The sequence below is a fragment of the Amblyomma mixtum genome, chromosome 2 (assembly GCF_055824585.1).
Source record: "Amblyomma mixtum isolate Tamu chromosome 2, ASM5582458v1, whole genome shotgun sequence".
NCBI lineage: Eukaryota > Metazoa > Arthropoda > Arachnida > Ixodida > Ixodidae > Amblyomma > Amblyomma mixtum.
The window spans coordinates 189,278,454-189,404,307 of record NC_143013.1 but is presented as its reverse complement, the minus strand read 5'-3'; the positions used below and the strand labels follow the sequence as shown (position 1 = coordinate 189,404,307).

Genomic DNA, 125,854 nt, shown 5'->3' with positions numbered 1-125,854 from the left:
TTTTTGGACAAAAATTTTGATATTGGAAAATTATAAGGTACCGTTGCAGAAATATTGAATATGATATTCCATTCTCCCGATGTGTAGCAAACTCTGTCTTCTAAAATTTTTCCATCGCTCACAACAAGCAGTTAAGACCGCCATAGCAAACCAATGGGGACACTTTTGACGACAGCAAAAACTTAACAGCAAAGAAATGAAAGTCTGCCTACTGGAGATCCCCGTATATATAGATCATTAAGAGAACTTCTTGCTGGGTTAGTTGGTAATTCATTGTAAAAGTAAAGGCGCCAAAAACCCACACACACACAAGACAAAAGAACGGGACAGAGCGCCCACACACATAAAAGGGCCCACTGTACTAGAAATGTAGCTTAAGAGAACTTCTTGCTGGGCTAGTTGGTAATTCATTGTAAAAGTAAAGGAGCCAAAAAACCACACACACACACAAGACAAGAGAACGGGGCAGAGCGCCCGGGACAGAGCGCTCTGTCCCGTTCTCTTGTCCTGTGTGTGTGTGTGGTTTTTTGGCGCCTTTAGTTTATAAATATAGGTTATTATAGTGAAACCTTACAATATTTGAAAAATTATTCTGTGCGGAATTGTTGGGTATGGCCAGTCTTCCTGTCTGCAAGAGGTGCAGTTTGGGTCCCCAGTGCTGTCTAGTACCTAGTGGTTTTCGAGTGGGCATTACCTAGGTTTGCCTTCTCCCGGTGTTCAGTTCCTCTGGAGCGAAATGCTGGCGAAAAGCCACAAGCAGCGCCGACCAAAAAAGTTAGCCATGACGCTCTGCGGCGTAGCTGCTCTTTCCCCATTAACGCTTCCCTTTCTATTAAGGTGTAAGCACTACTTCCCCATTAAGCGAAAATCCGTTTTTGTGTGTGTGTGTGTGTGTGTGTGTGTGTGTGTGTGTGTGTGTGTGTGTGTGTGTGTGTGTGTGTGTGTGTGTGTGTGTGTGTGTGTGTGTGTGTGTGTGTGTGTGTGTGTGCGTGCGTGCGTGCGTGCGTGCGTGTGCGTGCGTGCGTGCGTGCGTGCGTGTCTGGCGAAACGATGGTACCCATAAAGTATGGCTTCCACATGCAACCTGCCTGGCACGTGGTGGTTAAATTATTGATTGGTCGTGCGTGGTTGTTGGGGAAGAGCAACATAAATTGCACAAATTCCAGCACCTGCCACCCCAGGGCAGTGGCTCACCGCTTAGAGCGGGCTCCTTGTGCGCGTAAAAGAGCGACGTGATGATGTGGCGAGGCGACGTTCGCTTTGTCGCTTAGTGAGCAACCTCCAAGCAAGTGAGGGCGGCAGGGGACGTGCACCAGCGGAGTGCACAGCGGCCTCCGTGCCTGCACACTCGAGCTTAGTAAACATGCCTGTAACCTTTTCTTACTCTTAAAAGTTTGTGGGTTGTGGTGGCGGTGGTGGTGAAAAAGTCTATTTCATGAAATAGAGTTTGGGAGCCACAGAGTGGCCCCGCTACATGGTCGGCGTCCCTAGTCCGGCACACCGCATGACGAGGCCCCGTCTCTCGCCCCTTTCACCAGAGCCCTTTGGGACTCAAGCGAGGAGCAGTTGAGGAGGGCAGTCTCCCATGTCTCTCTGGAAGGGGTAGGGGAAGTGGGGAGGTGGGGATTTTGAGTACATGCCCACACCATGTGGAAGATATCACAGGTCTCCCCACAGTGCGGGCATCGCCCATCCGTGTTGGGATCGTAATGCTTTAAGATTTCAGGACAGAGTAGAGTGCCTGTCTGCACGCGCCTTGAAGTTCGCTCCTCCGTCTTACTCAGCCCCTTTTCAGGGGCCGGGAAAAGGCGGTGGTTGTCGCTATAATGCGTAATTATTTCCCTGAATCGCAGCAGCGGCTGGTTAGTCTCCGAGCCAGAAGAGCTGGGATGAGGAGCCCGGTGAGTAAGCGCTCGGGCAGCCGTGTCAGCGGCCTCATTACCTCGTAAGCCCTGGTGGCCAGGAGCCCAAATGAGTGTGGCTCGTAGCCAGGGCAAAAGAAACATTTTCGCTACGGCGGCGGTGTAGCGGCAGCGGCGATGGCCAAGCCGGCGAGCTTTCGGAGACGAAGTCACATCACGGAGTGCATGCGCACTCCAGCTTAGTAAAAACACTCCCGTGAGTAGTTCCCGCCGTCTGCTTGTAAGTGAGCCAGCGATAACATGCAAGTGAGAATACGTGCCGCGAGTGTTTCTGCTCAGATGAAGCGCAGCTGCATGGTGGATCGACCGCCGGTACTCGCGGCTCGACACGCATCGCTCCCCGCAGTGCGCCCGCTTGTATAGCTCGCTCCAAATATTGTTAGCACTCCTTAACAGACAAGCGGATTGGCTTTGGCTCTCTAAAGTGCTGCAAGGCGAAAGCGTTTCCTGGCGCACTTTGTTTTTATTTAGTTTTCTTATTTTTCATATCTTGTTTTTTATTTATTCTTGCTCTTTTTCTTAATTTTATTGTTTTTATTTTTATTTTCACATCTTGATTTATTTTGTTTTTATTTTTGTTTATTTTCTTATTTTTATTTTTTTATTTTCCTTTCCTTGACTTCACTCCTTTTATTTTATTTATGAAGCCCATGCATTCACTAGATGTGTCTTTATTCATCCTGGAATCTTGAGCCTTTTAAGCAGTGGCGCCGAAAGGCGGACTAATTTGCCGACGCGTCTGTCGACACGGCTGCTAACGACAGTATGAGGCATTAAAGGCTTTCGCCTTAAAACATACGGAATCATTGCTGCAGGACAGCCTGTCCGAATGTGATAACAGGATTTCATTCACTTCAGCTACCATGGGCGGATCGGATGATATATGGCTGCATAATATACAATAACAAAATGAACAAGGGAGGGAAAAGCCTCAGAGTGCTTGCCGGCGTTTCGAGAAACAAGAGGACGAAGACAAGTCCTCTTGCCGAAACGTCGGCAAGCTCCCTTAGGCTTTTTCCTCCCTTGTTCACTTTCTCATTGTCAAGAAGCATCTGCCTACCCTTTCTCTACCATGGACTGCATAATATGTAGTACAGCTGGTACATACGGTAGCCTGAAAAAAAGAATAATAATTGCAGCAGTTTTTAACTAGGGACGTCTGTAAGCATCCAATAATATATTCCATTACAGACTTTCCATTTATACTCGGGCCCAACGGCTCGATTTCAACTTAGAAGTGAAAGCGAGCTCAAGCAGAGAGAGGCTGGCAGGCAAGAAAGAACCTCAGACATGCCCGGCTACAAACCGGGATTCTGAAGCTCCAAGAATATGTGAAGAGTGCAAGAGCAACTCTATTTCACGCCAGAGCTAGGGTTTCGTGAAACACGATGTTTAATTCCATCACTCGAATCTAACAACCAGTAAAAAGATCCCGCACAGTCGACCTTATTTCTCCTCAACCTATTAATGCGCTGAAACTTGGATGGCTTGAAGAAATTCACCCTCCCAACTGTTTGAAAGTAAGGATCGAGGCAGAACAAGTTCTACCCACATTTAACACTGCCATTACCTCCTCTACACCCTTTTCTTCGCACCTTAACTATTTTTCATCAGCATACAACAAACGGATCCTGGCTGGTGTCAAAACTGTCTCACTTTTGGTCGCGGATTATTGGCTCTAGAACACAAAACTGTCCTAACGTGCTCTCACAGCAGCCGACCAGCCCCCTTCTTAAAATGAGTCCGTAGGGAACGGCCCGCCCTGCATTTCCTCTTCCGTACATGTGACACCGCATTTCCGCGGACCACTTATGCTGAACATCACCGAAAACGCCGATAGAACCAGGAAGCCTCTATCGGATTGGGGGTGGGCCACAGTTCCATTTCACATCTGGAGAGCTGAAAGGGATGAGATAGCTGAACGTGGGCTGCTCAGTGTGTTTCTTTCAAAGTGCACACTCGGTTCTCGTAAACGCACGCCACTGAAACCACGTCGACGACCCAGTTGCTGGTGTCAACGGACCATTGTCCGTTGACACCATTGTCCATTGAGCGCACAAGGAAAGGACACGCACGTTGGCGATGCCCTTTCCGTGTGTGCCCAGCCCTGTTGTTTGTCGTGTACCTAGTAGTGCAGCTGTCTGCTCGGTTTCAGTGATGTCCGCAAGCTAATTATCCCGGTCAAAGGTCCATCACCTAATTAGTTTCCCTCGCAGGCTTTGTACGTTGCATGATGCAGAGGGGTCCAGAGTGTGTGCGTATGAGCACGTCGACGCATGAACTAGTCGTCGGCCACTGTGAAATGAGGCTGAATGTGCAGCAAGGGTTTGTATGCGCGCAGTTGCTGTACAGTATTAGTCTGTGCCTTGTGAAGTTGCTTCTATTGTTTACCCTAATAAAAGGACCTCACCGGGTGAAGTTTTTGACGTCCTGATCGTCCTTTCCTTGTGAGAACACATGAGCTCTTTTATTTCCTCCGGCGCTCATTTCCTGGTGATCTTGACCGGGGAGACGCGTGTATGATGACCTGAGTCGCTTTCGGCAGGAAGAGTTACGGGATCTTCTGTGAAATCTGCAAGTACAAGCACACGACGCTGGCTCTTCTCGTAATCGGAGTAGTAATGATTTCGAATTAATAAACACATTATGGCGCCGGCAGTTATCGTTGGCGCGGTGAGGCCTGTTTAGTTTTCGCTATTCTTTGAAGGCAATCATCCTTTGAATTCGTTCCTATGGCCATACAAGGATCCCAGCAGTGCACTATGATGGCAGCTATTGGAGTTGGCCTGTTTATTTATTCATACTGACTTCGTAAGCACACACTACAAGTATACCATGCCTCTCCTTTTCTTCGTGTCTTGTGCAACGGATGAAATATTATAAGCTGTTGTGGGCGGTTGTTGAGATGTCCACCGAGGATCGTGACCACACATTTCCTTTCCTGAAAAAAAATAATGATTGTCGATTTGTGTTGTTATGCCAAATGCGAATTAGGTGCGCTAGGTTTTCACTTCGGTTCCAGTATTCGGATCCAGTGTTAACGGATTGCAGTTTTTCAGATAGCGATAATGGGCTAATGACTACATATGCGGAACTGGTCATTCTTTGCATTCATAGATCCCTGGGTATCTTCCTACCCCTCCTGGCGCAGTGGTGCAGCGGTCAAGCGATGCGCCACTGCCCTGCGATGGCAGGTGCTGCCATTGGTGGGATTTGGGTTTCGTCCCAGGTTGCTCTTTCCCATCAGCCTCTCAGGATTAATTTAGCTGCTGCCTGACACGGTGGGCAGGTAAGCATCCTGCCACAAAACAGGCTTCAGAGAAACAGAGACAAAGAGACAAAAACGAAACGGCTCAATGCCGGTTATGGCGACTCTAAGTGCTAGCACACTAAAATTATTTTCCATATCAAACATAGAACAGCATATCATGATGCAGATATTCGCCACTGAGGTACACGCTGTCATCATTGCATCATTAACCTGGCATGAAATTTCAGTGCCAAAGTACTCGTACGATGGTCAGAGCCGAGCAAAAGTCTTCCTTGTGCATCTTGCTTGTGCATCGCTCCTCTCGCGATTCTACTGACCGAGGAAGCCCGCCCCCACCGGGAATGGATACACGCGACGCGCTCCTCATGTAACATGATGTTACCTTGCTCCGTGGGTTTGTCCCTGGGACATTCGAAAAGAATGTCATTGAGAGTGGCTTGGGTGTCCCTCACTTAAGGCAGTCCGATCTGAACTTGGAATAAATGTTCAGAATAAGAAAGGTTCCTGTTTGTAATTGCCTCCAGACTACTACTCGCTTTTTGTTGAGCGAGATGTGTGTGTTTGTGTGTGTGTGTGTGTGTGTGTGTGTGCGCGCGTGCGTGCGTGCGTGTGTGTGTGTGTGTGTGGGTGCGTGTGCGTGTGTGTGTGCGTGTGTGTGCGTGCGTGCGTGTGTGTGTGTGTGTGTGTGTGTGTGTGTGTGTGTGTGTGTGTGTGTGTGTGTGTGTGTGTGTGTGTGTGTGTGTGTGTGTGTGTGTGTGTGTGTGTGTGTGTGTGTGCATGCGCGCGCACGCGCGCGTGGGGGGTGGAATTTCAGTCTACTGTTTTTGTAGTGCACCGTAATTACATGGTACGAGACCGTTCTTTCTCTAGCCGATCTAGCCGATCGGAGATCCGAATCGCCGACCACCCGACCGACGAATTATCGGACATATTGATTGGCTTTTCGTTTCCCTCACTATAGTAATGAGCTGACAATATTCCTCTAATTTCCTTCCCTTGACTTGCGTGCACTTGCATACCCATAGAATGCGTTGAGCGTTAAGACGCCTGCGGTAAAGAATGGGTGCTGGCTTGTCATGTCTTTTGGTTTGGACATAACTACTAGTGTGGGTAGATATTTTGCTTTTGAGTTGCTATAGAGGTTGACTACGCGTAGAAGAGTCTTGTTTCTTATAGCAAGAGTAATTCGATAAAGATATACTTTGTCTCCCTTGTAGTGGTGGAGTAAAGTGCGTGCAGTTTCTGTGCATGAGTGTGGTAAAGTAGGGTTAATCGTTACAGGGAGGGACTGTCGTTTTGTAGCCTTGCATTTTAAACCGGCTCCACATTTCCTCGACCGCTATAACTGAATGGGTGTGGGACGTGTTTAGGAGGTGTAGTCACAAGTCTGTCTCTTTGTGACGAACTACCCTCCAGTACCATTGCAAAATTAATATTTGGTTGTCTTCTACCGTAGTGATGTTATTTGGAAGCTGTAAGGTTTTGATTTATTGTGTCGACCTGGGTGAGCTTTAACATATTATGTGCATCGCCGTTTTCATCTTAAGGATGATGATTACCTGTGAGACCTATAAGAGGTTCCTGAGAAGCCGTCACTCGCTCTCAAAGTTCATTAAATACCGTTTTGCTAAAGTAGACATATCAGGTGAGGCTTGCTGGTTGTTGTATGCACAGTGATACAGAGGTGTTTCTGTGTGCGTGTTTGTGCGCGTGTGTGTTGTGGGACGTAATCCAGGGTGCGGTGATGTCACATATGTCGAGCGCTCGGAACGAGGCTCAGCGCCCTTGCCACATGGCATTCCATGGACCACTGCCTGCCGCAGAGCAGTCGCTGTAGTGGTTTGAGCGCACAACTGGTGCAATAGAAGAATCCTTCGCGGGGAAGATTTGTTGGTATTGCACGTTAAACTATGGCCTTCTACCACCCTCGTGTCACAACGCTAGCCTCCACACATTTCTTATCCATGAGTGTGGTGGATGACGGACCCTCATATACCACGTTCCATTAGAATGACACGTGGTGGGTACGGTTCGACGCCGCAGTGTGTCACCGATAACGCCACTGATGGCGCAGAATATCATGCGGTGCGTATACGGAATACGTGGAGCGCACTCCGAGAGCGAGCCATTGAGCGCAGGCTCTTACCTCAGCCAGAAGGTTCTGAGTTTGCTAGGCTCTATGCACCGCCCTAGACTTTTGCAAAACTCTTTTTGTTTTGTTTTGTTTTCCTTTCTTCTGATCCTCTCTCATCGGTCGTGGCCTTCCGGTGCCGGAGGCCGCAACGGGCGACGTAGCACTTCTGTTCGCATAGACGCTCCCCTGTTGACATTTATTTGCTGAAGCAAGTCCACGCCGCCATTTGGGAGCCGCTTGTAGTGGCGCCACCTTGTGTCGGTGAACAGTAATGTTCTTCACGACAGCGCTCGAGTCAGGAGTGAGGGCAAGCTGAAAGCGCCTCTGCCTAGTGTACAGTCCACTAGGCCACTAGGCCAATCCACTAGGCCACGACTGCGACCGCAGTCGTGGCCTAGTGGATTGAGCGCCCGTCTCGGCTGCGGGAGGTGGTTGGTTCGAGACCCACCGCCGGACACCCACCTGTAAAATGGGTACAAGCGTCCCCCAGCCTGGCGCTCGGCTTCCTTTAGGGGTGTACGCTTGGGAGAAGCTCCGTAAACCCCGCTGTGCCCCTTGCGAGCCAAAGCCAAGTTTCGAGCGCCCTCGCAGTGTGCTTAAACAAGCAAAACGCCCTTTCCTCAAACGTGAGGATAAAGTATTCCTTCCTGTGGAAAGAACTCCCTCAGCGCCCTACACACTCACGCCTGCACTGATCCGCTGACAGCAGCAACAGCAGCAGTCTAGCGCAATTTGAAGTTTATCACGTTCGTTGCGGCAAAAACGGACCAACAATTCTTCCAGGTGTGACGGTCACTTAGACCGCAGAAAACATGCCTTTCTGTTCCGTGCTGCGATCCGCCATGTTCTTTTTCGTTCTCGTTGCGTGCGCGTCGTGGACCGTGCTGTCAGTATCCTTCGTGTGGCCGAATAAATTGTTATCGTTTTACATTGTATCACGCACTTGTACACAGGGTTTGTGTTATTTTTTGGCCGTGGTGCGTGTGCTGAGAGAGCAGAAGGGGGCGGGGGGGCAGGTTGCTGATGCACCGATTGGCCTAGAGAACCTGTGTGTTGGTTCATCAGACAGAGTGCGCGCCCTGCATCATTTGGAAGAAGTGCGGAAAATAGTTATTGTTGCGAAAGCAACACTACGCGCCGCCGAGCCATTTCCCGGAGCTCATCAAAGGCCATACTGCGCATGCGCGAGGAGCGGTGACGTCACAAGGCGCACAGCTGGCGCTCCGCCGCCGTCGCTGCGCGGGTGACTCAAAGATGTCGCCGCCGCGCTAGCGTGTGCCGGGGCCGCCGCAGCTGCCGGGCGCTCTCCATCGCCTTTCTCTCTCCTTGTTGATTTCGCAATCCTCCACGTTTAACCAGAGCTAAACCCCTGCCAATTTTTTTTCCATGGAAATGTCTCGCATGAAGCAGTCAACGACCATAAACCGTATAGAACATAAATAAACGTATGTCGACGTGAGACATTTCGTTATAGTTTCTTTCGGTCTTCCCTGTAATTCGACATTCGGTTAAATCGGATATTTTCTCCCTTCCCATGAAATCCGAATCAACGAGGTTTTACAGTAAAGTGATGATAATTCACCTTTACTTTGATAGTTCTGGCGTTCCACAGAGGTGTGCCGCCTTTGAACAGCACCTGACGCTCATCCTTCTATTTGGTTGCTTACCCTCCCGGGCCGAACCGGATTGGATGGGCAGTAGCATTGTCATGAATCTTGAATAATCATTATCTAATCAAATAAAGCCAAGCACATAGTCACATGCGCTTCCAACTCCACCCACGAAAGCGTCTTTATTGCAATCATGGTCGACAAAGCCCCACTTGAAGCGCAGGTTGCTAAGAAGCAGTCGCGACAGGGCAGCGGTTAAGTGTTCGTTTACTTGCACAAAATCATAAACTTTTTTTTGTTTTGTCGACAGACGAAAGTTTAATAGACAATGGGCGGAATAAATCACGCCGCATTTCACGTCCTGTAGTAATAAAAGAGTCTGTATATCCTTCTTGGTTGAGCAAGGTTGAGAAGCCGAAGCAGCCAATTACTCTGACGACAATTCGCACTCCTAGCAACTATAGCGATTGACAAAAACGTGATGCCTATTGCCGCGTAGTGAACTACGCCCATATGTCGTTCTGCACGCCCATATCAAGCAAGTACGAGTACTTTTGCCACGGCAGCAGTCTTGAAGGCTGAGAATGGCTGCTAGTGACCGGTGGCGCTTTGCCAGCACTTATCGAAAGCACTTCTTTGGACACGGCTTCAGCCTTTGGTTTTCTATTTCGTGATGTTTCTTTTGAGTGTGAGGAAGGAAATAATGCGGAAATCGTTGCAAATGCAGTGCGCAGATGTTCGAGTTCTAACCTAAGTATAGGAGGCTCATAGAAGCTGAATCTTCCTGGAAAGCAGATAGAGGAGCACTTGCATTACATTCAGACCCATAGCGCGACGATTTATTTCCGTTGATTACGTGATAACAACAGCTTGAGATGAGCAATCTCGCCACTTTTATTGGCCTGAGGAACTGACAGTAAAGTACATAGACTTCCATATCGAACACGAATTAATTGTCCGAATTAGCTCTAAAAGTAGCCATGTTGCGAACACATTTGGAACTGCCACCTGGTGTGTGGCACGTACGTTGCAGCAGCATTTCTGTGGGTTGTTCCCTTCCACAATGCGAGATCTGAACCTCGACGCGGACGTAAAACTCAGTAGCGTATCTATGTTTCGTTTTTTGTTAACGATACAGCAGCCAAAAGTGTCGCCGCTTAGTACAGTGCTAGAAATTCCTTTTAATGAAGCAGATATAGTATTGCTGGTGACAAGGATTGTTCTAGCGAGAAGTTTTGAATCAATATGAGATGTCGCATGGCGCCGCGGGAGCTTCAAATATGAAGCCCATTTTAATGTTCTTAATATTGTACACGTACAGCAGGCTTTTTCACTAAAAAGCTGTTGCAGTTGTGTTCTTGTAACTCGCGTTTATACGCCACCCGCTTAGTTTCGTAAAGATGGCTAAAAGTGCGAAGCTTGCGAACAAACCACAATGAGCCTTTGTGCGACTGTGAACCAACAACGCGACCTTTACCCGCCGCCTGGCGGTCAGTAGGGCGACCCGTACGGAGAGGAGGCCTGGCAGGCGCCCTCGTGGCGGCTCCACAGCCTCTTCTGCTTGCGGCACGAGTCGACGCGCATCTTGCAACGGTTGGCGTACGTGATACCGTCCAAGGCGCACACGGGCGCCGACTCGAAGCCGCAAGACGACGGGCAGATGCAGCGGGCGCCGCCCAGCCGGTCTTCACTACAGTCCCCGTTCCAGGGACAGTACTTGGCCTCGCACGGCACTGCACGAACAGACGAGGGAAAGAGTTGGGAAAAGCCCCTCCTATAATCTCGGTATTGCGGGTACAAAACTCTGCAACACAGCATATATGACATACTTCGTGTGTGTGTGTCAATGTCAATTCATTATTTATTTTCCAGAAAGTGCCTGGAGGGTACCCTTGGCTCAAAGCTTTAGCAAGACGTTCAACTGGGCTAGTTGGGGTAAAGATTCATGGTGACAACACAGCGCAGTGTGTTTCCTTCATATAAGAAGGTTTTAGCAAATAAAGCCTTTAGTTGCGAGTCAGCGCCTGTCCTGTGTCTTTCTTACTCTGGATCCTCGTCTTTTGCGCTGTGTTGTCACCATGGCTCAAAGCTGCCCATGCAGCTTGACTAAAGCTAACAAGACCGTTACATAGCAGTATCAGTAACATCATAATATATTTAAAACAGACATGTTACCTCTAATTTGCTACAGTAAATAAAGGTTTATACAGGATTCTGAGCACTGAAGTTATAGCATGTAAACAACATAAGGGATACATCATAAGTCAGAAAAGAGCCGCCGCGGTGGCTCAGTGGCTATGGTGCTCGGCTGCTGGCCCGAAAGACGTGGGTTCGATCCCGGCCGCGGCGGTTGAATTTCTTTGGAGGAGAAATTCGAGGCCCGTGTACTGTGCGATGTCAGTGCACGTTAAAGAACCCCAGGTGGTCGAAATTTCCGGAGCCTTCCACTACGGCGTCTCTCATAGCCTTAGTCGCTTTGGGACGTTAAACCCCATAAACCAACCAACCAAGTCAGAAAACACATTTCAAGAACGTGGCAACAACATTGTACAATCAATCAGCAGAAATGAAGTACAAGAACAAAAATAAAGAAACAAAAGAAAACATAATAAAGTGTAACAAAACAAAAGCAGTACCAGAACATAGCAATTACAAAAAAGAGACCTCTAACCTCTTCTACTCAATCCTAAACTGTGTGTATTTTTGTTTAGTACAAATGGGAGGTTCTGTGACAGCTCTTGACTTTTATAAAATGTTCGGAAAATTTGGATTTCCCACAAATATCTATTTCTTGAGGGTACGTTAGTGTCACCGCGCTGCGAAGATGCTAATGTCATTAGCTGGTTGATTATTGTAAGTGTACCAGAACATTTAAAGAATGGCCATGAATGATAGGCTCGATGAGCGTACCTGCCATTGAGGAATGTGACGTTGACTCGGTTGACTATGCGTTTATTGTCATTCTCCTTGCCCACTGAAAGGAGAGCGCCTGACGAAAGTCGTTCCACACGATTCTGTCCATACTGAGACACTTCGGCGTCACGAGATCCTTCATATTACGTCGCACACACACACATTTATATATATATATATATATATATATATATATATATATATATATATATATATATATATATATATATATATATATATATATATATATATTACACTGAGCATGTGTTAGCCACCCACTTTTTAGCCACCCACATTTCTTTTAAGAATAATTTATTTACAGAAAGGACGAGCACTTTTTGAATCGAAACGTATTGTTCACACCTCCACTAAGGATGAAAATTCCTAAGTCAATTTTGTTCTAAGTGTGACTAAACACCCTTACGCCCCTTTGTTGAGGTGAAAGGCTGAAAGCTCTCGACGCAGTAAAACACCTCCAATAAGTACATTAATCTGCCCTGTGCCGTCATTGTCAGTGCACTTTAGGTGAGCGGGAAGATATCAGTTCGTCCACAATACAATAGTAAAGGAAACAACCGCACTGCTTCGCAGTGCGTTTTGTGTACTTACGATCTCGCTCGTGCAGTCGCCTCTTGTATGACTCTCCTGGAAATAAAACAAAAGAAGAGAATGCTTCAGCGAATGTGCCGACCAAAATTAGGCTCGATGCTATCGTTTGACAAAGTTTTATCCTGTTTATGTACCTTTTTGGCTGTACCTTGTAACTTTCTCGCGCATTTCATCCTGGAACACCTTGCGCACGAATCGTACACATGATTTCATGTGTATAGTACTATCAGCAAGAAATGAAACGCGAACAATACAGCTGAGCCACGAAACGCAAAATAAGAAAATTTTAGCCCGGACAAGATCAATACGTGCTCGAATTCATTTGACTTGGAAGGCGCGAAGACTCTTCTTCAGAAGTTTTAATCAACCGCGCTAGCATTTCCACTCCAGGAGGTAATTTTACCGCGTCTTGGAGATATCACCTCAGTTTTCTTGTTCGCGTTTCATTCATTGCTGATAGTACATACAGCTTCTGTGCTGTAAGCTTCAAACACACTATATTTAAGTGTTTTAGTTTTTAACAACTTCAATTTCTTCAGTTCTAACAAGAAGCCTCGTCCATAAATAAACCGTCGGATTTTCAAACTGGTGCGCTATAAACGCCCTGAAAGTTTTACGGTGCATTCTTCCATCCGTGGGCAGACAAGATTTTATGGTCCAGTTGCTTGAGATAACTTAATACTACTTACTACATTAGGGAGAAAAAAACATGAGGTCAGACAAAAATAGTGATATTTTGCAAGACAGGGAGTTTGTCTCCTCGCGACGCTGACGCGCGCCATGCTATTAGGACTGTCGGCATTCCCCCGTTCCACTTAACGAAGCGAAAGCCGAGCACCTTGTCGACGTAAGTTTTCTGTACATCAAGAAACGCAGTGGAAAAGGGGGCATCATGCAGCTATTAAAACGTAGCACTTTCTGAAAGTAAACAAACTGCAGTGTAAGACGTCGAGAGTGGGCCTAAGCGTGAGAAGCATTGGAGGGAAGGCGCGGACCATTCAAGGATGGCTCATAGATGGCGGTAGCTGCACTGGGCCATTGTCCAGGTCCTTTAGCTGCAGGACATGCCGCGAACGTCGTCCGCTACTTTTTGAGAGCTGGGTACCATGCTTGGCCTCTTTGGCTGCTTTCGCAGTTTAAGGAGCCGCCGCCATCAGCGGCTTTTCTTCCAGCTGGTCAGTCCACTCAACCTCAATTGCTGCTTGTGATGTTTTGCGTGCCGTCGCTTTCAGCCGCTTCTCTTTTTCTCGCCGATCAACGCGCTTAATGCCCTTCGCTGCTTGAAGTGCTTAAGGCAGTGCTTAAAGGGCCCCTGCCCACCCGCGGCCAGCAGACACTCTCTACCTCACTTTGAGCGAGCCTCCTCTCCTTCCATTCCCTCCTCGAAATTTTTCACTCCCGCTCCTCGTCGAGTAGGCTCGGCAAGGCAAAATCACCCCTTCGTTCTCCGGTGTAAGCCGGAGGCGTGGTGTCTGTGGAGTGCGTCACAGGGCGACGTCATGGCCCCGCCTTCAATAGAATTCTTTTCTTGGTTTTTGCATTTTCTCCGCACACTGAACGATCGAGAGGCGCGATCGGCTCGACCACCTAGACTTGTTAGCGAGCGCATCCTTTCATACATCTGTTTGCCATTCCCAGTTAACGAGCCACCTTTTCATTTTCTTTTAGGCCTCCCCACCGTTTCACGAGAGGAGGGGCGGAAGTCGGTTGTGTTCGAAACACACGGCGAAGCGCGGACCCGGCAACCGCCCGTTTGCTTTTCTCCATGCGCGTTTGTGTTCTGTGTGTTTGTGTCTTTTCTCCGCTCCAAAGCATATGTCATTCATTGGAGTCAAGGCGTATGCAAGATGCACGAAAGATAAGCGGTGTGTGTGCGGAGCGGTCAAGTGGGCGAGCGAGGGAAAGGCTCTGCTGCACTAGTAATTAAAACCTTGTTTTGGGGGGCTTGCATAGAAGAAAAAAAATCTGAGAAGGGAGCGCGTACGCAGAGCGTCTCGTGAGGTGATCACGGCGGGGGGGGGGGGGGGGGGGGGCGAACCAACTCCCTCAGTTTTACTATTTTTTACTTTTTATGGCAAGGGTTCAAGGCTGTCGCCGCACGCTCCCTCCGCAGTTTTTTTTTGTTCCTTCATGCGGGTTTGTAGGCATGAGCCAGAACAGAAGGCGCTGCGGAAAGCGTTGTGCAGACGACGCGACGCCAAGGCTACGCCCAATCTTCTCCCGTCAATCAGAACGATGCACCAATGGAGTGCCTTCAGCGAAAGTAACCCCCATGACGTCAACGGGGTTCAGAGTAGTGGGCCGGGCCCGTTTTTGAAGGAAGGAAAGAACGAGCGGGCTTTGATTTGAATTTTCGCAGCTTTTCGGGGCGCGCATGGCTCTAGTATTTTGCAGAGGTTATCTTCGATGCCTCATCTATGCAGTGGGCTTGTTTTTCAAAAATGTCCGGACCCTGGGCAGTGGCCCTTTAAAGGGGCTGCGAAACACTGCTTGGGGGAGGTTATACTTCAGGTGGGTTCTTAATGTCACACAGATGCTGACTTAAAAAGAATTACAGGAATCGATGCACAGGAACGGGAGTTATTCAGGGGAGAAATTTCAAAATACAAGCAAACAAAACGCTGCCCTCAACTCGATTTTGGCGGGGCTTCCCACTCCTATTTCGCTCTCCCGATGACGGCACCTGGCGCAACCAATCAAAACAGCCAGCCAGAGCACGTCGCGGAAGTTTGTACTCCATGGTTGCCTGCTCCCTGTAACTCGTTTTTGCTGAGACTGGCAGCGTCGTTTCCATGCCAGAGCGCCCCTGGTGGTGTATTTTTATTTTACTTGCTTTGCAGGGCTTTTATCTAAGACAAACAAGTTGTTTTTGTTGATCTAATATAAAACGCAGACAGGTGCAAAATGTGTCTATTTATTCACACAATTTGCAGTATATTTACTGTTTGTCCGATCATCAAGCTCGCGCCAGGTGATGTCATATCAGCTGCTAAAAACCCGCCACTGTGTGGCGACACCATCAGAGCCATGAAGTTGTTTTTGGGAGGACATTAAAATATTTAAAAAAAAAACGGAATATACGCGGTATTACCGACGCTAATAGCACCATTACAACTCACTGTATGCAATCAACAGGCAAAACAGTTAACTAAGATTGTGTTTCTGGGCCCCTTTAAGGGCAGTGCTTAAGGTTAATGTGGTGACGCACGCCACCTGTGCTTACACGCAGCCACTACATGAGCACTCAAAATGGTGTCATCAGTTGCGTCCGCTCCAAGTGCGTTGCTACCACCTAGCTGCTGTATACCGATTACAACACAGAGCGAAACGCTGCGACAGCGGCTGAGTGGTCCTATAGGTGAATGGTTTTCCATCGCAGCGCTCCGAGCGGGCGCTTAGGTGGTTTTTTTCTGTTGGATGCCATTCGGCCGGATGGAGAATTTCGAACGGAAAGTTCTTCAGTATCGGCGTCGGCCTGGCGATGTTCGGCTTAATCTGCCAAGAATGGCAGCTACAAGTATTCCATGCTTATAGCTCCCCTTCCCTTTTATTGCCTTTCCTCGCCATATGTCTGCATTATGTCATGTATCCCATCACCGGCCTGGAGTCCTGTAAGCCGGGCACTTCAGTGTTTAGTCTCCCAACCTTCGCAATGTCCCTGGGCAACTTCTACTGCAATGTCGTTGACGCAATGAGCGCGAGCCATTCACTTACGGTTCGATTGCCTCTAAATTCCTCAAGACAGACCACAGTGGAAGCATTCCCATCGCGTTCATTGGTCGCAGAAAGCTGTACACGAGCGCACCAGCGCATATTGATCACCGGCTCTCTTTCTCAGCGGAGGCATCAGCGGTGCACCGACCTTTGACGGCGGCCTGCAGCCTGTCCAGGTTGGGCAGCGTGACCCGCAGTGGCGACGACAGCAGCCGGGTGCGCCCCTCCGAGGCTCCGCCCTTGAGCAGGAAGAGCCGGGAGTCCCCGTGTGCGAGCCGGGTGCCGCACAGCGCCTCGTTGTCCAAACCCTCGACGAGCAGCACCGAGCCGCCCAGTTCGCGGGGTCCCTTGAGGGCACGCCACACGCGAACGCTCACCTGCACGGAGAGGGTGCCGTCCTCGATCAGATAGAAGGGACACGTACTGCACGCCTGCCTTCAGCCTCAAGCGAGCAGTGTAGAGACAGAGAGAAACAACTTTGTTACGGCACAGCATTAAGCGTCGGGAATACCCTGCACCAGGGTGTTTGTCAGGAACAACAAGGAAAACTAAATATAGCCTTTTATCGCACTGGAAGCAGCTTCCTTAAGCCGGAATTCTTATTTGATAGCTTACCGTGCACACAGGCTGTCCCGCGTAACGTTCTACATAAGGCTTAAGAGAAAGAACTGAGACTGTCGCGGGGTTTGTATTTGAAACAGTGCATCGTTGGCCGCTCAATGAAGCAAGCAGGAATTCTTTTTATCTCGTATAACTCAAAGTAATAAGTTCAGATTATGGAATCAAATTTTCGTTCAGCTATCGCTATTACCACACCAAGGCGAAAGGTCTGATCGTTCACTCTTCTAAGAGCGTCAGCTCTCACTGCTCACGGTTGTTATTGACGCGTATCTCTACAAACAATTCACCAAAACAGAAATCACGCGACCACTCTATGCGACATGGCAGCCGTGTTGATACTTGTACTTTATATCTGTTATATATGTGCTAGTATAGCGGCCATCGAAGTGGAACCCGCCCGGGGACCACCATTTGTATGAAATTTGGGGGCCACCCGTTCGACGCAGAATGTTCCATATTAAATTACTTGGCATGTTCCTGCGGATAAAATTACGATGAAGCCCAAAATATGTATTGGATTCGCAACGATGACCTTTCCACCGCCAAACCGTGCATTCCAAGGACCTACAGGGCGGCCATTACGGCCGAACCGTTTGTCGCAAGAGGTTCCGTGTGGTGTCAATCGATTCGTCGTGATGTGATGCACATGTTTGTAAAATTTATTAACTGATATAAAGAGGAAATATACCGAATATAGCGAAGGTGGCTGTAAATCGCAATAATAGTGCAGAATCGATGAGGTAGATGGCACTGCTTGTGTCTTAGAAGGGATGTCTCCGGAAAGGAAACATCCGCGGATGTTTGGATTCGGTCTTCTTCACGTTTGCTGAGCACACCGATGTAAACAGTTGAAGCTCCGGTAGCTAAGGCTCTTCAGTCGAACACTGAGGCAGTGTTTGTGGAGAATTTTTTGGGGACTCATTGCTAATTAGGTGCCTGTTTTTACCATCCTGAGCGAGGCACATACCTCTTAGCTGACACAACGCTGGTGGGCGCGGAGTGGACAACTCGGGGGTAGCCACGGCATGTCAGGGCCAGCGGCGGACGCCTACCTGTGCCCCGTCCTGGAGCAGCCGCTCGACGACGGCGCTGACCACGAGATCAGCCTCCACCACGGGCAGCCGGCTCTCGGGACAGTCGTCGAAGATGCGCCGCCGGCGGGCATCGCTTCCCTGCGGCAGGGCACAGCACAGCAGCAGAGCCAGGGCGCATCCCACACTCAGCCGGACGGTCCGCGTAGGCGGGCACCACCAGAAGAAGCAACACGGCCTGCACATGGTGTATACAGGAGGTGCGGTTAGATCCCCCACATAAGCACTTGGCTATCAGGACGCGGTAGCAGTGACAAAGCTCAGCACAGACACTGCTCGCGTCTGTCAGTGAAAAATGGGGTCACTACAGGATCTCGTATAATCAGGTGTTGTCGTCATCATCCGCCAATTTCCGCATCAAAACAAAGGCCTCTCGCAGTGACCCCTATCAAAATCCTCTCCTGTGCCAGCTTCGGCCCCTTATTCTTGCAAACTTCCTATTTTCATCCGCACACCTTACTGCCTGCCGTTCCCTGCTACTCTTGCCTTCACTTGCAATCCGCACCGTCAACCTAAGGGACTCTTCGCAACACAGGCAGTGTCCATTTACTACGATGATCAGCTGTGCTATCTTGCCAAACAGACAATGCGCATAGGGGCGACTAATAGAAATTACTAATTTTGATTTCGATAGAGTTCTTTTCGAAGACTGCCGCATACAGTTTGCAAGAGACTTTTCATGTGCATGGTGGGCCGGTACAACTGCCACAGTGCATACGTGCAATTCTCTCCTAAAAGTGGCACAGCATTTCTGGCCTATTTTTTATCGTCCCCAGCCTCTAACGCAAGCTTCCTTGACTGATGAGATGAGTCTTTCATAGGGAGCGTTTCCGTGGCTTTCTATGCCTTCCTAAGGAAGGGAAAACTTTATTTACACTAATGGTTTTTCCTGCGGTTTGGGGGCATCTTCAGAGACGTCTTGGTTCTACCCCCAGGAGCCTTCTCTGTCGAAGTCGTCCGCCTCTAATCAGTGGTCGGTTGCCCTCAGTCCAGGGCTCCGCTGGCCACTGCCGCCCGTTGAGCTCGCTCTACCAGACCTTGTTGGTCTGGTCACAGCGGTCGCTGGACAGCAGAGTCTCCCACTGCTCCGCACTCGGGTTTTGTAACTAAAAATGGCTAAGAGACCGTAAAGCTCTCTGCAATTTTGCGCACGCTGTTTCCGGACGTTGACACAGAACTCGCCTTTGACGCAGAACCTAGAGCTTGAAGTCTCTCCCAAAACTAAATTCAAGTGCCAAATTGAAGAAGCAGCTTTTCATGCAGTTGACTCTACTAAACATGAGTGAAACGGCGCGAAAGAAGCCCAAAGGCGAAACGAAGAAGGGCCTTCGGGCTTCTTTCGCGCCGTTTCACTCATGTTACAATGAACCAACTAGCCCCGCAAAAAGTTCTGCTTGACTCTACTAAAGACCGCACCAAGGTAGTACCGGATGAACAAATTGCATACACCGGAACCCCATTATGACCACTGTGCTTGTCTTCTGAATCGCTTCATGAAGTGCTAGCGTAGGCTTCTGCATTATTTTTGACAAAGCTTCCTTTTCATTTTTGTTTTTATTTTTAATGTTTTGTTAAAATAAATAAAGACAAAGCTTTCAAGTCGTTAGAAAGTGCGTCGCACGACAAATGAAATTTACAATTGGTTATGAGGAAAGGAAAGGTTGGTTAAGTGCATCATTTTCGATGGGCACCTCAACCACGCCATGAGGGAAGGGATAGAGGAGGTACTGAAAGAAGAAGAGAGAAAGAGGTGCCATAATGGAGGGCTCTGAAATAATTCCGATCACCTGGGGATCTTTAACCTACACTGAGATCGCACAGCACACGGGCGCCTTTTGCGTTTCACCTCCATTGAAACGCGACCGGGTTCGAACCCGGGAACTACAGCTATGTAGCCGAGTGTCGTAACCACGGCTGAGCCAGCGCGCCGTGTGCCAAAAGGGAAGGGATTCATTTCGACATTCAGGGGTTGTTTAACCTGCACTGACACTCACGTGCACGGGCGTCTTTGGCATGTCGCCTCCGAGTGCGAGCCCTCGAAACGCGTGAGCGGCGCTCTATCGAGAATGAGATTTGGTGGTTTAGCAAAAATGTTAGTGGCCCCTGAAGATTTATTATTAAGACAAATTATTTATTATTGAGAACAATTATTGATTATTTATTATGAAGATCATTTCTGCGTTCCCTTTTCTTCACGCAGTAATGCCTAACATGTTCATGGCATGGTTTATTCTTTGAGGAAAACCCTAACACTGATGCTGAGAACGCTACTAGATCGATGGTTACGTTCAAAACTTCTCAAGCTGCGGTTATAATGGTTATGCTGAAAACTTCTCAATAAAATAAGGCGGCATGAAGTTCTGCGGCAGCGCGTCTGAAACTAGGTGTGTAGATTCATGTGACAGCCCTTATGCAGCCCCGCGCAAGAACAGAACGACTGGGATGTAACTATATAGAGGCGCGCTGCCGAGACGGTTCCGAAATCGCCTCTCAAAACTATTGCGCGGTGACTAATGGTTTGTGAGGGCACGCCTTGTTCGAACAGAATAGGCAATCGTCCTCGCCAGCGGTCTGAAACCTAGCTTACCGTAAGCAAGCTCGCCGTTTAAGAATAAGATTGCGAATTCGGAGACTTCACAACCGGCGATCAGCCATCAGATGGTTTCTGTGCCCTAAAATAGAATGGGAGTCGGCTTCTGCTCCCAATAGGCAATCGGCGCGCTTTGTAAGCGCAGTGACACGCGGCTACAGCTCTAGATGTCGAGGAACACCGGAAGCACCAAATCGTCGAGTAACTGTTCCTTCCTCCGAATATACAGGGCGTAACGCATATAGCGGGACTCACCACGGTCGCTCCATCTCCACCGAGCGTCGACGAAGGGAATCGGCGCTGCCGCCCGATCGTGGCCGCCCACTCTTCGGCGACGAGCACGGGGGCACCCCCCCTAAGCAGCGTCGGCCCAAAAGCGGCCGGACCGCGTGGGTGCCCGGCTGCCGCTGCGCGCAACAGGTTCCCGGAGGCCTCCGCAGTGGCGGCGGGGCACCGCTGCTCGACGGACGTGACCGCCTCCTCCGCCTGCTCGAGCCGCCGTCATCGGACGCGGGCGGGTGTTTCCGTCGACACGTTGTTTGCGATGTGCGGGTGCTCGTCTCACCGCTAACGCGTCTCGTTCGAGCTTCACCCGGACTACGCCCGCTTCGACCCGGACTACGCCCGCTTCGACGGACAGCGAGTAGTCTAGTGTTTCTACAGCCTCTCGGGATGCGCTTCGGCTGCATTCCTCCTGTGGACGTCTAGCGGCGGGGCGCGGCCGGACGGTTAGCCAACTTCGCGGGCGCCCACTCGTGTAACTCTGCATGTCGGGCAGCGGGGAAGTTAGCTTTAAAAGATGGCGGAACGTCGCGATATACTACATTATTACTACATTTACAAACGTTATCGTGAAAAGTCTACTCTGTGAGGGCCGGAAGTGTACCTGCACGCATGCATGAGCACTATATAGAAATGTTTCCAGTGGTCGTACCATATGACACATTGTACAGGGTCGTCCACCCCTAGAGCTCTTGAATACATCGAAGCTAAGCGGCGACCTTTGTCTGGTGCTTCTCGTAGTCTGTCGATTCGCTTTGATGCACACATAAAACGGACACACTGGCGCTATAAAAAGCGAAGTCACGCCACTCGTGTGTTCAGGCTGTAGATGTGGACGACCTTGTACACGTGCCGAAGATGTCATTCTTAGTGGGTCGCCGCGGTGGCTCAGTGGTTATGGTGCTCGGCTGCTGGCCCGAAAGACGCGGGTTCGATCCCGGCCGCGGCGGTCGAATTTCTTTGGAGGAGAAATTCTAGAGGCCCGTGTACCGTGCGATGTCTGTGCACGTCAAAGAACCCCGGGTACTCGAAATTTCCGGAGCCTTTCCCGGCGTCCCTCATAGCCTGAGTCGCTTTGGGACGTTAAACCCCATAAACCAAACCAATCATTCTTAGTGTGATGTTTCGGTTCTCCATGGGTGCGAAACCGTCGCCACACTTCTGCCTAACGGACAATTGTAAAGGTAAGGAGATCATGAAACAACATTTGGACTCGCACAAACGGAAATCTCTGAGCCTGGAACTTCCCTGAAAGGTTTATTCGCACCGTTTACGTCCTCACTCGTTATGTTGGCCATGTATAATCACTGTCGAAGCATTGAACTGCGTATTGCTCCTCATTTACAGATGAATCGTCATGGTTTCTACAACTGTGCGCAGAGTTTGTCAGACGGAGCAGTGTGCAGAACGTGACTGGCGAAATACAACGCTCACAGAAACGGCGGATGCAGGGTCCGATTTAAGAGGGGAACACGGTACACTCTGTGAAGCGAGAAATTGATGCTGGAAAACTGCCTTTGTCCCCTTCTTTTCAACGAAGAAAGCTGTAGAAATGTATAGAGCAAACAGGGCTCTGCCGTCCATAGGCGGCACGGAGATAACTCCCGTTAGCCTGCACATTCACTGTGCAGCGCCGGGAGTAGCGAAGGTTGTAAGTTATTCCTGTGAAAAGTGGGTCTGCTTTGTTCTTCTCTGTTTTATAGCTACCGACACCTGGTGTTCACAGCCATGAAGCCTCCCTTTCTGTGCACTGCGCAGGTGGTCACCACAGGGGGCGCTGTATACTAAGCGAGTTCGCGCGTCGGGACCAAAGGGCAGGCTTGAGTCAGCGCTGGTGGACGGCGCTGGCAGGCAGGAAGCTGGTTAGACCACAGCCGGCACGTGTGCTATAGCGCTGTTTAGGCTATTCGGTTGGAACGGATGCAACCGGTGCGCAGCAAACAGAAACAGAAAAAGCTTCAGGAAAAAAAGAACATAGTAAGCACGCAGTTTTAAAGCGAAAATGCAAAACTGAATTGCGCTGTGTAGGGGTGCTTATAGTGAACTGCAAACACGTACGGGCACTGACGAAGTATACGGCCGCTGACAGACCAAATCAAGATAATGGTGCATTCAAGCTCAGCATACAAAATAGAAAAAATGAAATCGTAAAAAAAAAACTCCAAAGTAACAGCGATCTGCGTGATGTGGAGGTAAACGAAAATTGATAAAATTCCTGTAAACGTAAAGACTTCATATCACTGCTTATTAATACAGAAATGCACCGCACGCCAACTTTGTGTGGAACAAATTCTACGTCCGCGCTACGTGTCCATACTTGTGCGTTCACGCTGCAGAACTCACTTTGGTGAGTAAAGAGCGTACACGTAGTTGTGAAGGTAGGTCACCCATCTTCTCCAAGTGAGCTGGAAGGAGAGGGACGAAGCCTCGATGTAATATCCTGGCGTCTATGGGCAATCGATGCGAATGCATTTCTGCGCAAGTTTCATCCTACAGCTTCCATACATGTGCATCTGCTGTCCTTTAGTTTTGATCCCTGTGCAAAAAAAAAAAAATGAATGCAATGTGAGAAATGAAAAGTGCTTGCGCGTAGCTTGTTTTAACGGATAGCTGCCATAACCAGGTCAAGAAAAAAAATGAACTTGACACACTTGACTGCGCTTAAGGCAGTCAGGGAGGTGGTTTCCATTATTCGGTCTTAACGCCAAAAAAAAAAGTAGTTTGGCTATGTACAGCATGGTTTTCCTTCCTCCATTACTTGAAGCAACCCTCCTCACATTTCTCTCCAAGGAACTCAACTGCTATGCGTATATGTGAGCGGAAGGTCTTTCGCAAAATAAAGTGTACACCCCAGGGACTCAATCATTCCGTACACATCGTGATGCTGTACTTCCACATACAGTTTCATGTTCGTCATCGTCACTGTCGCCGTCATCGTTGCCTGGGCCGATGACACCTCGGATGATCGCTTCGGCAGAGGGGTGTTCATTTGTCTCGCTGCATCGCAAGCGTGCAAAAATTCTTCCAGTTTCGGCGCGGCACCATCGTCAGAGCTTCAGCAAAGACCAAAGTTCCGCCATCGGCGGGAGCTTCACCAACCTCCGCTTCATTGGTCACCAACAACACGGTATCCCGGAAACATTACGGAAAATATTCTTGACGGTGGAGGAGCATGCACCGAAGATAAACTGCACAGCCGTTAGCATATCGTGATCTTGAAGTCACAGCAACGTGCAAGTTTAGCACAATCCTGCTTAGTACACGTCGGTGATGTACCGTCCTGTATAATCCCGCTTGAGTCCATTGGCGGCAAGCCTGCAGGCGGCAGTTGTGTTCGCCAGAGGGAAGAAGGATCCCCACGCGTTAAGGTTTCGGCGTCGACGTGTGTGCACTCCAGGACCATGGCGATCTCTTTGTTTTTCTCAATGGTTCCTTTGACTGAAATCAACGACGTGAGCGCATGCCACAGCACGCTAGTCCGGTGTAGCGGACGGGGCAGCTCGCTTGCATTCACCTCAGAGCACGTACGTACGTGCCCTGAGGTGGATGCAACCCGCAAAGCCTTGTGCGCAGCGAAGTAAACAACGAAGGGGGGAGGGAGGGGATTTAATAGGGCCATCCACACTATAGATCTGTTCGATTGGGCTCCGAGCGTGCCGCGCCATTTCAGGCTGTCCTATAGTGCAGCACCGGCTGCTTCGAAAACGAATGGTCGAGTGCAGGCCTTGCCGTCTGCTAGCCTTGGCGTCTCGGGCAAATTGCAGCCAGCTGTATGCTGCCCACATCAACGGCCCCCAAAATCTGGAACCATCTGAAGAGTTTTCGAGCAGCAGATCGCAATGAACTGTTGTCACCAACCAATTTCCCTGCCGTTTTCCTGGGAAAATTTGTTGCATGCATGTACACACACATCATTTACGAATATGCCCTGATATGCTGCCCGCGAGGCTCGAATTGACCGCTCAGGTTTAGAATGCTAACGGCACGACCAGTAACGCGCCTCCTCCTTTCAGAAATAACTCTGCCGCTGCGGCCGCGTTTCGATGGACGCGAATTGCAAAAGAAGCCCGTGTACTGTTCGATGTCAGCGCAAGGTTAAAGAAACCCTGGTGGTCTTAATTGGTCCAGAACTACCCACTATGGCGTCTCTAATGTGTCGTTTGAGGACGTTAAACACCACAATGTACAATTCTGTACCATTTGCAAATTATCTATACGCTGAACGTGCATGTGAAGCAAATAAACGCATGTCTACATACATATAGCCTACATACGCGACGCACCTCACGCTTGCATAAAGGTACATTGTACTGAATGTTTTCACGATAATGCATATGTGAAGTTTATGTGTCATAATGTCCAATTTTAAACGTCATAGATGTTCCCTAGGAAGGAAGACAGGTGCTGGCAGGCAGAGGCTTCCTTCTTTATGAAGTATCTTTGAGGTTCATCACGCCTTTCAAAGCAGCTTTTAGAAATGGAAGTAACAAAGCCAAAAATCTTTGTCCTGCAGTGGCAATAAGACGGTCCAAAAAAATTTTGGATTTTACGCGCCTTCTGTCTGCATCCGGGCTGTACGTCAACTCAGCCACGTGAAAATATCTTCATTTCTGTGGGAGCTGCACACCCAGATTTTCGCACGTGTATCTGTACATTTATTTCTCCTTTTTTTTTCATGTCTGCGAGTTGCGGAGCGTTGACCGTGAATGTGTTGTGTGTGTGACTCGACTCACTTAGTCGGAGTTCATATGCAAACCAGACGTCAGCAAATCGGGCCAATCGAACGCGTCTAATTTGTTGATCAAAGCGGTGATGAATTTTAATTGTTAGCTTTGCAAAGCAGATCTGAGTCCTTTTGACTGCTCTGAGCACCACTTCTTGACTGCACGCCTCTGGCAAACGCACTGCTGAAGCATTATTTGTAAAAAGAATAAGCAAAGGTTGCATCCGCAAAAGATAAGTGTCTTTATCTGCTGATGAAGAGTTCAATTGGGGTGGAATAGTAAATGTCGTATTCAAGTTAGTGTGAGTACTTGTTCTGTCAATTCAATGTGATTTTATTTTTCGCTATCATTTGTGATGTATGCATTGCAATGTCTCTTTCCTCTTGGCTTTTCTGAGCGAAAATAAACTTGGGGCACAGCGCCCGACCAGTATACCGCGTGGTCTAGGTGTATCTTAAGTTTACGCAGTTCGCATTTTATATAACAACATACGCCATCTAGCCCAGCGACGTGTTTTCTTTCAAGGTGCCGAGGTAGGTCTGTTACAGTAAATTAACCCCTTCACCGTTCCCCTCCGCACCCCTAACTCACTGCTGGGAACTTCCCATCCGGAGCTGGGTACCAGCAGGGAGCTATGGACGGCGGATTTTGCTAGGATATGAGGATTTTATCGGTGGCAGTTCTTTCCTTCCCCCATGACCGGTGGTGGAAAACGACGGCAATCACTCCGCCTGTGTCACATATTCCACTGCCCCGGAGGGCCAGCGGCCTTTTTAAAATTTCAGAAACTGAATAACCGTACACGCACTCATAGAGTTACTGTATATGCTACCAAAGCATATACAGGAACTCTACGCACTCAAAGCATGCAGCGCCATCCTTTATGAGCGCAATCTTTTTATTCGGAATGTGAAACCAACCAGCGCTTTCAAGCAGCTCTCGCGAAGCTGTCCCGAAGGCTCGTGTTCTGAGCGCACTGATCACACAACGCTGTACTCCACTAACGGTGTAGAACAGGCCGCTGAAATCGACGCTAGCCAATCGATTGCAAAACATTTTATTCGTCGGAAAGAGCTTGGTGCTAAGAGGTCGCGTTCAATCAAGTGACACGTCTTCAAGCTTTCCGCCTTAAAGCGATGATGATGATAGTTGCTGACCAATGTGTCATCTTATCTTCAGGCAGGAACATTAAATTACTTCACTAGGGTTTGCATAATCATTGACTATTCACGGAAAAAGTGCATGTGGTTTAATGCTCGCAGTCGGAAAATATTCGTCCGTTTTCTGTTCACGAGATGAGTGAAGCGAGTCGAGTCAGCCACGGCCACGCCCCGTGGTTGCCGTGGTTGCATCGAGCCACGAATAGCCGCGATTGACGCGCCGGAATCGCCGCACTTTTCACTTTCAAACGTCGAGTTTTGTGTGTGCTGTGTTTGCTGCGTCCCGTAGCGCGTATTTTTCATTGTGGTTCTTAGAGGTTTCCGTCCAGCGTAACGACTTTATCGACGCCTACGAGATGGCTGCACACTGAATCGTGCCCCGCCAGTGACAGCACCTACAGCGGGATCCATGCCGTGGCACTGTTTACTCGATGGCGCCACGGCCGTGTCTCTGTTTACGTCCGACCTTGGCTGCCGAGCTGCTTTGTGCAGTGAGCGGTGCGCACCGGGATTAGTTGACTGCCCCGTCGGATCGCCAGTGATGGGCCCAGCCACGCGACTAGCGGAACGCTTCGAACGCCATGCAGCTGTGCGACTGATCGCACGTGTATCAGGATAGACACCGTTTACCTGTCAGCTATACAAGCTGTCCCTGCAGTCCTCGTTGACTCCGCTATTCCGTTCCCGATTTGCCGCGCCTGCTGCGGGCATCTATCTGTTCACCGTTGCAGCGCAGAGGTAATACGTTACCGTTATCGTCACTGGTAAGTGTGTAGCGAAATGTATGGAAAAAAACCAGGCCTTGATGGTCACCAGGTGATTGATCGTGTGGTTTCGTTTTGCGAAGTTTCGTATAGGCAGTATGCATAACCGGCATCGACAGCGACAGGCAGGCGGAAGTCGCAATGCACTCTGGGTAATTCGCCATTTTGAAGCAATAACAAGCAGACAAGAAAAGCAGCGCGTGCGACTGGCCGGTGTGCTTACCTGCCAGCCATGGTTTATTGCGCCGTTGTAGGCTGCAAAAGCCGCACCTATACTAAAGCTGAGAAGGAAAAGGCAAAGCAGGAAGGCAACAACCTAATCGACTTTCGATTCTTTAAGATTCCGAAGGTGCGCGTTCATGAGTGCGGCAAGACGAAGCAGCTGTCGGAACGGCGGCGGCGTGAGTGGATTGCTCGCCTCAACAGGAGGGGTGTCGCCGAATGTCCGGACAAGTACAGAGTGTGTTCCCGACACTTTTTATCAGGTATGCAGTTTACGCACCTGGGTTACCTTTACGTTGCGCGCAGTGTAAATGTTTTCGCATCAAGGATGCAAGCCTTGCTTTCAGCAGAGCGTTGGTCTACGCGGAATGGCCGATTTCACTAAGCCACAATTTAACGAACGGTGCATGCGAAGAAACGTATGTTCTATAATCTGTACGTTTCAGGCTATCCATCAACTCTCTTTGACGACTGCAATCCTGACTGGGCCCCATCGAAGCATTTGGGGTATGATGCCAAAACTAGCACCAGAGAACGGTACAGTCGTCGAAAGGCACGTTCGCGAAGTCAGCTTTTGAGCATTGGTAAGTGCCACGCCACTACACCTTCTACTATTTGTTTTGATTGTTTTACGAAGTCGGTAAATCACTACCCTGTGCTATGTTTCTTTGCAGCAGTCACCAGTGCCGCTCCCATTGTACCAACAGCAGCGACCAGTCCTGCCCCCTCTGCAGCGGTCTGTGCTTCTCTCTGCGCAAACACAAGTCCTGCTCCCTCTGCAGAAACCAGCCCTGCTCTCTCTGCAGCAACCAGTCCTGCTTCCTCTGCAGCAATCAGTTGTGCTCTTCCCATTGAAGAGCCTGCACCTTGTTCACCAGATCAGGAACTGAACGAAAACGTCGGTACGTAAACTCTTGAGGCTAAACTAGCTCTGATAAGTGCAAAAAAAAAAAAAAATCGACTTGTTTCCTGTGATGTGGTGACATGTGTGTTTAGCAGATATTAATGTTTTATTTATTTTTTACTTGTTTGTGTTTACTGCATGGCATTTTAGAAAAAAAAGCCTCCCATCACGTCCCTCATTTGTTTTGTTGTTCTCTTCTGTAAATAGATGCTGCCTGCCAGACGGACATGTCCAATGAGGACATCAGCGAACTTGAGGAGACCGTGGCACGACTCCAGTTGCAGCTGGGTGCATGCCAAGACGCTGTTAAATCAGCAAGGTTCACCGAAGAAAGCCTGCAGGACAATGATGCGAAAGTAGCTTTTTATACAGGGCTTCCGACATTTTTCTTGTTAATTTCAGTTTTCCGCCTGTTAAAAGGTCACATTTCACATTCAGCTAAACATTCCCTCACACAATTTCAAGAAATGATTCTTTTTTTGATGAGACTGAGGCTGGGCTGTCAACTGCAGGACCTTGCCTACCGTTTTAACGTTTCACAGCCAACAGCGTCACGCATCTTTGAAAGATGGTTGATAGTGTTTTTCAACCGCATTGGTCCATTGGTACGCTGGCCAGACAAAGAGCAGGTCATGAAGACAATGCCGGTGGCCTTTGTCGACAGCTTTGGCCTAAAGGTCCGAGTGATTTTGGACTGCTTTGAGATTAACATTGATAGGCCGAGCTCCTACCTTCCTCGTGCTGAGACGTGGTCTCATTATAAGCACCACAACACCGTAAAATTTTTGTTGGGGATTAGTCCGCAGGGGGCAGTCACTTTTCTTTCCGATGCATATGGAGGCCGTGCCAGTGATAAATCAATAACAGAAGAATGTGGTGTCCTGAACCTTCTAGAGTACGGTGACCTTGTGCTGGCTGACAGGGGATTTTTAATTGCAGAAAGTGTAGGCATGTGCCATGCAACACTTGTTGCACCTGCTTTTACGAAAGGGAAAAGGCAACTTTGCAGTGGTGATGTTGAGCGGACAAGGGAAATCGCCAACGTAAGGATACATGTTGAGCGGGTTATAGGCATGGTCAGGAATAAGTACACCATCCTGAAAGGCAGTTTGCCTGTTGAGTTCCTAAATTGTGATGAGCACGGCAAGTCTCAGATTGACAAGGTAGCACGTGTTTGTTGTGCACTCACAAACCTCTGCAATTCTGTTGTGCCATTTGACTAAGGAGAAGTTAACTGTTGAAGTCAAGGGGAGGCCACCATGAATGTTTAGGCTGTAATCGGATACCATATTGCCGCGAATCTTTGTAGCGTTTGTTTGCTGTGTTTATTTGATCATGCTTCAAGGCTGCCGGCACGCCGCTTTATCGCTTCGTTTGTGACGCAAGACGCGCCTAGAATTATCTCGATTGATCGCATCCGGACGGAGCCGATCTAGCTTGCGCCAGAATGTTCTAGTAACTTCTAAAGCTTTATCTCGAAGGTTCGCTATCAGCTTTAAAAAGAGTGCGGCCGACAGCGGCGGTCATTTTCTGTTCGACAACCGCCATTTTCTGTTTCGACTTCAGCCATGGCTATGACACCAGCCCCCATTATTTCACACGAGCCCCGACTGCCGCCCACGTTCAACGCTTCACCGGGCGAGGATCCCGAGGAATGGTTGGAACAGTTTGAGCGTGTCGCCGTGTTCAACAGTTGGGACGACCAGACTAAAATGAGCCATGTCTTCTTCGCCTTGGAAGGACCAGCGAGAACCTGGTTCGAAAACAACGAAGCTTCTCTAGCGACGTGGGAATTATTCAAACGGGAGTTCCTGAAGGCCTTCACGAGCATCATCAGGAAAGAAAGAGCTCAACTGCTCCTACAGTCACGCATCCAACACCCGAACGAGTCAGTGACCGCATATGTAGAAGATATGAAGCGCCTTTTTCGACGAGTCGATCCTGACATGGGAGAGGAGAAGAAGGTGGAGCTTCTGATGCGTGGTGCTAAAGAGGCACTTTTCGGCGGTCTCACCCGCAATCCACCGACGACTGTCGCGGAATTCACCACTGAAGCAGCTGCCATTGAGAAAACCTTGGAAGCACGAGCCCGTCATTTTCCTCTACAGCCCAAAGTGACCTCGTCTGCCCTCTCGGATGGCACAGCATTCGGAGGCCACCTGCGGGATGTTATCCGTGAAATTGTACGGGAAGAGCTGCGTCGCCTGCTACCATCTCCCAACCAGCCTCAAGTAGCGACCCTTGAGGAAATCGTGCGCGAAGAAGTGCTGCATGCGCTGGGCACCCTGTCATCTTTGCCTCCTGCTGAAGCTCCAGCATTAACCTATGCCGCTGCACTACGCAGTCCTCAGCCCCAACGCGGGAGCCGAAGTCCACCTCTTCGATGTGAACCAGCTTCGATGTGAACCAGACGTGAACCGCCGGACTCCAGTCACCACTACGTGACAATATTAACCTTATGCTTGCATCTGCTAATTGGTCATTAGGTCTCTTAAGAGAGAGAGAGAGAGAAAAGGACGGAAAGGCAGGGAGGTTAACCAGGCGATGCCCAGTTGGCTACCCTACACTTGGGGAGGGGAACAAAGGGGAAAAAAAGGAAAAAGAGCGGCAAGGAAATGAGTTGTCTAAGTGTCCAGCGACCACTATGTCACCGAGACAGAGGGCGCGCACTGAAAACTTAGAGATTATAGGCGGGAATGCAATCCCGAGTCCCTTAAGAAAGTCAGAAGCGCTTTCACCGCTTTCCGTTGTCTGGAAGGTTGTGTCCAAGGCCCCAGAGCGTGAGACTCTGTTAAAGGACGCGAGTCCAAGCGGAGCAGAGAAGCACTTAGGAAACCGTGCTCTCGCTCAAAACGAGGGCAGTCACAGAGGAGGTGGCTGATCGTTTCGTCACAACCGCACTGGTCACACGCAGGAGAGTCAGCCATTGCGATGAGATGGGAATAGGCGTTTGTGAACGCCACTCCCAACCACAGGCGGCACAACAGCGTAGTATCACCGCGGGGGAGGCCGAATGGTATATGATGTTGGAGCAAGAGGTTGAAGTGATGCGAGCGGGGTGTCCAACCTCCAGGGGCAGACCACGATGTTACAGTCAGGTTTCGGGCGAGCAGTTGAAGGTGCCTTGCTGCGTCAGCTCTTGTCAGTGGTATGCAGACAGTGTTGGTTGTCTCGTGAGCCGATCGAGCAGCATCGTCAGCTAAGGCGTTACCAACAATGCCGCTATGGCCTGGTACCCACTGGAAGATGATTTCACGATCTTGTTCGATTGCCTGGTGGTGTAGATATCGTATCTCCGCTGTAAGTTGCTCATGGTCGCTATGTCTCAAGGCAGATTGAAGACATTGTAGGGCAGCTTTTGAATCACAGAAAACAGCCCATTTTTGAGGTGATTGCTGTGAGATATACTGTACCGCCGCAAGAAGTGCGGCCAACTCTGCTTCAGTAGAGGTAGTCCGATGCAAAATTTGTTGGTGAATTTGAGTCTGTCGCGCAGGAACGACCACAGCGCAAGCGGAACTAGTAGAGGTTACTGATCCATCCGTATAGACGTGAGTACGGTCCGAATATTCGAAGTGGAGCATGGATAGTGTCAGTTGCTTAATGGCTGGCATCGATAAATTTGACTTCTTCGCTATCCCCGGAATAGCAAGGCGCACACTTGGGAGCCGCATACACCACAGAGGAGAGGGAGGTAGTGCTGCCGGGGTGAACTGTTGTGGGATCGACGACTGTTGCGTCGTTATCACCTTTGCAAACGCAGAATGTGGTCTCTGCAGTGGCCGAGGCGCAAGGTGATGCTGTGGAATCCTTGAGATATGACGTATGTGCATTCGCAAGCAGTCTAGGACAATATAAGTAGAGATCGGGTGGTCTTTGGCGAGTGCAATGCTACCCAGTGTTGATGCGCTCCGAGGGAGACCTAGGCATGTGCGAAGGGCCTGACCCTGTACTGACTGGAGGGCACGCATGTTAGTTTTGCACATGTTTGAGAGTACAGGTGTACTGTGCCGCAAACATCCGACAAAGAGCTCTGTACAAATCCAGCATTGACTGGACCGACGAGCCCCATGATTTTCCACCTAGAAATCGGAGTAAATGAGCGATAGATGTTAGCTTTTTTTTCAGTAGAGTGCAATGCGGGCTCCATGATAAATTGCGGTCGATCAGGATCCCTAGGAAACTATGAATTTTGCTGTAAGAAATGACTTGACCGTCGATGCGTACCGGATATGGAGTCATACATTTACGTGTAAATGCCACTAGCGCGCACTTTTCCGGTGAAACGCTGAGACCTTGCTTCTGGAGATAGGAAGAAGTGATCGATGCTGCCCGCTGAAGCCTTGCACGCACCTGGGGACGCGTCACAGAGGAGGCCCAAATGCAGATGTCATCGGCGTACATACACACCTGGACGGTGTTGGGGAGGTTCTCAGGGAGGGTGATGAGAGTCAGATTAAACAATGTAGGGCTAAGGACACCGCCCTGGAGCACGCCACGGTAGGTGTAATGCGCAGGCGTCGGGCCATCTTCACATTGGATAAAAAATGATCTTTTGGACAGATAGCTCTCTATCCACGCAAACATCCGACCACCGATGCCCACAGTTTCCAGCGCATCAAGGATGGCCTCATGGGTCACGTTGTCGTAGGCACCTTTTACATCCAGAAAGAGTGCCACTGACAAACGTTTCAAGCGCTTCTGTTGTTGAACCGTGGATACGAGGTCAACGACGTTGTCAATAGAAGAGTGACCCCGCCTGAAGCCGGCCATAGCGTCGGGGTATATTTTGTAATGTTCGAGGTACCACTCAAGGCGCGACAAAATCATTTTCTCCATGACCTTTCCTATGCAACTGGCCAAAGCTATTGGCCTATACGATGAGATCTCGAGTGGAGATTTCCCTGGTTTTAGTAGGGGTATCAATCGGCTCGATTTCCATTCTTGAGGAACAGCACCGTCGAGCCAAGAGTCATTGTAACGTTTGAGGAGCTCTTCTCGCGCGTCGTGGCCAAGGTAGGACAGCGCAGCATATGTGATTCCATCTGGCCCTGGTGAAGACGAACGCTGACATCCTGCAAGAGCAGCGTCGAGTTCCTCGCGAGAAAAAAGGACATCCATGGCTGAGACCCGTGAGGCAGGAGGAACACGCCGGGAACTCGAAGCAGTTGGTACACCGGCAATTTTCCTGCAGTAGTCCGTTGCTACCTCAGACTGCTGTCGATCTTGATAGACAGCCAACGCATAGACGGGTTGTCTTTGCTGCGGAAGCGTACGGAGGCCCCGCACAGTACGCCATATGAGGGACGTGGGCTTGCGGGGATCCAAGTGCTGACAAAAGGACCTCCAGCGCTGGTTCGCCAGCTGATCCATTCTTCGTTTGATTTTTTTCTGCGTATGTCTCGCCTCCCGTAGATCATTTAAGCACTTGGTTCGTCTGTATCGCTTTTCTGTTCGCCGCCGAAGAGCACGCAGGCGTTCTAGTTCAATATCAAAATCACTGCGTATTCGTGAGGACGTGATGTGACTTCTCGCAACGTTCATAGCATTAGCTATAGTGTGCTCCAGCCTGCCAGTGAGGGCTTCTTTGCTCGTCTCCTCCATATGTTTTCGAAATACTGCCCCAGTCAATTCGCGCGAGTTGGGCTGGGGAGGACGTACCAAGGCCGTTTATTTTGAGGTAGGTAGGAATGTGGTCACTTCCATGGGTCTCCACATCACAAAACCAGCGAACACTCCGGTGCAACGACCTTGAAACTAATGTCAGGTCCAGGCAGCTGCTGTAGTGACAGCCGCGCAGGTATGTCGGACTGCCGTCATTCATAACATGCAGATCATTGTCGGAAGCAAATAACGCCAGATGCCTTCCTTTGGCGTTAATTCTGGTGCTTCCCCATAGCAAATGGTGGGCGTTAAAATCACCAGTAATGATCCAAGGAGCACGGGTTTCTTCCATGATGGCCTTCAGCCTTTCGCAGTCTAATTGAGAGGAGGGTGACACATATGCTGCAATCAGTGTGAATTCTAGCGTTTTTGTCTTGATTAAGAAACACGCGTATTGATTGTCATTGTGAGGTGGAACTGAGCAGCAAACATGTCATGTCAGTGCGGAGGTATACCAAGACTTGGCTGCGCTCCCCGCATGTAGGGGCGAAAAAAGATTCGTACCCGGAGAGCCTGATTGCTTCTGATAATTTGGGCTCGCAGATTACCAATATCGGGAAGTAGTTAGTGAATACGTAAGGACGAAAACTTGACATTCGCGACCTCAGACCTCTTGCGTTCCATTGGAAGATCGTGGCGCCTCTGACTTCCTCACGAAAGGAGGGAAGGTGGCCAGCCATTGTGGATTAAAGTCCTTGAAGTGCTGAACCCAGGGAGTCCAGCACTAGTGAAACGCTTCGAGCAGTTGGGGATTGCAGAGCCTGTAGGAGAGGCCGAATTGCGTTGACCACGGCCTTTAAAATCACGAGGGTTTGGCGGTCTTGCTCCAGGAGCCCGTCTGCAGCGGCCGACGTGCTCAGCGATGGGAGCTTAAGTGGAGGGGTCTCTTAAAACATAACCTAAAGCATGCTCCTTCTCACCTCCGTGCTTATGCCTATAGTACCACTCTAATTCGACCTAAAATTGAATATGTCTTGGCTATTTGGGACCCTTACCAATCTTACCTAATAAATAACATTGAATCATTGCAGAACCGCGCCGTTCATTTTGTTTACTCCGATTATTCACGTAACACCAGCATCACAGCCTTGAAGAAACGCGCAGGTCTCAAGGATTTATGCCTCCGCCGCAAAGTTGCACGGCTATCACTTTTTCATAAACTATATCATCAACCATCACTTCATAACGACATTCTTTCTTTGCCTCCTTCGATTTTTGACCACCGCGATCATCCCTTTAAAGTTAGGCGTTTCACGTGCAGAACATCTAACTATGCGCATTCATTCTTACAACGCACAATATCGGACTGGAACACTCTGCCTTCACATATCGCAACCACCACTGATCCTGATAAATATTTGAATCTCATGTCTTCAATAACTACTGCTTAACTCTTCATGTACGTTGTTATTTTATTTGTTCATGGCTTCCTTTTTTTGCAGGGTATGTTACTAAAATGATGCATTGTATTAGTGTTCTGTTTGTATAATTTTAATACTGCAGCAATTTTCGTTCTTTGCCGCGCTGCCATTCTTTTGATTCTTTTGCTTATTTACGTCATGCAAAGTGTCTTATTTGTGGTTTTGTTTTTTATATTTGTGGTTTTCTTTTATTCTGTTCAATTGCCTGTGCCCCCCCCCTATGTAATACCCTCTCGAGGGCCTTTAGGGGTATATTGTATAAGTAAACAAATAAACTCGGGAACAAAGCTGCTTTTCCCTGTCAAAGGAACCCATTTCAGTCAATGGAATTGGCTGATTCTCATGAGCATGCTGGCGTGACAATGGAGTGGCAAATGAAAGGTTATAGTCGCCGCCCTCCATTGTCTGGAATAGACCTCTCCCTGCATTGTCACGCTAACAGGGTCATTAGAGTCGGCCAACAGCATTGGCTGGAAGGGGGTCCTTTGATGGAGAAAAGACGCTTTGTTCTTGAATTGTAACCGACTATATTGGTTTATTGGCTGAAAAATGAAGGAACAAACAACTCGGGAAACAGCAGACAAATATTACTATGTACAATCTGGTACAGTATTAAAGGGAACATGAGATCGTGTGGCCTCCGCACTTTGCGGAACGCTGCCGCCCAGAACTGGTGGGAATTGTCGGCACAAGGTGCATACACAGTAAACACAGCGGCTGGTCTTTCCGTGCATGCACCTGATGTCGCCCAATCTCTCCGCATGTGGGCAGCACGGCTTCATGAAGTGCAGAGGCCACGCGATCGCATGTTCCCTTTAACACTGGACCGTACTGTCCAGGCACACCAAATGAAGCAGCTATTGATGCAAAGCACAAAACGACACTACATAGCTGCATAAAAAGTGCATGCAGTTGATTGTTCCAAGACAGATGTGTACTATTGTCCACTCTAACGTAGTCTGCTTCAGTGTCTCTGGACATGATTGTGTATTGGGGAAAGGAAATGGCATAGTATCTGTCGCATATTTCGTTAGACACCCAAACCGTGCCATAAGGGAAGGGTAGAAGGTGGGAGTGAAAGAAGAAAGGAAGGAAGAGGTGCAGTAGTGGAAGGCTGCGGAATGATTTCATCCACCAGAGCATCTTTAACATGCACTGACATTGCACAGCACACGGGTGCCTTTGCGTTTCGCCTTCATAGAAATGTGGTTGGGTTCGGGCATTGCTAGTGGCCACTCTGGTCGTAAGGAATGTGTGGGGCAGCGGCCAAACAGCTCGGCTTGTTTTGCCCGAGATCCTTGTGGAGCTGACTGTTACCAGCATAGCATGTGCGAGGCAGGAGTGAAGCATGTGTATGTAAGGAATTTTTGAATTTCAATAAAGTGAGATCAACCATGCAGCCCACATCTCGCAACCAGCAACTGAGTTCACAATTATCACAGAACGCTTATCACAAATGTTCATGACGGAAGCCAACAGCCACCGAAACTAAGGAGCACAAGGGGATGTTTTATATTGTTACGGGGAAATACTATTTACATTTATTTACAAGCGGTAGGATAATAGTTCCTAGCGGCGAGCATCAGGAAGCACCAACAACCTCTTCTTCCTCGTGCGACCCTTTCACGCCTGAGGCCACTTCGACTTCCACTTCCTCTTCGTCGTGGCATGAGCGCCGTCCCGGCGTTAGGCCGGTGATAGAGGAGCGGCGTGGTAGGGCTTGAGGCGCATAACGTGAACAATGTCGGTGGGTGGTGTACATGAAGAGGAGGCAGGTGTATGAGGAGCAACTTCATACGTGACATCGGTGACCTGACGCACAACACGATAAGGACCATGGTAGGGAGACAAAAGTTTTTCAGAGAGACCGACGCGACGGGAAGGGGACCACAGAAGAACGAGCGACCCCGGTTCGTAGGTGACATGACGATGGCGATTATCGTACAATGACTTCTGCGCTTGTTGGGACGCTTGGAGCCGAGTTCGGGCGATTTGGCGAGCGTCTTCAGCTTGAGCAATGGCGTCCCGGGCGAAGGCGGTGACGGGACGGTCAGCGGATGGCACGAGTGTGTCCAATGGCAGGACGGCGTGTCTGCCGTATAAGAGATAGAACGGAGAGTAACCAGTTGTGTCATGCCTGGAGGTGTTGTAAGCGAACGTCACATAGGGCAAGGCGAGATCCCAGTCTTTGTGGTCGGTGGAGACGTACATAGACAACATGTCTGTTAATGTTCGATTCAAACGCTCGGTTAGCCCGTTTGTCTGTGGGTGGTATGCTGTGGCAATCTTATGCTTGGTAGAACACGAACGTAGGATGTCGTCGACAACTCTGGACAGGAAATAGCGTCCGTGGTCTGTGAGTAATTGACGAGGGGCACCATTTTGTAGAATAAGACTGTGCAAAAGAAAGTCAGCGACATCGGTCGCGCAGCTCGTAGGCAGCGCACGGGTGAGCGCATACCGAGTGGCATAGTCCGTGGCTACTGCGATCCACCTATTTCCGGAATCCGAGGTCGGGAATGGTCCGAGGAGATCGAGCCCTACACGGTGGAACGGCTCCACAGGCACGTCTATAGGATGCAGAAGACCAGGAGGTGGTGCCGAAGGCTTCTTTCTGCGCTGACAAAGGTCGCAATTGGTGACGTAATGCCGGACTGTACGGTATAATCCAGGCCAAAAGAAACGGCGCCGTATGCGGTCGTAAGTTCGTGCCACACCAAGGTGGCCAGCTGCAGGCAGGTCATGGAGTTCTGCAATTATAGAAGACCGCAGCTGCTGGGGAATGACTAGGAGGAGTGAGGGCCCGTCAGGACGGAAGTTGCGGCGATAGAGAATGTCATTTTTAGTAACGAAGAGCTGCAGGGAGCGCTTCAAGCTTCCAGAGCTGAGGCCCTCGATGATGGTTTGCAAATATGGGTCTTTGCGCTGCTCCTCGGCGATGTTGTGTAGATCAGAAATGCCAAACAGGGAAGGGATATCGTCAGTGTCACTGAGAGCAGGTGGCTCGACAGGGTACCGAGACAGGCAGTCAGCGTCTTGATGGAGACGTCCAGACTTGTACACGACAGTGTACGAATATTCCTGAAGGCGTAGCGCCCAGCGGCCAAGACGCCCAGAAGGGTCTTTCAGCGAGGACAGCCAGCATAGGGCGTGGTGGTCCGTGACAACAGAAAAAACACGCCCGAACAAGTATGGCCGGAATTTAGCTACAGCCCAAACCAGAGCGAGGCACTCACGTTCCATAATGGAGTAATTTCGCTCGGCAGGTGAAAGCAGGCGGCTAGCATACGCAACCACATGGTGTGGGCCCCGGGAGCGTTGAGCCAGCACGGCTCCGATCCCGTAGCCACAGGTGTCCGTGCGGAGTTCAGTAGGGGCCGCGGGATCAAAATGTGCCAGAATCGGGGATGATGTCAGCAGGCGGACAAGCGTGGAAAACGCATTTTGTTGATCAGAGCCCCAGGTAAAGTCTGTGTCCGTCTTCAGGAGGTCAGTGAGGGGACGAGCGATAAGGGCAAAATCTTGAATAAAACGGCGAAAGTAGGAGCACAGCCCAAGAAAACTGCGCACGTCTTTCTGAGAATTTGGGCGAGGGAACTGTTGCACCGCTGCAATTTTAGCTGGATCAGGACGTACACCGGAGGCATCGACGAGATGTCCCAGAATGGTGAGTTGCCGGCGGCCGAATTGGCATTTGGACGAGTTGAGCTGGAGCCCAGCCGTACGAAAGACAGTCAGGATACTCCTGAGACGTTCAAGGTGCGAGGCAAATGTGGGCGAGAAGACAACAACATCGTCAAGGTAGCACAGACACGTAGTCCACTTAAATCCGCGAAGGAGTGAGTCCATCATCCGTTCGAAAGTAGCTGGTGCATTACAAAGTCCGAACGGCATCACTTTGAACTGGTATAAACCGTCAGGTGTGACGAAAGCTGTCTTTTCGCGGTCTTGCTCGTCAACGGCAATTTGCCAATAACCGGAACGAAGGTCAATGGAAGAAAAGTATTGAGATCCGTGGAGACAGTCGAGAGCGTCATCGATCCTAGGGAGTGGGTAGACGTCTCTTCTTGTGATGCGGTTCAGGTGGCGGTAGTCGACGCAGAAACGCCAACTGCCGTCTTTCTTTTTAACAAGGACGACTGGAGAGGCCCAAGGACTCGACGACGGTTCGATTATGTCCTTAGCGAGCATCTTTTCGACTTCCTGTTGTATCACTTGGCGTTCGGAGCTGGACACCCTATAAGGCCGGCGGTGCAGAGGAGTGGCGTCACCAGTGTTGATACGATGCTTCACAATAGTCGTACGAGCTAAAGGGCGGTCATTGAAGTCAAATATGTCCTGAAAAGATGCCAGAAGATGGGTAAGCGCCTCGGCTTGGTCGGCAAAGAGATCTGAAGCGATCATATTGGCAAAGTGGTCAGGTCTCGAAAGAGCTGTGACATGATCGTCCGGAGAGGACAATACACAATTTGTGACTGCAGAGATCACGTATTCATCGGTAGGGGACAGCGTGGCGAGGCACATGTCTTGAGGAAGCGTCTGGACGTGCGTACTGAAGTTGAGAACAGGTAACCACGCGCTGTTAGCCGAGACTGCGACAACCGTATGGGCAAGGGCAACATTCTTTTTGACGGGCAAATCAAGGACAGGGGTGATGATATACTGGCAGTTAGGAAGAGGTGGAACAGATTTAAACAATACGTAAGTTGCGGCTTCAGGTGGTAAGTGGGTGAACTCGGCAGTACAGAGACGGTGCACAACTGGGGCAGGTGGTTCTGAGAGGTACGGTAGGTCCAACTCAACAACACTTGTAGCACAGTCAATAAGGGCTGCGTGCTCACTAAGGAAATCAAGGCCGAGTATGACGTCATGAGGGCACTGATTCAGAACGGTAAAGAGCACAGTGGTTTGGCGGTCAGAAATCGTCACACGAGCAGCACACAGGCCGAGGACTGGGGACGTTGTGCCATCGGCAACTCGAACAACAGCTGTAGGAGCAGGCGTCAGTACTTTGCGGAGGCGGCGTCGTAGGTCGGAACTCATCACAGAAATGTGGGCGCCCGTGTCAATCAGAGCAGAGATGGCAACGCCATCGACTTGTATGGTCAGTAAATTGCGCGGGGCACGAAGAACTAAACGAGGATTTTGGAGCCGGGTCGTATCTGCAGCATCACCTCTGGACGCTGCAGAAATTAGTTTTCCGCCTGTGATCGTCCGTAGGGGCCGGGAGAGGAAGCGCGCGGTCGTTGCGGCGAACGGGACTGGCGGCGCTGTGGAGATGGTGAGCGGCTGAAGCGGGGCGGCGGGACGTCGGTGGTGTGTCTTGACGTGTCCAAGGGTCGCGAGAAAGAGCTTGAGTCTGCAGCGTCGGGGCGATAAGGTGGGGCCGAGTAACGGTTCCGCTGGGAGGAGTACCATCGACTACGACAATGACGGGCGATGTGGCCGACACGGGAGCAGTTGAAACAGATAGGCCTGTCGTCGGGCGTATGCCACTCGGAGGGGTTGCGCGGCCGAGGAGCGGCGTAAACAGGCCGGACAGGGTATAGAGGAGGGACTTCGGGCACTTGGGAGGGATGAAGAGCGGCGACAGAGGACAAACCCAAGTTAGCAAGTTCCTGGCGGACGACGGCTTGAATAAGTGGAAGGGGCAGGGGCTGGTTGGCTGCAGGTGTTGCTAAGGAGGCCGGAGCAATGGCTTCAAGCTCACAGCATACGATACGGGTCACGTTCTCTGGTGAGGTCGGCTGGTTCCGTGGGCAAAGATCTTGGCAGGACGAAGACGCAGCCGTGTTGGGCAGGCGTGCGATATGCTGGGTGATCCGTCGGCTTTTGGCGTCCTCGAAGCGGCGGCATTCTTTTACGATGTCTGCAATCTTGTCGCAGTTCTTATAAACGAGCAGATTGAAGGCATCGTCTGCAATGCCTTTCAGCACATGTCCGACTTTGTCAGCCTCGCTCATCTCCTTATCGACCGTGTAGCACAAAGCCAACACATCCTGAATATAGGACACGTAGGACTCCGTGGATGACTGGGCGCGACTGGCAAGATCTCTTTTAGCGGCAAGCTGCCGGCCGAGTGGTTTGCCGAAAAGGTCAATAAGTTTCTGCTTACAGTCATCCCAACTGGTTAATGTCTCTTCGTTACTGTCGTACCACTTCAGCGCCGTGCCCTTAAGGTAAAAAACCACGTTCGCAAGCATGAAAGTTTGGTCCCACCGGTTGTTAGCGCTGCACCGTTCATACTTGCGAAGCCAGGTCTCAACGTCAGCGTCGTCGTCCCCAGAGAAGGGTCCAGGATCCCGAGGGTGAGTGAGGACCACCGAGGACACTGATGCTGCCGAATCCGGAGGAGCGGCTTCCGTCATTGTAAGCCGTGGAAGGTAGCGGCGGCGTGAAAGGTACGTCGGGGGTGGAAGGTAGCGCCCGCTGCGTAGTTCCGTCTTGCCGCACCTCCACCAAGATGTTACGGGGAAATACTATTTACATTTATTTACAAGCGGTAGGATAATAGTTCCTAGCGGCGAGCATCAGGAAGCACCAACGCCAGCAGGAAGCACCAACAACCTCTTCTTCCTCGTGCGACCCTTTCACGCCGGAGGCCACTTCGACTTCCACTTCCTCTTCGTCGTAGCAATATTTTAGATATACTTGTTTTTTAATTCGGGGAATGGTAGTTGATTAGAAAGCAGGATAAAAAAAACCACATCCCGCCAGTGAGATCCGAGCCCACGGTGGAATCCAACCTTTCAGGTTCAAATCCCACCGGCGGAATGTGACTGACCATTCCCTGAATTATAAACCAAGTATATCAAAACTAGAAAACATCCTCTATGCTCCTTGGTTTTAGTGGCTGTTGGCTGCCGTCATGTATGTCATACGGAACCCCTCTTTTCCCTTCCCTTGTCAGCTCAATCACAAATGTTTTTATGTGCGTATGACTAGCGTTCTTGCTTAAGCTTGCATGGATGCCGTCTTGCACGAACTACAAAACCACTTGACACTTTTTGGCGCTCTAGTTAGGCCCACACATTTGAAGTGAAACCACGTTGTGGTACAGTTGGGACCATCACACGCAATCATTTTTCCTTCCTCGGGTCCTTCACATATACAATACTTCATGACGGTGCTGTCTGTACAACTTGTGGCTTTTGTCACAGGTGACACTGTAACAGATTGGCTAGCAGTTGGAGGCTGGCTGCTGTTTGCATGGCTTGTAGTTTTTGACATGCACTGCCCAGCTTCTTGCAGTACATTCATGGCTGATGCTCCCACATTTTTGTTGGAAGTTGGAGGCTGATTTTCTTTCTTTCTGCTGAACCAGCGGCCAACAAGCTCAGGCATGAGAACTCGGCGGAAAAATATCTCGGCAACTTGGATTAAAGGTTCCAAGAACTTCTTGTCTAGCCTTACTCTCTCAACATTCATTTCATTCTGGTTCCATAGAACAAAGTCACAGTATTCTCTTTCCCAGACAAACAGCTGCAACTGTACTTGGTGGTAGTACCGGTGCCTGGTCTTCAGCTGAAGTGTATTGTCGCATTCAACTACGCAGCTGTTGCAGTCAGACAGCAGGTCGGCTAACCGTCCGTCTTTTACTGTCCATGGACATTTAACTTCCACTAGTCCTTTGCCACAACACTCACATTGTACCAGCATGTCGGGTGTCGCACCCAGAAAGATGTGCTGCTGTGAGATTAAAAACCCAGCTTCCTGAAACTGTGCTCCTATGTGAAGCTCAGCTGCTCGTTCTTTATATTTTTTCAGTGCATTGGGCTCATTTTGCCTACCATACCTTATGGCAGGTGACGTAGCCTTGTTATCGTGTGGATAGCAGATACGCTTAACCAGGCTCAATGATGGGGCATCAACTTTAGTATGACAAACATCATACAGGGTTGAAGCTGTCACCCTTCCTGCTCTGTACGAGAACCACTGAGTGGTCATATGCTGGCTCCTTGTCCTTGATTCTATGCTGCAAACTGCTTCCTCACTTATTTCAAGCTTGTCATGTAGCTCATGGCATTCCTTCAGAAGCTCATGATGGCTTAGCTTCTGAGCCGATTGGCGGTACAGTCGTCGAAGATCGGCCCCTTTGCAGCGTCTCACTGCTGGCACATACATGTCGCTGAAGGCTGGATCTGTGCTTGCCACAGCTGGCCGGTGACCTGAAGCGACCACGGCGGTGAAAAAGCTCGTCCACTCGTCTTCTGTGGGCGCTGATGGCAGGGCAGAGGCTTTAGGCGCACAAGTCGTACTGGCGCCGGCACCCAAGCGTCGTTTTTTCATCGCCGATGACGCAAAATCCATAGCGGCAATCGGCCTCACTTCCACTTTCCTGATATGTGTTGGCAGCCAGGCGTTAGCGCCGTCCGTGCATGAGCGCTCCTGCCGCACGCGCACGCCGTACTCGACGTAAAAGAGCAGTGCCGCCACATGGGAGCACGCCTCGCCGTTCCCGGCCATGCAAGTGCAGTGCGCGGCAACGACGTCGCCGTCTTTCTTGCAGAGAATCCACGCTTCAACAGGTGGCTTGTTGAGGCTCTGCGAATGGTTGACCTGGACAGAAAATACAGTATTACACTCTGCTAACAGAACAAAACATCTCAACGTACCTTTGTCTTGACAATCACGCAGTCGGAAGAAACTTCCTTCACGCATGGCTCGCGCACCCAACCGCTAGTCACAAAATTGTGGCCTTCTAATGCTTTCCGTGCCTTCAGTTGCTGGCGGGTGATGAAGCTGGTCCTCAAGACAAGGAACTCGTTGATGTCTGCTGCGTCAACTCGCGGCCACAGGTTCACGTCTGCAACGCAATCGCTCTCACGTAGTTGAAACGGGTCCACACCACAAAGGGCGACTTTTTGATCGTAGCGCGCCCGATCGTCCACGCACAGCGTTCCTGCATAATGCACTTCATGCGCCATTTCACTGAGAAAAAAAAAAAAGGTCAGTTCTTAAGATGCAGTGGCGCAAGCAGGTGACACACTACATATATCTTCGCTCGAACGGCTAAGCTTACTTCGTGCGTACTCCGTCGTCTGCTGGCTATTGCTTCAAAATGGCGCATTACCCAGAGTGCGTAGCGTCGGATTACCCAGAGTGCATAGCGTTACGGCGTCGCCGCCGTTCGTGCATACACGCTATAAGAGGCTTCCGCAAATTTCAGGTTCATTAATAGTTGCTCAAAACATCAGCGCCGGAAGGCAGCTGTGTGTCATTGGTGACATTCAGCTGTCGAGGCCGCGGCGCACAGCCATAACACCTGCGAGTCGAGTAATGACGGCTATATTTGGAAACGAAGGCTTCGTCAGTATTTACTCACTTGGCGTGGAGAGGAGCTGCAATTTTTTAGCCCGCTTCAAACGTGATGAGGCGAGATCGTTGTAAAGGCTTTCGCGCGTCGTTTAGTTTGAGCAGCTGCGAAAAAGGGTGCTCTTTAGTTTATGATCGTTGGCAAACCACAGTTCTGATATTTTATGAGCACGCTGTTAAAACGTTGGTAGTAACAATCTGTGAAGCTGCTTGAACTGATCACTGCACAATAGAGTGCTCCGTATATCTTGTACCGTTTTTGCACAGGTATAACCCTTGACATATGTGCTGTCATTCATCATTTTAAGACTTAGTACCAAAGGTTGTGCCAAGCTTTGTCTGTATGGATTGCTGTTGTACCCGAGGCAGGCGTGTATATAACTTTGTGCATGCACGCACACACATTTTAAAAGCATTGAATATACTGCCTTGTTTTGTGTGCTAGTTAATTGCAAGTGTTTGGTATTGCTTTACTGCGTTTCCATGTTTAATTACAAGATGCTTTCCAGTGAAGAATATGTAAATGGTGTTGGAATAACTGTGTGCATGCACACACACACATTTTCAAAGCATTCAATCTACTGCCTTGGTTTTATTTTGTTTGCTAGTTAATTGCAAGTGTTTAGTATTGTTTTAGTGTGTTTCCATGTTTAATTACAAGATGCTTTTCAGTGAAGAATATGTAAATGGTGTTGGAGTCAACAATAATTTTCATTGACTCATTGCATCGTTGTACATTTTTATTTAGTCCTCATGTTTGGTTTGGTTTGGTTTATGGAGTTTAACGTCCCAAAGTGACTAAGGCTATGAGAGACGCCGTAGTGGAGGGCTCCGGAAATTTTGACCACCTGGGGTTCTTTAACGTGCACTGACATCGCACAGCACACGGGCCTCTAGGATTTCTCCTCCAAAGAAATTCAACCGCCGCGGCCGGGATTGAACCCGCGTCTTTCGAGTTTGCGTTGTGGCGGTTAATTTTTCTGGTACATATGGGTGCAACTGTTTTCTTTGGCAGTTCTTAGTAATTGCCTTCATTGTGTTAACCTCACTGCCGCTTTCATCAAGGCCTGTCAACTTGTGAGACATGTGAGCCTGACGTGGACGCAGGAGCAGAAACGCTCAAGCTTTCTACTCCCACTGCACGGGACATGGTGAATGTGTGCTTTCCAGGTTTCGGGGAGGTGTGAAGGTAGAACACAGAGCAAGACAAAGGAAATGGGAAAAAAATATTCATATACTTAGTGGCCTGGGTTCCAAGAACAGGTCCCTGCCATGTTGAGTCCATTTTGGTGGAGACGAAACGTAAAAACGCCTGTGCTTGATGATGCAAGACTTCGATTGGTCAGAATAAATCTGGAGCCCTCCACTACGGCATCCCTCATATTCCATGTGGAGCTATTGAGACACTAAGCCTAACGTACAGTATTATCCTTGCTGGTGTCTTGCGATTTTGGCACGAATGGTTTCTACACCCTGTCCTTGCTCCTTAGCCTGGCATCTGCAGCTTGCCTAACTTTCAGCTAACTTTAAGATAGGTGGGTGGATGAGGTTAAGAAGCGGGGATAGGGTGGCCACAGCTGCAGCGTTAATTAAAGGGAGACCTTTGCCCTGCAGGGGGCGCTGTCAGGCTGACGATGATGGTTAAAAACGCGGAAGTTAAAAATTGGATGCATTCAATGGAAAAGAAACATAGTGTAGAACTATATCGATACTGGAAAAGGCAGATCAGGAAAGAATTTTTCTACGGTAACTCAAGAGGCAGTGCCCTACTTTTTGAAGCTAGGTCAGGGTGTCTTAGAACGCGCAGCTACAAAAAGAAATTTAACGAAGAAGATGACACATGTGCAGTGTGTGGTAGATCTGTGGAAACAGTTGAACACCTCATAATCAAATGTGACGGTATCCATCTGGATGTCGATGCAGGCACAGTCACTCTTCCCGAGGCCCTAGGGTTTAAAGACAACAATGGTCATGTAAATAAATCTGCAGTGGAAGTTAGCAAAAAGCGATTGGAGGATTGGTGGCTGAAAAGCAGAGATGTGGCATAAGGTTAGAATTGTAGGAAACCGTAGGCAAAGGTGATGGAGAATCTTAATGAGAATTGCCAACACAGTAAACAAAAAAATAGTAAAGAACGAAAAGCTGAGCATGGTGGCAATTGCCACCACCCCGTTTCAAAGGGGGCGCTCCTATCCATCCATCCATCGATGATGATAGTATGCAGCTATTCCATTGCCTGGTGGCAGCTACACGCAGGAAGCAGACATGGAGGCCCTCATCTGCTTTGTGGTGGCCACGTTTGTGTTCCTGCTGCTCTTCGACCACTACTGCCACGAGGAGAGCCAGCAGGAGCGTGCACCGACTACTGTGCGCGGGGACGTTGATGACACCGTTGTGCCCGCTGTCAAGAGCCGCTACTACTCCACCAGCCTGTTTGCCATCCTGGGGCTGTCGCGCGAAGAGGTGCACGACTTTGCTGCCTTCCGCGACCGCTTCAGCACCTTCTCCGAGGTCAGCACGGCCATGCGGCGGGCAGGTGAGGGATAGACAGCAGGCGGAGAATGACGGGCACAAAGTCTCAACAGTTGAAATTGAAATTGAAATTTTATTCCGCAACAGAAAAGGAATGTTGCGAGGAGGGCAGGTAAAAAGCTGAAAAAACAGCTTGAGGAGTCCTGACCTCCCAGTGTACACAGTAGCGCATGAGCGTGTGGCGAAGGCGTACATGTCAACATCAAAGCGAGGAAAGAAAAAAAAAATAAACAGGTTATACAAACAAGGTACGCAATTTCTGTGAGGAAATCGCCGAAATGTCATTATTTGTTTCAATAAAAAGATTATTTAAACCGTCGGCAATGAGTATTTCAACATCTGTTTCCCACAGTTAGTCCGGCATTTGGTGACATTCCAGTTGAGATGTTTATGTGGTTTCTTTCTTTCTTTCTTTATTCAAGACATTCCGTTACAGAAATGCCTTGGGGGACGCGACAAAAGGCAATAGACATACCTGACGGGGCCGCGCCCCCCTTGGCTGCGGCTGAAACAACATAACATAAGCACAATAATTACAAAGCAAAAGAAACATCAATACTGCATGATATGAAAGGGTATGAAAAAACACAAAAAATACAGGTACATAAAAACAGTTAGCTGGATCAGTAGTGTGGTGTTATGAAAAACAGTGATGTGTGTGCGCACATCTTCAATCATCACAGTGAAGGTAAAGATCCGGAGTGAAGGCAAACGAAGTTATCAGCACAGCATGGTCTTTAGTTTTCATTTAGGAAAAAGTCTCTAAGTGTTCTTCTCAGTCGTTGCACCTTGGTGGCAGTAAACAGTATCTCAGTTAATTCAGGGTGCGCATTATTAATTCAGGGTGCGCAAAGTTATGAATTCCTGCAAGTCAGCTGCAGCTTTTTGTTGTGCTGTGCGGATTGTGTGTTCACATTTTGTATGTTAGTTTCAGCTTGATGCTATGCTAAACTGAGCCAGATCGACAGGTTAATGTTCTAAAATTGCAAATATGTCTTCTTTACCAAAGACTGCTGTAAAAAAAGGACAGTGGAATTGCCTTTAGAGGATTCCACTAACTGTGCCTGGTCAAATGAATTCGTCAAGAGCCACGATTGGTTCAGCCTTCTACCACGACACTGTACTAAAGGCGCTGTAGAGATGGCTGCAAATTTCAGTGGGAGCAGCCATTGGAGTAGGAAAGCACTGCGGTGAGTTGACATTCAGATACAAGAATACGAAATGTTGTTCAGTTCACATGCCTCTTCGTTGGCCTCTGTGAAGCCATCATGCATAGCAAGGTTTGTTCATGCTCTTTTGAAACAGTGAGGCTGCTGTGTCTTGGGGAAATGGCTTTATAGCATTAAGGGTATTAAGCAGAAGGGTGGTGTTGATATATGTTCTAATAATGGGCCATCTGATCAGTGGGCATAGCAGTTTTTTTTTCTTTTGTCTTCTCTCATTTTCTAACAGTGTGAAGGGACATACATAATAAAAACAACATAACAGCACCTGCATTACACAGGGTGGGAACCGTAGCAAAAATTGGGTACATTATGTGATATTTTTTTTTTTGCCAATGCATTCACCTTTTTGCACAGAAAAAACCCTGGTAGTGTTCCTGAAAGGAATGTATCAGTTGAGCATAGCCCCTTGTTTCTGTAGGTGTGAATCTTTACTGCCACTTTAAGGGGGGACGATGGTCTTAAAACTAACTTTTTTATTTATGGCTGGAATCTCATGAAAATTTGCACACAGATGTATTTTTCTCTCCTGATTCCAAATATCTAACCATAATTGAGCTGGTGGTCTTAGATCTTACAAAGTCTAGAATGTAAATAAGTAATTTCTTACGCAGCTTTAATGAACTTTCTCATTGCATTTTGTTGCTTCTAATGACATGAACTGATAGCCAGAGAGTTCCCATAGCCGGTGACATTCTTCGTTTTTCTCTAAAGGCATGTCATCCTTACATACAATGTCGAGAGTAAAAGGTCGCAGTATTTGACACTGCAACTCGTTAAGCTAATTGTAAATTGCTATTTATATGTGGCCTAAACAAAAAAGTAAGAATATCATCGGGTATGGGAATTTGCTGGCTATGAATTGATGTAATTAAAAGCAACAAAATGCAGTGAGAAAGTTTATTAAAGCTGCGTAAGAAATTACCAAATTACACTCTAGAATTTAAGATAACTTTTGACCTAAGACCACCAGCTCAATTATGACTACATTTTTGAAATCGGAAGAGAAAAACACATCTGTGTGCAAAATTTCATCAGATTCTAGCAACAAATAAAAAGGTCAGTTTTAAGACCCTCGTCCCCCCTTAAAGGCTGCTGTCAGTAGTGTATTTCAGTGCTCTGTTTTACTGTCTGCTTTAGATCCATATTACAGGGCCTTGTAATTGTAAGCCTTGCAATCTCTTTGCACCAGGATGATATGCTGCCCAAATATATGTGCAGTATTTCGTCCTGCAATATTTCACAGTCAGCCTAGTTCTATAAATCATGCAAGAATTTACAAACCTTGTGTGTGTGACGTAGGTGTTGCAGGATGCTGTTTGATTCAGTCGTTCTCTTCCTGAATATAAACTCGTTGTTTATTTTTCTTTTTCTATCACAGGGCACTGTGCATTTAAGAAACAAATCAGTTTAGCTCACACAGTGTACGGCATTCAGTGGGGAGTCCATTCTGATCCGGAAAATAATGTTAAGTTTTTTTAATTGATACATGTGTTGCAGAACGGTAATAGGAGCCCTTGTTCGAGCCACACACAATCTCGTTGAACTGAGTGTCGAGGCTTCTCATCGAAGCCAGGCTTTTACTGTTGCAGTTTGTCATTCTTTTTTGCTGCGAAGAAGGAAGCTAAGGGAGAATTGCTGCAAAGTGCATTTTTATTTATTTATTTATTTATGGATACTGCGATCTTGTATACAAGATCATAGCAGGTGGGAAGGAGTGTGTTAAGATAAAAAAATACAGACAGATACGAACAAAACACAATTGCAGATAGAAAATCTGCAAGAAAATACCGCAGCAAGGTCATCAACAACAATCATTTTAAGTGCTTTTCAAACAAATGCAATGATGTGCGCCTGGCAACATCATTGCATTTGTTTGAAAAGCACTTAAAATGATTGTTGTTGATGAATCCAATCCAATATGCTAAGGTCATTGGTAGGTCATTGGTAGCTACCAGCCTCGATACGCGACGACATCATCCATGAGGTTATTCCAATCAGTGATGGCCCTTGGAAAAAAAAGAATATTTAAAACAATTAACTCGTGAATTTAATGGCGTTATGGAAAGAGAATGGCGATTTCTAGTTTGGTACCCCGAGGAATTAAGCAAGGGTATTAGAGGTCTCAACTTTGAAATTATTATTAATTAATTGAAAGAAAAACTTTAAGCGACATTTCTGTTAGGAATAGAGGATAAGCTGCTTTTTTGAGGCGGTCACTGACTGATCCTCGATTTCATATGTTATGGCTGTGGTGGGGAAATCTGCATGATCAGTGTTCACCCGAGTGTTGCCGCATGTTTAGAGCAGAAAGCTGTGAAACTTCCTCAAGCGGGATCCTGACGTGTTAGTGTTGCACAGAGTTCCAACCAAGGGGATTCTGCCAGACACGTGGGACAAATGAGCTAGCAAGTGTTACCTCGAGCAATAAGCTTCCTGTCAGTGGGGGAAATTGCACTGTTTTTCACTCTGCACCTGTGGCGTCGTCTGGCTTCCACAGCACACCTCACAAGGTGCTGCAAAGCAGTGAAGCTACTGCAGAAGTCTGTGACAGAGATGTGGAACAGTTCTTGTAGTGAATACTGTGGAAGTGGGCTGTCCCGAAGGTCATTTTTGTTTTTAATTTCTGCAAACACATGAAGCAACACTTTTGCTCTTCTCGTTGCAGTCTCCTAATCGTACTCCTGCCACCTTGCCTTCGCTGCTGCTGTGATACTTAGTGCAAGCTTAACTTCTTGAATGGAACCACTTGGAATCGGTTGCAATTGTTATTGAGCTGCGCAGTGACTTTTGGCTCAGAGGCAAAGAGATGTATGTGCCTTCTGCACTAATATATTTTGCTGTTGTTGTCAACACCTACGAATTCTTGGCCGGGGGGTGGAGAGTGATAAATGCAGTTTCTTGGGCCTTAGAAAGACGGTCTGATGTGATGACTAGTGTTAGCAGAATGTGCATTTAGGATGATGGTTTTCTATTTGATGCTTTTCCCTTTTGCTGCATCCCATTGCCTGAAAGTTGCAGCAGTTAATTGTGCTTTTCTTTGGCTGGCTTTGATGGCTCGGTAATGATTTTACGCCATCCATTTGTTGCATTATCCACATTTCACCTTACTTCGCTTGCCACGTTGCATCAGCCAATGATGCGTGCTTGCTTGCGGCATCACTTTCCCATTCTCTGTACTCGCCTCTCACTTCTCCACCTTCGCAAGTGCAGATTTTCTCTCTTGCCTTGCTGGGGGGCAGTTCTCTCACTCAACTCGCTGCCAGTGCTGTAGGCTTCACTGGGAAGCCACGCAGAGACACACACCGTCATTTTTGCCTAATCGCAATCAAACATTTTACACAGCTAAAGTGTGTGAATTCTTGAAACAGAAGGTATTCTATGCAAGGGCGTCCGCAGAACTTTTTCCGATGTCCGGGGATGGGGGCGGCAGTAGGTTAGCACCAAAAAGGAGCTAGTGCATAAATAATATCCGTAGTTCCAGAGGTGGGGGGGCAACAGCCCCCCCTTGCCCCCCCCCCCTCTGGACACCCATGATTCTATGCCGTCTTTGGAAGAATTGGAGAATGTGGAGCCCCGAACAGAGCTCTGTCTTTTTTTGTTAATTTGTTTAATTATACTGCTAACGTTTCTTCTAGAGGCATGAGTGGGAGGCAATACAAAGAACATGAGGAAAACAAAGATGCATGCTAAAAGTTCAAAACATCAGGCATTTTACTGACGAGTACAAACAAAATAGCACATGGTGGATGGAAAATTAGCTGTGATTATTATAAATACTATTGTACTGTACTATACTGCTCTACTGTATTGCACTGCTTCATGAATATAAGTTATTGTTATTATTATTATCATCGCTGTCTGCCCGGACAATCAGTTAGCTCCGATTCTCGTTGGGGCAGGGCTGCCTGACATCCACGTCATTGTGGGCGTCGACTTCTCGGCCAGCAATGAGTGGCAGGGTCGGCGCACGTTCCGTGGCGAGAGCCTGCACGCCCTGCGGCCGGGCACCCAGAACCCGTACCAGCGGGCCCTGGCTTCGCTGGGCTCGGCCCTGGGGCCCCTGCTGCACGGGAACCCCGTGCCGGCCTTTGGCTTCGGGGACGCCGCCACGAGGGACGCCGGCCTCTTTCCCCTCATTGAGTCGGGGGCCTCGTGCCTGGACTTCAACGACCTCATGTGTGCCTACACGCACACCGCCCACAGGGTGAGTCCCCTTCTGACGCAAACAGCACTCAGGACAGAGGGAGGAGACAAGAAAGGTGCTTCGTCCATTCACTCTGTACCATAGAGTTTCTTACTATTATACCTAGAGGGAAAGCTGGCAACCCGTCTATGGGAGTTTGCATGGAGGCCCCTCGAGACCACTTCAGCCACCATGGGCGCTCAAAGCATCATGAGGCGGTGAGCTACCGACAGCAAAACTACAACTTTTGGCCCAAAAATAAAGCTGTTCGATAACTGCGCATGTCCTAACATTCAATATCTTGTCTAATGATTGCAACAAACGAGCAGAAAAGCATTTAAGTGCAAAGTTTGCCCAAAATAAGAGATGGCTAGCTTTCCTATTGGCCAAGTAATGAACACTACAAAAACTAATATTTCGTAATTAATAGGTGCACTTTTAAAAGTAAATATGTTTTAAAAAAAAATGTTGTTGCTCAGACACTTTAAGAGGTTTTTTAATGGCATTTCAGAAAAAAGAAACCTTTTATTGGCGTCGTGTGCTGTTGGGGTTTTGCTACTATGGCTTTTGCACACTATGTCATTTGCGCACACACGAACAGTGTTTTCGGAATGAAACATCTTAGTAGTGCCACTCCGTCTTCCCGAAAAACTACGACTGTCTCGCAACAAGTAGCTCACCACCCCATGATGCTTTGAGCGTCCATGGTGGCTGAAGTGCAGTGCCGCCAGCTTTCCCTCTAGGTAATAGTAAGAAACTCTATGCTGTGTACTGTTCCCGTGTTGGAATATTGCACTAACTAGTGCAGCTCTCGGTTATTAGTGCTGGTGTGGTAGCTGCGAACCCACTGGAACACGAGGGTAATTCGGGAATATTGGTCCGGCCACTCTTGAATAGGGCCTTTTCACTGTCAGGTTGTCAGTTCCTGCATCTTGTTCAGAGAAGACATTTTAGAGCACAGCAGTTTGTAGATCACTCCCGCTGTATACTTTGGCATTGGCATAGCAGGTGTGACCTGACTTGGGACTGGTTATATGACCAGCACCATGACATTGCTCAAGTGAGCACTTAATGTGACTGCACTAACCCATATGACCCTGCGCCAAGAAGTTGACATGAACTGCACCACTGTGCATGGAGCCCTTTTATTTATTTACGTACCCTAAAGGCGTTAAGTGGGCATTGAATTTTAGCCACCCTCATGACCCCCCCACTCTTACGTCACTCGACTATGCCTTGAAAAGAAGTAGATGAGGAGCGATCGCGAATACACATGTTGCAAATTTCCTGGTTTATCTGAACAGGTGTAAATCTACCGTCATCTATGAGCCTACTCATTGGAATGCCAAGTTTATCCAGTAAGTTTATCCAGGCCATTATAGGCTTTGCTGTTGCCAACAGTGAAGGATGGACAGATTAGTCAACCCCACCCTCTACTTTTCTGTGTATATTTTTGCTTCTTGCTTTCTTGCCAGTTCACTGCATTGACTCTGTCACTTGCTGGGCTTTGCTGCTTGAGTGACATGGTGATGTTCTGTCATGTCAGACCCGAAACTCCATACTCGCACTGAATAGACAGTACAGTTATACACTGCAGTTTGAGTACATTGATCTTGCTTGTCTTCTCAATCAGCCCCCATGGAAAACCAACGAAATGGTCTCATATTGTTCATCTTATCCAAGAATTCATTTGAGTCGAGTTTGTATTTATGGGAGTTTAATGTAGTTTGCTTTTAAAATCTAGGGTGTTTCAGTAAAACCCTCTCGGGGGCATGTTGGTTCATAGCTGGCAAGAATAAAAGCGCAACAGGACGACACAAAGAAGGAGGAAAAACGACAGGACAGGCGCTAACTTGCAACACTTTACTGTCTTCATAAACCGCCGCACATATATCAACCACAAGGGGGGGGGGGTCAAGACAGATAGGGGGGAACACAGTTTAAGGCACGTGCGAAGAGACTCGAATATGACAAAACAAGAAGAGGTGAATCCGCAGAACTATGCCATATCTATCGCTTCACTCTAAGGATTGCTGGAAAGAAGAAGGAAAAAAGAAGGCATGTGGAGCAAAACTTATGGAAACAAGTGTAATCTGCAAAAGTAAAGACACGATCGCACGCCAATTGATAGAAGCGCTGTGGGTTCCTAAGTGGACACAGGCCACCACCCACCGCGGGTTCGAGCTTCGCGCGAGCCAAGGGCCCCGATCAGCCGTCACCACACACACACTGGGACACCGATGCGGTGCACTCAACCTCCGCTGGGAGGAGAGCGATTCGCCGCAAAGAAATAGGCCTCCAAGTTCACAAAGGAGACGTTTATTCACGTCGTCCTCTAGCAGATACACAAACACTCAATAGTCACCCCGTCCCGGGGGCGCGCGAGGAGCAAGGCTCCGCTGCGCGCACGAAGCGACTCGAGCAATGTGCGCCGCTAGCACGCCGCTGCAGGAGAATGTCCCCGCGGCAGTGCTGTGATCTCTCTCTCGTGTCGACCGTTGGGCCGGTTGCGAGAGAGAGTGGGCATTCAACGCAAGGTACGCCTGTCTGAGGTCGCTGGACCCCGCTGGACCCCGCTGGACAGGCTCGAGCCGCTGCAGGTCAGAGGACACGTGCGGGCGAGCTCGAGTAAGCACTGGTCCGAGCGGCAAAGCCGGCACGGACAAACAGTAACGTACGCACCTTACGCTGTCTCGGAGGGATCTCTCTCTCGCTGGGCCCCGCTCGGACGGTCGCGGGATCCGCGGCCGCCAAAACGGGTCCCGGATTCCCGCCAAAAGGCGCCAATGGCAAAGGCCCTTGGGGAGCCGGGGCGGAGCTGTGGCTAAATGACAGTGATTAGTCACCCAGCCGCCTCTCCACCGCCTGAGGCGGGAGCAAGGGAAAGAGGAGAAACAACGCGGGCGGCCGGCACAGCCGCGCAAAGGCGACGGCGGAAAGCCAGATTCCCACATCCCCCTCTCCTTAAATGCCCTCCTACCCATCGGCAAAGCACGCGGCCAAAATAAAGAAATCAATACAATACACAAAAAAATAAGCTACACTTCAGTTCCAAAATAAAGAAATGAATACACAAAAAAACTAGATACACTTCAGTTCCAGCCACAACAACGTAAGAAAAAAAACAACACAAACAAAGGAAAACAAGGCAAACAAACAAACACGGGCATACGCTTCAGTAAATCAAAGCAGCCTGCAGATTATATACACGGTACACAAGGAGATGTGAATACCACTGTACAGCTGTGTTACAGGTGGATGCCAGCCTCAAAGTTCGATGGCGCGGCAAATTGGGCCGGTCGGCGACTCACCGCTCGCAGACTTCAAGTTGAACGGGTTGGGAGGGCCGACGACTGATGGCGGTCTTCTTTCCGTTGATGTAGGGTGCGTTGATGACGACGGGGCCGCGGCAGAGCACTGACCTCGCGCCCTTGGACACGACATCACGTTCGGGCACAAGAAAGTTAGTGCACCCCTTTCACGCCGGCTGAAACGGGCGAGGACGTTCGGCGGCGTCCAGATGTGTAACCTTGTCCACAGCGAGGGGTCCTTCTCATCCTCGCGCTCACGCAGAAGGACACAACGGCACAACTCACAGGCGTCGCCTTGGCTCATGGTTACGCGCGCACACAGCCACAAACCCAAACACATGTGCACGTACACCGGCACGTGCGCGGACGCTGGTCGGCGACAACGACCCCCCCATCAGAAGCGTCCAGAGGCGCCGCGGCGAGGGTCAAAGGGTGCACTTTCCGCCCCCCCCATCGCCCCAAACGCCCCGCCAACTTCCCCTCCATACGGGCCGCACAAAACTCGCACCGCGACACACGGCTCCTTAACGAGCACACCACCCACAGTCGGGCCGGAAATGAGATAAGGCGCGCTGTACAAACGACACCTAATCCAATCTATTCCTTCTCGAAGAAAAGAGCAAGCACGAGCGGGCTGAAGTTTGCCTATGTACAAGTCTGGTAAAAAAAACTGAACGCCAATGCTGACGCATGTTGCCTATGTACAATCTCGGTACGTTAGAACGAAAACAGACGTACAAGCAGGCAGGAAACGAAAGTGGCTAGAAGCTGACTCAAACAAAACAAATAAATAAACTGATAAACACAGAAGACTGGAACTGAGCATGCTGCAAAAACAACAAAAAAAAAAACACACCGTGCTTCGCCTAGGCAGGGCCTGACGAGAAAGCTCGCCAGCTAGCTGAGGCTGCGTGCCTTCGGTTGCGGAAAAGTCCGCCGTCCGCCATCAATCACACCGGTGACCGTCGCCTCAGATGGTACCGGTGCTCCGTACGCTTGCGTTCCGCAGCACCAGTTGTGCCTTTGCGCTTGCCTTTGATACCAATGGGTATCGGCGCAAGCTCGTCAGACCGTGACGCGTAGGCCTTCAGGTCTGCGATGTGGGCACGGCTGGTTTTCCCCGTAAGGGGATCCTCCAGCAGGTACGCGAGTGGCGACCAGACTCTGACCACTCGGTACGGACCAAGCCACTTAGGAGCGAGCGAGGCTGAGAACCCCTTGCTGGCATCGCTAAGAACGTGGTTGCGCTTCAGGACAAGATCACCCACCTGAAAAGTCAGGCGGCGGTGCTTGCGGTCATATTGAGCCTTCTGTTGGGCTCTGGCTGCCGCCAAACTCTGCCTTGCTCTGTTGAGAGCCCGATCAAGCCGGTCCCGAAGCGTCGACGCATAAGCAGAGCAGTCTGCCCGCGTCTGCTCATCCCCGAGCTGGCTCTGCATGACGTTTGACATCGGATTCGCCAGCTTCCTCCCAAAATTGAGGAAGGCGGGAGAGAAACCAGTTGAGCGATTCTCAGCGGTTCGGATGGCGAACGCGAACTCGCTCAAATGGTCTGCCCAATCCTTTTGACACTCGGCAAAGGCCGCCAGCATTGGCTTGAGCGTTCGGTTGATTCGCTCGGTCAAATTGGACTGGGGGTGGTAGGGTGAAGTGGTGTAGTGCTCGATTCCGAGGGAACGGCACGTGTTACCGAACACCCGAGCGGTGAAATAGGACGCATTGTCCGTGATCAGTCTTTCCGGAAAGCCGAACCGACAGAACACTTCCTGGAGTTTATCCAGCACCGCTCGTGCTGACACTTTGCGAAGGGGGTACAACTCAACCCATTTGGAAAAGTGGTCAGCGACTACCATCAGGTAAATGAACCCCTGCTTGCTCCTGGGGAAAGGCCCCATCAAATCGCTGGTGGCCATCTGCCACGGACGCACACTGTCAATTGGTTTCATCATTCCAGGCGGCTTGCCGCCCCGTGACTTCACCGCTTGACAGACATGGCAGGAACGGCAACAGCGGAAAATGTCACGCTTCATGCCGGGCCACGTCACCGATTGACTCAGTTTTGCAAAAACTTTGGAGCCACTCAGATGACCGGCCAGTGGTTCGTCATGAGAGAATCGCAAAAGTGCGCCTCTCAGACTTTTGGGGATAACCACCTTGAACGGGTCGATGGACTCGTCATCGGTGGCTATGTACTTCAGCACGAGCCCGTCATTGTCCAGCAAATATGAATCCCCGGGGTTCGCCGCGACACACGCTGGCTTCTGCCCCCCTGCGCCCGCTACAATACCAGTAGCGTCACGGCGCTCCGTCTCCCTGAGACCGTCGCTCATTACGCGACAAAAGGGGTCATTTTGCTGGGCTTTCAGTAGCTCTTTACGGCTGAAAACGATTCCAGTCATCCCAGAGGGGAGCATGGTCTCGTCCCCACTCAGGTTTGCAGCCAAAATTTCCGTTCGCGTCGGCACTTCCGAGGCGCTCACGAAGAGCTTTGCCTCTCGTCCGCTTTGCGAAGCGCTGCTTGCCTGGTTAGCGGAATGGGTTAACCCGTTTGCGGGCTCCCCCTCCTTGCCGCCCGGCGGCTCGTCCGCTGTTTCGCCCCCTCCGCCTACAGGCGTCAAGGCGCCGCTGGCGAGTGGGGCACGGGATAGCGCGTCAGCTACCACGTTTGTGCTCCCCTTTCGATACTGCACAGAAAAGTCGTAATGCTGTATCAGGAGAGCCCAGCGCGCCAGCCGACCCGCAGGCTCGCGGAGCCGCATCAGCCAACTGAGCGCACTGTGGTCTGTCTGCACCACGAATTGCGTTCCATCAAGGTAGACGTCAAATTTGCGCAGTGCAAACACGATGGCGAGGCACTCCTTCTCGGTCACGGAATAATTCCTCTCCGAGGGCAGCAAGGAGCGGCTGGCAAAGGCCAGCGGTTGCAGCACGCCATCGAATTCCTGTAGGAGAACTGCTCCTAAACCCAGATCGCTCGCGTCAGTCTGGACTACGAACTGTCTGGTCAGGTCAGGTAGCCTGAGCTGCGCTGTCTCGGCAATGGCACTAGACAGGAGGCGAAAGGATCGCTCTTGCTCGGGCCCCCATCGCCACGCTGCAGTCTTTCCCAAGAGCTTGGTCAAGGGTGCCTGCACGCGGGCACAGGACGGGATGAACGACCGATAAAAATTGGCCATTCCCAGAAAGCGGCGGAGGCCGCGTACGTCCTTGGGCGCGGGAAATTCGAGTATGGCTCGAAGTTTCTCCGCATCAGGCTCAATGGAGCCCTCGCCCAGCGTGAACCCTAGTAACTGAACCCGGGTCCGCGCTATTTGGGCTTTCGCAGGATTCAAAGTCATCCCAGCAGCCCGTACCCTCTCGAGCACGTCGGCAATGTGGCCTAAGTGCTCATCGAAGGTTCGTGAATAAATCACGATATCGTCCAGGTAGCACATGGCGTGGGACCATTTCGCTTCCCCCAGGACGCGGTCCATGAGCCTCTGAAAAGTCGCAGGACCATTGCAGAGACCAAAGGGCATATGAGTGAACTCAAACAGCCCTCTGTGACACGTGAACGCGGTCTTAGACCGGTCAGTGTCAGCCATCTGGACCTGTAGGTAACCTTTGGAGGCATCTAGCGTGGAAAAGTACCGCGCGCTGCCCAGGTTTCCTACGATTGAGCTGATCGTCGGGAGCGGATAGGCATCCTTGCGAGTCAGCGCATTTAGACGGCGATAATCCACACACAAACGGTGGCTGCCATCTTTCTTAGGCACCAACACCACCGGAGACGCCCAGGCGCTGGACGAGCGGCGGATAATGTCCGCCGACAGCATCTCATCCAGCAACCCATCAATCACCTGCCTTTTCGCAAGGCTGACGGGTCTAGGGTTGCACTTCAAAGGAAGCGCGTCTCCAGTGTGGATCTTGTGGCTCACTAAAGTGGTACAGCCAGGTTGATCCGTGAAGAGCTCATCGTACTGACGCAATAGCGCTGTCAAACGAGCCTTCTGTGTGTCATCCAATGTTACCGCACTGGCGGCCAGCGGATGTGGTGCCTGGTCGTGCCGCGCCGCTCGGTCCCAATGGGGAGGCTGAACGACGGAACGCTCGACACAAGGGCGTGGCCCTGTCCGCTGAGCGTGGCACTCTCCGAATGCCTTCACTGCGCAGGCAGATACTGACGCCGGTGGGCTAATGAACGGCTTAAGCTGGGAAAATGGTCCGTCGCGATAGCCGCCATTCGCAATGTCCACCACGATCCCGGTTTTCAGGAGAAAGTCCCGTCCGAGAATCATGGGCACACTGAGCCCTGGGAGATGGATGAAACGCGTGCGTCTCGTCCGCTCTCCCCACCTGACAGTCAGCCTCGCGGCGCCAGCCGAATGGGCTACGCCTTTCGCAAGGTTGAATGCCGTACGGCAGTCCCGCAAGCGCACAGAGTGCTTTTGCAAGTGGGACAACACCTCTTCACCGAACAAGGAAGCGCTGGCTCCCGTATCCAGTAACGCCGAAAATTCGCGGCCAGCAATGGTGACCGGAATAAACGGCGCGTGCGCATTAGCAAGGCAGCTTGCTCTGTACGCAGAGGGAATTAGCAGAGATTGGGCCGGTGGTCCCTTTACGACCGACCCCCGCCGCCGTTTCCCTGCCTCGCAGGAGGCCTGGCTACGCTGCATTCTCTTGCTAAGTGGCCCCTCTCTTGGCAGCGGAAGCAGCGCACACCGCCGCGAGCTTGGTCGCGGGACAATGGCGCCTCTCCCTGCCTGGGTCCGCCCGCTGCACGACCAAAGGGTCGGCCGAGTCGGGTTTCCCCCTCCGCTGTGCGTTGGAGCGCTTGGCGCCCCTCAGCACGCGCTTCAGAAAACGGTGCAGCGCAGGCTGCCCGTCTCCCGTACGAGTAGGGATCGAGAGCTCTGTCGCTCAACTCCCATGCCTCGTTTTGCCCGCTAACAGCTGCAAAGGCAGGTTGTGCGGGTGGTCGCCGGTTGGGTAAGGGCAAGGCCCCTCTCCATGCACAGCGTGGCTCAAGGGCCTCGCTTGCCGGCGGTGGCGGACGATAGGCGCGCGCGGCGAGAATGTCGCCTTGAATGCGCTTTGCCTCGGCGGCCAGCTCCTCCAAATCTCGGAATCGGCCGCCGCGCAGGTAAGCCGAAAAGGTCGGATGTGCCTGCCTGATCGTCCTTTCGACACGCTCCTCGTTCGAGGCTCTGGGCTCGGCGATTGAGAAAAGGTCTTCCATCGCACGAACATACTCTTGCAGCGACTCATCCGGAGCCTGAGTACGGAGCTCCAGCTCTCGCCGCATCCTACGCTCGTAGTCAGCGGGCAGGAATTCGCGCAGGAATGCTGCACGGAACTCCTCGAGAGTCGCTGCCCGGTGGCCGGAAAGCCGATGCCACCGAGCTGCCGTGTCAGTCAGCGCTGCGGGGATAATGTGTGCAAGCACCACCTGCTCAGTGAGACCCATAGTTCTCTGATAATGGGTGAGGGACTCAAGGAAATCCCGGGCACTGAGTAGGTCATCATACCCGCGGTATGTTGGCATGGGCAACTTGACCGCGGGGTGAGACAACTTCGGCGTGGCCAAAAGCGTCCCAACAGCCCCTGACAGCGACTGGATCATCTGGGCAGCACTGGCTAGCAGCGCCTGCGCTCCGGCCTCAGTGGAGGCTTGGGCGGGCTGCACGAACGAGGGAGGCAAGGCTCCTAGTTCGATGAGCGGCGCGGTTTCCGCAGGGAACCGGGCCAGCGCCTCGCCGTTCCCAGAGCAGAATTGACTGCTCGCGGGGCACGGCTGCTGCTGTTCGAAACTGCCGGTTGCGGCAGCGTGACACGAACTGCTTTCGCACTGGGCGGAAAGCGTGCACAGCTGAGGCATGTGACCAGCGGATGCACCGCAGGGTGCTTCCGATACAGCTCCGATGGGAGCCGCGTGGTCGACATTTTGGGTTGTGTCGCCGTAAACCCCAATGGGGGCCGCGGCCAACCACGGTGTCTGGCTATTCGAAGGAACAGCAGCCAGCGGATCAAACGACGCTACAACTCCGTAGGGAGCCGACATGTAGCTGCCGAGTGCCCCGCTGGGGGTAGGCATGGTGCGCAAGCGTGATCGGCAAGGCGACCTGCTCGGCTAATATGTCATCAAAGGCGTAAGCGCCAATGACTTAGCACGTTGGGCGCCAGTTGTGGGTTCCTAAGTGGACACAGGCCACCACCCACCGCGGGTTCGAGCTTCGCGCGAGCCAAGGGCCCCGATCAGCCGTCACCACACACACACTGGGACACCGATGCGGTGCACTCAACCTCCGCTGGGAGGAGAGCGATTCGCCGCAAAGAAATAGGCCTCCAAGTTCACAAAGGAGACGTTTATTCACGTCGTCCTCTAGCAGATACACAAACACTCAATAGTCACCCCGTCCCGGGGGCGCGCGAGGAGCAAGGCTCCGCTGCGCGCACGAAGCGACTCGAGCAATGTGCGCCGCTAGCACGCCGCTGCAGGAGAATGTCCCCGCGGCAGTGCTGTGATCTCTCTCTCGTGTCGACCGTTGGGCCGGTTGCGAGAGAGAGTGGGCATTCAACGCAAGGTACGCCTGTCTGAGGTCGCTGGACCCCGCTGGACAGGCTCGAGCCGCTGCAGGTCAGAGGACACGTGCGGGCGAGCTCGAGTAAGCACTGGTCCGAGCGGCAAAGCCGGCACGGACAAACAGTAACGTACGCACCTTACGCTGTCTCGGAGGGATCTCTCTCTCGCTGGGCCCCGCTCGGACGGTCGCGGGATCCGCGGCCGCCAAAACGGGTCCCGGATTCCCGCCAAAAGGTGCCAATGGCAAAGGCCCTTGGGGAGCCGGGGCGGAGCTGTGGCTAAATGACAGTGATTAGTCACCCAGCCGCCTCTCCACCGCCCGAGGCGGGAGCAAGGGAAAGAGGAGAAACAACGCGGGCGGCCGGCACAGCCGCGCAAAGGCGACGGCGGAAAGCCAGATTCCCACAGCGCACAGAATATGTAAAAGTGGGAGTGCATGTGTTAGCACCCCGTCGATCATGATGTGTAAAAAAGAATGTCAGTTTTTAGATATGGCATAGTTCTGCGGATTCACCTCTTCTTGTTTTGTCGTATTCGAGTCTCTTCGCACGTGCCTTAAACTGTGTTCCCCCCTATCTGTCTTGACCCCCCCCCTTGTGGTTGATATATGTGCGGCGGTTTATGAAGACAGTAAAGTGTTGCAAGTTAGCGCCTGTCCTGTCGTTTTTCCTCCTTCTTTGTGTCGTCTTGTTGCGCTTTTATTCTTGCCAGCTAGGGTGTTTCATTCATCTCCATGCCATCATTTCCATTTTTATATTTCAGTACTACAGGCATGGCATCATCAATAGCAGGGAAGCGGTCAATGTCAACCAGTGACATGCATAATTAATCTGACGGCAACTCAAAGTTCAGCGTCAAACATTTAACATCAGCATTTAAACATCAACGCCACAGCCTATTGGAGCCACCACTGTCAGTCATTTGTTGCAAGAACGTGGGAATAGTGAGCAAAAGCAACACTTCTGTGATGCACGGGCACAGTCACTTCCCACTGCTTGTGGGCACATTTTAAAGAGACAGTGAGGAGAGCTCTATTAATATTTTTTTAAAAGCAAAATCCGATAGTTGGCATTTCATGGCTTTGTTGCCACTTGGCCGGCAGCGAAAGATGCATTTATTTCTAAGAAATTTGGATTCGAAGTTGAAAAAGTTTTTCCCGCCGCTCTGATTCAAACTTGGGATTCTCCTATGACGACACAGGACTAAGTGACGTGAAACATGACGTGCACATGACTTAACGCAGACTCCGTGATTTCTGGCAGCCAGCAGTGCGGCCTAGCAGCAGCCGAAAAGAAAGCTACCGCCGGCCGCACGTTGAAGGCATCTATCGGCTATTGCGGCCGTCGCTACCGTCGCTTCGTTTACGTTTGCACCGGCGTTTTGCCAGCATTATGATAGATCCCGCTCTCGAAGTCGTCAACGAAGTTCTCGCAAATAGACACGTTTAGCATACCGTGTACCTTGTTACCGTTAGCGAAATACCGGGAGCCCGCCTACCGCCGGTGGGCAGACGCTGATTGGTCCCGATGCTGCAGGCGTGTGCGTAGCTGCCGGGTACGTGGCGCCATCTGGCGACGTCAAGGAGATTTGCGCATGCATTGGCTGCGCCTCAGTGATTCATGGCTTCTCGTGTCCTAGTGTTGCTAAAACCATTGGTTCTATCAACACTGTTTTATCCTATGACGTGATGAAGCTTGTACTTGCGAGTTTGGCCTGTGGCGGCGATACCTGTACTTTGGTTCTTGCTCTTTTCTACGTTACAAGAGCTTTGCTGTCAGTATGAGTGGCGTTTTTGTAATCAGGAGCTGGTATTCTGTCGATACAAGCCAACTTCAATTTCTCCTCAGTGTCCCTTTAACAACTGACAGAGCACATTTTGGAGATCTTCTCTTGGTGAACTTCTCTTGTGGGATGTGCTGTGGGGTAGCCGTGAAAAGCATTTTGTGGGCTCTTTCTCTTGGGTCACCCCCTTGTGCCCCCCCCCTGTCTTCCCCACAGGTGCAGCTGTCCGGCCCAACCAGCTTTGCTCCCCTGGTGCAGAAGGCGCAGCAGATTGCCGTCGACAGCCGTGAATTCCACGTGTTGCTGCTGCTGACGGACGGACAGCTGAGCCCTGCGGGTGAGGCATCTTCCAGGAAGGCCATCGTGGCAGCTTCACAGGTATGCTGTTGGATTCTGCTGTTAGTACATTAAAACCTCTAGAATTCGATCTCAGTCAATTTGAAATCAGGGATAATTTGCAGAACTGCTGTGGTCCCATAATTTCATAATTTGTAAAGTAATTTTTGCTGGAGCTGGCACTGGCTCATCCGGTGTGGGGACCTAGGCCTGTGCATTCTGAGTTTTGTTGCGTTAGCAACACTACGCCAGGGTTCCGCCTCATCACGTAGCCGGTGGTCGATAGGCACAAATGGCCCTGAACAGCCGTTGCCTAGCAACCGTTTCAGCTGAGCTCCACCAGGTGGCATCGCCGTCATCTGCACCGCGTTCGTAGTCGTTGGCTCCCGCTAGATGCGCGCTTCGCCTCGGTGGAATCTTGTCGTTATGGAGAGCGCTAAAGAGAAGCAACGGCGACAAAACCAAGCTGTAAAGGGACAGCGTGCTCGAGAGACAGCAGAAGAACGTGCTGCACTACTCGAAAAACGTCGTAGCTAACGCAACTGACCAGGCTTAGCCAGATCTAAACCACGCCTAATTTTTCTTTACCGAAACCATCATAATCGGCCACACCTGATTGGTTGAAACGCCAGAAGAGGCAGCTCAAATGCAGCAGAAACTGTCAAAAAAACCGGACAGTGACGCCACACACGTAGCGTACGCTCCATGGCAGATGCTCAAGAACCTCAATTAGATAACAGCCAACATGGCTGCGCTCTCTTAACTGGAGCGTCTTGCTTTGTAGTGAAATTGTCAGTGTTACTGCGTTTTTCGGCCACGTCAGCTGGCTATAAATTGGTATGGGGTTTCGCTTTGTCTTGTCTTGCCTGTAACAAATTGGATGGAAGCTGTCTTATTTTTTTTGTCAGCGATTGGCAGGTACAGTGGCTACCATCTGTCACTGCAAAGCCACGCATAGTTCCGTACATCATTTTCTTTTTTAAGTACACCTCCGGTCTTTGCGATGCAGAAAAGTGTGTCTGAAATATTGTTTTTATTTATTGAAGACCACTGGGTGAATGAACCAGCTGTTGATCGCCTCTTCACTGTGGCATGTGATGCGCAACTAAAAATGTGGCTGAATTTTTCTTCTGCCGCGTTTCATTTGCCAGCAACGGTGCGACTTGCCGTTTGGCCGTGGCAACCGCAAATACCATGACATCCGGTGTGGTGCGTTCCACTGGGACCTAAAAGACGATGACTGCCTGCAACTCTCTGTATCACCAAGGATGTGTCGTGTTGCGTGCCGTACTCTGCGTGGAACAGTGAACACAAAGCGCTTCAATGCTGCTAACTCGTGTTGCGCACTTGGCTTTATCACCAGAAAAGACAAAACCTACAGTGGGGTGCTCCAACACTAGGGCACGTTTCGTTGCAGTGATGCATTGCCTGCTGGGCTTGGCACATTGACCACCACAATAGTACTCCGTTCACCCGGTGTTGCTAGGCCTAACGTGCTTCGCATCGAAGCTGTAGCAGAAGTGCTTTGAATCTAGTCTCAATTTATAATAAACTAGAACCTTGTTACCAGTTTGGCAACACGCAATAACCTCACATTAAGATGAACATGTAGTTGATTTCCACCCGGCCTTCATCAGTGAAGTGTGCAGAAAGGTAGGCAGGCTGAAGGCCACCTCACACCTACAGCTGCATGTTGCACCAGCGCCTCCTTCATACTTTCTGTGCCTGGGCGAACGCTCTCCTCAGGCCGTCGGGCGCTGGCTCCGCCGAGGCTCGCGGCTGCCGCAAGGAGGCGCTGTGTGAGTAGAATACGTCGCGCGCGGTGGGTGCCTCGATGCCCGCGCTCATCGAGGATACGAGAAGCTCGGCTACTGCTGATCGGCCGCGCGGAGTACGATTGTAAGGGATCGGTAGTGTTCGCGGGGGTCATTGGAACGCGGCTGGGGGCACTCAAAGCGGAGCGTCTCCTTTCTTGGAACGCGGCCGCTCGCGAACGCGCCGGGAAGTACGGGTGTCCACCCGCCCCGCGGAACCGATTCGCGCACGTTCTGGCACGAATGTGTATTTGTGTTTGTTTTTATTTTTATTTTGCGGTGGAGAGAACGTTCTACTCCGCACATGCTGGCACGACCGTGCGTTTGTTTTTCTGGAAAGGGTGTTACCCTACGGTAGTTGGAGGGCTGACCATGCTCTCGATTAGCCAATGATATGAAGAATGTAGAATGATTGGGTGCTATGGAATGTGGGCCGGGCCTTTAGGGCTTTAAAACTGCGCCCCGGAGCCGGAAGCGAGGTTCTGCGCTAAGGTGAGATGCTATGCATCTTCGGCTACGCCGAGTAGGGGCCTCCCCTAGTATTAGCCAGTTCCACCTTTTTGTTGTTTGTCCTTTTGCCTCTTAATATGTCTCTAGTGTGCCTAAACTTGTATATGCAATGTAAATAGCTGTAGTACATAAACTTCAAGTATTCGCCTTACCCCTGCGTCTCAACTCATCACGAGAGCGTCTCTGACGGGGCACCCCTGGTGCGAAGATCAAGCTTCAGTCTTCGAGTTGAAACCAACCGTCTCTGGTGGGGCACCTCTGGTGCAAGGAAGGAAGATAGAGAACCTGTGGGTCTTTACTACGATTCTTGTTTCTTTTTCAAGGATCAGGCTGGGTGCACTTCTGCCGTGTCATTTTCAGCTGCAGGGCCAACCATTACGTTCGTGAAGAACGTTTATTGGTGGTTAGTGCTTCACGATGTCAGCAACACGACGCAGCACATACACCAACATTTTCCGGATGCTCGCCAATTCGATGACAGTGCTGATCCGCGGCTTGAATGGCTTGAAGTCACTTTCCCTATGTGTTTAGAAGGGCTAAAAAAAGATCTGGGCATACCCGTGAATTTCTCACAGACGAAACCTATCAGGCAATTCTTATCACTACCTATTCTACAGTGACGTGTGTCAAATATCTGCAATAGGATCGCTGCTGAGTTTTCGGGTGGGGACGAAAAAGAACTCTTCAGTCAGCATGCAGACTGAAGAATTCTTTTTTGTCCCCACCCGAAAATTCAGCAGCGATCCTATTGAATCCTTGTTTGGTAGTTTGCGAATGTCATCCGGATGTAATGACATGTTGGATGTTCGGGCTGCATTGTCAGGTCTCGAAAAGCTACTGAAGACCGGGATCGCTGTGTCTAATTCAGCATTCAATATTGCCCACAAAGAATGTGCTTCGATGCCAAGACTCCTAACCGCTGACGTCCTTTCTTCTGCGCAACCAACTTCTACTTCAGCTCCAAAGCCTCCCCTGACGTCGACTGTGCAAGCAGCGCCGAAGCTGTCGACAGCAAGATTGGTGCTTCTGAGGCTTAGTACCACAATTTTTCCACAGCACTTGCCGTCGCTTCAGATTTCGGCTACCGCTTATGTGGGTGGTTACATTGCACGAGTTGTTGGCGAGCATATGGATTGCGAAAACTGCCTTACTTTGTGTTCGAAGCCGGTTAGCAACCAGCCACTCCTTCAGTTCACCCGCAGCCAAGACCGAGGTGGGCTGCTCTACCCGTCAGATCAACTTCTCTTCGTTCTCGACACATTAAGAGCTTTTGCTGACTGCGCCCTGCAGGACGATCAGACCTTAAAAAAGCCTATCACTACATTACTAGAGCACGCTGTCCCAGCCCTTTGTGCTTCGAAGTTGCTGAAGTGCAAGAGCGATGGCAGCAACGAGCTCATGAACCTTATATCGGTTCATTTCCTAAGGCCGCTTCTCTGCAACTACGCATTCAATGTCAGTGACAAGCACGACGTAGTTAAACATTTCACAAAAAAGCCCCTTTCGCGAAAGTACGCGAGGCTCTGAGGATGGGGTACGTTTTACTGCCGTGTAGAAGTTAGCCTCGACAATAAGTACTTTTTTTTTCGAGTTTGAGTAAGTGTTGGCTCACAACGCACTGATATTGAATATATGAACCTCTATATCTGCGCAGCGTTATGTGCAGGCAGATGATGCAGCGTCCCACCTTACAAAGCTGGTGGCACTGACAGCAGGGCGCATTTTTCGCCCGTACCACACACGCTCAAGTTTAGCGTCAACGATGCGACTCGAGACACCATGCAGTCTTGCAGGAAGTGCGCGGCAGATCAAATGATGAAACCACATGACAAAGCTGCACATTTTCTGGCGCCAACTCTGGCTTCGGTGGTGACAATGGTAACTCTCAAAAACTTTACGAATGAAACGTGGGATCAGGTCCCGCTTTGGAAGCAGTATAGCGCCTTTACGTGCTACTCACATGAGTAAACAACAGCACGCGACGGAGTTCTTTCAGAGCCCAAGCTTTCAGTATTAGCTGCTGCCAAGCACTGCTTTCAAATAGAGACCCTCAGACAAGCGAACTTTAAGGTGACAGAATAATTGCGTGGATTTAAGCAGGCGCGTGCTGTCATATCAGCGCAGCAGATGGCGCGCGAGAGCATTCCACAGCAGTAGCCGCGAAAGACATGACTAAAATGGTCCGGTTACCCTTAGCGACAAGTGCTTCTGAGCTCCCTTTTAAAAAAAGTTTTGATTGTACTTGAAACAACATGAATGCAGCCGAAAACTCAACGACAGAACAGCGACAGAACAACTGCGAACGGTCTGCGTTTCTATGAGCGACAGAGCAACGGCGCGGCAGTAATCCTACTCCGGTGGCGGCGCGTGGCGGCGAAAGGCCGTACTAGCCCCGACGGCGGGCTGCCATTGTTCGCCTCTCCTTCTCCCAGGCACAGAAAGTATAGAGGAGGCGCTGGTTGCACGCATGGAGCGCCGCTTCGAACCTTGCTGCCAGTTGTGCCCCGGATCTTCAGAAGACCTTAACAACCTAGACTCGCATTACATTTACCACTACACTGATCTTGCAAGCTGTTTTACTTTACGTGGTAAATTCACACCAGTCGTCGGGTGTGTTGCATCATCCATGCGCTCAATGATTTATGCATTTGAAAGATTCGCCAGGGCTGCGCTTATTCATCATAAAAATTTGTGTCACAGCATAAGAAGGGGATGCGTAATCGGGGCTCCGCTGTAGTCCTAAAAATTTTGCGGAAAAATGGCGGTGCCATGTAAGGGCCGCAGCTCATCAATACCGAAAAAAAAAGCACAGCCCTTACACGAGTACACACAGTATTTACAGGGCAAACTTGCACACATACACATGAGGATAGAAACATGCTAGTGATGATAAAAGTATAGCTGTAGACATAGTTAGTATAGAGGGAATGCTGCTGCCAATGAACAGCTGCTATTTGGATATCTTTGTCTAAACAGAACCTTTTGTCCTGTCTTGGCAGCTCAGAATCATGTGCAATAAAAATGTCCGAGTTAGTCTGTTTTTTTTTCTGATTAATATGTTCTCTCATATAGGCTACTTTCCTAGTAAATATGCTTGTAATTTTGTCAAACTCTGTCGAACACAGTTAGTGATGAAGGTTTGCTAACATATGGGCCACTTGAGCGTGGGGGCTTGTGAATTGAGCAGAAATGTTGCTCCAGTCAGCTGCGACAGGTTCTTTTGTGCACTGCCTAAGTGTGATGGTGTGAAGTACTGAAAAATGATGTATGCAATGACAAAATGAATTTGGCTACTTTTGCTGTTGCCGTCCCCGAATGGCATACATTGCGAAGTTCCTTTTATGCTAAGGACGGTGCAATTGTGGATAGATGTATACAGGCACAAGAAAGGCTCTTCAGATGTTGCATCAGTTGGTATTGACTGGCTTTTCAGTAAGACTGTCTTTGAGCTACATTCTTGAGTCACATTTCACGGTAATAAACTTTTATCCCGCATTTTTTTAAAAATGTATCAGCTATGTTCTTCTCAACATGTTCACCTGCAGTGTAGCTATAATGGCGTTTCAAGAAGAGTGGTACTGAATCTCTGCAGATTGCACTGCACGTAAACAGTGTTACTATCTCTCTGCTGAACTGCAGGAAATAACGATGGCAGATTAAAGGTGCACTGAAGAGGAATCTGAACTTGTCTTTTTGCTGCGGGAGCTCGATCTACACGTTCCGAGCTTTCTTAGAAACTGCGATTTACTGCCCTGTGTGGCCGATTTCCCCAATTAAATCGAATTAACGTCCGGCTCCCGCCTTTTTTTTTTTAATTCTGCCTCGTACGGTGGGCGGAGTCGACCAACGTGTGGAGTGCCCTTCCCCCAGTCCCGTGGCGGCTTGCCGCTCTGCCATCAGCGGAGTAATACGTAGTAGTCTGTAGTAGCAAATAGTCCGCGCGCATTTTTATTTCTTCAGGCTTATTTTGCGGCTATATTATCTGCGAATGAAACTATTTATTCATGGAAACCTAAAAAACAAAATAAAGCAAAAGCAAAGCCTCCACGGGACTGGGTGAAAGGCGCTCCACGCGTTAGTCGACTCCGCCCACCGTACGAGGCAGAATTCAAAAATAAAGGCGGGAGCCGGACGTTAATTCGTTTTAATTGGGGAAATCGGCCACACAGGGCAATAAGTCACTGTTTCTAAGAATGCTAGGAACGCGTGGATCGAGTTCCCGCGGCATAAAGACATGTTCAGAATCCTCTTCAGTGCACCTTTAAGAACGCACTGTAGTCCTTGTAACGTGTCCTTGAACCCCTGCAATGTCTGCTGAGTGAAGAGAAATGTTTTATGAGGAAATGAAAGGCGTATTCATTGTACAGCAGCCTCGATAGACACCCAAAGCACACCCTGGAGACAAACTACGAAGCCTATGCCAAGTAAGCTGGCATTGTGACACTTTAAGTGAAGGTGAGGTTGCAGGCTGCCATTGATTTTAATGCTTGCTTGTACGCATACTCCATCGCATGAATTGCATTGATTGTTTGTGAACTTTTTCCTCTAAGGTCGCTGTTTTTTCACTGGGAACCCTTTCGTTCTAAGCAGGAGTTGTCGACAGAAATGTCACGCCTTTCAGTTGGTCGAAACGGCCGTGACGTCACAGTGCGCAAATTTAAAACAGGGCCAATTGTACTTTGGCTAGAGACCATGCAACCACTTAAAGGAATCATATAGTGGTGCTCCATGTAAGTGGGAATGAGTTTAGTTAATTGCTTAATCACCAATTAGCCTAATTAATCTTTCTAATCAGGCCAGATAAATAAATAAAACCGAGTAGGAAATTGGTCGAGTTCAGGAATCGAACCCCAATCTCCGGAGTGCGAGACAAACATGCTAACCACTCCGCCATGCCAGCAGGATGGTTTGGAATGAATAAAGGCGTGTCTAGTGAATAAGGTGTCTTTGTTTCAAGGAGGTTCAGGTGTCCGCTGAGACATGCGAGACAGATACAGTTCCTATCGTCGAAAACTAATTTACCGACGAGCAAACGGGTGATGGTGTTGTGTGGACTCCCTGGCAGTGTTGCAAGACGCTGCCGCTTTCCACTCTTAGAGGTGAAGCTCAACATCTTAACCACACATCAGTGACACAAGCAGCAACACCGCACTTTAGGCTTTCGCCTCACCGCACTTAAGTCAACAAAGTGCCCCCCTGAATTTTTCTTCTTTTTGTTTTGCTTGGAACAAGAGGAAATCCCAACTGGCAGCAGCATGCTGTCATTGGCTAGTCCCCAGTGCATTGCTTCCGCCGATGAAGTGGTGTCGTCTGTTCCCCCTAGGTGGCGCCGCTGTCCCTGGTGGTGGTGGCATTGGGAGACGGCCCCTGTCCGGCCCTGGTGTGCTGGGACGACGGCCTGCCCGAGCGGCGCTTCGACAACCTGCAGCTCGTGCGGCACGCAGAGGTGACGCGCGGCTGCCGACACCCCGACGCTGCGCTCGCTTTGCACGCGCTCATGGAGGTGCCCGACCAGTACCGCGCAGCTGTGCAGCTGGGCCTGCTCAAGGGTGGCATGTCGCCATGACCGTTTATAAGGACGCTGAAAGGAAGCGACGGCAGCAATTTTCGCACCTTGGACTTGCGCACATCCGGACCTGCTCCGAGGTCACCGCGTGCAGGGGCTCTTGCAACAGCAGTGCGTCTTCTATGGCTGCTTGGGTTGAGAAATTTGAGCTCGTGGCATTCAGCGGCGAACAGATTTGCCTGCCGAACATCTCACTAACTATGCAAGACTCGATGAGTGCACATCTGTAGCGCATTAGCATTTGTAGACGAGCTAGTTACTGCCTGTTCATTCTAGCAAGGAGTCGGAAAGATGGAATGAGAGAAGAAAAAAAATGGGACGCAGTGTTGTTCAGTTCAGCACTACGTCCTGTCATGTTGTTTTCCTGTTTAATTTTCACTCTGTTAGAACAAAGCAGTTGCGTGCAAGAACGAAGATCTCTTCTTCTTGACCAAGCCTTGAATGTTGTTCAGGTCGAAATGCTGCATTTTGGGTACCTTTTCTTTTGGCTTTGATCACTGCCTTTGCAGCCCAAATGCGGAGCTGCTAGGCGTGCCTGCGCCAGCATTTTTCATTTTCGTGAATTTTGGTTGTAGACCGCAAGGGCAGGCTTGCATTGATAGGTGCCTAGACGGCGCGTGTTTGCATTGTTTTTGGCATTTCTCCTGGTCACTGCGGGGATGGTAGTGCGTGTGACTTTTCCCTTCTGGCCTGCCAGCATTTGCTGGCCACATCTCTACCTGTGCTGCTGCATTTGCGAGAATTCCACGGCAGGTGTCGGCATTTTTGAAATGTCGCACAAGTGCAGGTCGCACATTTGTGTTGGTGGTCTTGTATGATTGGGAAACAGTTTTCTGTGGCCTCTCAGCACAGTGGAGGAGGACGTTTTCTTTTGGACAGCATATATCTAGGGTTGTTCGTTTTCGGGTAAAACCCGATTTTACCCGATTTTTGCGCCCCGAACGTGTTCCTAAAATATCGGGTAAAACCCGATTTTTCCCGATTTCTAAAACAATTATGCCCACGGAATTGCTGTGCCTCCAATTGGCGCGCAGGCGAGAGGTGGCCAAGGCGGCCGACAGACAATCTTTGACTGCAGGCCCCGTGGCGCCAGAGTTTTGCGCCAAAATCTCAACAAAATGGGACTGCACTTTGAAACGGAACGTCTCAGACAAAAAAGAAAACGAGTTGACAATGTGGAAACTGGGAGCCGTACTCGATCCGTCCCAGAAGCGGCTGCTGAGTGAGTCGTTTGATGATTACCGACCTCTCTTTATTTCCGTGATGGACGATGTAGGCTCGATTCGCGAGGAGTTTAACCACTACTTGCTGGAAGCAAGCCCCACAAATGAAGGTGTTGAAGTGATGGACTATTGGAACGACGCAACTGTGCGTTACCCAAGGCTAGCAAATGCAGCGTTGTCATTGTTGTGCCTAGCTAGTGGCAGCTGTGACGTTGAGCGAACATTCTCTCAGCTAAGGTACCTGCAGAGACCGGACAGGTCTCGGATGGGAACCGAGATGTTGCGCATGCAGATGATTACGTATGTTAATAAGGACGTGTAGAACGTCGATGACCAGACCTCGTGAATAAAATGCTTCTTTTCTCAAAACTGACCGTTGCCTCTCACTGCGAGTAACAATTAATTAACACAGAAACGCCAAATTTTGCAATACTTTCTTGAAAGCAGCCCAAAATATAGCCCTAATTGTTACACACCGGTTAGAGCAAATCGAATAAATTATTAGTTTGCCAATTTAACCCGATAAAACCCGAATTTCGGAGTTTTCCCATGAAAAACCCGATTTCTCCCCTATTATCAAGCCTAAAGAAAACGTCCGATTTTTACCCCCCGAATTTGAAAAAATATAAAACCCGAAAACGAATAACCCTACATATATCTCTTGGCTAAATGCCGCGCTGTGTATATATCTGGAATTTTCTATTGGTTTGCTCGAAAGTCTCTTTGGATAGATACACTGGGTGTAGCAAATGAGGTGCGGTAGTAGCGAAAGCATCATTCGCGTCCATGTGTCCACTGTAGAATCATTCATTGTTTGTAGGGAATTACTCCCTTTTTTCTTCTTGGAAATTGGTTTACGGGGATCATTGTCAATTGCACGTTAGCAGCAATAGTAATTCCGCGTACCAATTTGTTGCTGCGTCCAGTTTTGCGGCTGTGGCCGGTAGGGACTCGCTCCAAGCAAGATCACCGACAATGGTTTAACCCATAATGCACACCGCAAGCTTTTTATAACTGTCAGTTCTTCGCACAGTGTGGGGATTCTGGGGAAGGTTAAAGGGATGCCACATTGTGTCTGAAAAAACAGTGCCAAGGCAAGTTTTGCAAAAATGCACCTTCGATGTGGATTCAGCAGTTTTTGATTTTGGTATATCTTGGGGGCAACTAATGTAAATGTTGTGTGACACACAACACACATGCACACACAGCGCTCATGCATATACACTAGTGGCCCTAGCAGCTGGGATGGGTTAGTGTGCTCTACACTTTTGTTTTATGTAGCTGAGTTGTGCAGCTTGAGAAGTCCACACATTAACGCAGCACACTTATGGTCAAATGTTTAGGGGAATCCCCCAAGGTGGAGTAATTTTGTAATAAGGGAGTAATTACTCATTGGCATCCACCCGAGCGCAGCCATACGGCTACAAAGGAAAGCTATACAGCTTTCTCAGAAACTTCGTAGTTTAAGAAAAATTCGTCCTGGTCCGGGGTTCGAACCCCGGACCAGTTCTGAGAAAGCTGTATAGCTTTCCTTTGTAGCCGTGTGGCTGCGCTCGGGTGGATGCCAATGAGTAATTACTCCCTTATTACAGCGCACTTATCACGTGTAATGTTTACGGTTGAAAGGCTACCTGCATTCTTGGATCTGTGCCCTCTGAACGTTGGGAAAGGAAGCTTAGATGAACAGGGAACTGGCATTCTTAGCATGCATTCGTCTTCTTAAAATTTTTGTGGTACATACATAAATTGAATGAAATGGCTGGAGCACCAGAATGGTGCTCAGAACTTGAGTTTGCTTGGAAAAGCACAATCCTTTTTCACAAACCTGATGAATCTTTCTGATATGACAAAGATAAGCCAGTGGTGGAAAAGTGTAGTGGTGCAATGTGGTTCCAATGTGGTTGACACCCAGTTCTTGCATGGGTCCCATTGTCCAAGAGCTGCACGTCATATCTGTTGATGTCCTGGCTTCACTTTCTGGCGACTGGCAAGCATGGACAAAACAGGAAACACGAGTTGTCCTGCCTGGCAAAAAGTGCTGTTGTCTGATGCACTTGTACGTCTTGAAGTAAACTCCATGACCTTTGGAAAGGGACCTTGTCCAAGTGAAGGACCTTTGCTGGAAACTGCTGAAGAATCCGTAGCTCCTTGATGTCGCCATCTAAGTGTCAGAAGGTGTCGTTGGACCATTTTGGCGGTCTTAGTGTCCTCAGTGGGGTGTTCGTTACCGACGTAGCTGTGGATTCTCCTCAGCAGTGTATCTCTTATTTGTTCTCCTACCATCACCTGCAGGGTTGGTAAAAGTTGGTACAGCACTGCTGTCTCCTCTTGAAAATCGACAACACTGCTGGGCTGTGACATCGACATGAGGAACAAGTCCTCAGCTGCAAATTGTGAGGCCTCTCTGACCGTTCGAGAAAATGACTTTGTGTGTTTGCTGGCATGTTAGCTTTATTGCTGTAGTGTTCAGTGGTGCAGTGAAAACCTTTCCATCGAAGAACGCAAATTCTTACTGTGCTCGATGCCTGCTGGGTGGAAAAGCTTGCCAGCAGAGCGTAATTCTCTTTTAGCATCGGAGTTTGTCGAAAGGCCACTCATCTTCAGCTAGGCATTCCTTTTGTTGGACTGCATAGTTCTTTTCTGCAGCAGTTAAAGTCTGGCTGATGAAGGATACAGGACATCTTTGTCTTTTCGAAGTGAAGTAGCTGCAGTTCCAATCCTGCTGGCGTTGATCACAATGATGAAAGGGCGTTTAATTAATTAAAGAGAAGGTACTCTGCAGCATACAAGAACTGCATGGCTTTCCTCGGCGATGTGCTGGTCTGCTCTGGATCCCCGGAAGAGTGCGGTGAACATCTCCAAGAGTTACCAGAGCAGATACAAGGGGATGCATAATGTGCAGCTCTTGGGTGTAAACTGAAAAGAACCAAAGACAGCCCACCATGTCAAGTCAGAAGTTAACTTGAAACAACTTTTAACTTGACTCTTAAAAGAGGTCACAACGGCTGACATCAACGTTGATGGTAAAGTTCCCCATGAGAAAGCTGTGGGCACCCCTATGTGTTTGGATCGCACAAATTTCAGGCCTTACAAATCATCATCATTATCATCATTTATTTTACCCTTAAAGGCCTCTGTTGAGGCATTACATAAGGGGGGAGGGACAAAGCAAATGCAACTGAGAATAATACGTTAATACAACAAAACATAATGCAATACAATAAAATGGAAAACGATACATCACAATACAACGTTGGTCAATAATGAAGGGCGAAAGGCTGAATTAGGCGGCAACAACAACAACAAGAAAAAGAATAAGTGTAACTGGGTGAAGTTTGAGACAAATGGGCAATATCTTTTATTCAGTACAGTGATTAATTAATGCCTGTCGAAATTCAGTAGCGTCGCGCTCGTTAACAATGTAGTCGGGTAGCAGGTTCCAATTTTCTATTGCAGTTGGAAGAAAAGATTTATTAAATGCCAAGGTCGATCCATGTATACGTTGAATGCTGAGGAGGTTAAACAGGCGGCGCGATGTTCTGATGGGAGCTAGTAATAATGTGTCACGAAGATCAGGAATGACCTTCACCACCCCATATCAGGCTTCTACATTACTATTACCACAGTTTCTTACGCAACTTTTCTTCACAGCCAAGCCATTAAAGTCACTTCTATGTAAAAAGACACTAAGTAGCTGGTGCTAAACCAGGAAGCTGCCTTCAAAACCAGCTTTCTGTAATAGCAGTTCTCAGTATTGCCAGGTGCTCCGCAAAAACTTTTTTTTTTCTTAATATTGATGTTAAGCATTTGGAAAGTGGCTGTGGTCCCAGCCAGACCAAACGGCACCTGCTTAAACTGAAACACTCTTGGGCAGCACAGGAAGGCAGTGTTGGGTATGTCCTCTACGTGCTCTGATGTGACAGGAATCTGAAAGAAGTCATGTGATGAATCAACACTTTCGAGACTGTGCTCTGTCGATTTGGGCAAGCAGCCAGTCTGCTCTCGGCATTGAGTACACTGACACATGAAGCGGCATTCGGATCTCTATAGTAGTCAATTATAAGGCAATGCCCACCTGATTTCTTCAAGGCTAAAACTGGTGCACTTGCCCAAGGGCTCATACTGCATTCTGAGAGTTCGTCACTAGGCATCTCTTGGAGGGATTTATCCGTGATCTCTCTTTTCTTTATGTGCACTGGGCATAGTTTGCTGTGTTTGTTGGTGTGCCATCACCTGTTAAAGTCTCGTTTTGGCAAGGGTGGTTAGTCCGGGCATTGCTGTGAAGGTGTACTCATGTAACCCAATCAACACGTGTCTGTCCAAGTCATCTGCATGACTGCTCACCAGCTCTCAGTAACCTGCTGTAGTGCCTACGCTACTTACGCTAACTGTTTTAGGCTGGTAACCACCTCTTGGAAAAAATTATCGGGGAGACTTAAGCCCTGCCTTGAGGGTATGACATGATAGAGTTAATGTGTAATTGCCCATGTATGCGGAATTGGTTATTCTCGACTCTACATTCTTAGATCCCGGGGAGTCTTCATACCACTCTTACTGGAGTGGTGCAGTGGTTAAGCAATGCGCTCTGCAAACAGCTCTCTGGCAGCTTTGTCTGCTTACTTGAGTTGGAAAAACGTGGTGATCAACTGATGCGAGATCCTGGACAACTTGGAGGTTTGTCTCGGAGGGGTGGCAGGTTAGCTGGGGCGGCGTCATGCCTTCTCTATCAGTGTTCCTTGTGTTTTTGCCACATTGTGTAGGCCCTGGAGGTACGCATTCAGTGCGAAGTCTCGAAACTGGGGGCACGTGAGTCTCCTCACCATGTTTTCATTGTTCAAGATTGGCTCTCCAGGTTGGCCGCAGTACTCTGCTATGACGTGAATGTAGTGCTGAAGGTTCTCTGCTGTTGCAGCTCTTGCTGTTGCTCTTGAAATGCCGTTCATTGCCCACGAATGGGACGTCATTCCATTTTATTTACGTACTTACTGTCAGGGCTGATCGGCTTCGAAACTGTTCCACAAACGTTGACCAGGTCCCGAATTTTCGAGCGAACCACAGCCATGACTTCGTACTGCCTTCCAAAGCTCCCGGGACCACTTGGTCACTGGTCTTCACTAACCACTTAAATGCCTCACAGTTCTTCCAGTTAGCTTAACAATTTTCTGGCATTTGGCTGTCCTTGTAACTGGAAAACTTGGCACCTCTGAGTACGCTGTACTGACCCTCCAAGGTACGGGCAGTGCTATTGCAATACACCGATCGCAGGCAGGCCTAACTGTGTTGCACTACTGGATGGGCTGGCATTCACTGAATCTCTGTCTGGGATCACTTCCTTGCAAGCATTAAGGGGGGATCAGGGGATCGAAGGCAACTTTTCTATTTTTCTACTTAGAGTGATGAAATGTGGCAGACTGGCTTAGAATAGCATCAAACAATCAGGTGTAAAGTTTCACAATGACAGCTTCAGTAGTTTCCCTTTTATCATTGTTTATATGTTGTCCCCATGTTGCTTGCTTGTGGAAAGCCTAGCGTGACAAAGAAACAAGCTACAGGCCTGTAAATGCTTTTAATATTTACTAAGAAGTGTGGTGCAAATCAAGACTCTCTTAATTTTTTTTTAAAGATTTCTCTGCTCTTTTTTTTAAAGGACACAATATGCACCTTCTTTTATGTTTGGAATGTATCATGCTTTAATTACCATGTAATAAAAACATGCAAGCCTAAATGGTAAATCTCAGAGTGTCTTGATGCAGACCACACAACAAAACTAACGGGGTAAAAAATCCATGCACCCATGGCTGTGCTACACTTTCCACGAGCAAGGTATTAAGCTCAAAACAAACTTTCGAGAAAACAAGCCTGAAAGTTCTAAGCTAGCACACACTGTCTGTGTATAGATGATGACAAATATATTTTTTTGGAGCACTAGAAGTTTATTTTTGGCTGAAATATTTCAGTACAACATAGAAACAGTGTTGGAGATGCCAAAAAGTATACTTTTCAAAAATCAACTTTTTTTGCAATTTTTGCGATTTGATCCCCACATCCCCCCTTAATCTGTCCGTTTGTAAAACCAGGACTTAAATTACGCTGGGAGCCACAGCCAAATCAATATGGCGCCTTGTACTTTTGGTTTGCCCTGTTGGTTGTGAGGTTTGGTTGTGATTTGTGATGTTTGGGACAAATCTGCGTTTGTCGAGGCCTAGAGATGAATCTCGTTTACTTAGCACGCTCGGAAACGCTAGAGGTACAGCGCAGTCATCCATGGCCGAAATGTGTACACCCATTCCCACTCACGTGGGAGTGCCATCTTGCAGCTGTTCTGCAACAGCTTCGTTTCTTTGTTTGTGGAAAGCTAGCTCGGAACTGCTACTCTCATCACCTGACAGCACTTCTGGTGACTCATACATAGTTGAGCAGAACATTTCCAGGCATTGTTTGCTTGAACCACAAATGGAGTTCTTGTCTCCAAAATGTGACAACAAAAAAGTGAATAGTATTTGACTCATGTACTTTGACATAGTTGTTCTCAGTAAAAGAAAGTGTAATATTATAACAGTTGAATTCAATAATTACAGTTAACTAAACGTTACCATTTGCACCTTTGGCTAATTAGAATGAATTTCGAAATTTTGGTTGGCCGAGTATATTTTCAGTGCTTTTTAGAGCTGCTTAATTCGTACCGGGGTTTTTCTTAGTCTGCTATGTACACAATTTTGTACGAAGTCCCGAACAGCTTTTTCTGAAAAATGAACTGCACCTAGAAGTGATCTCTTTGTTTCAGGTGAATTTCACAGCCATGAGGTGGTCTTTTATGCCATGTAGAAAACTCAGTAACTAGTGTTTCGCGAAACTGTGAGCCGGGCAGCACGTCGTCCACCGTTTTAATGGAGACAGATTTTGCTGCCAGCAATAACAGATTTCTTTTTTTCTTTTTTCACAAGTTAAGGCAGACTGTGAATTTTTGAATCAGAAATTGAAACCACGATGCATTGAGTGTCTACATAACAAGTCTTGGCATTTCGACGTTGCTGTTTCCATCAAATCTTACACTTCTTATGAAATATTGCACATCGCTGTGAAAAATTCCCAGCTGTTATATTATTCCGAATAACTTATAAATTATCTTTCTTGAGGCCTGAATATACTATTCAGGCAGGAAAATATTTGGTTTCGGTGGGAATAAAAATGGCGATGGTTTTTATTCGCGTAATCCAAATCTTTACCACCGCTGCGCAGTTTCGGTTTCTGAGCTTTGCTACCAGCTGCTCTCAAGCCAAGGCCAGCTGGGCGCTGTTCAGGACTCTGATTGGTGCATTGTTGGACGTTTTTTTTTCAGTCCCTTGAGGTCGCAATTAATGTGGTATTACTCTACTAGGAAACCAGTTCCATTTTAATAATGTTTTTCAACCACACAACCAGTTTGAGACTGCTGGTCGAGTAAACATATCAGAGCCTTCCATTCATATTTTGTGTTGTACTTGTTTGTAGCAACGTTTGCACAGAAAAAAGGTTCCGAAATAATATTTGTGTGCAGAGATATATCCATAGAGAAAAGCACATTTAGTCTTTGATCATATTGAGATACACATCTGATCATTCAGATAAAAATATCTGGTCGTTTGAAGTTCGATTTCATGAGAGTCTACTGTGGGTATGTCTTTCTTGATTCACTAATGGTGGGTTTCCAGTCATTTATTTATGCAGCCTAACAACATCACTGTAGACAATGAGGTGCCCCGCTTGTGTGAGTGGGCATACAGCCAGGAATAGTTTTCCTGTTCATTCACCAATTCAAAATATTTCATCAACCAGCTTTCGGTGACTAGTTGATTCAGGACCTGATAAAAAGTGCACCATTTTTTCAGAATTGCAGTTGACAGCATTTGATTTCTTTTGAGACTTGCTGGCTCTCCTCAAGTGTTGTCTAAGTTTATCTCAATTAGCACATGTGTGCTTGGGCGTGCTCCAATTGCCTTGCCCATTCCAGCTCTAGTGTGGCTTTGATGAATCGGCTTTGGTAATATGCCAGTGCTGGATGATGCTCTGCTTTGCGTGTTTGAGGTGGGTTTGGAAGCACAGGTAGCACAGCTGCTGACAGCTGTGCTACCTGCCCTCGAGAACTGACGACCTATCAGTGATGCTTTTCAACATACGTGGCTCGTCGATTAGTGCAACACATTTAGCAGCGAGGGTGTGAATTAAGTCCATTTTCCAGTGCAAACCTACTGCACAAACAGATCGCGGATGTTACAAATGTCTCCAGTGCCGGTAGGGGGCACAAAGCTTTTAAAGCATTGTTGTGGCCCTGCAAACAGCTTCCACCAGACAACTGTCCCAGTGCCATCGTCACCATGCATCGCTGGAGGTGCTGTTGTGGCTTCCATGCATCGCTGGAGGTGCTGTTGTGACTTCCATGCATCGCTGGAGGTGCTGTTCTGGCTTTCCAAAAGCAACCAAGTGAAAGTGCTGCAAGTGATGGGACACCGTGAACGGCACCTGAGTGCAGGAAAGCTACAGTTGGCATGTGAAAGCTTGGGCTTTCCAAAGCCCATGTTGATGGACACCTGCTGTGAACCATCTTGTGTTCTCATGTGCATTTCCCTGCATGTGTGCAGACAAGAGTGTGCAAGCTCTGCTTTGTGTGTGTGTGTGTGCATGTGGGGGGGGGGGACATGGACACCGTGCATTCGGATTTGCCTTGAACGCGGTGTGACTTTTTCGCAGCACATCTCGGCAACCTTTCCTCGTGGGGGTGCTATTGTGCCTCCCTCTATGCTACGAAGTGCACGTGTGTCCAGTTGAATCTCATATGTGATGATACCTACTGAACTGTGCTGCATTCCAAATGTGTTGGACACATGCACTGTAGCTAACAGCCCCCTCCTACCGCACCGTTGACTAAATCGAGGAGGATGTGAAGGCGCTTTCTTTCTAGTCATTGTTGCTGCTTTTGCGTGGTTCATGCTTGGCCAAAGGCACTTATCAACTGTGATGGCTTATTGCATGGTTGAACCCAGAAATGAGGGTTGCTGTGTCAGTGCTGCCCTCATTTATGGATTTCCCATCAGTGTGCTGTGCAGAGTGTTTCAGTGAACTTAACCCAAGCTGTGAAAAAGGTGGGGTGCCTATTTCAACTGAAGGTAAAACTGAAGACGTTTTCAGGTATCAGGTTTTGAGACTAATTCAAGATGTGCCCAGTTTATTAACTGGGCACATCCACAAATCCTTTATCACCTGAGGTATGCAAAGAGTGCTGCTTAGAAAGCTGTAGTGCATCTTAAGCAACCTGCAACTGCATTGTTGTTGTAGCAGCAGCTGTGCTGAGAAACAGTTAAAACCATGTCCACGAAACTCGTGAAATGTTTGCTTGAGCATGTGGTCTAAAAAATCCTGTGTCAGTGTTTTTTGGCACGTGCCATGGTGTACCCAAGATGGCACAGCATCAGTTGATGCCAGTGATTGCAATTTCATGCAACTCAGGGGTATTTTATGCATTTGGCTCAGTTCATTGCACTTAGGCCTGTAGTGCACAGTATGTTCCCAATTTTTTTTTATGTTTACTATATGATAATTTCTGTTCCAAAGCATGATTGCAATGACTTTACTGTGTTTCAGGATGTGACATCGCGTGCAACAAAATTGTGTGACTCATGAGTCAAAGATGTAAATGGAAACTGGCACACTGCAAGTTCGGAATTAAAATGTGCAAAACATGATCAAAATGGCCCTAATTAGCCCAAACTGGCTCCAGATTTTACCCTTCCAAAGTTTGCTCTTACAGATGTTTACGATTTATGAACTTGTGCATGACTTACATCAGCACACAAGCAGAGGGACTAAGGTGAAGAAATGCACATAACCAGCGCTAACCCTCAACCAAATCATTTATTACAGGCAACATCGAGCTAATGTGGGTGATAAAATGGTGGAACTAGAAACAAGCACAGAACATAAAGGAATTAAAAGCTGGTTTAGGTTGCACAGCTCACATCTAGACAGGCCAGTTTTATCGGAACACTAACCTAGGGATATCTCGGTTCTTGGCAATGATGTAGGTTTCTTCACCTTCCCATGCAGTTGTACCATGGTTAAGGCCCATAGTTTTGTGTGATTCCGTGAAAAGTCGGAGATTTAAGCATTTTTCACACAATTTTGCGCCGGCAGCCAAATTCTTACTTCTTGATGCAAGTGTTACGGACATCAGCAGGAACGACAGACCAATGGGGAAATGACCGATTTTCTTATTTGCATGAATACAACACGAGGGGAGACCTCAAGAAAATTTTTAAATATATTGTTATGATTACTCTATAATGCAATCCAAAACAGGCTAACCATAAAAGGTTGGAGTCTGCAGGCATACTTGGACTTAGATAAGAATCCTTAGTCCAAGCTAACAAGTGGCATGTGTGCCTGAAAATGGTTCAAGAATTTAAATCTTGCACAGTTTTTTTTTTTCTAAGCAAGACGAACCAGGTCAAGATTTCGATGTTCCATCTACCTGGGCTGGAGTAGTAGCGACCCCCAACACTCTTCCATTGCAGTCGCTGTGGGGATCTTGTATAAAATAAGCGCCATTCTTTGAGTAAAGATGACACAAAACATTACTTGATGTTACACCAGCGACATTAAACTTAAGGGGGGACATGAGTCTCGGAGCATTTTTTTTATTTACAGACCAAATGCAATGGAACTGTACAGACTTATTCAGTTTTCTCTGCTGATTTCAAATATGTAATTTGTTTATTTCTAGGCCAATTAGTTCCTGAGATGATAATATATATCATGCCATTGTGTGCTCAAACAATACAAAAAAAACGGGCCACCAGAAATTTAATTTTATTATCTGGGTACATACTACAATGTGTGAGGAATGCAATGCGTGAAGAAGTTTTCAGTTTTTTGTCCGTGTGATCAAATGGGCTTAATAGTTAGTTCTGAAGTGAGTTAACCAGACATACGGTGCCACAAAACACATGAAACTAACTATTAAGCCCATTTGTCCACACGGGCAAAAAACTGAAAAACTCTTCCAGTGTTGCATTGCTCACACATTGTAGTATCTACCCACATATTAAAATTAAATTTCTGGTGGCCCATTTTTTTTTCTATTGTTTGAGCACACAATGGCATGATATATATTATCATCTCAGGAACTAATTGGCCTAGAAATAAACAAATTGCATATTTGAAATCAGCAGAAAAAACTGAATAAGTTTGTGCAGTTTCATTGTATTTGGTCTGTAAATAAAAAAATTACCGACGATTATGTTACTTCCTAATGCGAAATTTGAGCGCAGCAAATAAGCTGTTTCACCTTTTCGATAGATTGAGGCAAAGAAATCGAGCAACACATGTATGCGCTATCACAGAATTTTTTTTTTATTTTTCACACGTATTCGCAATTTCGGCTCGGGCGGTGCACATATACAGATCCGCCGCCACCGATCTGGCTCTCTGATTGCCACCGCACAGGGGTTGCATTGGAGGAGGAGCGAAGAAAGGAATTAAGTTCGAGCCGGCGCTTTGACAACCGGAGACTCGCAGGAAGAGGGGGGAGGGGGGCGGCGTGTACACCCAGTGGCAAACGATGGGGGCAGAAGCGCGCACAGCAAGCGGACAACACGATAAAGGGAGGAGGGAAGAGATAGCAGCGACTGACTGATGCCGCTGACGCCGATAGCGCTGGGGGAATGAAAGGGGGGCGGAGCTGGTTACGAGGCCGACGACAACGCCGACGCCGACGACGACGCGAAACCCAGGAACGGACGCCAAAGAGCTGCGCTCTAAAAAATGCTCTAAGACCCGTGTCCCCCCTTAAGAAGGTGCACCTTTGCAGCATGCTAGGCAGATGCTTAAAAAATAATCTTGTCTGTTTCATGTGTCTTTGCTTACCACGGAACTTCGTGGATTTTTTATTCTGCATCTGCAGAATTTTGAATTTTTCACCGCAGAAAGTTAGGGGCCCTAAATGGTGAGTGAACACAATGCATCTACGCATGCTACACTTAGCGAAAAGGTTCAGTTTCGTTTATGGGAATTTAACGTCCCAAAGCGACTCGAGCTATGAGGAACGCCGTAGTGGAGGGCTCCGGATAATTTCGACCACCTGGGGTTCTTTAGCATGCGCTGACATTGCACAGCATACGGGCCTCTAGAATTTCGCCTTCATCAAAATTCGACCAGCGCGGTCGGTATCGAACCTGCGGCTTTTGGGTCAGCGATATCCAATGAACTACCCCGGTGGCTTTATGAGGAATGGTGTACCTCTTGCACTACTTATGCTTAGTAGCCTTACTCCGTTGTGTGCTGTTGTAAGCCATGGAACAATATCAGCTTGCCCCATTTGCATGTTTCTAGATCACATGCATATTTGTGGAACAGAAGCTTTGTTGGGCAACAGATTCTAGGCCATCTAGCGTTCCAGCTGTTGCAAAGTGCAAGAATAACCTTACACGCATCGTTATTTTAAGGTAGCTCAAGTTATGACAGATTTTTAATGTAGCTGTGTGTGGCGTTCGTTGTGGCTTCCTTGACACAGCATGGAAAAGGAGTACTTTCACATTTGTCCGCTGTAGGGGCTGTACATCTGTTTCACTTTGTTTGTTCGCTGCCCACTGGCGTTGTCTCGCACAAAAGAAATCCCGCCTCATGAAAAGCGCTGAATGTTCAGCACAGGAGTTCAGTTTCAAACTGAAGCCTCAGGGAAAGGTGGCAGCTGCTGTGGCAACATCATGAACTCATGAACATCATGAACATCACACAGTGTGAACTGCACACCACGGCATCTCTTGTCGAGTGTTTCGATCTGATGTGATGTTACTGATGAACTTCAGTGTGGTATGATTCAGGTCTTTGGCACAGGTGGTAGGTACTACCTGTACAGGACTTGACAAAAGCCGTTCATGTGCAGTGCAAAATGCAGATCTTAAACACAGTTTGTCTGTTCAAGGTTCTAGTGCTGCGCAAGAATGTGTACCACGAAGTTACTGTTTACAGAATTGCTCAGTAGATCGCAGTGGCTTTGCAGTGTAGCCTTGTGTGTGGTGCAAGGGTGCAGACCTTAGATCTGTTAGCAAGTATGGACAGATTTGTGCAGGCTTAGTTAAGTTGCTAGCATCCCTTTTGAGGGATGTACGCTGCTTGCACCGTTTTATAGCTGTTATCAGAGGGCATAGGCGACAATCATGCTGCTTAGCATAGCCTACAATGTTTTTGTCTACTGCAGTGTAGATTTGGCAAACAGCTTATCCGTAGCTGCTTAGGCGCGGCCACTAATTGGCAATAACTTGCACAAGAATGCGCAAGTTAGCTACTATGCAGCTACCCTTGTGCAATCTACTAACTAAGAAAGCTGTGCAGATTACAGCTGGGTCTGCAGTTCCCATCTTAGTGTGGGGCTCAGGCCCAAGGCAACCTTAGTGTGGCAGCACTGGTCCATTATGTTTGGACCAGGGAACAGCTCCACAGTTCTTAGCATGCAAGGGGGCAGCTATTATTTATTACTGAAAGCACGGGAAAAGTTTATGCTCAGTCAACTGCCTACGCAACAGTTTTTTGACATGTGGGCGATTTTGGCATATGCTCTTAGTATGCTACACAGAGTAGCGACAGTGTGTTCTTAGGCAGTAGACACAGAAACCAGTTTGACGAGAGAGGTTTGTGTTGTGCCATAAAATAATTTTAGAATTGCAGTGTTCGCCGCTTTACATTTTGCTGTGTTGTGAGATAACCTTGTTCGCTCCCCTTTACATTCCTTGGCTGTCACATTTTATGAGCGCAGCCGCTACTAATGTTGAACAGATAGTTGAACAGATAGTCATCTTGAGTGCCACAGACACCTGCAGAGATGCCTGAAAATTGTCGGTATAGTGCTAACCAGTGAGCAGAACTTAACTCTGGTAAAGGTTGCTTGACTGTCTACTGCAAGTACAGAATTGCATCTGAATACAGTGGGGGGGGGGGGGGGGGGGGGGGGGTATTTCGGGTACAGGTTGTCCCGAAATCATTGAAGGCACTGGAAGGCAGCTTCGCGTGCTAGTTTCTCAGGACATGCTTTCAAGTGTATTGCAGCTCGCTAATTTAAGTGTAATGTACTAGTTGAGAGCTTCACTGCCTTTGCACAAGTGCTTGAAATATGGTTGTTACTCGTGCTTCTGCGTAAAGCTACTAAGAAGCCTGCTGCGTTATCAGAACTTCGGCTGAATTTGCACACCTTACAAATGAACACTAGAAAGAATTCCTGCAATTTAAAAGCTTTCTTTTTGCAAGCTGCAGCAGTAGAAGTATGCACAGGAGAGTATTTTGCATTGAGACGTGGAGCAAGTATGTTATGCTGCTTGTGGAATAAACCGTTGTCACTTGTTGCCACTTGCTTATTTACCTTCGCCATGTAAAACCGCGAAATTTTACAAGTGTGCAAAAATTCACGCTGGCAGAGACTGACTAAATTCTGGGGTACTGACATTTGCATTATTGTGCCAGGGGGGACATGAGCAGAAGTCTGATATGCTTGCAGAGTGAAACTAGTCTGCATATATTTAACGCATCTTAGGTCCTGCAGGCATAGCAGAGGGGAATGATTATGAAGAAATGCTAACGAAGATACAGATAATCAAATGATGGGGTTCTGTTATGAAACTTTGAGGCATACAACAGTATAGGACATCAGCTGATAGTCTAGGGCAAGCACGAAAAAAAATAGTACAAAATAGGTCAGTAGGGGTGGTTTTATTTTCCCAAGGGCTATTTCAGTTCTTTAAGTAACAGCATTTATAGGACTCACCATTTCCTCCACCCAATTTGAATAGTGGAATTGGCAGGACTGAAGAGCTTTAGGTGAGGTGTGTTACATTTCTGTCTGCCCTTTCTGAACCTTAACTACGTTTTCACCAGCGTCAGCAGACACTGGCATCTGTTCTTCACTCGGCAAGCGAATTGTGCACGCACTGTGTGTGTGTAGACTGCTTTACTGTAAGGCTGAGATCTGGGCGAGTTGGATCTGGCTGAGCGCTTGTCTTGTTGTTGTCCCGCCTTTTTTGCGCTGTTCACCAGTATGAATGCTTTACTATAGTGCTAGCAATATCTGCATGACCACCACATTCAAGCTTATATGCAAATGCAGGCTAAGTCACTGTGCACAGCGTAAAAAACGAAGATCACAAGGACTGCATACATATCAATGAAAGATGCGTGCTTCAGGTGACAGCGGAATTGACCTTGTAAACTACGACCTTTATTTCTTGCAACAGCGTTCAAATACAGCTTTCTTTCTTATACCTTTCTGTACAGCAAAGTGACAACAGGCTCACACAGCACTTTGTACAGTATGCACGCACCATAAGTAGCAGTTTCCAGCAAGACACAGTGTATATACCTATGCACTATACAGCAAAGCTTTCCTACTGCCAAAAGGGCAACAACGTACGCGTGTGTGTATATATTACTACAGCCACCAGCAAGCAGCCCCAAGCAGAGACAGACAACTCCGTTTGTGTTTAGTATGCAACAATGACGTCAGCAAAAGTAAAGAACCCCACTTTCAACAGCAACGACAACAAAATAATGTCGTTATCAAAACATAGACAAAATGTTGAACGAAAGAAACCCAAACGCCAAAAGTGAAATGTACAAAGTTGAAGATATTGCCGACAGATGCTGCAGTTGATGCAGTCCCCTAAACGTTGATGAAAACCTAAAAGCCCGTGAAGATTATTGCAGTTCTACAAGCAGCATTTTAGCACAGTCGACGTCCCTCCTTCATTGAAGTGCTAACTGTTGAAGCAACACCAACTAGTAGTTTAGTTTTTGCAACGAAGGATGACTTCTGCACATCTGAACATTGGGAGTTACACAAACTACAATGGTAAGGACTTCCAACACACGTTCACATATACGTCCCTAGCGAGTCCGAAAATAGCTAATGCACATTCTTCATTGGCAGACACATGTACGACACATGGGGCGCAGATGTGAGGGTAGACAATGGGTGGGCGGACACAGCGAACTCTATTTTGTTGCATTGAAAATGGGCTCCAAAGTTCAAAATGGCAAAAAAAAAAAAAAAGAAACCAAGGTTCGAGGAGAGGTCAACAGTCAGATCAAGCCACCGAAAAATATAGAAGACCTCTTTCACATGTATGCACAACTCTGCCGCCTGATACACAAATGTATCGAACGCAAGTGACCACAAGTGGATTCATCAGGGCAATTGGCCCCCCGAAATCATAGAAGAGCCTAAAAAGGGCTCTCTCGGTGAAGAACCATAGTGAGAAAAAAAAAACATACAAGCGGTAGACGTGTTATGTCTCCATGGGTACGAAATCGTGCCTTCAATGTGGCGCAGTTTTACACGACACCAGTGGCACATCTGCCAAGAAACAGAAGAGGAGTTTCAGTGAAAATTTCCTGGGCTACCAGGTTTCCTGGCAAGCAGTGACGCTCAAAAGCTCCGGAGGAATGAGTTAGAAAGTTCGTAACCTCCAGAAACCTGGAGCAATCACAATGGCCTGAGGAATTTTCGCTAAGACCCTACCCTCTAATGGCCTGGAAAAAAAAAATGGTGTAAAGTGATGGGGGGGGGGGGGGGGGGGGGGGGCAAAATGCAGGAGTAGGAACAGCACTGGACAGAGGCACGCGCTGCGAAAAGTGATTGTCAAGAGAGAGGCGATGCCATCTATGGGGCATTGGAGACACTTGCTGGATACAGTGGACAACGAGTAAACTGCTTCCGAAAAATGCACACAACCAGCTAAGAAACACGCTCCAAAGGTCTCGACAACACCGAGGAACATGGATTTAAATGCTGTGGCAAAAAGCATTCGTTTAGTTGAAAGAGATGCAATGGTATTGTGCATCTTGGAGCATCTCTATTTTTTTTTTTTCGCGATACAATGCATGAAACTGCACGAAAACCAACTTAACTGGTAACTTCACGAGGAAACATCGCAAGGCAGCCGGAATGCACCTTCCAGAATTAAATTCCTGTAACTGCTCCCTGCTTAAGCAACTTTGCCAGTGTCCGAGCTCAAGGCTATTCAATACGAAGATATGGCACGTACGACAGCTGCAAAAAGGCGTTTTCAGATTTTCCTCCGACGTATAATGTAGTTCGAACTCTGGGGGCGCTCTTCCGCCTTGCATTCGTTTCAAAGTGAAAAAAAAAAAGGGGGGGGGGGGGGGGGGGGGGTAACAGTGGGGCACTGTTGTGCAGGAGCCATCACTTATTTCATCACCCTCTAAGCACAATGACTAGAAGCAGGTAGGCTCCAGCATCGTTCGCATCTGGTGTTCTACATGGGGCAAACTACCTGCCCATCACGGTTAAAAAATGGACTGAAAATAGACAGCATCACTCAGCCAAACGCATCCCAACTGAAGTCGTAGTACAGAAACTCTTCAAAAAAGCCTCAAAGTGAGTACGAAAATAATTATTTCTTCTTTCAATACAAAAAAACACTAATGACCACTCTCACTCACCACCGGAAGGAATTGTGGAAACCTGCACAGTACTGACGGTTCGCGACAAGCTCGGACTTGCGTGAAATCAACGTACGACCACCGGGAGTTCCAATGAGCAGATCTGCTCAACTAATCGCAACTCACAAAGTGCACTGTTCTTCCCTCAAATCTGTGCACAGAGGGCAGGAATGATTCATAGAGTGAAGTTAAGGGCAAACGAGTCCCAACAAAGACGCCAAAAGAAAAAGCCTTCCACTCAAAACTTAATAAGTGCGTCACGGAGGCAATACAAACATGGGCAAAGCCGCAGATAAGTTTCAAAGAGGGTGGGTGGGACATCTCTGGCTCTTTGGAAAGGAGGCTGTGTAAGCCCTCCTTGCAAACGTGACACTGAGCACGTTTCAGGGCCACGGGGTCTTCCATGCCAAGAGCCACATGCGAGAATGGATAAACATTCAGCGCTGTCCTGTTTACACCGAATAAAAGAGACGTTAGCCAAAAAAAGCTTGGTACCGGAGTTCCCTGCATTCCTGCTGCAATGCAGAGTAATGTGGAGGGGGCGGCCGTCTTCACTGCAGTCGAAGAGATTGTCAAACGCAGTGCAGCACAACAAGCACCATTTCTCGCACCAATGGCACTTGAATGTAACGGCTCAGCTGACAGCAACACTGCGCTGTGTTTGCACCTTGCGTCTTCAGCCCAGCTGCAAGGTACTCAACACTGCTGGGATGGAAGGAACACATACTGACAACCCAGCTGAGAAAATGTACTGGCAACAGGCCAACCTGCCTTGGCTGATTGGCTGGCACAATCACACAGAAGTGAATTAGGCCAATCAAATTTGCCAATTTTCGCTAGAGTAGCTGCAGCTCTTCAGTGAGAAAAAAAACAAAAAACTGTGCTTGAAATCCATTTCAAGCCGCTTGACACTGCTCCCTAAGAAAGTAGCTGGACGTGAGCACCTATCCCAAACCCGCGGTTAAAACGAAAAGCATTTGCTCGAGACTTCACACAAGTGGCAGTGAGTGGATGAATCGTCTACGTCGGCAAGTATCGAACGCCCAACGAAAGCCAGTACCAAAAGTCATATGACCAACAGCCGGAACAGAGGCCGAATCCCCAGCAGTGCATCCGATCCATCACGCAACTTCTAACACCATTCATTGGTATGAGAAAAGCACTAACGTGGCACGTAAAACTCACTCAAGCGCACACATCACATTTGCCGCAAGAAACCACTGAATACGTGGGTTCAGAGCATTACTATTCACCGCTGAAACTTGTTAACATTTGCAAGCAGCTTCTTCAAGACACCATTCTTCCACCTGCTGAAGTTTATACCCTATTCATGGACGCACACTAAGAAAGGCAGAAAAACAAACTGCATCACAGCACAAAACACTGCCACAAGACTGCGAGTAAGTGACCTTCCACACACATGCACAGAGGAAACCTAATCTGTAGCAAGTGCAATGCATACACAGCCACTGACAGGATAGTCTCTTTCAAGCTCATTGGGAGAGAATAAGTTCACAACAGTGATAGCCACAGAAGGCACTCACTCTAGACTCGTGACAAGCGGAATCAACTGTGTGCTGGAAGCATACGCACTGATAAAATGAAGTGCAAGAAAGCACAATGCCACAGAAAGACAAATAAATTGGTTTCTCCACGGCAGAACATGTCACTCGAGAGCATACTGTCGACAAGCTTTTCATAACCGTGAAAAACAAGCTTTTCAAACAACAGCGAAAAATGGTCGAAACAGGAATGTGCAACCACAAGCCATGGTCCCACAAAGCAAGTCAAACAAAGCCATGTCAACTGGAACTGAAAAAAAAAAAAAAAACAGTGCTGACAGCATCATTGATGAAACTAACTATATGGTGCTTACAGACTTCAGCAATGCTGGGCAAATATAACATAGCAATTTCCTTCCGGTTCCATTCCGCAATTGTTTTTCCCGTTTCTTTGTGATGGGCTGAAGCAATGTTGTGCCCCGCCATCACCGGGCTTGAGCCAAGGGCGGAAAAAGAACGCGGGGCATACATAGCTTTGCTCGAGTCGATTACAAACAGAGGAAGGAAAAGAATGAGATGGAAACTCCCGTTATTAATTATTACTCTGGCCACAATTACTGACATGCGTTCTCAGCTGCTAAGCTGCAAAATAAAAACAGGTGCCCGAAAAAATACTGCTTGTTAGAAGTAGAACAAAAACAGAAAAACAAGCTTCACATATTCTCTTAAAATGCTCAAAATAAGAAAGTAGAACAAAAGGAATGCAAACCGCAAAATAAAAAAAAGCGCCTGAAAAAATACTGCTTGTTAGAAGTAGAACAAAAACAGAAAAACAAGCTTCACATATTCTCTTAAAATGCTCAAAACAAGAAAGCAGAACAAAAGGAATGCAAACAACCAAGGAGACGGAAAAAAATGCACCCTGGCTAAGTGGTCCAAAACGAACGAATCCCATTCTTGCTTGCTGAGACACAGCCAAAAATTCTTGCGAACAATGAATGCATTCACGTGCAAACCAAGCTGGTGCGATGAAAGTTTCACCGGAAAGAAGCAGCAACGAGCACCACACCCTTTCACACGGCTGCCGGTGCACGATGGGAACAAGTGCCACAAACAAGCAGATATGACCAACTTCCAAAAATACGCTATAAAATGCACCAACTTGGAACCCGGACAACTGCGGAAGTCATTTAAATCTGACTCCACTTTTCCCCCAACACTTGCCAAAACTTGGGCAGATAGATCTCCTAACACTGACAAAATGTACACGAAAAAAAGAAAACCCCAAAGGTGTTGAATATTCACTCCTACAATAAGCTTAATCAAGCCATAAAAAATTGTAGCACGCTTGCAAAAAGCACCAGCACTCAAACAAAAACGACAAGCCCTAATGAAGCGGTGTACATTGTTTCTTTTCTCAGCAGACAAGTAACCTCGACACATATCTGTAGCCAGAACCCAAAGGCGACAACTTGGCTCACGACTGAAGCCATTCCTATTTAAAGGACATCCTTCATAAGCAGTACCCTTTCAACCACCAGAACAAGCAGTTCTGGCAACAGCCAAAGCTACAATAACACCAGACGGGGATGTAAAGAGAGGTTTGGAGGCTTCGGGCCATCGAGAAGCCACCACACGAACAATACACGTCTAACTAACACTTCCTTCCTTGGAAAAAAAAAAAAAAACTCCAGCAGCAACACCACTGACAAAAAGGAAAGATGCCCCCAGCCACCCAAGGCAAAACGAATATCCTGGTGATGCATCGGAACAGAAACCTTCCGACCCCAGCGACTGAGGCAGGGATAACAGCGGATAGTAAGTGAACTAATAGTTATTGCAATCGAGCGACCTGGGTGTGGCACTAGCACTAGCAATTTCACAGCACTCCTTCTCTAGTAGGAAAGATTTTCATGGACAGTCTTTGACCAGTGACATTTTCTTCTTTTCCGATCACCCTCCTGGGGCAACTATCGCCACAACGTAACCAGCAAACCCCACATTATTACTCCACAATGCCAAGGTCGTCCAGAGACGACCTTGGCTTGGCACTGCTGCACCTGAAAACCACAGGGACGTTGCCAAGGCCATTACGACAGATAAAAACCCACAGGGAGCAGCTGGGAGGAGCAATGTACTGTGCAAACACTGTGAAAGATAAGATACGAGCAGGAAAGGAGGCAGTGCATCACCGGAAACCATCTGCCGAGCGCTGGAAGGATACGACTCTGAAGACCCCACTCAAGGTCGCGCCCTTCATCACCGGTTGCACTCAGAACAGCCAATACCCATGCTCGCTGCCCCAAACTTAGCGCTGCTTCATCGCCTCCTCTCTGCACATGGACTGGGCATAGAATGAAGGTGTACAGTTTAGGCTCGCATGACAAAAAACAAAAAAGAAGAACAGAGTTTAACTGAAGAAGGGGTCGCGCAAGAGCCTTCTCCGGCGTGTGTGTCATGGTTGCCAGAAGAGACATTTGCAGGTTTGCATTGTTGAGGAGGTTGTTGAGGAGAGGGGGCCTTAGCTGGTCTTCCAGATCTTGTTGAAGAGGTCCATGAAGGAGTCGTAGATCATGAAGGTGATGGCCACGTCCAAGCAGACCCTGCTCAGGCGTGGAATGGTGCCCTTGTAGAAGCTGCACAGAAATGGGAAAGAGAACAAGTTCACACCAATTATGTGGAGAGGTTAGCACAGAATGTGCAGGAAAAGGTGCTCTGGCAGGTGTCAGTGTTTCATTGCAAACAGTAGCCGCATCAGGCCAGTGGTCAACATATGAAGAACCACCTAATGGTCCGAGCTATTTGCTGAGTGAAGTGAAATAAAGTTGAGCCCACCTACAACGAACATGATTGTCACAAGCTGTTCATTCGTTATATTGGCCTGGCCAAGTTCTCATGAAAGATGACACATTTTGGCGCACTGCGATCAACCCGGTGAACGGCACTGCGCGTTTAGGCCTAATGCACTTCACGATGAAAGGGCACTTTCAAGTATGGGGTGCACTAGGTCCGGAAGGTATTTGACAAGACGTTATAGGGGACATGCTATGCTGGATGTCATAGTTACACATCCTTTTCTGCTTCAAGTAAAATGGCAGGACCTAGGCTAACCCAGAAGATGAAGATACATGCTGCCATTGTCATTTTGGCTGCAGGCTAATCTGATTCAGAGAGGTAGCAGCACTCCCGAAACTCGCCCACTCATTTGTCTTCAAAGTACGAAGAGAACTCAGGGCTGCCAGGGGCAAGGCGGCCACCATTTCCCACAGGAAGAGATATTTCCAGCGCTGTGACATTATCAGGACACCAAAATTTTTTAGTTTCCAAACTGACATCTATGAGGATCCAGGGAAGTCCATGAGGGCATTTGTTAGGAACTGCAGGTTGATGAGGCCACAATCCGACGTGTGGTTTATGAGGATCTTCAGCACCCCTAGGTTCCCAGATGTTCTACCAATGGACTATATTATGCATCAAGCACGGTTGGAAGGGACTCCAATAGGCAGTCACACAAAACCACTGCAGAACTCATTCCCAAGACCCCTCTCATTTCTGCCTCGAGGGAGTTTCGACAGTGTGTAGAGGCTGTTATTGTGGCTGATGGCGGTTTCATTGAATGTTGTTATTCGCTGTTATGTGGGCACCTGTACAGACTGATGAAAGGTAAAAAAATTCTCAATCTGTGCTATCAGTTACTTTTTGCCTAGGACAGCATTTTGTTCTGAATTACCTGCTGCACCCGGTATATCAGTCAAATGTGAACTTTGTACTTACAAATGTGGGCATTTCTGCATCTACAGCGCAGTTTCTTTCTTTAAGAACACCGCCATCATAGGGCGCTAACCACGAACTGCCTTTTGCAAAAGATCGCGCTTACGCTGCACACCGTCCAAGCCTTAGTCTTCATCATCACCCTAACTACGCCCACTGCAGGGCAAAGGCGATCTCCCATGTCTCTCCAATTAACCCTGTCCTGCGCCAGCCGCGGCCACTATATTCCCGCAAATTTCTTAATCTCATCCACCCACCTAACCTTCTGCCGTCCCCTGCTATGTTTGCCTTCTCTTGGAATCCACTCCATTACCCTTAAGGACCAGCGGTTATCTTGCCTTCGCATTACATGCCCTGCCCAAGCCCACTTCTTCCTCTTGATTCCAACCAGGATGTCATTAACCCGCGTTTGTTCCCTCACCCACTCCGCCCGCTTCCGATCTCTTAACGTCACACCTATCATTTTTCTTGCCATAGCTCGTTGCGTTGTTCTTAACTTACGCTGAACCCTCTCTGTTAGCCTCCACGTTTCTGCCCCATAGGTGAGTACCGGTAAGATACAGCTGTTGTATACTTTTCTCTTGACAGTTATTGGTAAACTGCCATTCATGATACGAGTCGTAGCTAGAGTCAATTTTTGGGCGAAATAAAGCGCACAGGCATTTGGCGAGCTCAGCACGGCACAGCGGAAGAGAAAGGCCTCTTTAGGAAGCTCGTACGCCAAGCTGATGTCCATGAGGCACAAGCGCCTATCTGCTCTTAACCGGGAGCCATACATATGCACAGATCTGACCAATTAGGCACTGGAGCTCTTTCAGCTTGGCAATGATTAATCTGGCATCTAAGGAATCTGTGATTACAGTGAATGCCGCACAGGTGATAAATGGTGCAACCAACGAATGTACTCCAGCGCAGGCCCAGATCAGTCTCTTTCCCTTGTTCAGTTCAAGCATGACAAGACCTCTTTTTATGACCAGTCATAAAAAGATTAGGGGGGTCCTGGGTTTGAAGGGGAACACAGGCACCACTGACAACCTACCAGTGAGATGCTCCTTTCTGGATGGAGGCCGTTTCCCTAAGTGAGCATGTCCCGCAGTTAGCCCAGTCAAGGTGATGTTGCGCACCAAAGGTGGACTTTCTTTTTTAGTCTTCTCTTCATGCAACACGCGCCCTTTTCATCGCCTCCACGTAAAACGCAAAAGCCGTATTGATATTTTTGCAAGACTGCAAGTTCCGAGCACCTGCATGTTCAATGCCACCTAGTTTAGTATCCACAGACGTTCGTTCTGAGATTCGGCACCACAGCTGCAATGTAAATTGTGACGGCCGTGCCGTCTTTGCTCGTACTATGCTACTGTTCATTATAAGCGAGGCTATCATAAGCAGGCTCAAATGCACTGCTTCCTGTCCACAGGCAATACTGCCAGCATTACCAGTGCAATGCATGCAAGGTGTAATGCACACAAGTACTGTATGTAAGGTTTAGTTTTATATCTCCTCATACATGTACAGTGGAACCTCGATTATACGACGTTCAGGGGACCGCGCGAAACCGTCGTATAATCGAAAATCAAGCGTGATATTTTTTAACATCTGAACTTCATCGTCATCTTTTTTTTTTTTTTTTCGGAACACAAATGCAGCACATTTTTGCCGGCAGAGGGCTAGTCTTCAACAAACAAGATAAAATGGCCGTTGAGGCTGCCGTGAGCAGCAGGGCAGCGGCTCGCGCGGTTTTCTTGATAGGTGGAAAGATTAAGGCGCACTGGTTATCGACTGGCTAAAGTGTGCCTACCGTATTTACTCGATTCTAAGCACCCCCTTTTTTTCACAATCGCGATGCCCACGATCGCGATGCCCGGAGCTGGCGTGCAAGCAGATCAGGTCACTCGCGCTGCAACGGCGGCAGCTGCTACGCGGCTGCGAACATAAAACTAGCTTGTATCGCAGTTATTGCCCCCTACCAGCAACTAGGTACAGGCCACCGATCCTCAAGGAGGATTCATTTCTGACGTTCCCGTATCCCAGAGCTTATTATTTACGAGAACAATAAAGCTTAGCCGGATCACCGCGTCACTTCATTGCACCGCGACCCAGAACGGTGGCGAGCCTTGCGACAACAGCGAACCGTGTTTCGAGATTACCGCAGATAAGTTTGGTATCCGCGATTAAGCATAACCGCATTTAGACTGCCCGTGTGACTGCAGGTCAGCCAACAGGCGGCTGCCGCTGCAATGCTGACAGAGCAAGATGGTCATCTGCACGTGACATCTGTCAGACAGATGGCAAGTGCGATCACTGTCGGCTAGATTCGACATCGTCGACAAATTGCAGCGGCAATTTCCGGGTGCGATCATTACGTGGGGAATAGAAAAACTGAATTTTGCCAACAAAATTCGGAGGTGCGATCATTACGCGAGTAAATACGGTACATGCTAATTACAGCATGATACGTTCTAGACATAAAGGGAGGTGCATATTGTTTTTTTTTAAAAAAAAAGCAGAGAATTTTTTTTTTAAATAAAGAGTCTTGATTTGCACCACACTTCTTAGTAAATATTAAAAGCATTTACAGACCTGTAGCCTGTTTTTTTTTCATGCTAGCATGGGGACAACATATAAGGAATGATAAAAGGGAGCCTACTGAAGCTGTCATTGTGAAACTTTTAATCTGATTGTTTGATGCAGCTTTAATCCAGTCTGCCAAATTTCATCACCCTAAGTCGAAAAATAGAAAAGTTACCTTCGATCCCCTCATCCCCCCTTAACGTTTTTAGCAAACTGGTTGTTTGCTTTCATACTGAAGGGACCTGATCAGTAGCTGACCAGATTTCCGGACTGCAATAATTTAGACTTTACTGAGGAACCATCACGCACCTCATAATAGTAACGTGTACAGATATGCAACCAGCATTTTGGACCTTGTGGAGTAAGTAAGTCCAATTTTTTAGACTAAAAGAGATGGCAACAAGACTCTGTAGAGTCCGAAAGTTCAACTTTTGGACCTAACACAGATGCCAGCGAGCATCACTGCCCCAACCGGCAGACTTTTCTTCGCTGTGGAAGGTGCCATCTCAGGTTCAAACGGATTTAGTCGGATAGATTGGCTTGGATAGGTTTGGCATTTCTGTACCTCACTGTTGCCACAGGAGTTAATGGCACATCCTCCGTTCCGATCGAGGTGGCCTACCAAGATCGCATGAGCCAGGTACGATCGCATTAACCGTTTCAGGCGCCTTTCTTTGTTTTATAGAAATGAGTTATTTTTTCACCTAAGTAATATATTCAGGCCTCAAGAAAGGGAATTTGTTAGTTTTTGAGCGTGAAAGACCAGCGGGTAAGTTTTTACAGCGATGTGCACAAGTCTGCACAAAATGTCAGATTTGTTAAAAATAACATCGAAATGTTCTCATGCGTCAGGTAAGCACCCTAGGGATCGTGGAATCACTTTGCGTTTCAGAGATGCACATTACGGTCGAAATTGAGCAAAAACCATCGATGTTTTCACTTGTGACAAAATCCGCCTGCACAAAAATGGTGGACAAAGTGCTACCTAGCTCACTGTTGAGTGAAATATTATTTACTGCGTTCGCTACATGGCACAAAAAACCAACTTATTTGCGACAAGAAGGGTGCTCAATTCGGCTGAAACAATGAAATCACTGCTAGGTGCACCAGTCTCTCAGAAAAAGCTGTGAGTTTGCTGTGTACACGATTGTGTACAAAGCGCCTGAAAGGGTTAACAACAGGTCAGCGGCAGCGCCTGCTGCATTTCGGACAACGCTGCCCTCGGTGCGGGGTTGACAGAGGAAGGCTGTTGAAAGTACTCGCTTCTCTCCGAATTCCCTCTCCCGGTCTTTGCGACCATTGTTTCCCAGGGAAACGCAGACTCTGTCCTTGCATCACGTAGTGCACGGCGAGACGCACGCATTGCAGCACGCAAATGCAGAAGTGTTTGAATAGCATGGCTCACAGCGTGTCCGCCACAGTGCCGTACATTTTGGTATCTGTGACATGAGATGTAGCGTGAACACAACGAAACTGTGATCCTGGCTCAAATTGACAGAAGCTACCTGATATTGTCGCATGCAAGCCAAACATGGAAAATTATGAACTTCGTGACTAGGCGGGTTTATTTCTTAGCAAGGGGACTATCTTGAAGTTCACGGATTTTTGTAACCATTTATTGGGTGCCACTGATTCCAAAAAACCGGTCAGCGACTGTACACCTACACTGGGTCAGCCAACTGCAGATGGCCTTAATGCAACAATGTCATGCAGAACAGCACAACATGCTAAAGGCAGTCACTAGTTTGCAGCAAAAAAAGCAAAAAGTAAGGCCCAGTACTGACCCTTGAGCGGCCTTCAGAGAACACACTGGTCTTAGATTTCTAACTATGCATCTGCTACTGCTGCAAACCTAGGACAACATGGGACCAGATGCAGAGTCACAAGGGCAATGCGTTATTAGCTCTGCTGGCTGAAGCAGGCCTATTTCACGACATTTATTTCACAGCTCTAAGTAAACAGCAAAACGATCCTAATGATTCCTCAAGCAGCACTGACATTAGAACCCTAACACGGTGCTAAGCGCTGAACTTTTGCACGTCTATCTGCGGAAAAATGACAAAGCAGCGTTGCCTTCTCAACCAGCTTGCCATTCAAGGAATGTCAGACTAGCATAGCTGGCCCAAATATATCCAAAGGGGCAAAAAATAATTGAAGCATGGCTACCAAAGTGTAATGCAAGATTCAGTGACACCTGCTTGCAGTGGTAAATGTAATATTCTCTCTCGGAATATATTACCCTTAGAATATATTGTAATAATATATGCAAATGCGTGAGAGTATAATAATCTCATGCACACTGTAGTACGCTAGTGTGCACATGACACGAGTATGCTGTCACTCATGACAGCCCTCCGTTCGAGCAATGAGCGTGGCATGGTGCAGCCGCTTCCCCCTCCCCTTTCCTCTTTGCACTCGGTTCTACGCCGCCAACGCCGCAGGCATGGTAGAACTGGGCAGCATGCCCTTAACAGCTCTCGCTGCCAATCGGGAAGGCCACTCACGCTGGGAATCCTTCGTGCCGGGCAATCTGCAGCATGCAGTCAAATGTGTTCTTGTACTTGTGTGCCTCCAGACCCTGCAAGGAAAGACGGTGACAAATTGCAATTAAAACGAACAAAATTTCCTACCCCTGCCCTAGTCAAAAGGCCTCTGTCCTACCAATCAGCCATGCAGAAAATTGGATGCCTTAAGCTTGATCGCACTGCTTTACGTGATGGCCGCCGATACCAACTAAACAAATGTGCATCGAGCACTAAATAATCATGCCTGCCCTGTGAGGGTCATGAAGAAAGCCACAAAGAAAACTAAATAATTTAGTTAGTTAGTTATATGGGGTTTTATGGCGCATAAGCAACTGTGGCTATCATGTGCCAAACACAAGGTTAGATGATGTTATATTAAGTGTATAGATGTTACATTATAGAAAACTAAATAAGACTATTCTTAATGCTACCTCCTCAACATACAGGGTCCAGGAAGTGAATTTTCAAGAATCAGAAATATATCTCCTTCAAGACTCCATGCATTGACTAAGAGGGCACTTCCAGTACGTAAGCAATTCATGCCTGTGAGACAAATTTTTCAGGGTTAGCAGGGGGACAAAAATCACAAGAGGTCCAAGTATTAAAGCCATTCATCTTCTACACAAGCACTGTCAAAGTACAAGCTTTCCCTCTGCTTAAGATGAGCCATGAGTACACAGCCAAAGACGGTTGGTCTGTTGTCAAAAGGGGGCTTCAATGAGTGGTGCACATCCTAGCCAGTAATGGCATTCAGAATGTCCGAGTGCAAGTGCTTGGGCGCTTCACTGGCAGTGGTCTTCTTTCACCGTGGCACTAAATTCCAACATATCACAGAGCCACAAATACCATGAAGGTACCTGCCAAAGCTCCCAACTTGTTCCTAACTTGAAAGTAGTGTTAAAGTGACTCAAAGAGCTAAGGCATGCAAGTGAAAGACATTTCTCATGAAAAGGCCCATCAAAAGCTAGACATATTGACAGGCTGCATCAGTAAGAAGCCAGGACTACACAGCTACATGTGGAGGTTCAAATAAAGGCACACAAGAGCTGGACACGTCAGTCGAGCCAGAGGGAAAGCGGAGTTATTCCTCTTTACTTCCCCCTGGTTACTCCTTTTTGATTATTACTCCTCCGGAGGAGTTATTTACCCCACCATGATGCCCTGGCCTCCAACTCCGCTGCAGGAAATGGGGAAAGAGGAGGAATGAAAAGGAGGTGGGGAGGGTCTTGGGGAACGACCGGGGACTTGCCTGCATGCGTGTCTTGACGACGTCGATGGGCGTGTTCCCAAACACGGAGGCGGCTCCCGCGAGGGCCCCGAACATGCCGACCACCAGCTTGTTGACGTGCTTGTTGGGATCCCCGCCCCGGTACCAGTCCTTGAGGGTCTCCATGACGAAGAACCGGATGGCCTGGTTGCTGCCCTGCTTCATGATGGTGGCCGTCAGACCCTGGTACGTGCCCTTGATGCCTGCACACAACGTACCTCCTACAACTGCACTCTCTAAATGCGACAGCACTTAGAGCAGTGGGGCTTCGGGGAAGCCTCGGGTTCCTCGCAGTGCTTTCTGGGATCTCCGAGCACCTAAAGCCATGCGTGCCTCAAGCCTCACCTTTCCTTTTACACACTTGATTTTGGTTCTAACAATTCAATAACTGGTCATAGTGGACTGTTTCACTACACAGCCTGTCGTTAATCAAATCTGGGAAATTTTTGAGTGTCCATGCACTGCTAGAAAGTGTCTGCATGCCTTTTTTTTTATTTCACGTACGTCAGGCAGGAAATAAGGCAAGCATATACACATGGGGTTCCTCAGAAGCTTTCAGAAGCTGATGGCAGTTCCCAATGGCAAACGTTGAGGGACCCGAATTTATATCCACAAGGCCCCATGAATCCTCTCCTGTGTAACAGACAGCCAAATCCAATGGTCACATGGGAAGTGGGGGGGGGGGGGTGATAAGTGGAGGCGGAGAAAAAGAGGCATAAAAATGTGGTACATGTGGGGTTCAATGCCCCGAATTGGCACGTGCGCTGTGAAGAACACCGCAATGGAGGGCTATGGATTAATTTATAACACCTGGTGTTCTTTTAACATGCACTGACATTGTTCAGCACATGCCCGTTTTTGAATTTCGCCTCCATTCTGGAATGCGGCCGCCATGGCCAAGATCGAACCCGCAATCTGGAGGCTAGAACCCAAATGGCGAGGCGATGGTGTCACCCTGGTAGGTAGCAGCACTAAAGGAAGCCTCCTCACCCTCGGTTCTGACGATCTCGCGTACGCCATGGAAGAAACCCTTGTACTTGGGGTTGGGGGAGGCCTGGTCATTGATGAACTTGACCTTGACCGTCTCCATGGGGGTCACGGCCAGGATGGCCTCCGAGACGCCCGCCCCCAGACCACACAGCAACCGCATGTGCGGGGACAGGTTGCCCCGGGAGTCGACGCTGCGCTTCTTGAGGGCCTCAAACGCCCCGAATCTGCAAGGGGCACGACAGCAACAGGTCAGATAGCCGAGACGAAAAAACCTCAGCTGGTATTTAGGAACCAGTCTTTCAGTCTTTTCCATTGATTGCTATCCATTTTTGGCACCTGCTGCAATCGATTAATGGCTGCTACCGTCACCAGTGATGACGTTGGGGGGCTAATATTGGAGGCAATAAAAAAAATGCAGAAGAAACAAGACCAGAGCAGAAACAGAATTGCACTGCTCAGAAATACTAGCCAAGATTCAAGAGTGATGCAGAGGGGTACTGCATAGTAATTGCCATTCATAAACACAACAATGAGGCAAAGCCAACTTCAGGCAGCCATCACTCCTCTATGGACACAAAAAAATTTGCACGCTAATCCACGCTATACCTAAACTACCCTACTGCATAAACGCATGGATTCTGTGTCATGTTTTGCAGCCTGCAAAGCAGTTACTCCTGAGAAGGGTTGTTTTGTAGGCCAGTTGGTCATACATATTTCAAGGAATGCTTTGGCGCGGCAGACAAGGACAAAACGTAGAATAACACCACAGAGCGCTCTGTGGTGTTATTCTACGTTTTGTCCTTGTCTGCCGCGCCAAAGCATTCCTTGAAACAGTTACTCCTCTCTTTTGTGGTTGAAACTATTGCTCGTCACTTGGAAAGCTGGTCATGGTCCTGCCGATCACCCCAGGTGGTCGAAATTTCCGGAGCCCTCCACTACGGCGTCTCTCATAGCCTTAGTCGCTTTGGGACATTAAACCCCATAAACCAAACCAAACCATCTTGCCGATCAACTGTGGTAGCAGCGGAAGCCTTTGCCACAGCCGAAAGAATTGGTTTATGAAGTGCATTGTTGCTTCAGCTCACACTCATACAACAGCAGAGAGAGTTGGCTAGCACCATTTTCAGAGGTGCGTCCCAGCCAACTTTTCTTGTCGAGCGCCAGGCAAAATTGGGCTCAGGAACCATTTTTCACCTTTTCTAGCCCCTTCTCTTTTAAAACTGGTTCACTATCATTCACGCTAGCCCAAGTTTTCCAAAAAACCGTTGCCTTTGAGTTCCTTAAGAATTTTCTAGGTTCTGCATTTCGGTAACACCCAGCGACTTTACAAAATGACATTTCACAACTGCCACACGAGCGCTACAGGCAGAAGCCAGCAGCAGTGTAAAGCGGGTTATGTTCTTGGTTTCACTGCCATTTTTCTGCCACTCCACAAGTCATTTCCCTTCTCCAAGTCACAAGGCAGTCCTAACAAGCTCCTGCTTGGTTCCAGCAGAGTGATGGTCACTGGTTCATGTATCACACGATCACCTTCCTGAGAGCTGCAAGTCCATGCTTAAAGCAACACAACTCCGCCAATTCACTCTGCAAAAGCGGACGGCAGTGATGCCTTAGTGGTGAATCCTGAAGCTGACTCGGTTAAAGTAGCATCCTGCAACGTTTCCCCTACAGTAGCCTGATCTGTGCACGAAACATCTATGAAACTTGGCGTGAATTTTGCGCTGAAATTTAAAAAAATTCCACCTGTGCTCAGAAAGCCTTCAAAAGCTGCACTTAAGCATTAAGTCCGTCCCCTATAGCGCAAGAACTGAAGTGCTGGATAGCCAACATTCAGATAAATGGTATGGCAGTAGCTACAACACAAATACAGCACACAAATACAAATCAGTTTAGTTCCTTTGTGTAGCAACAGATGGCACAAGCGCACTTAAAATGAAGTACAGTCTTTGTCAAAAGTTTATAGCACAGGAGGTTTGCTCCTAAGCCGTGTAGTGGGGTTTCTGTACCATTCATGGAAGTCCTACCCGCTGAAGGAGGCAGGACCAAAAATCTTCTACCCTTCAAAAGATTTTGATCACTAAGGTTGCATTACAAGCCACGCGGTGTGGCCCAGAACCAAACCTCCTGGGCTCTAAACTTTGGACAAAGGGGACGCATTGGCTCGGCGGTGAAGCTGAGCACTGCAACAAATGGACAACTCCTCCCCCCAGCACTGACCTGACGGCCGACTTGGGCACGGATCCATAGACGAGCACGCTGAGCCCCCGGTAGAGTCCCTGGACGCCATGTGAGCGCACCGTCTGGCGCACGACGTCCGCTATTCCGTTGTACCGCGGCTTGGCTGACCGCTCGTCCAGCTGCAGCTGGGTCTTGACATACTCAGTTGGGAAGGTGATGCAGATCTCGATGCCACCCGTGATGCCACCTGGGGACGCCACGCAAGTCAATCTTAGAGCACAGCTTCAATCACCTGGATTGTTTCAGTTTTTGTGCATAGGCACTGTCACCTGGAGCTTTCCATTTTAGTGGCAATATCATGCTAATGGCACTGCAGTGGTTTTGCAGTAGACAAGGGGTCTGTTCAATTAGACTGCACTTGCTGAAGAAGTACAGCACTTTTGTATTTGTTTTTCCAGGGCACACGTCCACTAACCGCGGTGGAAGTGCAGCAAGCTGGTGATAACCATGTGTAAAACACTGAAGACATGACTGCCTGCTTAGAAAATTGCTTTTGAGGAAGTTAAAGGTGTAACTGATTCATATATCTCCTTGGACACCTCAACCACGCTGTGAGGGAAGAGAGGAAGGTGGTAGTGAAAGAAGAGAGAAAGAGGTGCCGTAGTGCAGGGCTCCGAAACAATTTGGACCTGCTGGGGATCTTAACGTGCACTGACATCGCTCCGGTTCAGTAGCCGAGCACCTTAACCGCATTCGAGCGACTGCCTCCTTAATTAAATGGCGACAGTACATTTGTGAAAAAAAAAAAAAAGAGGTGGACACCTGTTTGTGGCATAAGAATTGTTAACGTGATCAACTAAGTCCTGCAGGTTCAGTGCACATTTGTAAATTTACGCATATAATAAGTGCAATGACTGTTCAGAAAAAGAATTTCCGGGGCTGGCTGATAGCAACACTTCGCCACAACTTGCTGCACAGAATTCCTCCGTGCAGTTTGTGCTTTCGGTGGCCACCAGCGTGCCAATTGCCACCAAATTGCCACCAGGGTGCAATTTGGTGACTGCTTGTGCCAAGCTGCATTTGAACTACCGGAAATGCTGCTGCACAACTGTGGCACCACTGATGAACTTTACAGAACTACTACTGCAAAAACAAACAGACCTACACATGTGTGTGTGTGTAACATGCACACACCAGAGCACTGCTCTCCTAGGAAGTCATGTCAAAAAGTCATTGGCATATCACAAAACCTAAACCTCAAGCTGCTAGCACCCCACAGTTTTGCTTCACAGTAATGTGAAACGCATTTCCAAATGTCAGCTGCCTGACAAACAGCAGCACAAAAAAACAACGAACTCGCAAGTAAAAAGCACACGACTGCAGCTGCTCCAGTTCATGCAACTTGTCAAAGCCACTCGGGTCAGCGGCTCATATGCGCGTTCATTTCGTTTGTTCTTTGGTTACTACCGGCTTCTAGGTTCCCAGGTGCTATGCGCACAATGGTGGATCTAAGCTGAAACCGAACTCTGCCTTTCATAAACACACGCGCGGACACTGGCAAATCGGTGCCCATGCGTACGCGAAGGTGTCGAGAGCTTTTTTTTTACCCGATCCGACTTCATGCGACTTCCGTCAAGCCAGTGACGTCAAAAGCGCAAACAGGCGACGTCGTGACGTGCGCGAAGGAAAACACACACCTTGCGCAATTGGTCACTGATCAAGAAATCAAGGCACGGCAGCGATAAACCCTCGAATGCTGCACAGGGCGGCATTCGACAACAGCGAGTAAAGCCTGAGCCGGGCTCAAGGTGGTGGTGATACGAGAATGCAGTAAGTCAACCCAAACGGAAACGTGGGGATGAAATAAGACACGAGGGGAATAAGGAAAAAGTAAATAAAACGCGGTGACTCGAATGCTCGCAAGGAAATCCACTCCGAAAAATGCCCTCGGCTCAAGGAGTCGCTGCACTTCGCCGAAGGTTGGAGTGCGAAGGACGTTCGGCGAGCGCGAAACTTGTTACGAAACAATAATTTAGCTGCAGAGATTACGCTGCGCACAGGGCGAGCAAAGCAAGACGACGGTAGCACGCCGCTACTTTGCAAACCTTGTTGATTTTTTCATTGTTCAAAACTTGTACGTTGGTCATTTAGTAACCATGCGGGAGCCTTTACGCCATATTATAATCCGCGCGCACTGAAGATGCAGCAGGCCCAGAGGTCTGGAAATTCACCGTCATACGCGCGCGATTTCGGGCGTCGCGCGAACGCGGACCGGCGAGCTGATTACACAATCGCGTGGAGGAGAGCTCAAGCAGAGATAAAACTACGATGACTTGCGACAGATACTACGCTGAACGAAAACACGATGGCTTCCAGACGGCGGGACGTGATAAAGCGAAAGTCAAGGCACCGAACCCGCACGGCAGTGGACAGGCAGGAATTCCTTGCCGTTCTGCGCTCCTCGGGGCTTATTGGAGGTTGTCATTACGTTCTATCAAGAGACAGCGAAAAAATGACCCACCTCGATGCACGCCAGGCAGGTGTCAAGAACGTTCCTCAATTACTAGACAACGTTATAGGCGTCGAAAATTGAGAAGAACGGCAATGTTCGCTACGGCTACTACGAGCTAGTTAAGGGAAATGTCTCGCTATGGTACGTGCTGGACGAGCCACAACGAGTCTATCGCTCCGCGCATCTACCTGCTACGATTCCTTTCGTAGTCTTCTGTGAGGGAAGAAATGACGACGCGGCCAGGGCGGCACCGCTCGTGGCCATGCCCGGCCTCCCAAAAGGGCTGCGAAATTTGGGTCCGTCCTTGTCCATCCTTCCCCGTCGTCGCCGCACCAACCACCTGCGATACACAAAACAAAAAAAATGCCGCTCGTGTCAATGGAAAATGCTTTTCCACCACAGCAGTACCTCGTTTCCGGCGCGGTCACTGAACGTATTTGATTCCGGAAAGCACGTACCGCTACGGGACTCTCCGACCGGCGGCTCAACACGCACGCACTGGCTGCAGGCCGCTGCTACTCACGCGAGCGAGCGCCGGACCACCACACGCGCAAGCAACGGCGACGGGCCAACACACGATCAGTTGATGATCGGCCAGGAGCCGAGCCCCCGGAACGGACCAATCACGTGGCTGCGATGGGCCGGCAGTTTTCTGAAAAACATTGTAGTCTCACTCTTACTCTGCATGAGAGCAGCAAAGTAATCAAGTCAACCGCTGCTAATATTGTGGCGCTACGATCGCTAAAACTAATAAGTAATTAGTTTTACAAATAAATAAAACAAAACAATAATTATTCAATAACAGTTTTAAAATTTGAAGAATTTTATTAATGATAACAATATTAAAGTAAAAGACTATCACCTCTGTTTGCAGCGCTGCGACTTCCCTGGCGGCAAACGTTGAGGAGCCGTGTCGTGAGGGCAAGCGGGTCCACTAAGACGCGTTTGTAACCTTCAGAGTACTCTGGCGAGGGCGCGACGCGTTCGCGGCCGGACCATTCGGCAGCCGGAGGGCTGCTTTGACGGCGGTGTTCTCCACTTCGCCGAAGCCCTCCTCTCGCACGCCGAGTCGGTCGAATAGCGGCAAGAGAGGGCGCGAAAACGAAAGCGGTGGGGCGGCGATAACGAGACGAACTGTCTGCGATCGCCGTTCGCTCCGACAGACGCCGGTAGTGTGTGCTGCAAGTTCGGCAACGCGTGCGTTGAGTCAGTGCGCGCGTGTGCGTGCAGTGTGACCGAGTGTGCTTCGCGTTCGGCGTGCGCGCAACGACGCTCCCGCGTGCTGTGCGCGCCTTCGTGGTAAGCCGCGAAGCTCTCGGCAGCCGTCGATACGAGTGTCAGCGCGGAGGCGATCATCACCATGACTTCGTCGGCGACCAAGGGTGGCTTGGTCCTGGGCGTCGACCTGGGCACGACCACGGTCAAGGCCTGCCTGGTCTCGGAAGGGGCCGACGGCCGGCGTGCCGCGGTGTCGTCGCTGTCACGCGAGACGAAGGCGACGCTCGCCAGCGACCTGGGCTCCCTGGGCAGCGAGCAAGACGCGCACAAGATCTGCACCGCCCTGCAGTTCTGCCTGTCGCAGCTGCCCAAGGAACAGCTGGGCCGCGTGGCGCGCGTCGCCGTCTCGGGGCAGATGCACGGCGTGGTGCTGTGGCGCCAGGGCAGCGGCTGGAAGCGCAACGCGTTCGGCCGCTTCGACGTGGACGTGGTGAGCCCGCTGTACACCTGGCAGGACGGCCGCTGCTCCGAGGGCTTCCTCGAGTCCCTCCCCAGGCCCCGGTCGCACCTGCGGCTCAGCTCGGGCCACGGCTGCGCCACGCTCTTCTGGCTGCTGCGGCACCGGCCGCGCGAGCTGGAGCGCTTCGACCGGGCGGGCGCCGTGCAGGACTTGGTGGTGGCCATGCTGTGCGGCCTGGACAGGCCCGTCACGTCCACCCAGACGGCCGCCTCATGGGGATACTTCGACACCGTGGCCGGACAGTGGAACGACGACCTGTGAGTTGTCCTTCTCGTCTTTGCCGCGCCGTCAGGCAAAATGATTAACCGAGTCCACGCTGGACTCGCCGAAGTTCCGTGGCCTGTTGCCGCCACAAACGCCGTGATTGATGTCTACCGCTATCAGGAGTCCCCGCAGTGACCTGTCGGCAGTCTTCATCGCGACTTCACGCGGCACGTGGAGAGGCGCACGTGTGAGCGCAGTAGGCAGGTGCGCTGCGGTGAAGTGTGACATCAGGGTGCTTGGTTCGGTCTCTCCGCGGCTTCTGTCAGTCTTTGTCAACTGCGCGCTGTGACACCTTTCAAGGCATCAGCAACACTGGCGCGTTCTATGCCGCGCACTGTGTCTACTCAAATGAAGCTGTCGTGAAGTTCCGTGGAGTTGCGTGGTGCCATAAACGTTATACAGGGTGTTTCTCCTAGGACTTTACAAAATTAAAAAAAAAAGGCTTTTTGACTTAGAAGAACGCATTGTCACTGGTGTACTACATCAGAATGCAGCTAGAACTTGCTAACTAGTAGGGTGGTTAACTAACTTTTTCAACTATTACTATTAGGCTCCTTAATCATGAGAGGAGTGTAGCCCACCGCAAATAATATCCATATCGACTTTTAGAATTTCTAAAACGCGGTTGCCCTCGGCGCTGTGGCCCAACAAATTTTGGATACATCGCGCCGAAATACATGCGGTTTCGAGAAGCTTGCAGGCAAATCAACCTTTCCAGGACACTTAGCTCGCCGAATAGGCAAATTTTAGGCCACAGCGCGGAGGGTAACCGCGTTTTCGAAATTCTAAAGAACTGATATGGATACACTCCTCTAGAGATTTAAGGAGCCTAACAGTAATAATGAAAAAATTAACTATTCAGTATTATTTGGTTTGGTTTATTGGGGTTTAACGTCCCAAAGCGACTCAGGCTATGAGGGACGCCGTAGTGAAGGACTCCGGAAATTTCGACCACCTGGGGTTCTTTCACGTGCACTGACATCGCACAGTACACGGGCCTCTAGAATTTCGTCTCCATCGAAATTCAGCCGCCGTGGTAGGGATCGAACCCGCGTCTTTCGGGTCAGCAGCCGAGCGCCATAACCACTGAGCCACCTCGGCGGGGCTCAGTATTATTTAACCAGCCGTCTAGTTGGCATGCCTCAGCTGTATATTATTAGAAGTGGGGCCACACTACCCCACCGCTGGAACCAGTGTTAAAGATGGGGCTTCTATCCCACCGCCGGAACCAGAGTTGAAGACGGAGGGGTCCTGGAGATGGCTAACTCGTTTAGCCCCGCAGGTACCGGCTCCGAATGACGATGTCGGACTGCGTTATCGAGGAAACTGTACAGAAGGGTTTATTCTACATATTTACAGATGAGAATCGAATCGAATGCAATCCAATGCAATGTCCCGATCACACAACAACATCCCGTTAAATACGGTTCGCGTTCCCCAGATCCCTGACTGGGGAACTTGGTTCGAATAACGTTGTCCAATCGGATGGGCCATTGATGACGCTGGCGGTACCACCCACGGCACGGGGCGGTGCTGAAGCTCTCTCGCTCTCTCACAGCTTGGGGGATGAGAAGGGGAAGACAGTCATCAAACACAGGTGCGTCACCTTGACCACTGCCGCAAGTTTTCTGTGCGTTGCCTCCGTGGGAAAGCAGAATCCCGCAGTCTCCTCGCAGGTGGTTGAACCTTCTCGAACTCCCCCGCCGGATGGCCGAAGCACGAGACCCCTTCGACACAGCGTCTTTCAATTAGCAGCCTCGCTCAGCGTGACCTTGCGTAGCATCATCCCGTTCGGTGACCCGAAGGCCGACTCGGCCAACGTATACCGCTGCTTTCGCCGTGCTTCCTGTGCATCTCTGCTTCCAGCGTTGCTGCTGCTGTCACAAGTTCTCGCCGCATCTTTGCCTAACGACGACACTCGTCTGACAGTAATTTCTCCCAGGCCCGTGGGAGACAGCGTCCTTCGATCGGTTAGGAGGTTCGGTGATTTGGAGTGGAACAACCCCGTCCGTCGTCGTCAATGCTTCTGCCGCCGGCGCCAGGCCTCGTCATATCCCTTGCTTTGCGATGAGTCACACCCGGCTCCTAGGACCACGTTGCCCACTCTTAACAGCTCGTCCGCGGCCCGAAAAATCTCGAATGGCCAGCGTTCACGACCGCTGGGCAGGAAGAGATGAGGCCGGAGTCGGGTGGAAGGGCTGGTTTCCAGAAATGGCATCCAAGCTCGAACATTCAACAAAGAATGGCATCAGTGGACTGTTCCACGAGACAGGGCACTGACCCACAAGCAAGCGCTCGGAATTTGCCAAAGACCCACCAGGCTTTCCACAATGACAACAAATGTTTACTAAAACATGATTGGATTTTGGCGCAATTTTGGTGCCGAGAAAGCGCAAAATATCCCGATTGAAATCGCCAAAGACGGACTGCTTGGACCAAGGTTAAAAACAATAACCCACACACAGTAGGTGGTCCTACCAAGTACTCCTGTCTACAACAATCGGCTGAATCCATCAGCATTTCCGTGCGGTTTTCCGTTCCTGAAACGCATCGAGAAATTGTTTTTGGAGAGCAGGACTCCGTCTAAGCAAGCGACCATTTTTGGGGGGACAAAACTGTCATAAGCACGTTTGAGACGATGGTCAGTCTCAAATATGAACTTTGCGCCGTTCAAGTAGCTCTGGTAACCCGACAACATCTGTGCCGCCTAAACCAAACACGCGCTCTTTGTCTAAAGCGCTTAACGCTTCTCTACATGTCAGCCTGCGGCTGATGTACTGAACATGGTGCTCTTCGTGGCCGTCGCCAACTTGACTTAAAATAGCACCCAGTCCTCTATCTATCACTGGCGTCACACTGGACTTAAACTCTTTACCATAGGCAGCGGTCCGAAGCAAAGGTCGGGACACGCGCGCATCCTTTCGGCTCCTTCAAGAGTTTTCTCTTAGGTCATCTCAGTGTACGTCAGTGAGGCTCCCTTTTCGCAAGGTGTCAGTCAATCAAGGGATCTACGCTCCGTCTACGCGACGTTAAGCGTAGTTCTACTCGAGCTGCACTCCTGTAAGTGCCCTTATCTCTTGGTAGCATGGGAAATCGACGCCTGTGATTTCTAACTCAGTGACACCATAGCCTTTGTCTAAGGTAAGGAAAAAAACTAACCTCCGATCAACTCGTTTTAACTCAAAAAGCAGCCTTTCCCTGCCTGATTTCATAAACACACACAAAAAAAAAGAGGAATAAAAAAAGAAACAGCTACTTCGAATCGCCACGCGGGGGGGAAAGCTGACTCCCCGCCGCCGAGTTGAAAGGATTAGTCTTTCAGACGTGCCCGCCGGGGTCGCGCTTTGACTGATTGTACTGCGGTCAACTCGTGACAAAAGGCTGCAGAAAAAAACGATCCCCGACTCTCACTGTCGTTTCCGCGCCCCCTCGAGGCTCTCCGAAAACCTTGGTCGTGCCTACAATGTCGATAACCGACTCTGGCTCTGGACGACGAGCAGTGACCAGCGCGAGAAGGTACCTCTTTCTCTCGCCCCAAGCAGGAAGCTCGGCTACCCATTCGCCATGCGCGCTTCCTAGAAGGCGGTGCCAAATGTGAAGGACGATTCCTTTTCAAGTGCGCCCGCCGAACACGCCTGCATGTGTCGTCTCGGTTGTTCGACGCCTGCGTTCGCATGCGCTGAGTGCCGCGCAACCTTGCGGTTTCTGATCTCTTGGGCCGCTTTGCCTTTTTCCTAACTGGCTTTTTGTCCGGACGGCGCGGTCTAGTCTTTCTTGCAGGCCGATGCCCCTTTATGCACTTCGCGCCAGTTTTGCTTGGAAAACGCGCTCTTCCCTTTTCATTACTGCAGTCAGCCTTCGAACGAGCTGCACGCGTCGCGAGATCATCAACTGCAGCTGCAAGTTTACGAGGCGCAACGCGGGAAGGCTTCGCCCTTCCTTCCACCGCATTTCTTTTTTTCGCACCTGTCCGCGCAACCGAATTTAGGGCTTTGAATTTGATTCGTTTTTTCTTGGTTCTTGCCCTTGTTCTTTTTCTGCGCCTAGACTGTGTCGCGTGCGTCTCCTGATGACAACTAGCTATCTCTAGTTTTTCCGTCGCACCTCGGAAATTTTCATGAAATTCCAAACTGGCCTCTGTGCCTTCGCAGCAGAGTGCCAGCTCCACGCAGCTGACAGACGGACATGAAACTGCCCCTGAGATCCCTGGTTCATTCCTTAGGGAGTTGTCCTCTACCGCGTGCCTGTCGCTTTGCGCTCTATTCTCTGCATTGCAGTGCTCAGCCACAACTGAGCCCGCCTGGCTGTCGCTCTGCGCGCCATTCTCTACATTGCAGTGCCCAGCTACAACTGAGCCCGCCTGGCTGTCGCTCTGCGCGCCATTCTCTGTACTGCAGTGCTCAGCTACAACTGAGCCCGCTGCTTGGCTGTCGCTCTGCGCGCCATTCTCTCTACTGCAGTGCTCAGCTACAACTGAGCCCGCTTGGCTGTCGCTCTGCGCGCCATTCTCTCTACTGCAGTGCTCAGCTACAACTGAGCCCGCCTGGCTGTCGCTCTGCGCGCCATTCTCTCTACTGCAGTGCTCAGCTACAACTGAGCCCGCCTGGCTCTTATGGCTATCCTTTTCCCCGGCAGCCTTGCACTCTTCTTGTGCCAGTATTACCAAGGTAGCCTCTCCGGAGCCTTTGTCACTGAAGCCACTGTGACATCCCAACTCGCCCTTACCGCGGTTGTTACTCTCAAAAGGGGTTTCCGCTGTTTCAACTTCGAAACCTTTCTCGCTAGGAAAATCTCCCTTTTCGCGGTTCTGCCGGTTTGACGCCTGTATCGACTCTACTGAAAGGGTCGCGCTCGCAACTGTCCCGACAAAGTTGTCCGTTGCCACTGCTACCTCACTTGGAGGAGAATCCTCGCACTCGTGTCGTTGAGACGCTATCTCGGAATGCTCTTTCTTGGCATTACGTCCAACTACACTGGACACGGTCTCGGATTCTGCGGCTTCCCTTGGACCACCGTACCAGTTGCACACGTTCTCTGCCACTTCCCTCGTGGTGTCGCGATTTACCAACTCGGCTACGGTCACAGACTTTGCGGGTCTTGCCTGCGGACCTATTTCATAAGCATCGCTTGCTCTTTCAGGAGTTCCGGCTCTCACACTACCGCCCTTTCTTCGTATTTCGTTTTGAACTTCTAATATCTTTAGTTTCGTTGTTTCAATTTCAACCTTCCACTGTTGCCGTTGCCGTTCCTTCTCTTTTTCCCACTCCCGATCAGCTTCCTCTTTACGCGCTTTTTCCTCTGTGCGCGCTTTTTCTTTACGGGCTTTTTCCTCCTGTTCGGCTTTCTCTTTAGCCTCCTGGTCGGCTTTCTCTTTAGCCTCCTGGTCGGCTTTCTCTTTAGCCTCCTGGTCGGCTTTTACTTTGCGGGCTTTTTCCCCTTGTACCAAATTCCACGTATCTACCAGCAACTGATCGTTATGCTTGACTTGTTTAAGAATGAATTCGCCCAATTCAATTTTGGTTAGTTTGCTAGGCACTTCAACCGACAGTTCCTCGCATATCAACAGCAAGTCCGACTTCTACAACCTCATTAGGTCCATGACAACGCTTTCTCCGCTTTGGCTCTGCTAACACAACAATGCCTTGAGAATAACCCCTCTCAAACGACAAAGCCCTGATTCCCAGTCAAGATTATTCTCTGAATCTTAAAGCCTGGCGAATTCCATAGCAAAACCAAAACGCTCACCCGTGGAGAAAGTACGATGTCGCACGGTCCATCCCAGCTGCTGCCAACCAGTGTTAAAGATGGGGCTTCTATCCCACCGCCGGAACCAGAGTTGAAGACGGAGGGGTCCTGGAGATGGCTAACTCGTTTAGCCCCGCAGGTACCGGCTCCGAATGACGATGTCGGACTGCGTTATCGAGGAAACTGTACAGAAGGGTTTATTCTACATATTTACAGATGAGAATCGAATCGAATGCAATCCAATGCAATGTCCCGATCACACAACAACATCCCGTTAAATACGGTTCGCGTTCCCCAGATCCCTGACTGGGGAACTTGGTTCGAATAACGTTGTCCAATCGGATGGGCCATTGATGACGCTGGCGGTACCACCCACGGCACGGGGCGGTGCTGAAGCTCTCTCGCTCTCTCACAGCTTGGGGGATGAGAAGGGGAAGACAGTCATCAAACACAGGTGCGTCACCTTGACCACTGCCGCAAGTTTTCTGTGCGTTGCCTCCGTGGGAAAGCAGAATCCCGCAGTCTCCTCGCAGGTGGTTGAACCTTCTCGAACTCCCCCGCCGGATGGCCGAAGCACGAGACCCCTTCGACACAGCGTCTTTCAATTAGCAGCCTCGCTCAGCGTGACCTTGCGTAGCATCATCCCGTTCGGTGACCCGAAGGCCGACTCGGCCAACGTATACCGCTGCTTTCGCCATGACAGACATGACAGCGCAGCCATGACAGACAGCATCGGACAGCGGATGCCAAAGAGGAGCTTTGCGAATGCATGCCGGGAGAGTCCGGTGAGGGGAGTCTCGAAAATCCCGACGAAAACTCCCGTTACTCCTCAATTATGACAGCACCTTACACCGGCTTTCGCCATCAGCACCATGTGCAGCAGGCGATAAAAACCTCAGTACACCGCTCTATCGCAGAGTAGAAGTGCCCACTCCCAGGAAATATGACCTTGTCTTAGGCATAGACGTGCCCAGAGGGGGGGTAGCGAGAGCAGTGGCTTCCGCCAATAGGCATTAGGGAGCGGGCCACAAAATTTTTTTTCACTGTTGTTCCCTGCTGCTCAGAAGGCTCAAATAGGCTCTACATGCCATGAATGTCGCCCCCTCGCCCATCCTTACGGAGAGGCATATGTCCTAGGAGCATTCTGTCACCAATGAGATGGGGTAATAGCCCCATCGCGCACAGGTGAAGCGCTGTCCGTTGGAAACCCTGCGAGTCAAAGCAATGTGTACTGCTCTCTTCGTCGGGAAAATAGTTTTCTTGCGAAGACGTTGTATTATTTATGGTTTATTGGGGTTTAACGTCCCAAAGCAACTCAGGCTATGAGAGACACCGTAGTGAAGGGCCCCGGAAATTTCGACCACCTGGGGTTCTTTAACGTGCACTGACATCGCACAGCACACGGGTTGTCTCTAGAATTTCACCTCCAAAGAAATTCAACCGCCGCGGCCGGGATCGAACCCGCGTCTTTCGGCTTAGCAGCCGAGAGAGAGAGAGATAAAAACTTTATTATGGCAAGTGTGTTTAGACCCCCCTTGGGTCCCTGGACCACCGCACGGTCCCACTCTACGTCGGAACGTTCATGTGGTGTTTGCAGCCGAGCACCGTAACCACTGAGCCACCACGGCGGCTTACGTTGCAGTATTTAGCCCGTGTAGAAGCAGGCGGAATGCGAGCAATAATGCGCCAAATGTTAGCCTCGGTATAGTGCACCGCAGAACAAGGGACCCAGTGCCATTGACCTCTATTGGTCCCCGTCCTGGACCCCTGCAGATGCAGCCACCCTCTCTCAGCAGGCTTCCTCTGCACCCGATGCTACGCCGCCCTCTTAATAACCTGCTCCGCGTGTCCTTTTCTCAAACCCAGCTCGCTTCCCGTGGCAGGGTGCCCACTGCGCGCTCATTTCGCTTTCCTGGCATGCGCGCGGGTTCATTGGTAGGACGGACGTACAAATTGGCCCCCTCCGAGTGAAACGGAGTTTATTGCATTTCGTGCTCGGCTTGCCGCCGTCGAAAGGGCCACTCGGCGAACAAGCCTTCCAAGAAGAAAGTTTATACTGGCTCAGCTGTCGCTGCCGCCGCTCCCAGTTCCGGGGTGAATGATGAAACCTTTCGCGGAAATTGTCCCTCATCCGTCAAGCCGCCCGAGCGATCGATAACCGCCCTCGTTTCATTTGGGCCTATTCCCTCGTCAGAAGAGTTCATTTTAAACCGTCGTCCGTGGGAATTGTGCGCCTTTCACCGTCGGGACGCCGTAGTGCATGGATTTATGGAAGGTAGGAGCGTCCCCTTTGAAACGGGGTGGCGGCAGTTGTGGCCACGATGCTGGGATTTTTTTCTATAGTTTGGTTTAACTCTGGCGTAAATTGGTCTCAAATTCGCCATTTTCCTTATATACGTTTTCCTACACTTCCAACCTCGGTCCGTGGCCACAACAGTCAACTGCCATCAAGGCTTACAAGGCACTCTTTCGCTTTTTGAGAGCGACTGCCTTAATTGACAGACTGTGATTATTTCCCGTTCCTTCTCTCTTTCCTCTTTAATTCCCCTCATTCCCTTCCCCTGTGCAGGGTAGCCTACCGGAATCCTTTCTGGTTAACATGCCTGCCTTTCCCTCTCTCTCTCTCCAACCTTAAGTCATCTTTCTGATTTCGAGCCACCAGTCTTCCAATCGCATTTTGCAAACTTCCACCGCAGACTTATGTATATGACCATTGTTATCACTAAAGCCTAGGCCTTCAGGGAGAGTGACCGTGCCTGCATCGGCATCTGGATGGATACCATCACACTTGAGTATGAGGTGTATGTTTCCACAGATTTACCACATATAGCACATGTGCCGTCTTCTTCGTTAAATTTCTTTTTGTAGCTGCGCGTTCTAAGACACCCTGACCTAGCTTCAAAGAGTAGGGTACTGCCTCTTGAGTTATCATAGAACGATTCCTTCCTGATCTGCCTTTTCCAGTATCGAGTGATTAGAGGTACTCCCGCCCTCTACCGCGCCCACCTCCTCTTCACTGGAAACAGGAATACCACTATGTGGGGGAGGGAGTAAGCTCTCCTCTAGTGCACACTTTTATAAAATGGGTTGTGCTAGAGGACAGTTTACTCCGTCGTTACTCCTTTCTATCCAGAGTGTTGTTCAGAAGGATTTCAACTTAGAAGGGCGGTAGACTTGGGCGAAAGGCAAAGGGTACGAGTGCAAAGCGAACGCCATCGGAAAGTACGTGCAATGCTGGAAACATTGCAAGGGGAAAGCTTGGAAATCAAACGAAACGGGTTTCTCCATGTAGCCGGGCACGCATTTCCCCGCTGACTCAAATCGTTGTGAAACCGTCCGTTTCAGCGTCACGGGACGGGCCCCTTCCCGCGTGTCGTAGTGGCCGTGCGACACGTGCATGCGCAGTCTGGCCGAGGTCTCCTTCCCGGTGTCTGCTCGTTTTTTGCGAATATTAAAAAAAATGCCTGTATTAGTATCCTTTCTGAGATGTGTTTGACGAGCGCAGCTGTTTCTGCCTTTGCGACTAAGCGAAAAAAAAAAAAAACGCACTAGCACCTCTGCGGAGAGCGCTCGGGCGGTCCCTCGCTGCCGGTGGTGTCATGTGACCTCACCGGTCTCATTACGTCACGTTCACGTGAGCCGCGCTAGTCGCGCCAACGTTACTAGATTACCTGGTCAAAGTAATCTAGTAACGTTGAGTCGCGCGATGTGTTTTACGCGGGCGCTGGGCGCCGACGCCACAAACGAGCCATAACTGCTTCGCTGTACAGTAATATGGAGTGAGACCGTTGAACCACCGATATGTTAAACTTCATACATCGGCAGCGGCACGCCGTGTAAATGTTCCGCGGAGCCAGAAGAGAGAATATTAATGATGAACCACTCCGGATGCATCTCCGTGAGGACGCTCAGGGGTTACACTTCATTGCTACGTGTGTCCTGTCCCTTCTTGTCTGTCGTCGTTGTATACGCGCTGCTCCCCATGCAGCAATGAGTCCATACCGGAGGTGGTGACGAACTGCGGCTACGGCCGCTTATCTGTTTTTTTCAGCCAGCGTCCGCTTCGGTGGACGCGGTTGTTGCTGCGACGCGCGTCTTTTCTTTCCTTTTACTCTGTCCTCTTATCTTTCAACTCTCCTCTATCTGCACGTGGCAGCGATGGTGGCTCGGCTGGAGCCAGTAGGCAGGCCCGTGCAATTTCCTTTTCTTCCTTCTCTCAGTCGCAACAGCAACAACAACAATCCATACCAACTTGCCCAATTAGCCGTTCTAGCTCAGGGTTACGCTTGGCGCACGTGTCACTACGAACTGTAGTCGGATGCAACTGAAGAACGCAGCGGCTTTTCCCCGTCAACGGATCCGCCTCCAGCCAATGGCGTTGGCCGATTCTCACGACCCTGCTAGTGTGACAATGCAGGGAGCGGCGCCACTATGGAGAAAGTGGTCTATCCCCGATTATAGGGGGAAGGGATTATCCCCTTTTCCCTACCACTCCCTGCTTTGTCACACTAGCAGCGTCACGAGGATCTGCCTACGCCATCGGCTGGAAGGGGATTCGTTGACCTGGAAAAGCCGCTGCTTTGTTAAATTGTATCCGACTATAGTTATTTAACTGCGCTAAGAGCGCGAGTTGTCAGCTGACAAGCAAACCATTGGTCCTGTGGTGCAGGAACAGCACGGTTGTCGAAGCCGTATACTCTCCAGCGCGTAGCTTGCACTGCAGTGCTACAAAAAATCTCTGCCTATCCCGTAACCGAGAGTAGAGTAAGCATGAAATGTTTACGGGCATAACACATTGGTTGTAGATGGTACTAGTCAAAATCTTGAAATGGGTCTAGTGTTCAACACACCACACCTCACTCTTCTTGTTGCGTCGAAGCGATCGCCTGCAATCGAGCGGGCTTAGGTAGGCAGCCGCGAACCGTGGCGGCCTTGTCGCTTTCGGGAGCGGCCGCATAATCATGGCGTTATCGGCAGGGGCGAGCAGTCTTCTGCTGTGGCGTATCACTCGCAAAGCGATCGCTCTCCGCTAGACGCTTCCTACCTCTCCTTTCATCGGGCTCCATTGCTCGGCTTAATCAAGCAGCTGTGACGGTGGTGGTAGTGGAATGCAGGGCGATGCAGAAGCGTACGCGGACACGATGAGACGCAGGCCTGACAAGAATGTATGTGCAGCGCGTCTGAAGGCCCAGCGGCCGGTCTTTTACATGCGCGAGTGTGGGACCGCAGCGCCATCCTTGGGGATGGCGCGGAAGCAGTTTCTCAGCCAAAAGCCCTTCTCGCCCTGGAGCTCCCCTCTTGCTCTCGTCTTGTCTCGTTAAATCTCGTACGGTGCCCGGATGCTCTCGTTTCAGTGCCCGGATGAGTGGAATTCAGTGCCCGGATGTTGGCTCTCGGTCTCGGCGTGACGTCACCACACTGCCGACAACGGGAGCTAAAAGCATTTCATGCTTTAAAGGCCGTTACAAAACGGACGTTTGCCCCTTTGGCAATGCGAATTTCAGCGAAGGCTGAGCAGGGGTTTGGGGTGCGAAAGTGGTATGTACGGTAGTCATGCGTCGCCCTTGTGTCATGCACGGCCGCTCATCCATCCGTAAACCGTAAGGCGGTTGTGGGAGTGCGACATTGACAGTGTTGGAGTACCGGGTGCAATGAGCTATCAAAGGGTGTGGGTTTGCGGTTTTAGATTTTTATGAAGAAAAAGTGGGTGCTGCAACCCAGGCTGACCTTGCGGTCTAGTGGGACTACAGTGCAGACTGCATGATACCGAGGAGTGGAGGTGCGGCGTTTGCGGACGACGACGACACCCACGCGTCTGCTTCTGTAAAAGAAGAAAAATGCAGGAAAAAAATCTGTGGCTTAGCTTGGTTAAGCCCGGTAATTGCGAAAGCAATATCCGTACGTACGCCATGGTACAGCTGGTAGTGTAGCTGGTGGTGATGCTTGTGGTTAGACTTGTGGTGATGCATCGGTTATACAACCCAATACAATTCAATCCACTCCAATCCAATTCAATCCACTCCAATCTAATGTAATCTAATCCAGTCCAATTCAATGTAATCTAATCCAATCCAGTCCAATACAATATTGTCGCGAGTGGAAGAAAAAGACGAGGAGTGTTTGCGGCCGGACTTGTAGGTGATGGTGACGTCGTACTCCTGTAGCCGAAGGCTCCACCGAGCAAGGCGGCCTGCGGGATCCTTAATATTGGCGAGCCAGCACAGCGAATGGTGGTCGGTGACGACACGAAAAGGGCGACCGTACAGATAGGGCCGGAATTTGGTGATGGCCCAGATGACAGCGAGGCACTCTTTTTCAGTTGTCGAGTAATTTCCCTCCGCCTGCGAAAGAGCTCGGCTGGCATACGCAATAACCCTCTCAGCGCCATCCTGGAATTGCACAAGCACTGCTCCTAGTCCTTTGTTGCTGGCGTCCGTGTGGAGCTCAGTGTCGGCGTCTTGATCAAAATGGCCTAGTATGGGGGATGTTGCAAGGGCGTGTTTTAATTGGCGGAATGCTGATTGTTGCTCCTCGTTCCACTCAAAGGCAACGCTATCCTTCGTAAGGCGGTAAAGTGGCGCCGCGATCTGGGCAAAGTTTCGAACGAAACGCCTGAAGTATGCGCAAAGACCGAGAAAGCTTCTGACGGTCTTCTTGTCCGACGGTGGACTGTGTGCGAAGCGGCACTTCGAAGGCTTGAGCGTAAGTCCGGCGTTCAGAAGAGCTTGAAGAACTGCTTCAAGACGCACCAGATGGTCTCTGAAAGTGCTTGAGAAGATGACAACGTCATCCAGATACACGAGACATGTCTGCCACTTCAGACCGGCTAGCACAGTATCCATGACTCGTTGAAATGTCACGGCTTGACGTACAGACCGGCGGCGAGAACGGTAGTGTCGCGAGTGGAAGAAAAAGACGAGGAGTGTTTGCCGCGCGCCGACGACGACGTTGCTGCTGGTGGACCTCCCTGTTTTTCTGTGCTCCCTGTATTCACCCGTTCTCGCCGCCGGCCTGTACGTCAAGCCGTGACAATATAATCCAATCTAATGCAATCAAGGTCAAATGAAGGTCAATGATGGTCACCGCCGCGGCGCGATGGTGGCCACCGGCCGCGGCACGGCAAAGGCGTGAAAGTGCAAGTAGTATTGCTTTGGTGATCACCGCCGCGGCACGGCAAAGGCGTGAAAGTGCAAGTAGTATTGCTTTGGTGATCACCGCCGCGGCACGGCAAAGGCGTGAAAGTGCAAGTAGTATTGCTTTGGTGATCACCGCCGCGGCACGGCAAAGGCGTGAAAGTGCAAGTAGTATTGCTTTCGCAATAAAAACGAAGGCCGGGAACACGTGGCGTGAAGGCGTCGCTGGAGTTGCGCTTACGCATCACGCGCGTTCTCTCGGAGAACAAATGTCCGCTGCTTTCGCTCTCACCGAAGCCGGTTCTGAGCGCGCCTGGCGCGCCCGGTCTGACGTGCGTTTCGCCCAGGAAATTAATGTCCACACTTCCGGCTAATGCGGGGTTTCAGCTTGGCCACGGTCGCAGTATTGCGCACAGCGTCTCGACTCGAGTACTTGTGCGCTCGTTGCGAAGCACGGCAGCTACGGTTTCTGCGAGGCCATCAGGGAAGGCGGCCGGGCAGGGTTTCCCTGAGCACCGAAGCGTGCTGTCGTTTGCGATAACACGAGGAGAGTTTGAAGTGAATGATCACATTTGACAGAACCTCGAAACCTGCGTTGCGTGTATCTGTGTACCGTGTACAAGTGACATCAGCTGAAAGCAAACAGCACGGTACTGGGAGCAATGTGTGCAGAGAGTCAGAATGCAAATGTGTTGCGAGGAAAGGAAGGTAACTGTCTCACTTCTCGATGGACACTGCAACCGTGACATGAGGGAGGAGGGATGAAGGCGGGAGAGAAAAAGGGTGAGAGAAAAAGGGGCCGTAGTTGAGGTCTAGTTTCGACCATTTGGGGCGCTTTGGCGTTCACTGACATCGCACAGCACACGTGTCTCGGCGAGTTTTGCCTTCATCGAAACGCGGCCACTGAAGCCGGGAGTCGATAAAGGCCGATTCACACGACGGTCCGTTCGCACGCGGCCCGCGCACTACGTGTTCATGCGTCAGCACATTGAGAGGCGCGCTGGATGGATGGGTTGCTGGCGGCCGACAGCGCGCCTCTCAAAGTGCTGACGCATGAACACGTAGTGCGCGGGCGAACGGACCGTCGTGTGAATCGGCCTGAGCTCCGACGGAGCTCAGGGCAAAGCCACGTATACTGAGCCAGCACGGCGAGTCGCATACCGGCAACATTTTTTTTAAATAGCGAAAAGATGCTGCACAGTCGCGGCCTGAACTATACCGTGCGAGCCTCCTTATGCTCTACGTAAAGGCGATAGAAACGGTCCCTTTCTTTGCGAGACTGCAGTAGCGGTTTCAGCAGCGTGAACGCAGTTTGATCGCCGGACCGTGCTCCGGGCTATTACGGTGGCAATCACGAGTTGTAGGTCTCAGTGTGTCAGAGCAGTACGCCTTCGAAATGCCAGCCCGAAGGCCCAGCTAGCTACTTCGTAAAAGAGCGTTTATTTTCCTTTCGGCACTGCTCGTGTGTATACTCACTGCACGCGAGTACATTTTATTCGACACGCACTTTCCGGCGCCTCGCTGTGCGCGGACCTGCAGTGAGACGAGGCGATGCCGTGCGAACGGCATGAATGGGCTCAGGCGAGACGCCCCTCGGCCTGCCCTTCCTTCCTTCCTCCGTTGCGTGGCGTTGCGTCTGTGCAGTGCCGCGAAGCTATCGCGTGACGAAGATCGCGTGCGCGGCTGCAAGCGTCATTACGCATCCGCCTCCTCCTCTTCTGCGTCCCGTAGCTCGAGAGCCCGCACGCCGATGCCGCACGGCGGTGAGGAAGTTTTCTGCTACCGCGGGTGCCAGGAAAATCCCTTCCCCCAGATTCCTGCGCCGTCTTCAGCGCTGTCTTCCCGCCATGGTACGTTGACGGTAGGATGCACCACAGAGAGATAGAGAGAGAGAGAGAGAACGGTAATAAACTAGACTGTAATGAGTGCGGACTAATGAGCGCCGCGTCTGCCGTGGGAAACAGACCGGGGCTTCGAAACAGAGCGCCCGCCTTGCGTTGAGTTTGCACACGGGAGCGTAACGAGCCAGAACCATGCTATATACCACTTACTAGTTCTCGCATAAGCCGTGTACCAGTATAATCGATGGGCGGCAGTCGAGGCTTCAGCAGCGCGCAACCTGTTTGAAAAAAAAAAGAAAGAAAGGAAGTGTTGCTCGCCTTCTTGATGCGCCAGCTATATTTAGGGAACACTTCGGAAGT

The 125,854-nt window shown here is 49.4% G+C and overlaps 6 protein-coding genes across 10 annotated transcripts; 3 read left to right on the top strand and 3 right to left on the bottom strand.

The window, feature by feature from the left end:
* Positions 1-9,080: 9,080 nt before the first annotated feature.
* LOC149361859 (agrin-like) lies at positions 9,081-21,067 on the bottom strand. The gene is made up of 5 exons (XM_089569603.1): positions 20,731-21,067; positions 17,847-18,063; positions 16,322-16,550; positions 12,460-12,495; positions 9,081-10,670 (listed from the first exon to the last, which is right to left on the bottom strand). Exons 1-5 carry the CDS (start codon positions 20,742-20,744, stop codon positions 10,429-10,431), a joined length of 738 nt encoding a protein of 245 aa, XP_089425729.1. The 5' UTR covers positions 20,745-21,067; the 3' UTR covers positions 9,081-10,428.
* Positions 21,068-26,826: 5,759 nt separating this feature from the next.
* Positions 26,827-73,166, top strand: LOC149361856 (uncharacterized). 3 transcript variants are annotated; one of them, XM_089572848.1, is made up of 5 exons: positions 26,827-27,379; positions 47,188-47,467; positions 52,589-52,893; positions 64,747-64,908; positions 72,514-73,166. In XM_089572848.1, exons 2-5 carry the CDS (start codon positions 47,197-47,199, stop codon positions 72,754-72,756), a joined length of 981 nt encoding a protein of 326 aa, XP_089428974.1. In that variant the 5' UTR covers positions 26,827-27,379; positions 47,188-47,196; the 3' UTR covers positions 72,757-73,166. The 3 variants fall into 3 exon arrangements, with proteins under 3 accessions (XP_089428974.1, XP_089428976.1, XP_089428977.1); XM_089572850.1 differs by having other exon boundaries at positions 26,827-27,405; XM_089572851.1 differs by lacking the exon at positions 26,827-27,379 and adding an exon at positions 44,765-45,198 and having other exon boundaries at positions 47,178-47,467.
* LOC149361858 (uncharacterized) lies at positions 27,499-36,142 on the top strand. 2 transcript variants are annotated; one of them, XM_089572847.1, is made up of 4 exons: positions 27,499-27,890; positions 28,074-28,211; positions 28,305-28,529; positions 28,739-36,142. In XM_089572847.1, exons 1-4 carry the CDS (start codon positions 27,638-27,640, stop codon positions 29,752-29,754), a joined length of 1,632 nt encoding a protein of 543 aa, XP_089428973.1. In that variant the 5' UTR covers positions 27,499-27,637; the 3' UTR covers positions 29,755-36,142. The 2 variants fall into 2 exon arrangements, with proteins under 2 accessions (XP_089428973.1, XP_089428972.1); XM_089572846.1 differs by having other exon boundaries at positions 28,302-28,529.
* Positions 37,106-44,659, bottom strand: LOC149361857 (uncharacterized). The gene is made up of 2 exons (XM_089572845.1): positions 44,232-44,659; positions 37,106-44,175 (listed from the first exon to the last, which is right to left on the bottom strand). Exons 1-2 carry the CDS (start codon positions 44,541-44,543, stop codon positions 42,571-42,573), a joined length of 1,917 nt encoding a protein of 638 aa, XP_089428971.1. The 5' UTR covers positions 44,544-44,659; the 3' UTR covers positions 37,106-42,570.
* A 16,029-nt stretch (positions 73,167-89,195) lies between the features above and the next one.
* On the bottom strand, positions 89,196-109,388 carry sea (mitochondrial citrate transporter scheggia). 2 transcript variants are annotated; one of them, XM_089572843.1, is made up of 7 exons: positions 109,232-109,388; positions 108,962-109,113; positions 106,301-106,508; positions 104,084-104,307; positions 103,076-103,296; positions 101,806-101,879; positions 89,196-95,598 (listed from the first exon to the last, which is right to left on the bottom strand). In XM_089572843.1, exons 2-7 carry the CDS (start codon positions 109,083-109,085, stop codon positions 95,484-95,486), a joined length of 966 nt encoding a protein of 321 aa, XP_089428969.1. In that variant the 5' UTR covers positions 109,086-109,113; positions 109,232-109,388; the 3' UTR covers positions 89,196-95,483. The 2 variants fall into 2 exon arrangements, with proteins under 2 accessions (XP_089428969.1, XP_089428970.1); XM_089572844.1 differs by having other exon boundaries at positions 109,182-109,338.
* Positions 109,389-109,731: 343 nt separating this feature from the next.
* LOC149361854 (sedoheptulokinase-like) lies at positions 109,732-110,802 on the top strand. Its single transcript, XM_089569602.1, has one exon. It carries the CDS (start codon positions 110,134-110,136, stop codon positions 110,770-110,772), a length of 639 nt encoding a protein of 212 aa, XP_089425728.1. The 5' UTR covers positions 109,732-110,133; the 3' UTR covers positions 110,773-110,802.
* Positions 110,803-125,854: the final 15,052 nt, after the last annotated feature.

Coding starts and splice junctions, on each gene's coding strand:
- LOC149361859 (XM_089569603.1), bottom strand. Junction 16,551..17,846: donor TGCTCCAGGACGGGGCACAG/GTAGGCGTCCGC, acceptor CTCTCCGTGCAG/GTGAGCGTTCGCGTGTGGCG. Junction 10,671..12,459: donor GCGACTGCACGAGCGAGATC/GTAAGTACACAA, acceptor CTGTTCGTGCAG/TGCCGTGCGAGGCCAAGTAC.
- LOC149361858 (XM_089572846.1), top strand. CDS start 27,638: ATGGTTTATTGCGCCGTTGTAGGCTGCAAAAGCCGCACCTATACTAAA. Junction 27,891..28,073: donor TTCCCGACACTTTTTATCAG/GTATGCAGTTTA, acceptor TGTACGTTTCAG/GCTATCCATCAACTCTCTTT. Junction 28,212..28,301: donor AAGTCAGCTTTTGAGCATTG/GTAAGTGCCACG, acceptor GTTTCTTTGCAG/CAGTCACCAGTGCCGCTCCC.
- LOC149361857 (XM_089572845.1), bottom strand. CDS start 44,543: ATGGCGCATGAAGTGCATTATGCAGGAACGCTGTGCGTGGACGATCGG. Junction 44,176..44,231: donor GCGTGATTGTCAAGACAAAG/GTACGTTGAGAT, acceptor TTTTCTGTCCAG/GTCAACCATTCGCAGAGCCT.
- LOC149361856 (XM_089572848.1), top strand. CDS start 47,197: ATGGAGGCCCTCATCTGCTTTGTGGTGGCCACGTTTGTGTTCCTGCTG. Junction 47,468..52,588: donor CACGGCCATGCGGCGGGCAG/GTGAGGGATAGA, acceptor TCGTTGGGGCAG/GGCTGCCTGACATCCACGTC. Junction 52,894..64,746: donor ACACGCACACCGCCCACAGG/GTGAGTCCCCTT, acceptor TCTTCCCCACAG/GTGCAGCTGTCCGGCCCAAC.
- sea (XM_089572843.1), bottom strand. CDS start 109,085: ATGGACAAGGACGGACCCAAATTTCGCAGCCCTTTTGGGAGGCCGGGC. Junction 106,509..108,961: donor TACGAAAGGAATCGTAGCAG/GTAGATGCGCGG, acceptor TGGCGTCCCCAG/GTGGCATCACGGGTGGCATC. Junction 103,297..104,083: donor CGAGATCGTCAGAACCGAGG/GTGAGGAGGCTT, acceptor CGTTGTGTGCAG/GCATCAAGGGCACGTACCAG.
- LOC149361854 (XM_089569602.1), top strand. CDS start 110,134: ATGACTTCGTCGGCGACCAAGGGTGGCTTGGTCCTGGGCGTCGACCTG.